This window comes from Coenobita brevimanus, chromosome 16 (assembly GCF_032717465.1).
Source record: "Coenobita brevimanus isolate Jiangsu-jjx chromosome 16, ASM3271746v2, whole genome shotgun sequence".
NCBI lineage: Eukaryota > Metazoa > Arthropoda > Malacostraca > Decapoda > Coenobitidae > Coenobita > Coenobita brevimanus.
The window spans coordinates 6,387,107-6,531,285 of record NC_136969.1 but is presented as its reverse complement, the minus strand read 5'-3'; the positions used below and the strand labels follow the sequence as shown (position 1 = coordinate 6,531,285).

Sequence of the window (144,179 nt, the reverse complement as noted above, 5' to 3'; positions counted from 1 at the left end):
AGGCTGTTACCGTACTAATGAGTTCCTATATATTTTGTCATATTTATCCACACTTCAAAAGGAAAATATTATGGGCAGTTTAAAAGTTTCTTTTTTTTTTTTTATCATAGAGATCCCTAAGGGGAGAGTTGGCAACACTGGAGAGGGGAGAGAACTTAGACAAGAAGATGCCAGGTCTCTCTCTGTCTTAACTTCTCAGGAGGAGGATCACGGCCTCGTACCTTGAACTTTCCTTCTCCTAACCCCATTATGAGTTAGTGCACCAACTGCTATTCCTCGAAAATGTATTTAGATTGTATTGTGCCAATGATAGTAACATTTTGAAAGTGAAATCTGCCATGGAAATTGTTATGTATGAGAGGAGTACAGAGCAGCTGTGTGTGAGGAGAGGCAGAAACAGCTGTTGTCAGCAGTTTGACGCCCTGTGATACCACCATCCACTCATGTACGTACACCACTGTGATACTAAAAACTCTTTTGTATTTATGATATAAGGTGACGGTTTCTTATCCTACTTTTTGTGGTATCACCCTAACACCTAGGGGTTAGGGTGGTCAAAGGGCAGCTGCATTATCTAATTCCTTGAAATATTCCTATGAAAAGTTTTATTTTTTCACATTAAAGTATATTTCTTATGTCTTATTACTTTTCTTGAAACTACCTGAAAGTTCTAACACTTACGGGGGTGGAAGTCCTGATGCAAGTCTTGATGCAAGTCGTGGAACAAGCCTTGATGCAAATCTTAGAACAAGTCTTGATGCATATCTTGGAACAAGTCTTGGTGCAAGTCTTGGAGTAAATCATGGTACAAGTCTGAATATAAGTCTGGGAGTGGACTGTAACCAAGGTCTGGCAAAGTATTTTACTTCTGAGACTGGGTGCAGCATGGCCCTTGTCTGGTTTTTAAGCAGTTTTCAAGTCTTGCCCAGACCTGGAACAAGTCCAATATTCCTGTTGTCATCTAGCGTGTACGGAGAACCAGTAACTAAATAAAAAAACAACATTTATGGTGAGGTGTTACGCCGACTTTCTGCAGGACCCTACTCTTCTTCCTACAAAATACCATAGAAAATTCTCAGAGGCCAGGAATTGGGATGTCTCATAAACTAAAGGGTCAGTGCTGCCATGTATATCTTATACCCTTCTTCAAGTCATTAGTGTAGACACCCCTTCATGTTAAGCCCATTTATTCTATCTATTTATTGCCAGACGCCTCAATCCTGTTTGGGGTGGCCACAAACAAATCGCCTTCACGTCTCCCTGTCCCCCGCCATTTAACTGCCTTGCTCCCAGTTCACACACCCCTCTCTCATATACCTCTCCACCCCATCCCTCCATCTCATCCTCGGCCTCCCTCTCCCTCGTCCCCCCTCCACCTCACTCACATACACTCTCTTCGTTAGTCTCTCACCCTCCATCCTCTCCACATGGCCAAAACACCTCAGTGTGTTCCTCCTAACGCTTCCTATCACATCCACATCCACACCACAACGCTCCTTTATATCCTCATTCGTCAGCCTGTCTCTCCATGTGACTCCACAGGCTCCTCTTAAATAACTCATTTCCACTGCTCTCACTCTTGACTTGTGTCCTTCCAACAACGTCCAAGCTTCACTTCCGTACGTTAGAGTTGGTATCACAATACTGTCATGTAGTAACTGTTTCACTTCCATGCTCACTTCCCTGTTTCTTATCACTGCTTTCAAAGAACCAGCAACCTTTCTTCCCTGCTGTACCCTTTCAAGCACTTCACCCTCCAAACCTCCATCCTTACTCATCACACTACCCTAGTACTTAAACGTACTCACATTTTCCAATTCCTCACCATCCAACCTCGCTGTACATTCACTGACTTCTCCTCTCTCAAAGACCATCACTTTACTCTTCCCTACATTCACCTTTAGATTCCGTTTCTTACACACTCTCCCAAACTCATCCACCAAGCCTTGCAGCTCCCCTTCGTCTTCACTCAACAACACAGTATCATCTGCAAACAACAGTACAGGGAGTTTCCAAACACTATCCTCTCTCACCAGGGCCACTCCAACATCCACTACTCTACCTTGTACCTCTTTTATTACCCCATCCATGTACAGATTGAACAGCCAAGGAGACATGACACATCCCTGTTTCAAACCAACCTTCAAAGAGAAAAATTCACTCAGTTCACCATCCACACGCACTGCAGCCTTAGCACCATCATACATACTCTTCACAGCATTCAACAGCTTCCCATCTACTCCATATATTCTTAATACTTTCCACAATCCTTGTCTATCCACCCTGTCATATGCTTTCTCCAAATCCATGAAAGCCGCATACAACTTCTTTCCCTTCTCTAGAAACTTTTCCACTAAAGATCTATGAATGAATATCTGATCTACACAACCTCTTCCCTTCCTAAAGCCTCCCTGTTCTTCTCCAACTAATTCCTCTGTTCTTTCTCTAACTCTGTCAATAAGTATCGTACCATACACTTTTCCTATTATACTAAGAAGACAAATGCCCCTATGATTACCCATTTATTATTTTGTTTTAAAATGCATTACTAATAACAGTTCCTCAAATATTTCATATATACTTAAACATCTTTAATTTAAATGCACTTGTCACTTATTATTATTTATAAGTGTGTGTGTGTGTGTGTGTGTGTGTGTGTGTGTGTGTGTGTGTGTGTGTGTTTCTCAGAACATAATAGTGATTAGTACAATACTCGTGGAGAATAAAAGTTAGCAGCTATAAAGTGGCGATATCAACGGGCAAAACCACATTCTCAAGTCATATGGTTGCATGAAAGCATTAACTGACTAGGAGAGAGAGAGAGAGAGAGAGAGAGAGAGAGAGAGAGAGAGAGAGTTTACCATGAGATTAATTTTCTTTAAGCCACTACTACTCAAAGAAAACTGTTTTCATGGGAAACATTAGTTTTTTTCTGTAAACCAGTAAATCATATAATACGTCATGGTAGCCTTATAACAACTAACACGGGTTCCCGACGTGTCAACAAGTGGGATGGTGGAGGGTTAGTGCCCATCCCCGGAAAACAACTAACTAAAAACGCAAACAAGAAACCTCAGACCAGAATGGACAAACAGGTGACGACCAGGGACCGGACAAGACATATTTCGAACTGCAACATGGAATGCATGAGGTGCGAATTATGAGGTGAAAGAGAGAGGAATTGTCCAAGTGCTCGAGGGTGCAAAGTAGACATATGTGGATTAAATGAGATAAAGTGATGAGGTGAAAGTGTGAGAGAGTGGGAGTATGGATGGGGTATACTCGCTGGAGTAGGTGAGAAAGAGAGGACAAAAGAGGTTGACCGTATTGTTGTGTGAATGAGATGGACAAAGAATATACTGTAAGAGTATGGATGAGTTGGTTCAAGGACTGTGTGGGTAAGACTGAAAGTAGCATTACAATCGTGGGCGATTCTGAGTGTGTATCACTTAGCTCTACAGTAAGGCGAGGCCAGGGGCGTCCGCAGGATTTTTTGTAAGGGGGGGCAAAATAAATTATACATGTATTTGCGGCTATAATATATCAAAATACACACACTCCAAATAGGCATATACTTACATGAGTTACATGACTTACATCAAAGTGATAGAATGCATGAATCGACTCAAATCACTCAATCATCCTTGAACAAGAACTGAAACACAGTTTGGAATTCCAAGGGGGGACAACTGCCCCTCCTCCGGACGCCATGGACGAGGCTATCTCCGCCGCGGACGTGTGATTTTGGCCACCATATTGAAACATCAGCTCTCAAATTCAAATTCAAATACTTTATTTCCACTAAGCAGTGGTTTTAATAAAGATACACTCGTCACTTATAATACAAAAACATATATGGATTATGATTTTTTCTTAGTATAATAGGAAAAGTGTATGATAGGATACTTGCTAACAGAGTTAGAGAAAGAACAGAGAAATTAGTTGGAGAAGAACAGGGAGGCTTTACGAAGGAAAGAGGTTGTGTAGATCAGATATTCATTCTTGGATCTTTAGTGGAAAAGTTTCTACAGAAGGGAAAGAAGTTGTATGCGGCTTTCATGGATTTGGAAAAAGCATATGACAGGGTGGATAGACAAGGATTGTGGTAAGTGTTAAGAATAAATGGAGTAGATGGGAAGTTGTTGAATGCTATGAAGAGTATGTACGATGGTGCGAAGGCTGCAGTGCGTGTGGATGGTGAACTAAGTGAGTTTTTCTCTTTGAAAGTTGGGTTGAAACAGGGATGTGTCATGTCTCCATGGTTGTTCAATCTTTACATGGATGGGGTAACAAAAGAGGTACAAGGTAGGGTAGTGGATGTTGGAGTGGCCCTGGTGAGAGAGGGTAGTGTTTGGAAACTCCCTGTACTGTTGTTTGCAGATGATACTGTGTTCTTGAGTGAAGACGAAGGGAAGCTGCAAGGCTTGGTGGATGAGTTTGGGAGAGTGTGTAAGAAACGGAATCTAAAGGTGAATGTAGGGAAGAGTAAAGTGATGGTCTTTGAGAGGGGTGAAGTCAGTGAATGTACAGCGAGGTTGGATGGTGAGGAATTGGAAAATGTGAGTACGTTTAAGTACTTGGGTAGTGTGATGAGTAAGGATGGACGTTTGGAGGGTGAAGTGCGTGAAAGGGTACAGCACGGAAGAAAGGTTGCTGGTTCTTTGAAAGCAGTGGTAAAAAACAGGGAAGTGAGCATGGAAGTGAAAAAGTTACTACATGACAGTATTGTGATACCAACTCTAACGTACGGAAGTGAAGCTTGGACGTTGTTGGAAGGACACAAGTCAAGAGCGAGAGCAGTGGAAATGAGTTATTTAAGAGGAGCCTGTGGAGTCACATGGAGAGACAGGCTGACGAATGAGGATATAAAGGAGCGTTGTGGTGTGGATGTGGATGTGATAGGAAGCGTTATGAGGAACACACTGAGGTGGTTTGGCCATGTGGAGAGGATGGAGGGTGAAAGACTGATGAAGAGAGTGTATGTGAGTGAGGTGGTGGGGGGAAGAGGGAGGGGGAGGCCGAGGATGAGATGGAGGGATGGGGTGGAGAGGTATATGAGAGAGGAGGGTGTGAGTTGGGAGCAGGGCAGTGAGATGGCGGGGGACAGGGCGACTTGGAGGCCATTTGTTTGTGGCCACCCCAAACGGGATTGAGGCGTCTGGCAATAGATAGATAGATAGATTTTTTCTTCTGCCTAGTTCAACAAATTATACTGGGTACATTTAGCCAATGATTATAAAACAATGCCAAAGCTTGCTGCAGTGCACTTACCCTTTACGGCACTATCCATGTCATGAAACTGAATGTCCAGATTGATAAAGGCCAGAAGAAACATGGAAATATCTACAGGAGAGTGTGAATGGAAGAGAAGAGGACATGGAGAGAAAGACTGGAGATAAATGGGCCCATATAAGTGGCCTCATTTATGCAGGGATACTGGGGAAGAATCTTCCCGCCCCACCCCAGGGGGCAATAATGTTATAGAATTAACATCAAGATATATTGCTTACTTGTGAAATGTAACACCATCTTTCTTTGATGAATTCCTGTGCCCCTTTTTGTATCCATAAGGTGCACAGTGGACCATGGCACTATATTTTTCGGAATTATTCCTATTTCTCCCATCTTTCCTGTCACTTTTTATTGCTTTTCTTTCCTTTACAGTTGGCTTTACATTGAGGACAAGCCAAATGGTTTCCTGTAAGCCAAGAAACCATTTACAACGCTGGGTGGTAACCGTATAACCAAACCATACGTGCTCCCTACGTGTCAACAAGTGGGTTGGTGGAGGGTTAGTGCCTCTCCCTGTAAAACAAATAACTCAAAGTCAAATGGCCACCCCTTGCGGGATTATGCCGTCTGGGTATAGATAGATAAATAGATAGATCAGCTGCTTTCAAAAACCGACAGAGCAGCTCAGTACAAAAACACGAGCATCAGGCGTGGTGTAACATGGCTGCTGGTACACCAGCCACATAAATTACCCATGAGAAAGCCTTTCCATACTACAGAGCTCAGTGGTGTGTATGCGATAACGCTGTACAGGTTGAAAATAAATGTCAGTAACATTTTGCATCTTGCATTGTAATGCATGTTTTTATACATTTTTACCATGATGTTGTGTATTCTTTACGTTGATTCAGTTTTTTTTTTTTTTTTTTTTTTTTTTTTCAGTTGAACGATGACACATAAGGCTATGTTACCAGTGAGTTCCTACGCCTAGGGGTAGGGTTTTTTTTTTCAAGAATACTCCCCCAGTATCCCTGCTTCTCGTAAAAGGTGACTAAAAGGGTTGGCGGAGGGTTAGTGCCCGTCCCCGGAAAACAACTAACTAAAAAGACAAACAATAAGCCTCGGACAAGGACTGACCAAAAGATGACGACCAAGGACCGGACAAAGGACATGGTAATTGGAACTTGGAATGTAAGGGGAGCGAATGATGAGGTGAAAGAGAGAGAGATTGTCCAGGTGCTTGAGGGTGCGAAAGTGGATGTATGTGGAATAACTGAAACGAAATGGAGAGGTAAGAGTGTGAAAGAATGGGAGTATGGATGGGGTATATGTGTAGGAGTAGGTGAGAATGAGAGGGCAAAAGAAGGAGTATGTATAATTGTGAGTAAAAGATGGAAGAAGAGCATAAGAGAGTATGGATCAGTTGGGTCAAGGATTGTGTGGGTAAGATTGAAAGTTGGAACACAAATGTGGGCGATTGTGTGTGTCTATGCGCCAATGCAAGATCGTGCAAGCAGAGTGAGAGAAGAGTTCTGGACAAATGTGGAAGTGTGCATGGGAAAGTTTGGAAGGAATGAGAGAGTGTTTTTGATCGGTGATATGAATGGTAAAGTAGGGAATGTGAAGGTGGATGGAATAGTGAGTGGGGTGTGCCTGCTGAGATAGATGAGAATGGCAGTCCGTTAGTGGACATTTGTGCTGGGAGGGGGTTGGTGATATCCAATACCCTCTTCAGGCACAAAATGATCCACAGGTATAAATGGCGAGTGATGAGAATGGTGGGTGGTGAACTGAATGAAAGGAAGGCAATGATTGATTATGTGTGTGTGTGTGTGGATGAAAGGATGCAAAAATGTGTTATTATTATTTTTTTTTATGCGAGGAAGAAGGAACCAAAGGCCATGAGCCCCCAGTAACAGTTCCCTCCAAGAGAAAAACAAAATACAATAGAGAGCTAAATTCAAGAGCTTATAGAGGTTGGGGGAGTGGACTTTCTGACCACTACTTGATGGTGGCCAGAATCAAGGTCCAATTAGGTGGAGAAATAGAAGAAGGGAAGGACGGGAAGAAGGAGTATTTGTAAGAAGGGTGGAAAGGTTACAAGAGGATGAGAAAAAGGCAGAGTATGAGAGAGAAGTGTAGGAACGATTGGGCAAATATGAATTGGAGCAGATGGGGGACGTGGGAGGTGTGTGCAGGATATTTACAGAAGAAATCTGTGCAGCATGTGATGTGGTGTGTGGGATGAAGAGAAGACGGAGAGGGGTGCAAAGAACAGCGTGAGGTGAGACAGGCTGTGGCACAGAAAAAGAAAGCATACAATGAACGGATGAGAAATAGGGGTGTGGAAGGAGTTGAGAGGCGGAAGAGAGAGTTATATGTAGAAAGAAAGAGATGAAAAGATTAGTAAGAGAGAGTAAGAAGAGAGTGGATGAGGAATTTGGAAGGAATCTGAGTGTAAAGTGGAGGGACTGTAAGAAAATGTTCTGGAAAGAGGTGAAGAGAGTAAGACAGGGTGGAAGTGAAGTTAGCAGGGGAGTGAAAGATAACAATGGTAGAATACTACGAGTAGTGGAGAAGGGAGAAAAAGTGAGCAGATGGAGAGAACATGTTAAGGAATTGTTGAACATAGAGGATGGAAGTAATGCAAGTATAAGTGGCTGGAGAATGGTTGGGAGAAGAAGGGAGGTGAGAAGACAGGAAGAAATCAGTAGGATAGAGGTTGTGGAAGCAATGAAGAAAGTTAAACAGGGGAAAGCCCCAGGAATTGATGGAGTGTGTGGTGAAATGCTGAAGCATGGGAGAGAGATAGTAGTAGAATGGATGGGGAAGATGTGCAGATTGGCCTGGGATGAAGGTAGAGTCCCGGAGGATTCGAAGTCAGGTATAATTCTTAACGCTTTTCCCACAAAGCTGGTATCCTATTCTTCAAGAAAATAAAGTAATTTAGTGAGTCAGTGAATGAGTGAGTGAGAGAGTGACTATTTGATCACCTTTCTGGATGTAACAAATATTACTTTATTTTCATTTTTTTAGTATCTGCATGAGCTCCATCTGCCACACGACTCATCAGAACTAATATGTCATTAATTAGGTGGGATTGGAGAAGATGGAGGGCAAGGAGCAGCTAAGATCCACCCACTCAGTTTAAAACTGCACTTAGAGAGAGAGAGAGAGAGAGAGAGAGAGAGAGAGAGAGAGAGAGAGAGAGAGAGAGAGAGAGAGAGAGAGAGAGAGAGAGAGAGAGAGGGGGGGGGTGCCCTGCTGTGGGATGCCAAAGGTCAACATGCTAACATGCTAAAAAATTATTCGCATTTGATAGTGTTCATTTACTAGTCTGCTTAGCCGTATTTTTTGTGGCATGTATCCAATATATATATATATAGATAGATAGATAGATAGATAGATAGATAGATTGCTTTTGTTTTAACATAATTTATGTATCTGGAGGGTTAGATGTTCACATGAGAGATTTAGTGTTACAGTGCAATAGAGTGGGACGCATTGATGTTGCAGCACGGGGCTGGCTGAGGTAGGCTTAAAATGAACGATGCTTCTGGTTTATTTAATTGACTCAGAGACAAAGCCATTCACAGGCCAGTCCCAAGGATGGACTGGTAACAGTTTCAGTCCAGATATGGCTCAAACCCTGCTGATTGTTGCTTCCATGATGGTAGTGAATCGTTCGTTTCAGGTGACTTACAATCTCCATTGTTCATGTACTATATGTGGATACAGATATAAATTGTAAATAATCTCCCACCTGTATTCTAAATAATTTCATGATCAGTGAACTGTGTGAGTATGGCAAAATGATCTATTTAAAACTCTAACTCATTGCTATATCACGCTTAAATGAGTGCAGTGGAAGTCATACCTGTGGATACCTACGAGAACCAATGGATTCGCTTTACAAATTATAATCTTCCTTCTGTGTGATAACTTTAGTCAATATTTCATTTCAGCATCATGAAAATTATGTTATCAGGAAAATTGGGAAACCCACTTTGTGTATTGAACTGTTAAAAATATCATAAAGCTCAAATGTTACTTGAAATTAAACTGTAGGCAAAGAGTGAAGGAATTGGACAGGGAAACCACCACTAACCGGTGGCATGGATCTTATTTATTATGAGTCACCTTAGGGGGCATGTGACCTACACTATCTGAGACAGATTTTTTAACAATGCACAACGAAATTTCATATAGGAGCAGGGTCACACAATTGGGAGGGATATTAGGGTATGTATCATCTTTCATCCCCTCCCCTTGGGCTAAGTGCAGAATCAAAGTAACAGTATCTTTATTAAATATAATTCGTTCATTTCCTGATCCAATAACACAGCATTTGCACCCGTCCAAGGCTCAAACCTGCCTCGAAAAACAGCTTTTATTGATAAAGTCGAATGCATGGTCGACAGTGGCTAAGGAAAAAATAAGAAAGATGAAATGAATTATCGAAATTAGTACATCACACACACGTTATTACTTATCTGACTAACTAGCAACCACTGAGGCTTCAACAGAAGCGAGTCCCACTCATGGTTGTCAGTTTCCGCCAGCTGCAAAATTTCCGACCACAGTAGTTCCTTAACTGTGGTGACGAGCAAAAATACAGTATTTCATGGGCAGTTTTATAATAGTGTTAAGAAGCGGAATGTGCCAGTTAGGTGCTCGAGAAGCTTTTCGGCATTTCCTGTACAATAGTTCCAGTACTGGTACGAGTCAGAGTTGCCAGTTTGCAGGTTGTTTGTAAGCATAGTTGTTTCATAAGTTATGCATTAATATTTGTTCTCGTTTTCTCAATAATGTTTTATTTTTGTGGTTGCTCGTTAAATTATGTAATTCAGTTTAAGTCTGTGTGCTAAATAATTTATAATGTTATATACTGTAAGAAAACTGGCATATTTTGGATGTCTTCGAGTTGGTAACTGTGGTCTTTCTGTGGAATACACCAGAACTGTGGAGAAATATAGATGATTCTAGAACAATGCAAACTTATATAAGGATGAGGGGAAGACTAGAGCAAGTTCAATCGGTTTTCAGTTCAGTTTGAGTGTAGTGCAGTATCAGGGAAGTTTGTATGTTTTCATTAATTGTGAAAACAGTGAAGTGTTGTTGGCAAACAGTGAAGCTTTTATTCAAGTTTGTACATCATCGGTACTTGTAAAAATAGTGAAGTGTTGTCAAGCATTAATTGAAATTGCAGTTAGTAAAGTTTGTATAGCTCCAGTGCTTGTGAGAAAAATGAAGAAGCACTAGGTGTAATTATTTTGAAAATAAAGACAGTGAACTTAAGAAGTCAATGTTTATTTACAACACCTCAGTTGATCTTGTGTACAGTACACCTAAAGGCTGACCATAGGAAGAACAACTCACTGGGCTACGTCCTTCCAATACTGTACTGCAGCTGTTGAAGCTTGTGGCAGTGTGGGACGGGAATGTAACACTGGTGTCTGGAGTGTGGATAATTTAAGGGCTGCAGTGAGTTTAACCTTCGACATGGAGCAAGGGGGTGTGCAGACAAGATCCCAAACTGGACAGGAGGATGAAGTGTCATTGGCTGCCATTATGAAGCTATTACAAGCACAAATACAGGCACAGAAGGAAGGATGGAAAGAACTCAACGAACTATTACAGGCACAGAAGGAAGGACGGAAAGAACTCAAAGGACTATTACAAGCACAAAATAAAGAACTCAAAGAACAATTACAGGCACAGAATGAAGGACAAAGAACTCAAAGAACTATTATGGGCAAAAAGTGTACGACTGAAGGCACAGAAGGAACAACTACAGGCACAATGTGAAGAACAAAAAGAACAAGGTGAACAACTTCAATAGGCATCAGCGGAGCAACAGAGGGAATTACAACTGAGGATGCAAGGACAGCTAGATGCTTTCATGGGGGAAATGAAGGAAGAACAACAACAGCTTAAAGATGAAATAGATGCCAAGCTAGAGTAGCAGGAGTATGAGAGGGCAGTGCAGCTTGCTACTAGCCTCAAGGGTGCTGCAATGGAAATTCCAGGCCAGATGTCAGTAAAGTAGAGGATGCAGATGGAGGATGCAGATTTACAACCAGTGATAGACTGGCTGCAGTGGAACACAGTGCAACCATCTTGGGAAGAAGTTTCCAGGATAAGCCCTGCGACCAAGAGTTACTGAAGTTTGTGGGACCTTCTTCATTTGAACAACAGGCTACTGGAGTGTCAGTGGGAGACACCCGATGGCCTCAGCAAGTATTGGCAACTGGTGGTTCTGAAGATGCCGAGAGCTTGGATGAGTCCCATAATCAGATCACTAGTGGGCACCTGGGAGTGAAGAAAACTCTAAGCCACTGCAACAGAGGTTCTACTGGATTGACATGCATCAGGATGTTGAAGAGTAGCGCTGGGCCAGTGATTTGTGTTGTGCCAAGAAGGTACCCAAGAAACGTGGTTGCGCCCCTCTTCAGCTGTACTAAGTGGGTGCACTGATGGAAAGAGTCGTGGTGGACATCACTGGACCTCTGCCACTTCGATGGAAAGAGTCGCGGTGGACATCACTGGACCTCTGCCACTCACTGAAAGAGGAAACCAGTATATATGTGTCACCATGGACTACTTCACAAAGTGGCCAGAAGCCTATGCCATCTCCGATCAAGAGGCTGCGACTGTTGCTCGGATGCTGGTTGACCAGTTTTTCTGTCGTTTTGGGATGCAACAAGAGCTACATTCAGACCAGGGTAGAAACTTCGAGTCTGCAGTCTTCCGTGAATGCTGCAAGTTATTAGGGATCAAGAGACCAGGACGATCCCATTAAGGCCACAGTTAGATGGGATGGTGGAGAAATTCAACTGAACCCTGGGACAAGAACTGGCAAAGTATTGCATAGAGGGACAAACAGAATGTGACCAGAAATTACCTGCATTGCTGATGGCATATTGGTCTGCATCCCTTGAGTCTATTGGCTATACCCCTGCAAAACTGATGTTGGGCCACGAGTTACGCTTACATGTTGACTTGTTAATGGGAAGACCACTTGGTGAAGAGCTGCCTATAAACACCACCGGCTATGCAATGCATCTTAAAGAAAGGCTGGCTGAGGTACATCATCAGGTGCGAGGAGCCCTCAAGTTTTCAGGAGAGATGAAGAAGCGCAAGTATGATGCCAAGGCAAGTGAGATGAGCATCAAGGATGGTGACCAAGTTTGGTTATACAATCCTCAGCAAAAGAAGGGACAGTCACCGAAGCTGCAGGGCCCATGGGACGGGCCTTGCACTGTGTTGGACCGCCTGTCAGATGTAACGTACCAGTTTCGGGGAGTCAGGAAGTCTAGCCCAAAAGTAGTACACGTGAACCGTCTGTGGCAGTACCATGAGCCAGGACAGCAGTGACGTATCCAGGATTTTTGCCGGGGGGGGACAAACACTTTGGACATTTCCCCATAATATCCTTCACTGCACTGACGTGAGTGTCCCGAACACACACACTTTCCCACATTCGTGATACTATTGCTTTTTTCTATTTTCCTTTGCGGTTTTATATTTCCTCTCTCTCTCTCTCTCTCTCTCTCTCTCTCTCTCTCTCTCTCTCTCTCTCTCTCTCTCTCTCTCTCTCTCTCTCTCTCTCTCTCTCTCTCTCTCTCTCCACTTAGCACATATGTATAAATTAAAATTCGCTGCCGCACCCACCCTCAGTCTGGAATTCAGTTTTGTACTACTGCTGTGGTGGTAGCCAATAGAAATGTTGTTTTCCACTACTTATTCTTTTATTTTGATTCTTATTGGCTCAGGCATCAGGTGGTGCATACGTCAAGACTGATCTAAGTAAATACATCTGGTGGGATTAACCTCTCTTATTCCTTGACTCAGGTGACCACTCGACTTGCCCTGCTCAGCAGGGAATCTTTCATATCACCTGAACTGTACTGTTCTTTATAGATAGGTGGATTTTTCCACCAAGAAAAAAAAAGAAGAACGACGTAAAGCTATTCATCCTGAAAATTATCACCTAGAAAAGTGGGGAGGACAAAAGATACTCTGTCCCCCAGGCTCCAAAAAGTAGGGGGGGACACGTCTCCCTGTCCCCCACCCAAACGAGGCCCCTGGCACACCTATTTATGTCTGCTTACTTTCTAAAATGTATTGTGAGGTGATCAATATGCTTCATGCAGTATTCAAAAATTCTGCTTCTTTCAGTTGTTTGTAACAATAATTGTAGTGTTAACTGGCTACAGGGTGAGAGGATATGGCTGCAGGGTGAGAGGACGTGGCTGAGGGGACAGGAAGGACATTTTTACACCTCATCAGGATTCAAGTGCATAACACCATTAGAGCTCTATCATTAACCACATAATCAAAGATGATAGAGTAGGCTTGTCATACGTCCGGATTTTCCCGGAAATGTCCTGTATTTAGGTGTCAAAATCTTCGTCCGGGGGGAATTTTTAAAATTCTCTAAAAGTCTGGGATATTGAGCTTCCATCACTTTTTCTCGAAAAATTTAATACACCATTACACTCTAATGAAGAGAGATAAAGAGAGAGAGAGAGAGAGAGGCCTTCGTTGTTTTCGTCAGCTGTTAAGTGTTGGGAACCTGGCTGGTTAAGTGCTAGCAGCTAACTAAAATGTCCTGCCTTTTACTGTTGTTCAGCCACGAGCTTTTTTTTTTTTTTATTCCTTCCCTAGTGCTGTTATACCCATGAAATACATGGAAATTGCACACAGTTATTGGCTTAGTTTTCATTTTTACTCTGTAGCATTTGTTAAATCCTGCATCTAAGGCACTTTAGCATTTTTCAGTCATAATCCAGCCAATTCTGCACTTTGCCTGTTTCTCATTATATTATAAAAAGATTAGAGGCTGTGATACAATACAGCAGTACTGGTGTGTGTGTGTGTGTGTGTGTGTGTGTGTGTGTGTGTGCACTCTCTCTCTCTCTCTCTCTCTCTGTATATATATATATATATATATATATATATATATATATATATATATATATATCCATCATCCAATCCTCCATTGCCCCATGAGAAGCGTAGGAGCCCTGGGCTAGGCATTTGGTCCTGACATTTAAGATGAGAGTGACCAACCTCACTCATCCCTGAGTATCATTACGTGAGCAATGAACCCCAACCACCCCTTATATATATATATATATATATATATATATATATATATATATATATATATATATATATATATGTTTAACGTCAAAGGCCCAAAGTGTGTGTTGGGGGCGGGAAGAGCATGGGTTTCAGCGGAAGAGTCCTGTATTTTGACAGTTCAGATGTGGCAACCCTATAATAGGGGAAGTTGTTAAGTTTTAACTGGTCATTTTTTCTCAAGGGTTTTATAATATTTAGTCAAGCTCTCAATTTCAAAGGAAATTACTGTTCCCAAATAGATATTTTTGGAAGCAGATAATATTGTTTATTATACAAGTGGTAAAATTTAGGAAAACCGTATTGTCATGCAAGAACTATCCCAAAAGTCCCTCTCAGCACTTCCCCCAAATTTTCCCAGGGGGGCAAGCTCCCCCCCCCGCCCCCCCAGTGGCTACGTGTATGCAGGACAGTAAAGTTGAGACATCTCCGAGGAATCGTGCTCTCCCGCAGCCGAGTATGTCCAGGAGGACCACGGAGCTGAAGTGCAAGAGGATGGTGACAGTTTCCCAAGAGAAGATGTGAATCATGAAGAGGACCAAGACCATCCTGGAGGGGTGGACTGTGTGGAGGAGCAAGGACCCCATTGGAAGCGGCATAGAAGACCTGATAAGCTGAAGGGTTATTTGGTGTATAGTTAGATGATTCATTACGATTAATTATGCTTGTATATAATGCATAGTTTTGTCAGGACGACAAAGAACTGGGGAGGGGATAGTGTTAAGAAGCGGGATTTGCCAGTTAGGTGCTCAAGAAGCATCCCGGCGTTTCCTGTACGGTGGTTACGGTACCAGTACGAGTCAGAGTTGCCAGTTTGCCTGATGTGTGTGAGTGTAGTTGTTTTCTACGTTATGCATTAATTTTTGTGCTCATTTTCTCAATAATGTTTTATTTTTGTGATTGATTGTTAACTGGTTAATGAATATGTGAGACTGTCTCGCTGGAAGTGGCTGGGGCACATATACAGAAAAGAAGGTAGTTTAATACAGGATGTGCCAGAGTGGACTGCTAGAGGAAGAAGAGGTAGAGGTAGGCCGAGGGAAACCTGGTTGAGGACAATGAAAAAAGAAGCAGGAGAGGAGTGTTGGTGTGACCTGAAGGAGATGGCAAGAGACAAATATTGGTGGAGAGAGTTCATTGAGGCCCTATGCATCCCGTGGGGTGCCACAGGAAATGATTAATTGATTGATTGATTGATTGATTGTTAAATTATGTAATTCAGTATAAGTTTGTTCGCCAAATAATTTATAGCGTTACGTACTATCAGAAAACTGGCATATTTTGGTTGTCTTCGAGTTGGAAATTGTGCTCTCTCTCTCTCTCTCTCTCTCTCTCTCTCTCTCTCTCTCTCTCTCTCTCTCTCTCTCTCTCTCTCTCTCTCTGTCGGTTTTCAGTTCAGTTCAGTTCAGTATGAGTGTAATGCAGTGTATGTTTTCGGTAAATATGGAAACAGTGAAGATTTTTTTTTTATGTGAGGAAGAAGGAACCAAAACCTAGGAACCTGCATAACAGTTCCTTCCACGAAAAAAACAAAAACAATACAAAAGAGAACCAAATTCACGATCGGTCCATTTCAAGATGCCTGGATACACTGCGTTTGAAAGACTGGAGGTCATAAGAAGTAGGATATACAGGCAGAGAGAGAGAGACAGCTCCAGAGTTGACGTGTTGCATAAATGAAGGTCTGGGAGTAATGGTTACTCGTAACTCATGCATTAGAGAGTGCGACTGAATATGGAAGAGAGTTTGTCGCTAGATGGGTGCTATGCACCCATCGTAGGCACCCATCGTAGAGGTAGAGGGATCCAAGCAGACAGTTCAGAGGAGCAGTGACCATTGACGTAAAGATAAAAAAGAGATAAAGCTGAAACAGTGAGGCAAAGAGACTGGTTGAAGGGAGCCAGTAAGAGGAGGAGAGTTAATGAGACGAAAAATCTTTGACTCCACCCTACTGAGAGGGGCTGTATGTGGGGAGCCTCCCCACACGAGAGTTGTATTCTACACAGGGGCGAATGAAACCCGTGTATAAAGTCAACAATTTTGCATGGGTAAAGAAAGTACGGAGTGGTCTCAGCTCACCTAATGTCTTGGAAGCAGACTTTACAAGAGATGTAATATGATCTTTCCAAGACAAATCCCGAGCGAATGAAACCCCATTCATGTTTAAGGATGAAGCAGGATTGAGTTGGACATTATTAAACACTAGAGGGCACTCCTGTGGAAGATTTTGTTGGGTTGATAGGTGTAAGAACTGAGTCTTTGATGCATAAAAAAAAAAAAAAAAAAGATTATTTTTGCCTCAGTCAGAGATATGAGCCAAGTCAGACATTAAGTGTGCCACAGACTCATCCCTTGTTTGCTGAAGTAACTGATGAAATGGACGTTGCAGGAACCTAATGGAAAGGTGAAGAATAGAATCATCAGCACAGGAGTGGATAGGGTTGGATGTACAGCTTAGATCATTGATGAATAAAAGGAAGAGAACTGGTGATAGGACAGAGCCCTGAGGAATACCACTCTTGATAGATCTAGGAGAAGAACGATGGCGGTCTACAACAGCGGCTATAGAACAACCAGAAAGGAAACTGTAGATGAAGGCAGAGAGAGAAGGATAGAAACCGTAAGAGGGCAGTTTGGAAATTAATGAATTATGCCAGACTCGATCGAAAGCCTTAGAGATGTCAAGTGCAATGGCAAAACTTTCGCCAAAGTCTCGAAAGGAGGATGACCAGGCGTCTGAAAGGTAAGTGAGAAGATCGCCAGTGGAGCGTCCCCAAGGAAACCCATACTGACGATCATAAAGAAGGGTGTGATGGGAAACATGCTTTAAATATTTTATGTTAAGAATAGACTCGAAAACTTCTAGGACACAGGATGTTAAAGCAATTGGACGATAAAGTTTGGGAATGGTCACCCTTCTTTAGGACTGGCTGAATGAGAGCAAACATCCAACAAGAGGGAAAAGGATAAGTTAAAAGACAAAGGCGAAAGAGTTTACCTAGGCAGGGTGTAAGCCCAAAAACACAGTTCTTGCGGACAACAGGAGGGTCTCCATCAGGTCGATATGCCTTGTTAGTATTGGGGCCAGTGATGGCAGAAAATACATCAGCTGAAGAAATTTTTATTTCACCCATAAGGAAGTCAGAGGGGCAAGTGATGAAGGAACAGCACCAGAATTGTCTAAGGTAGAATTGGAGGAGAAAGTCTGAGCGAAGAGATCTGCTTTATCAGTAGAAGAAATGGCTACAGAGCCATCAGAGTAGAAAAGAGGAGGGAAGGATGATGAGGTAAAGTTCTTAGAAAGTTTTGGCAAGGTCCCAGAAGGAGTGGGAAGAATTCAAGTTGGAGAGTTGAGAGCATTTAGTACAGTTGAAATTATTTTTAGCAGCGCAAAGAACAGACTTAGCACGATTCCGGGCAGAAACTAAAAAAAGTTGTGATTCAGGGGTGGGTTGGCTCCAGTACCTTTTATAGGCTCCTCTCCTTGTTGCATACAGCATTAGAAGAAGCATGATTAAACCAAGACTTTCTTGCATTTATCAAAGGATATGAGATAGGAATGTATGCTTCCATGCCCGAGAGAATAACCTCTGTAATGTGCAAGGCACACTCAGATGGCTCCCGGCCATGGAAGCAATAATCATTTCAGGGAAAATAAAAAAAGTACTGCCTGAGGGCCTCCCAATCCGCAGCTCCAAAATGCCACAGTCGACGTTTCTTTGGAGAGTCCACAGGCCGTACTGGAGTGATAGGACAGGTTAAGGTAATAAGGTTATGATCGGAGGAGCCCAGTGGAGAGAAAAGATTAACAGTGTAAGCAGAAGGATTAGTTGTAAAGTAGAAATCAAGTATGTTGGAGCTCTCTCCAAGGCGGTCAGGGATACAAGTAGGGTGCTGAAGAAGCTGCTCTAGGTCAAAGGATAGAAAAGATGTAGGCTTGTTCACTAGGTGGATCAGTGATAGGAGAGGAGAGCCAAAGGTGGTGGTGAACATGGAAATCTCCTAGAGTGGATATTTCAGAGAAAGGAGAAATGGGTAGAATGAGTTCCATTGCAGAAGTAAGATTGTCGAAGAATTGTTGAAAGTAGAATCAGGGGACAAATAAACAGCACGGATATATTTAGTCAGAGAATGACAGGAAAGCTGAAGCCAGAAAGTAGAGAATTCAGAAGAATCAAGTTCAGGAACACGAGAGCAAGATAAGTCGTTGCGTACATATACACAACAGCCACCTTTGGCTTTGAAATGAGTATAGGGAAAGTAGGAGGATACAGAAAAGGGTTTGCTATCAGTTGCCTCAAACAGCTGAATCTCGGTTAAAAAGGGAAGGTGAGGTTTAGAGGAGGAGAATTGGTGTTCAGCAGAGAGAAAGTTAGAGGAAAGGCCGCGAATGTTGCAGAAATGAAGTGAGTCAGACAGTGGTTCCAGGCAAGTCGATGCGTCGTCACCGGGAGAGGGACGGATGGTGGGGGCATTTATGGTCCCCCCCCCCCCGGGACTCCGAGGCATGGTTTATGTCCGCCATTTTCCATTTCTGAATTTTGAAAAAGAAGTGGTCTGTACTGTGCATGTAGATTAGTGTTAAAAGTTAGAGAAACTTGTACTGGAGAGCATGCTGGCCTACTCTGTGTGTTACTGAGACACAAAAAGTTCAGCAAAGGGGGATGGTCAGGAACTAGTCCCTAGAGGTGATGAAACGGGAGCTTCAGCTCTCCCTGTCATGAGCAAACAGTGAAGTTTTTATTGAAGTTTGTACATCATCGGTACTTGTGATAATAGTGAAGTGTTGTCAAGCATTAAGTGTAATTGCAGTTAGTAAAGTGTGTATAGCTCCAGTGCTTGTGAGAATAGTGAAGTGAAGTTGGAAAACATTAAGTGTAATGATCTGGAAAATAAATACAATGAACTTATAAAGCCAGTGTTTATTTACAACACCTCAGCTGATCTCGTGTACTGTACACCTAAAGGCTGACCATAGGAAGAACGACTCGCTGGGCAACGTCCTTCCAATACTGTACTACTGCTGTTGGATCCTGTGGCAGTGTGGGACAGGGATGTAACAACACTATTTCCAAGACGAACTTGTAAATTTGAGGCATATATTGCAATGGTCGCTAAATTAGTAACAGTGCCTCACCACAGAGCAAGTTTTTTTTAACCCGCCCGGCGCAGTCAACAAATAATATTTTCTAACATCCTCACACAGGAATGCTTCTCGTGTGTCTCCTCCCCTCCTTCTCCCACCCCTCCCCCCTGCCAGCACACAAACAGCATTAATTGTCTCAGTCCTGATATTTGCGGTGATTGTCAACATAATTAGCTACATCACCATAACTTCAAGTCTCCACCCATCTTAAATTAATTTAGCCTCAGTTGTAAAAGAAATACCCAAACGTTAACCTATGGAACATAAATATGTTCAGGCCGCTGTCTCTTATCCAGATGATCTTGCCGGATAGAGCTACCCTGGTATGCTGCCTGTCCATGATTCATCCAAGAGAAGAATTGGATCTCTTGGCAGAAAGATTGGACAAAGGCTTCTAGCCTTTGGTTCCTTCTTCCTTTAAAAAAAAAAAAAAAAACTCCATAAGGTACATTATCACAGAACCTGGTGCTAATGTTTTATACTCTGGTAACGATAAAAAGTTGCTAAAACCATTTTCCTATTACTACTATATGATAGTGTGTGTGTGTGTGTGTGTGTGTGTGTGTGTGTGTGTGTGTGTGTGTGTTTATTCTGTGCAGTTTTAACTAATCGTGCAGTTTAGAAAAATATACTCTGACATAGTCTATCTATAGCCAGATACCATAATTCCGTGAGGGGTAGTAGATTGTCTTTGAGTTTGTGGTTTTACGGGGAGAGGCACTAACCTTTCACCAACACACTTGTTGACACGTAGGGAACACGTGGGGTTGGTTATATGGTTACCACCCAGCATTGTAAATTATTTTCAAAATGAAACCATTAGGCATCAGCGTAAAGCCACCTGAAAAGGAAAGAAGAGTAATAGAAGCTGACAGAAATATGAGACAAATAGGAAGCGAGGAGAGCAGGCACAGAAAAAGTGATAAAGGTAAAGGAAGAAATAGGCAACACTACATCAAGTGAATGGATGATGGTAGCCACCACCTACCACTAAAATGCATACCCAATAACTGTACTTTACATGATCATAGGTGTTTTTAATTTCACGTATTTTTTTCTTATCCACCTATTTTATTTCTTTTCTCAAGCTTCATACCGTGTTACTCCCCCCACGCGTCCCTCTTCCCTCACCCCCACCCTGCTCCATCGTAGACATTTGCGACTACCCCCTCCTCCTTAACACTGGCAGCTTTAAGCATGAACTGATGAATTTGGGTCCGCACTGACGGAGCAAATGGATAACAACGCTGACTGTAATAGATGGAAGTGCTCGCGGGGGTACATCGTCTTGGAAATGGTATCACACACCTACCCATGAAATATTATGCTCAGCTCACCGTTGTTAGGGCTGTGGAGTTGTTGTGGTAGGAAAAAAAAAGAAAAAAAAAAAGCAGTTGGCGGGAAACCGGCAACCATTAAACGGGACTCACTTCTGGCAAAGTCGCCGTAAGTTACCAATTAGTTCAGTAAATCATAGCAAGCGTCATGTGCCAAATTTGATCATTTATTTATTTTACTCGTTTTCTTTAGCAACTATCGGCCTTGCGTTCAGTTTTATCGCAAAGAGTTTTTTATTTATTTATTTGAGAGAGATCTGAGCCCTCCTTGGGTCCTAATGCCATGGTAAATGAATCGAAGTGCGTGAATTTCGTTTGCAGTAGCTAGAGTGGGGATGAAATATTACAACAAACCTAAAAACTCACGAAGACTGCACGACGCTGCTCCTACGAGAAACTCTGGTGTAAAACATCCCGCTCATGCGGGGTAGGTCGCATGCTTTCGGCTGTGACACATATGGGGTAAGCTACATGCCACGCTTTTTACTTCGCTATTAGAGGTCATTGCTGACTCCAGTATAATCGTTTGTTGATAGACAGAGATAAAAATCAGGAAATATAAGAGTACTTGATGCGGGAGCTTCGGGGCACCTCAGTTAATACTCACGGTGTGGTGTAGTGTGAATGGAAAAATTTGTGTGGTGTGGTGTGAAAGAGCAACTGTATTTGTGTGGTGTGGTGTGATGTTAATTCGTTAAAAGCGCACATCTGCATGAATGAAGGAACTTATTACCGAAATTCGTTAGTGAGAGGTAGACGAACAGAGTCCCTTGCGGGGATGCTCTCGCATCAAATAAGTACGCCGTCAGAGTAAATAAGCTACTGGATTCGTAAGAGGGGGAGGTGGATCTGGGCTGGCTTTTTGTGTGAGGTGGAAAGATGGATTTAGATGTTCCTTTATGCCTGTAGGTTGTTGTAAGAGAAATGGTGGTTTATTTGTAGGTAATGTTGATCCACTATATTTATCTTATTCTGGAGATTGGTGTGATGTGGTAAGATGGGCTGTCGCTGGTTTGTTTTCATCTGACAGAACTGGACCACTCTCACAACTTGAATAAGTCGCGGTTGCATGAAATTCGATGAGTCTTAATGTGATGAAGGAATGAGTTACTTTGTTTACTAATTAAATCAGCTCCCCAGTCTGGCTGCATATGACTCACCTGAGTTGTTCAGTGAAATTCGGTCTGATGAAAGAAAACTAACCACTGGGGCTTCTCCTTCAGTGTATGAAGTAGCTGTGAGGGTCATAATTTTCCCTGAGTGATTTTTTTGCATATTAAAGCCAGAACAATTTCTTGTATATTTATATTGTTTAAAATACAAATATCGTTCCAAGAGAAACATAAAATTGATAATGAAGTATGTGAAGAATAAATCACTGGGAAAGAGGTGTTACAAATTCCAACATCACTTACAAATACTACCCCCAGGCTTAAAGATGAACTATAGTCGGTTTGTTTCCGTCTGACGACACTGGACTCTCACAGCGTGAATACTAAATCGTGGTTGTGTGAAACCCGATGGGCTTTAGTTAAATGGAAGAAATGGGTTCTTGATTACTAATCCAATTTACCCTACACTCATAACATATTCAGCCATCGACTGAGCAGGAAGGGTTAGAGATATGTAAACTGATTATTCTGTGCTTTAGGTCCTTCTCTGAGGTCGGGATGTATGGATTCATGAAAGGGAAGTGTGGATCGTGGCTCTTTTTCTCTGGTCCATCGGTTAGGGTCGAACACCACATCGTCGCCACTGTCTCAACAGTACGTCCATGACTTGTTGCCAGGGGGTCGGCACTCCATAGGACACTTAGTGTTGAACACTATCCTTCGTTCGTTGAACTTGTACGGACCCCATCTGAAAGGTTTAACGAGGAGGATTTAGCAGGACTGGATTGTTGAGCCCTCTCATGGTCTAAACAATTTCAGCATCCATTTTAGCTGCCATAGGGCTATATTCTGTTGGAAGCAGATCACTGAATCCTAAGTATTCATCCATCCATCCATCATCAAATCCTACGTTGCCTCATGAGGAGCGTAGGAGCCCGGGGCTAGGCAAGTTGGTCCTGACATTTAACATGAGAGTGACCAGCCTCACTCATCTCTGAGTGGCATTACATAAGCAATAAACCCCAACTATCCCTTGGATATAAACCTTCACCTGCTCAATCCGATTGGAGCACCTTAATTATTCACTAAACCACCAGGTGCCAAAATTTGGTTATATGGTTATCACCCAGGATAGTAAATGGTTTCCTGGTCTGCAGGAAACCATTTGGCTTGTAACTCATTGTTGAGTCACCCACAGGCAGAAGGAAGAGGAAAGAGTGAAGGAAAGAATGACTGAAGAGGGAGTGTAAAGTTACCCGTAGGCAGAAGGACGTGGAAAGAATGAAGGAGAGAAAGACAGAAGAGGATGGAAGGAAAGAAGGTTGGAGGAGAGGAAAGGGCAGACACCTGAGAGCAGCACTACATCGAGTGAGTGGATGGTGAGTGTCCCCACCTTCCAATTTTTAACACTGATTATCCTAAATTCTTCAGCGATCTCACTCCCAACGTGGAACATAGTTCTTTTAATCTCATCCATCTCTAAATCTCCATTTTAGGAGATTTCTGTGCTCACCACCACCTTTGTTTCTCTTTTCCATTCACCGACTCACCTTGTTAACAAGCCAACGTCTTATGTATCTAATGATGTACAAAAACTTGTACAGTACCCTGCCAGTAAAGCTGACTACCTTGAGGAGAGGTCCAACATATTTCTCCTTTTTTATTTCTTTGTTTACAAATCCATCTATTTCCTCTATCAATTTTATTTTTTTCAAAGTGGCTTTCTCCAGTCCCAATCGTATTCAAATAAACTGTCCTATCCCTCCAGCAATGCATGTTGACCCTCCAAAAATATGGGGTCAGTGGCATCTTGGCGCTGCAGATTGCGAGGGCCTCAGGCAATAATTTCTTGGAGTGTTATTGTTTTCATGGCAGAGAGCCACCTGAGTATAATATACGCATTTTTGAGGTTGTCCTCTGAGACGTGGACACATACATTTCTTTCTCTGTCCTGATGCCAAATTACATTACTATAATTACGCTTCCTCCAGAACTGTTCACAACAGGTAGGTAGATCTAAAAAAAAGTAAGCAGGCCAATGTAACCCTGAATGACATACACCTCACGTTTCTGTCCGGATATTACACTAAGTTCCTTCATCGACTTCATTAAAACATCTTCACAAAATGTTCTTAACTTTCCAATCCAGATTCTTGCCACTATTTCTGACAGCTTGACCAAAAACTCTCCAGTAATTTAACTTCTTCCTCTTTTGCTCCTCTCATTCACTTAGATGTCTCTGTTGCTATTTCTTCCCGTGATAAACTAAAGTTTTTTCTCTATACATTCTCCTCTAATGATAATAATATATTCGATTACCCCCGTGCTGTCCGCCATCTTCTCGCTATCTGAAATTCTAATGCGTCTCACTAAAATATTTTCAGGAGATATGCCTTCTACAGTAAAATAGCTGGTCTCAATAAGGAACAGGGCCCTTATGGGGTCCCTCCTGTTAATGTCAATAGCTTGCTTCCTTGCTAACACTCAGCCAGTGTAAACTATCTCTCGTTTTTCCTGTAGACTTACACGTTTTTGTTCTTATTATCTGCATCAAAAGACGCCAGGAGATCAGACAAGTTTCATTTACTGTTGTAGGGGAAAACTTTGAAGTCAACCTTCACTGCAGTCAGTTTCACAGGGTACCTCTTATGTTCCCACCTCACCCTCACCGTCAGCTCCGCCTCAACCCAGCTTTCTTTTTTTTCTCTCTCTCATCCACGTCTCAAATCTTTGCCCACTGATACTTTCGTTCTCGGGGGATATTCTGACAGGCTTTTACTGCAGTGAAACCAATAACCCTAAAACACCCATTTTCACAGTGCATACCTTCCTGCCCCAGCTCCACAGCCCACCACATTTCCGACCACCTCCACTGGTGCTTATGGTCACTACGCCTATTGCTTTTCCTCCTCTAAGCAGTTTTATGGAATGAGGCAGGCCATATAGTCGACGAAAGCTTTTGTTTTAGTTTATTCCTTCTACAGCCAGACGGTTTTATTAACTTTGGGAAAGATCTCTAGTGTTCGAGGGGGTAAATAAGGCTGTATACCAATACACTCACTGTGGTAGAAACAACAACGTACGGAGTAGTTCATACATTGCACATCTCAATTCTCGTGTGTTGCAGAGCCGGGATTCTCTTCTTCCAGTACTCAATACCCTGTCAAATACTTTAACTATCTGTTTTTATATGTATACACTGACTACATAGGTGTTGTTAGAGGAAGGGCAAGAGAAGTTGGCCTTGTTAGTGAGTCCGGAAGTACAGCAGTGTGTGATTGAATGGAAGGAGGTGTCATCGAGACTGATGTGGGTGAAAGCAAAATTTGAACGTGAGTTGTGGGTGTTTGTGAGTGCATATGGGCCTGGTAGTGAAAGGGATGAGGAAGAGAGGGAGTCTTTCTGGAATGATGTTGATGAGTGTCTGCAGAGTATTGGAGCGAATGTGAATGTGGTAATGATGGGAGATCTGAATGCTAGAGTGGGAAATGTAGCAGTTGAAAATGTAGTTGCTATGCATGGTGTGCCTGGAAGAAATGAAAATAGGGAACGAATGATAGGGATGTGCGTTGAGCGAGAGATGGTGACTGGAAATACGCTGTTTGAGAAGAAAGATATAAGTATACGTGGGTGAAACAGGAGGGTGGAAGGGTTGTTGATAGAGCTTTGATGTAATAGGAAGATTGTTGGATGTAAGAGTTCTGAGAGGGGAGGATGGAGGTATGTCTGACCACTACCTGATGGAGGGAAAGTTAAGAGTAGGTAAGAGATGGGTGAGAGCTAGGAGGGTTAGTGTGGCAGAGAGGTTTTGAAAGTGAGTTGAATAAAAGAGAGAAGAAGATAGAGTATCATGAGAAATTGAATGATGAGTGGAACGCAGTGAAAGATCAGGAAAATGGCAGTGTGGAGGAGGAATGGCAGTTATTTAAGAGTGCTGTGGTGGGGCATGCAGAAGAGGTGTGTGGTGTGAGACGTGTGGGTGGTGGTGTAAGAAAAGTAAGTGAATGGTGGTGCGAGGAAGTAAGTATGGCTGTGACTGAGAAGAGACGTGCATATGAAGTGTGGCTGCAGAGGAAGGATGAGGTGTCATATGAGAGGTATAAGGAAAAGAGAAATAGGGCGAGAAGGGCTGTGCGTGATGCTAAAGTGGCAGCAGATGAGAGGTGGGGTAGGCGGCTGATCGAGAATTTTCAACAGAATAAGAAAATGTTCTGGAACGAGGTGAAAAGGGTGCGAAAGGGAGAGTCTGAGAAGAAAGAGCGAGTAAAAGCAGAGGATGGAAGGATGTTAATTGAGATGGATGCAGTAGGGAAGAGATGGGCAGAGTATTTTGAAAGATTGTTAAATGTAGAGTAGGCAAGGGTGGCTGAGATTGTGGCGGATGGAAGGGTGCAAGGAATAAATGTGTTGGGATAGTTAAATGATTCTTTGATCACGAAGGAGGAAGTGGAGAAGGCAATAAAGAAGATGAAACCAGGGAAAGCTGCAGGTATGGATGGGTGTGCTGTGGAATGCCTGAAGGGTGGTGGAGTGACTATTGTTGACTGGGTAGTAAGATTGTTGAATGTGTGCTTTGTGAAGGGTATGATGCCAGTTGACTGGGCAAGTGCTTGTGTGGTCCCGTTGTATAAAAGCAAGGCTGATAAATATGACTGTACTAGCTTTAGGGGTATAAGTCTGTTGAGTGCTGTAGGTAAGGTGTATGGTAGAGTGTTAATTACGAGAGTTACAGAGGGTACAGAGGGAGTGATTGGTGATGAGCAGTGTGGCTTTAGGAGAGGGAGAGGATGCGTGGATCAGGTGTTTGCTGTGAGACAAGTGTGTGAAAAGTATTTAGCGAAAGGCAAAGATGTGTTTTGGGTATTCATGGATTTAGAGAAAGCGTATGATAGAATTGATAGGGAGGCTTTGTGGACTGTTTTAAGATTGTATGGACTTGATGGTAGGTTACTAAAAGGGGAGAAGAGTTTTTATGTAAATAGTAAAGCGTGTGTAAGAGTGGGAAATGCTGTGAGTGATTGGTTTCCTGTGAGAGTGGGGCTGCGACAGGGATGTGTGATGTCTCCTTGGTTATTCAATATTTATATGGATGGTGCTATAAGGGAGGTGAATGCAAGAGTTTTAGGTGAAGGTCTGAGTCTGGTGAATGTTGATGGTGGAGAGTGGAATCTGAGGCAGCTGCTGTTTGCAGATGATACTGCACTGGTGGCTGATTTAGAGGAGAGATTGAGACAGTTGGTAGAGGAGTTTGGAAGGGAGTGTGAAAGGAAGAAATTGAAAGTAAATGGTACGAGGTTGGTAGATGGTAGGGGGATGAATATAGTTTCGAATGGTGAGTTGCTTGAGGAGGTAGAGTGTTTTAAATATTTAGGGTCACATGTTGCTGTGGATGGAAGAATAGATACAAAAGTGAAGTCTAGAATGAATGAAGTTGGAAAGGTGCTGGGAGGAATGAAGAAGGTATTTAGATGTCATTCGCTTAGATGTAAAGAGAAGGCTGTATGAGGGTGTTGTGGTACTAACTGCGTTATATGGGGCTGAAACATGGAATATAGGTGTTGCAGAGAGGAAAAGTTTGAATGTAATGGAGATGAGGTGTCTGAGGAGTATGTGTGGAGTGATGTGTATGGATCGAGTGCAAAATGATGAAGTGCGAAGGAGAACTGGAGTTGTTCGGGAGATGGTTGATCGAGTTGAGCAGAGGGTATTGCGAAGGTTTGGGCATATGGAGAGAATGGATAATGCGTGACTGGTGAAAAAGATAACTAGATCTGATGTGAGAGGCGTAAGGCTGAGAGGGAGACGACGAATAGGATGGATGGACAGTGTGAAGAGAGCGCTGGATGTGAGAGGGATGTCTGTTGAGCAAGGAAGAGTGGCTGTGCATGACAGAAATAAATGGAGAGAAATTGTGAATGAATAAATGATGACGCAGCCCTGAGGGGATATTCTCCCGCATTTGGTCTGATCAGCTAGTCAGGTCAGGTGTGGGAAAGGGGATGGGTCTATTATGATGTGGCAGGAATAAACCAGCTCTGCTGTCGGGCCCTGCTGCAGATGTCACTGATTGCACTGCGCAGTTGACTCTTGTGCGGTGTGGTGCGGTGAGGATCTGTCCCTTCTCCCCTTTGGGGCTTAGATGCAAGTGAATGTGTTTGAATGGATAAGTAAATGGGGAGTGTGTCGTCCTGTCTCGGCTACCTCCCTTAGGGGAAGCAGCCTAGGTATATAGATAGATAGACAGCTGACTAGATATTTCACAAAGCCGACAATACATTTGCGCTTTCCCACACCAGGAGACTAAGTTATCTCCGCAAAGCACGAGAACTGGAATGTATAATATATAGACCACCCTCTATAAAAGTCGTCATTTTGTTTTCTGAGTGGATGGCGGATTACTGAAGTTAGATTTGTTTGTCTCCTTGCCCGAGTATCTGATTATCGGCTTGTATTATCTTCCCCATCTGCCTGTCTGTGTGCATGCAGACGCCTCCGGTATCCCCGAAAAAAAAAAAAAAAATCTTCAGAAAGCTTTGATTTGTAGTAACCTCCTCAGTAGCGGGAGGTTTTATTTAGTTTATATTTGCTGCTGTCGAACGATTATAATTACGTAACATACAGGATCTCTAAGAGTGGGAAGATTAATGATGGCTTTACAATGTCTAACGCCTGTTATAAGAACAGTCTCTTCATGGATAAAGGTAGTAAAAAAGAAAAAAAAAAAAAACGGAAATTGAAAATGACAGCTGAAGAAGTTGACAGGGTTGGATACTTGAAACCTTACGAACTTCTTTTCTGACCTTTTCTTACACAAGTTGGTTAGATCTTTAGCAGAATTGTTTCTTCAACAGATAACTTTGGTCTGGGTCAATAAGTCTCCTGTTCTTTGTACACTGTGTCTGCTACCATGAAGCCTACTCCTACATACTTCTTACGAGGATGTTTCATTTTCATTTTGCCCTACCTGTCACCAGACGATTTTATTCGGCTAAAAACAGAACATTCAAACACACACACACACACATACACACACACACACACACACACACACACACACACACACACTTATATATATATATATATATATATATATATTGCCAGACGCCTCAATCCCGTTTGGGGTGGCCACAAACAAATCGCCTCCAAGTCGCCCTGTCCCCCGCCATTTCACTGCCCTGCTCCCAACTCACCCCCCCCTCTCTCATATACCTCTCCACCCCAAATATATATATATATATATATATATATATATATATATATATGTATTGTTCTACATTACAGAACAGAGGACGGAAAAACAAATGAATTAAAAAAAAAAAACATGCACCACATTACCGATGTCCTCCATTCATAAAAAATCTGTAACAGGTGGACCAGAACAGCCGTATGTTGAAGTTTGGGGGAAAACCACTCTGGAAAACCGAGTTCCAGAGAATTCTGGGATTAAAAGGATTCTGATATGCAGAAGTTCTGCAATATGGCAGTGTGTCAGTCCGGTCATGAGCGCTACCAGATGCCCATGTACGAGTAGTGCAGGGGAAGGCATGGAGAGGTGGAATAATGGCTGCAACTTCGTCTAAGAATTTTGCCCTAAAAGATCCGCATAATAATGCAAGGGAGGCAACATTCCTTCTTCCTTGAAGGGGAAGTAGTTCATTTGTACTAGTGGGGTTATTAATAATTCTAACAGCTTTATTCTGAATTTTGTCTAGTTGTTTTTATGCAACTTCTCCACATCCATTCCACAAGGGAGAGCATTATTCCAGGTGAGAGCACACATGACCCTTTTAAATCATAACTAGCTGCTCATCAGTTAAGAACTTATGGACTCTGTACACTATTCCAAGTTTCTTTGAAGCGGTTTTAGCAAGTGATCTAACATGAGAGGTCCAGCTGAGGGCGTTGTTAGGTGAAACACCTATAATTTCAGTACTTTTAGAGATAGGAATATTAGTGGCATTGAAAGTAACATAGGAATCGGGTAATATCTGTCTATTAGTAAATTGTATATATTTGGTTTTACTAGCATTAAATGAGACAATGTTATTTTGTCCCCATTCAGTGATCTTACTTAAGTCTTGATTTATGGAGATGACTGTACTGAGTTCTGAGTTAGAGATATTAAACTTTGTGAATGGGTGTTTAAGTGTCAGTGAACTGTGATGTGTTGAGTCAGCTGCATATGAATGGATAGGATTATGGGTGACAGATAAGAGATCATTAAAATGAATTAGGAACGGGGTTGGAGCCGGAACTGACCTTTGTGGCACTCTGGCATTAATGGAGTGGAAACTGAAATATATATCATTTACTTTAAAAGAGGTACAAGGTAGGGTAGTGGATGTTGGAGTGGCCCTGGTGAGAGAGGATAGTGTCTGGAAACTCCCTGTACTGTTGTTTGCAGATGATACTGTGTTGTTGAGTGAAGACGAAGGGGAGCTGCAAGGCTTGGTGGATGAGTTTGAGAGAGTGTGTAAGAAACGGAATCTAAAGGTGAATGTAGGAAAGAGTAAAGTGATGGTCTTTGAGAGAGGTGAAGTTAGTGAATGTACAGCGAGGTTGGGTGGTGAGGAATTGGAAAATGTGAGTACGTTTAAGTACGTGGGTAGTGTGATGAGTAAGGATGGAGGATGGGAGGGTGAAGTGCTTGAAAGGGTACAGCAGGGCAGAAAGGTTGCTGGTTCTTTGAAAGCAGTGATAAGAAACAGGGAAGTGAGCATGGAAGTGAAAAAGTTACTACATGACAGTATTGTGATACCAACTCTAACGTAGGGAAGTGAAGCTTGGACATTGTTGGAAGGACACAAGTCAAGAGTGAGAGCAGTGGAAATGAGTTATTTAAGAGGAGCCTGTGGAGTCACGTGGAGAGACAGGCTGACGAATGAGGATATAAAGGAGCGTTGTGGTGTGGATGTGGATGTGATAGGAAGCGTTATGAGGAACACACTGAGGTGGTTTGGCCATGTGGAGAGGATGGAGGGTGAAAGACTGACGAAGAGAGTGTATGTGAGTGAGGTGGAGGGGGGAAGAGGGAGGGGGAGGCCGAGGATGAGATGGAGGGATGGGGTGGAGAGGAATATGAGAGAGCGGGGTGTGAGTTGGGAGCAGGGCAGTGAAATGGCGGGGGACAGGGCGACTTGGAGGCGATTTGTTTGTGGCCACCCCAAACGGGATTGAGGCGTCTGGCAATAGATAGATAGATAGACTTTAACTCTTATCTTTCTGTCGCTGAGATCTGAGGAAGTCAGAGGAACAAACGCGTTAGGCCATAGCAAGGGAATTTGGACAGCAGGGAACGGTGCCACATTCTCCCAAAAGCTTTTGAAGTATTAAGAGGTACTGCATGGGTTTCTCCAAGTTGGTCAATTGACTGATGGATGGTGTGAGTCAGGAGATTGAGTATACCAATGGTGGATCTTTCTTGGCGAACACCGTACTGTCTGTCACTAATTAAGTTGTTGGATTCAGGATGTTTATCTGTGTGCTTATTAAATACAATATCAAATACTTTACCCAGATATGTGATAGCTATTCGTCTGTAATCAGAGGGGTCAGAGGAACTTCCTTCCTTCGGAATTGGATGGATGTTTGCTTCTTTTCAAGAATCAGGGAATGAAGAAGTGCGTATGCATAGTCTGAATATTTTAGCTAAAACAAGAGCAAGTTGTGGGGAACACTTTTTCAAAGCAGTTGGAGGAATTCCATCTAGATCTGGAGATTTATTGGCTGGTAAATTATCTAGGATAGATTTTATGTATGTAGTCAGTATCTTAAGTGCAGCAATTTCGGGAGAGTCAGTTTCTAGTACTGGGACATTCTGACATACTTCCTTTAAAGTAGAGTTACTGATAAATGTATTGGCAAGGATGTTTGCTTTACCACACTGGTCATTTGTAATGTTACCATCTGAAGATTTAAGCGGGGGGTTGGCTGATGACTTAAAGTAATTATTGAAAGGACTGGGAGCTGACCAGAATATTCTATTGTCAGTAAGATTGTTTAATAATCTGGATGCTTGGTTGTAAGGAAAATTTGATTTGGCGACATTTACTACTGCTTTTGCATGGTTTCTAGCAATTTTAAATTGACTACGCGACTCAAAAGTTTACTTTAAGTAAGAGTTATATGCTAATGATTTCTGAGCCGTTGCTATGGCACAAGTGCTATCAAACCATTTTGGGGAGTATGATCTTTTAGTGAACTGCTGACTTGATATGAACAATTTCCCTACCAGCTTGTATTGTCATTAATGTGGGATTGAGAAAAACTGATGTCACTGAGGAAGAAAGATTGCCATAGAATATCAGCAAGATAATTTCTAAATCGATCCCAGTCTGCCCTGTCAAAGTGCCATCTGGTCACCCTGACAGGTTCAGAAAGGGGAGGTTTGGAGGAATTGACTAATGAGGCTTTGATGATATTGTCACAGGATCCACGTGGTGATAGTACTTCTATCCTGTATTGATCTGGATTATTTGTCAGGAATAAATCCAAGAGATAGGCGTTATGGTCAGCATTATCAGGTATTCTGGTTGTTGTTTTTTACCAGATGCGTGAGATTAAAAGATTCTGCAAACAGCTTGCACTCTACAGCAGTACCATCAGTCCTGGCAGAATGCACAAACCATTCTCGATTATGAACCTTAAAATCACCCAAAACGGTAATTTCAGTGGTAAGGGTGAAGTTAAGGTTAGTCAACTGTGTGGATATGGAGCCAAATACGATGGGTTCTGATGAAGCATTGGGGAAGCGATAAAATATACAGATATATTTTGTAATATTTAGATAATTTAGTTTATATGGTGAATCAACTGTAAATTCAGATTTGATATAATAACTGGTGCTACCCTTGTTACGGAAATCTGTGAGGAGATGGTAACCAGGAAAAGAAAATGGGGATATTTCAGCAGAGGGAGAAATTTGCGGTTCAGTGGGGAACAGCGCTATATGGGATACTGACTGGAGGGAAAAGTAAACAGAATCCAAATCGGTAATAAGACCACGGATATCAGTGAACTCTAAGGCCGAACCTGCACTTCTCCGCTGGCGAGCATGTACGCAGTTTGCAACATATACACATAGGGGGAGGCGGTGGCTCATTTGGTAGAGAGGTGGCCTGCAGTTCTACCGAACCCAGGTTCAAATCCCTGCTGGGGCAGGGAACGGTTTAAGTATCTGAATTTCATAAAAGCAGACTTTACCGATCTACCAGAAGACCCACCGTCATGTCATAAAAATACCCCCGCTAATACCAAAACACCAGTCCTGTATGAGACAGCCCTAGCATGTATTCAATATGGATGGTGGGTGTTAGCGTCCAAGTGGTGACATGTGGATGTCTACTGTATGGGCATAGAAGGACTACTGGACCTTGGGGGCAGACTGCGAAGCCTATGCCTAGAGTCTGACACATAAAAAAAAACAATATATATATTAGACATGATAAAGTGACTCGCCTACGAAATCGAAAAGAGATCAAAACTAGCTTTTCACACACACACACTCAATCACTCAGTTAAAAATACAATCACATTTGCCCGCCCACCATTCCCTTCTACACACACGCATTCATTTATTCATTCACTCGCTCAATTTAGTCAGCCAACCTGTCAATCATTAAAGCATTTCCACATTCATCCACCTAATTACTCTCTCTCTCTCTCTCTCTCTCTCTCTCTCTCTCTCTCTCTCTCTCTCTCTCATTCAGTCACTCACCCACAATAAATGCCGTCGATCCGTCTGACTGGGAAAGGCTTTGAACCCTGATGATTCTTCAGCAGGCAAGTGTAGCTGTCGTGTTGCAGGGTTGTGTTCTGGAGAGAGAGAGAGAGAGAGAGAGAGAGAGAGACAGACAGACAGACAGACAGACAGAGACAGAGAGAGAGGTCAATTGTTAAATAAGTAACTCACAAACTCAATACACTAACTCATGTCACAGCCTTCTCTACTTTGCCTTATATACCTTGTCCTATTCTTGTATAAAAAAAAAAAAAAAAGTGCCCAGTGTAGGACAGCCGGTCTGTGACAATTATCCCATTTTATTTTTAAAGGTGATTTAGATAGTTCGGTCAGCCATGAGTAGAATAAACTAATAAGATTATCGAAAAGGCATGAAGAATGGATTCCATTCGTACAACATTCACTTAGGAAATTTAAAACTGGTGTGGAAGCATGTGGGTGAACCAATCTGTACAGTAGTGTAATCGCTTCTGTACCTCATCTGGCCTTAGTTGACGTTACCTGCCTTCACCTCAGCTTGACATGTCTTTCCCTAACCTGCCTTTACTCCATCCTCGCTAGACTATGAATGAGCTGATCACAGGCTGATTTAGTAGACCTGCCCTTTATTGTCCTTTCCTGTCCTACCTTGCCCTGCCCCCTCCTTGCCCTACCTTGCTGTGCCTCTCCTTGTCTTGTCTTGCTTTGCGCCTCCATGTTGTCTTGCCCGCCCTGCCCTACAGTACCTTATCCTTTCCTTCCTTACCCGATCCTACCCAGCCCTGCCCTGTCTGGGTCTAACCTTAATGATGGGCCAAAGCCTGGTGGCCAGAAGGTACTGGTCGAACTTGACGGTGAGGTTGGTGGGCTGAGCAAACATGGCGTCCCTCACCCTAGCCAGAACACCAGGTCTCCTGTTGTGTCCTCCCCACAGGCCTACGGGGAGAAGAGAGGGGCATCAGGGAGGAAGGGACGGAAGAAGAAGAAATGGGGGCAAGAAGGAAGGAGCAGGAAGTAGAAAAATGAAGGCACCTGGAAGGGAATTGATTCATCATCCGCTACTCGTGAAGAAACACCACTTCTCTTGTGTTAACCCCACAGCCCTAGCGGAAGGAGAGTAGAAAGGTTAAAAGGGACAGAAGAGTGATAGGGAAGATAGGGTGAAGAGAGGTAAAAAGTGGGATGAAAAGGAAAATGTATGAGGGAGAAATATGAAAAAAAAAAAAAAAAAAAAAGCGGGTTGAGCAATTATAGTGTCTTTCTTCCTGGTCAGAGGGTGGACAGAGGGAAGTGGGTGATGTGGAGGGAGAATAAGAGGGAGGGACATGACGGAACAGAGAATGACACAAACATAGTATTCCTTTCTGTGTCCAAAGCATAACCTTTTAAGGAAAGAAGGAAGGGTGAAGAAAAAATGGAAGACTAGAGAGGAAAGGAATAAGGTACGAAAGAGAGGAGTCGGGAAGAAAGAATAAGGGGTAGGGCCACGAAGGAACATAGTTGTGGAAAAAGAAAAAAAAAATCCATCTCCCTGGCCAGACTTGACTTAGGGAAAGGGATGAAGGGAGAGAGATCAGAGAGGAGAAAAGAGAAAATAGAGACGAAAGACAGGAAGGTGGAAAGAGGAGGATGGGGAAGAATGAATAAGTTGGAGGGAATGAGTGAAAGTATAACGACATACGAAAGACGTTAAGAATCTCTCCTCACTGAAATGATGCCATCCTTCTCACTTAATTCTCAGGGTGAGAGAGTCTTTTTGATTGGAGATTTGAATGGAAGAGTAGGGAATGTGAAGTAGTTGGCTAGAGGGGTGTGCCTCCAGAGGTGGATGAAAACGATAGTGCTGTAGTGGACATTTCTGCGGGAAGGGGGATGGTGATAGCCAATACTCTCATTAAGCACAAAGTGATCCACTGGTATACGTGGCGAGTGTTGAGAAGGGCGGGTGGTGAAATGAACGAACGGAAGTCAATGATTGATTATGTGTGTATGGATGAGAGAATGAGAAGGTGTGACTACGTGAGAGAGTATACAGAATTTGGGAAATGGACTTTCCGATCACCACTTGGTGGAGGTAAAAGTAGAGGTAAATGTGGGATGGATCAATAGAAGGATAGAAAGACAGGAGGACGTAGTCCATAAAAAGAGGGTAGAAGGGTTGTAAGAGGATGAAAAGAAAGGCAGAATATATGAGAGAAGTGGAGGAGCATATTGGGTAAATATGGTTTTGAGTAGATGAGGGAGATGGAAGGTGTGTGTAAGATATTCGCAGAAGAAATCTGTGCAGCATGTGAGGTTGTGTGTGGGATGAAAAGAAGACGAAAGGGAGTGTAGGGAACAGCATAATGGAATGAAGAGGTGAGACAAGATGTGGCATAAACAAAAAAGAAAGCATAGCCAGTGGATAGAAAGCAGAGGCATGGAGGAAGTTGAGAGACGGAATAGAGAGTTATATGTAGAGAAGAGAGAGGTGAAATGATTGGTATGAGAGATTAAGAAGCAACCGGAGGAGAAATTTGGGAGGACTTTGAGGGTAAAGTGATGGGAATGTAAGAAAATGTTCTGGAAGGAGGTAATGAGAGTTAGACAGGGTGATAAAGAAGGTAGTATGGGATTAAAGGATAAAAATCGTTAATTGCTAGTGGAGAGGGGAGAACAAATGAGCAGATGAAGAAAACACTTTAAGGAACAGCTAAACATAGAGAATGAAAGTAATGCGAGAATAAGTGGCTGCGGAATGCCTGGGAGAAGGAGGAAGATGAGAAGGGAGTAAGAGATCAGTAGGGTGGAAGTAGTAGAAGCAATGAAGAAAGTCAAAACTGTGAAAGCCCCAGGATTTAACGGAGAGTAGTGAAATGCTGAAGCACGGGGGAAACATAGTAGTAGACTGAATATGGAAGATGTGTAGAATGGCCTGGGAAGAAGGTAGAGCCCCGGAAGATTGGAAGTCAGGTATAATTATTCCTTTATACAAAGGAATAGGGGGAAAAGAAGTGTGTGGTTATCATAGGGACATATGTCTTCTTAGTGTAAAAGGAAGAGTATATGGTAGGTCACTTACTGGTACAGTAAGAGAAATAACAAAGGAAGTAGTTGGAGAAGAACAGGGAGGTTTAAGGATGGGAAGAGGTTGTGTACTGTACATTAGATATTCATCCTAAGGTCTTAAGTAGAAAAGTTTCTAGGGAAGGGAAAGAAATTGTATGTGGCATTCATGGATTTGGAGAAAACATATGACAGAATCGACTGACAAGGAATGTGGAAAATATTAAGAATATATGGAGTAAATGGAAAGCTGTTGAACGCCATGAAGAATAAGTATGAGAGCACTAAGGCTGTAGTGCATGTGAATGTTGAACTGAGTAAATTTTTCTGTCTGAATGTTGGATTGAAACAGGAGTGTATCATGTCTCCACGGTTGTTCAGTCTGTGCATGGATTGAGTTATAAAAGAAATACAAGGTAGGGCAATGGCCCATTTCTCTAATGAGAAATGGCAGCATTTGGAAACTTCCTGTTCTCTTGTTTGCAGATGATGTGTATTGTTACGTCAAGACGAAGGGGAACTAAAAGACAACTAAATTTGGGAAAGTGTGTAAGGAACGGAATCTAAATGTGAATAATATTCTCAAAAAAAAAAGAAAAGTCACTGAATCACAGTGAGGTTGGATGATTAAGGAATGGATATTGTGAGTGCATTTAAGCACTTGGGACATGTGATGAGTAAGGATGGAAGTTTAGAATATGACGTGCTTGAAAGGGTAGAACACGGAAGAAGGCTTGCTGGTTCTTTGAAAGGAGTGATAAGAAACAGAGAAGTGAGCTTGGGAGTGAAAAAGTCACTGCATGATAGTAATGTGACACCAACTCTAATGTACGGAAGCTTAGCTTGGGCCGTGCTAGAAGGACATAAGTCAAAGGTGAGAGTAGTTGAAATGAATTATTTGAAAGGAGCATGTGGAGTTCTGTGGAGCAACAGACTGACAAATACGGGAGTGAAGGAACGTTAGGATAGAAAGCGTAAGGAGAAATGCAGTGAGTTGTTTTGGCCATATGGAGAAGATGGATAGCGAGAGACTAACAAGGAGAGTGTATGTGACCTTTTTTTTTTTTTGTGAGGAAGAAGGAACCAAAGGCAATGAGCCCGCAAAACTGTTCCTTCCAAGAGAAAAACAAAATACAAGAGAGAGCCAAATTCAAGATCCATTCATTTCGAGATGCCTGGACACACTGCGTTTGACAGACTGGAGATCATAGGAAGCAGGAAATACAGACAGAGGGAGACAGTTGCAGAGCTGACCTGTTGCATAAATGAAGGACAGGGAGTAACGGTTAACTCTTGCATTAGAGAGTTCGACAGAAAAGGGGTGAGAGTTTGCTGCTAGACGGGTTCTACGCGCCCGTCGTAGAGGTGGAGGAATGCATGCAGACAGTTCAGAGGAGCAGTGACCATTGAAGTAGCGATAGAAAAGAGATAAAGATGCAACACTGCGGCGAAGAGACAGAGGTTGACGGGAGTCAGTAAGAGGGGGAGAGTTAATGAGACGAAAAGCCTTTGACTCCACCCTATTGAGAAGAGCTGCATCTGGGGAGCTTCCCCACACATGAGAGTTGTACTCCACACAGGGGCGGATAAAACCCCTGTATACAGTAGAGTCAACAATTGTGCAGAGGCAAAGAAGGAATGGAGTCGGCTTAGCACATCCAATTGCTTGGAAGCAGATTTTACAAGAGAATGAGGTGGAGGGAGGGTGCACGAAAGGGAGAAACCGAGGATGAGATGGAGGGATGGAGCAGAGAGGTATATGAGAGAGGGAGGTATGAGCTGAGGGGATGGCAGCAAAATGGCGGGGAATGAGCGTACATTCTGGCCATTTGTTTCTTTGTTTTTTTTGTCACCCCTTACGGGATTGAGGCATCTGACCATAGATAGATAGATAGACAGATATAATGTCCTGATTCCATCCCCCCCCCCACACACACACACCGTTGGTGATAAAGTGGATACAACAATGATTTGTTTACTATGGTGGTGGTTGGCAAGATCTCGGCCGTTGCAATGAACAGCGTATGCACATGTATCAGTCTTGTAATAGATTATATAGAAGTCGTAGTTGAGCTGTAGGTAATAGTGAGTAGATATATGAGGAAACAACTTCAGTTTACTTGTAGTCGATGACAGGAGAAGTTAAAGATGGATACTGGGGTTTGACTGTAGTTTTATTGTCTTCAACGGGAAAGCTCAAGTTAAACACGGCGTGTATTACACAAGAGCGTTTATATGTTAGCTAACTTCTTTCTAGACCCCTCTTCTCGCTCTCTCTCTCGACGCCTCCGTGGCTTTCTCCCTTCTCCCTTTGTAATTCCTTGTATAGGAAAGCTTGTGTCACGTGTACTGTACATGTGAGATTGTTCTAGAAGCCTCTGTGTGTGTGTGTGTGTGTGTGTGTGTGTGTGTGTGTGTGTGAGGCGCTGTTTCTGGGCTATTGTGCTGTGAGACATTACGGAGAGGAGCTAACGTCATTTACTTTTGGCCCCTGGGTTTGACATTAACCTAACCTCTAGACCATATATTATGTATGTTGCTAGCTATTAAGTATTAAGATATTTTAGAGTCCTGACACATGAATCTAAAACAGGTATGGTCACTGGTCTTCGATAAGACTTCACCTACACACCATAAAAACATCTCACTCCCTCCCATTACCACAACACCAGATATGAATGTGATATACCTAGTATATCACAAGCCAGATGGTAGGTAATAATGCCCAGGAGTCATTAAACATCAGAGCGCTGCAGAGAGTCAGCTCTCTACTAGTGTGTCGTGGGTAAACAAGTGGACCATGAGAACAGGCCATAATTTAGTGCAAAATATTACTAACACACACACACACACACACACACACACACACACACACACACACACACACACACACACACACACACACACACATCATTTTGACTCCAGGCTGGTGCAGGGAACAGCTTCATTATTTCCATTCTTTAACTCAGACTTTACTGATCATTCAACAGACTTACCGACACGCCAAAGAACACATCACTCCCTCATGAAACAGCCCGAACACGTGTTCGATATGAACTGTGGTTATTATCGCCTAAATCGTGACACGTGAAGCTGTGTGGCACGTAGATGGACTGCTGGGTCACAGGAACTGACTGTTATGCCAATGGAAAGGAGGCGCCATGATGTCGTCTCTCGTGCAAAACATGTGAAGTTAATGGGGAAGAGCTAGCGGCCACAGACTCAAACCGTCTCGAGTGGTATCATTTATGCCCCTAACATCTTCGTATTATTTCACAACTTATGAATTATTCTTGTGGATACATCGAAGTCCAAAATAGACGGAAAACTGCATATGGAATGACAAAAAAAAAAAAAAAGTAATTCCTTCACTGAGTACTGCACCAACAGCGCCACATTAACATCTCGAGTATTTCGCTGCACTTGCACCACCCACAGCCCCTTCCATTATCCACACTAGCAGCACTAGTAACTACTCTTTGGAATCACACTGGCACTAGCACCATTACTGATTTCTTCACTGTACTAGCATCACTTCCTTTCTAAAAGTAAAAATAATTTTGTTGGGCATCTGATGACTTTTTATCTACTTCTTAATTAAGCTGTTCGTATTGGTTTTAATCAAACGAGTCCCAGTGATTATTTAAATTTCACCCTTTCTTATGGGTAACAAGGAAAGATAAAATAGATTTCTGCAAACATGAGTACCAAAACAGTTGCATGAGCTCGTAGAGAACTGCTTTGGACAAGATGTAGAGTAAATCAGATTTTCCAGCAGATATTTTCATTTTAATAAATTCTGCACGGGTGAAAGATTATAGAATCTCTCCTATCCCTCTGGGTACATCCACAAGCTCAGCAAGCTGGCTTGCAAAATGGGCTGGATAAGGGAATATTAACAATGTATGCAAAAAGCAGCTGTACCTCTTTGTGTGTGTGTATATATATGTGTGTGTGTGTGTGTGTGTGTGTGTGTGTGTGTGTGTGTTGTGTAAAGTTGAAAGTAATCATCTGGTCGTCCTAGCTTGGTGCCCGTGTGGGTGGGTTGGTGGGCGGATGAGTGGTGTGGGTTGGTGGATGGACTGAGGGGTTGGGTAACGCTGGGTGGGTGCAATGGGTGGGGTGAATGGATGTGGTTGGCGAAGTGTGTGGGGTGAGAGTATGGGGTGGGCGAGCAAGGTTTGGTGGGAGAGGTAAGTGGTTCAGCATGTTGGCTGGTTGGAGTGTGTGGGTTGGTGGGGAAGGTGTTGTTGTTAGGTGGATTGGGCATGCGGGTCGGTTTTGTGGTTGGGTGGGTGGGTGGGTGGATATGTCGCATCCTGGAGGGCAAGGCAGGGAAACGGGCTTACTACACTGGGTGGGTGGATAGGTATGTGGGTGGGCGGGTGGGTGGATAGGTATGTGGGTGGGGGGGTGGGTGGAAGGATGAAGGAAAACAGATCCACAGGGGAACAGTTCTGTTGGGCAAAGGTCCTTGAGGGATATATCTTTGGGGAAATGGTCCCAGGTGGAAACATAGATCGAATGGGTATAGAGATCCTTGGAGGAAGTAGGTCCATGTGAGAAACTACGTCCATGTCGGGATACAGTGTCCAGGGGGAAAAAGGTCCGTGGATAAAAACGGATCCATGGAGGAAACATTGATCCACAGGTAAAACAGTGCCTTGGGAAAAGTGTCTTATTTATGGGTAATCTACATGGGCTCACGATGGAAAATTAGGCCCATGGTTGAAAACAGGGTCAGGAGGGAAAATACGTCCATGGAAGAAATATCGAAATATTGGTGATATAGGTCCATAGCAGAAAACAGGCCCAAAGACAAAATGGGTTCATGAGGGAACATAGGTCAGGCCCAAAGAGGAAATGGGTTCATGAGGAAACATGGGCTAGGCTCAAAGAGGAAATGGGTTCATGAGAGAACATACAGGAGGCCAGGCCCAAAGAGGAATTGAGTTCATGAGGGAACATGAGCCCAAAGGAGAATAGCGGGCCGTGGACGAAAATGGGTCAAGGAGTGAAAATAGGTCCATGAGGGACAACAGGTAGGTTCGGAGATGACCCGAGGAGGTGTAGACGGAGAACTTATTTGGTAGCTTACCCTTATCTATTCATATAGATAGGTGGATTATACATGCATACAGTATATATATATATATATATATATATATATATATATATATATATATATACACACAGGAGATACAAGGTAGGGCAGTGGATATTGGAGCATCCCTAATGAGAGAGGGCAGTGTTTGGAAACTCCCTGTACTGTTGTTTGCAGATGATACTGTGTTGTTAAGTGAAGACGAAGGGGAGCTGCAAGGCTTGGTGGATGAGTTTGGGAGAGTATGAAAGAAACGGAATCTAAAGGTGAATGTAAGGAAGAGTGAAGTTATGGTCGTCGAGAAAAGTGAAGTACGTGAATGTACAGTGAGGTTGAATGAGGAGGAAATGGAAAATATGAGTGCATTTAAGTACTTGGGTAGTGTGATGAGTCAGGATGAAGTGCTTGAAAGGGCACAACAGGGAAGAAAAGTTGCTGGTTTCTTGAAAGCAGTGATAAGAAACGGGTAACTGAGCATGACAGTGAAAAAGCTACTACATTTTTTGTTTTTTTTATGTGAGGAAGAAGGAACCAAACACCACAGTATTGTGATACCAACTTTAACGTATGGAAGTGAAGCTTCGACCTTGTTGGAGGGACAAAGGTCAAGAGTGAGAGCAGTGAAAATGAGTTATATAAGAGGAGCATGTGGAGTCACATGGAAAGACAGACTGATACGAGGAAGTGAAGGAGCGTTGTGGTGTGGATGTGGATGTAATAGGAAGCGTTAGGAGAAACACACTGAAGTGGTTTAGCCATATGGAGGGGATGGAGAGTGAAAGACTGACGAGGAGAGTGTATGTGACAGAGCTGGAGGGAGGGAGAGGAAGGGGAAGGCCAAGGATGAGATGGAGGGATGGAGTGGAGAGGTATATGAGAGAGGGGAGTGTGAACTGGGAGCAGAACAATGAAATGGCAGGGGACAGGGCGACATAGAGGCGATTTGTTTGTGGCCATCTCTTACGGGATTAAGGCGTTTGGCTACATAGATAGATAGATAGATAGACAGACAGGTAGATAGATATACATATATTTATACACTATATATATATATATATATATATATATATATATATATATATATATATATATATTAGAGATAGATAGATATGTGTGTGTGTGTGTGTGTGTGTGTGTGTGTGTGTGTGTTTTACACTCCACCCAGGAATCGAAACCGAGACCTGTAGACAGAATCGGGTACTGTTACCACTACACCATGCCGTGATAAAAGCTAAGCCACCTGAATTCTATGATGAACGAGGTATATCAGTTATGGGGAGATCTATTTCATCTCATCACATCAGGATTATTGCTTAGTCCCACGCATATATATATATATATATATATATATATATATATATATATATATATATATATATATATATATATATATACAGAGAGAGAGAGAGAGAGAGAGAGAGCATCTCAGCCGTTTGCAGGACCGGCCTATCCCAGCCGAAGCGGGGACGATACAGCCAATGTATCTCGACCAAGTGGCTTAGGCTGTCTGGTAGAGATTGTATGTAGGGTGAGAAGTGCTTGTAAGTGTATTGCAGTGTTGGAGTGGCTTTGGATGTGTGTGTAGTCTGAGTGTGAACCAAGTGTTATCGGCTCGCGCAAGCCGACTGGGTGCAAGCATACTTTATAGTATGCGACTCTGGTTCAACCACAGCACCCCTGATGTCCGCCAATGCAGTACGTGGACAGAAGAACGCTCCCAAAGTTTATTACCCTAGCGGGGCGCGAACCCTCGTTCTTCAGTGTACGAAAATGCACACTTTACTACTGTACCACAGGGATATATATATATATATATATATATATATATATATATATATATATATATATATATACAGAGAGAGAGAGAGAGAGAGAGAGAGAGAGAGAGAGAGAGAGAGAGACTCTTTTATTTATATTTATATTAAATTTTAAAACCAACCAGTGGAAGGATACAGGACCTATATTATTACTCTCGGTATAGTCATAAGCCGATCAGACTGGCACAGTGAATCAGATATGGGAACATTAACAAAAGAGGCACAGCTGCGTTCTTAAGTAGTGGTCCTCTACACAACAACTTGTGTTGTCTGCTATCCTGTCAACTGCATGTGATACGTGGTACATTTCCACTTATTGTCAAGTGAAATGATCATTAGTAAGATATACAGAAGTGGATTACTTCCACATCCCTTCAGCACTGGACGCTACAGTAGACGACAAGGGTAGATATATTTTCCTGCTTATGAATACAGCTGTACAATACTGTGATATGAGTTATTCTGTATGGCGGCACTAGCCTGGCATTCGTTTCAAAGGTGTGACATCATGCAGCCTCCCTTTTAATATATTTCTTTGGTTAAACCTACGTCCAGAGACGGATGCATAAGGAAAAATATATTACACACACACACACACACACACACACACACACACACACACACACAAACCTGCCAACATGACTGCTCTGTGGTGTGGATGGTCCCTCATCACGTGAAACTCTTGTCCTGATTGGAGCCACTCCTTCACCGCCACCACCTCTCGTCCCAGCACCCAGCTGCACACAACACAGAACCACAGTTAGGTCAGTGGTGACAGTATTAACACCCTAAGCCTCCTTTTGACTGTCAGCTGGTTAAAATTATTGGGCATTAGCTGGAATCGTATTGCTAAAGTTGCTCCGACCATAACAGGTCAACGAAGGAAGTATTAACACTCCCGGGCTCCTCAAGGCTCACTCTCAGCTGAATGAAATTATCTGACTGTAACTGGAATGCAGTACTGTAGTTGTTCTGACAAGAGAGGGATGCTGATGATATTATTAATTCTTTTAGGTTCCTACCATTAATTTTCACCTGTATAAAATCATCTGGCGTTAGCTGAAATAGAAAGCTGGAGTTTGCTGAGGTCATCCATAGATTAAACTAATTACGTAAACCATCTCGGACCACTGACGTAATAAATGCATATTCTAGCTACATCTGGAGTATCATTTAGTTTGTGAGAGCGTCCCCGTAGTGATAGAGATGAAGCAAGTCATACCTCACCCCTCCATTTCGAGTATCCTCTCTAGAGCTGAGTAAAAACGTAAACAGCAAGAGGAAAGTGGAAGAATACATTAGGGGGTTGAAGAGGTTAAACTCACATTTTCCTGCTAATTTTTCCGAAGCCAAACCTACTGTGACCTAACACAACACAACCTAGCCACACCATACCTAACCACACCTAACCTAACCTAGCCAAGCAAACATCAAACCTACCTATGACAACGAGCTTAACCTAACCAGACGAAGCATAATAGACCTGCCTACACCTATTTTAACAACAAGCTAACCTAACCTAGCCTAACCAAACACATGAAGTCAAACCTGCCTACACCTAATCTAATACCAGCCTATGCTAACCTAGCCTAACAAGACACACAAAGTCAAATCTGCTTACACAAAATCTAATATCAAACTCTGCCAACCTAACCTAACCAAACACATTCAATTAACCTTGTCACTTCCTAAACTAAAATAGCCTATCCAAACTTAACCTAAAAAGCACACGAAATAAGAACTGACTACATCTAATCAAAATCAGACAATCCCAACTTAACTTAATCAAACACACCTAGCCATATCTACCTGTTTCTAATATAACATAACCGCTACAACCTTGCAGTCAAACACCCAGCTGAACGCACAACAGGACAGCTAGGTTAGGTCAGGTTTGAGTAGCTTAGGGTAGTGGGGCTGTGGTAGCTTTGGTTTAGCTTGGCAAGATTATATGAGCTTAGGACAGATTTCGTTAGATGATGCTGGGTTAGGTTACATTTAAATTAGTATAGGTTGATTTTTTTTTTTTTTTACATTTGAGACTCATGTTGTTTAGGCATGATAGCTTCACTTCATTTAGTTCTGGTTAGGTTTGGATTTGTTAGGTATTGGTAGGGTAGATTTTATTTGATTTCCCTTTAGTTAGTGGTATTTGCTGGCAATATACCCCAGCCGCCTCTCGGATCCAATTGCAATGTCTTAATCCACTACACCACAAAGCGTCATTTGGTTTTATAGTTCCCTCCGAACGTAGTAACTATTTAATTACAGGAAAAGATTGGTCTTTTCACTTGGTGGAGAGTCACTTAAAGGTTTAATGAAAGGTAGGTGCCCCCATCTATGTTCAAATATTAAGAATTCCATATTCTGTGGTGTTTTTATTGATATTGTAGATTTTTTTTTTTTTTTTTTTACCCCTGGGGGTAGGGTTTTTTTTTCAAGAATACTCCCTCAGTATCCCTGCTTGTCGTAAAAGGCGACTAAAAGGGTTGGCGGAAGGTTAGTGCCCCTCCCCGGAAAATAACTAACTAAAAAAACAAGCCTCGGGCAAGGACTGACCAAACGATGACGACCCAGGACCGGACAAAGGACTTGGTAATGGCTACGTGGAATGTAAGAGGAGCGAATAATGAGGTGAAAGAGAGAGATTGTCCAGGTGCTTGAGGGTGAGAAAGTGGATGTATGTGGAATAACTGAAACAAAATGGAGAGGAGAAAGTGTGTGAGAATGGGAGTATGGACGGGGTATATGTGCAGGAGTAGGTGAGAATGAGAGGGCAAAGGAAGGAATATGTATAGTTGTGAGTAAAAGATGGAAGAGGAGCATAAGACAGTATGGATCAGTTAGGTCAAGGATTGTGTGGGTAAAGCTGAAAGTTGGAATACAAATGTGGGCGATTGTGTGTGTGTATGCACCAACGCAAGATCGTGCTAGAAGAGTGAGAGAAGAGTTCTGGACAAATGTGGAAGTGTGCATGGAAAAGTTTGGAAGGAATGAGAGTGTTTTTGATTGGTGATATGAATGGTAAAGTAGGGAATGTGAAGGTGGATGGAATAGTTGGTGAGTGGGGTGTGCCTGCTGAGATAGATGAGAATGGGAGTGCGTTAGTGGACATTTGTGCTGGGAGGGGGCTGATGATAGCCAATACCCTCTTCAGGCATAAAATGATCCACAGGTATACATGGCAAGTGATGAGAAGGGTGGGTGGTGAACTGAATGAAAGGAAGGCAATGATTGATTATGTGTGTGTGGATGAAAGGATGTGAAGATGTGTAATGGATGCAAGAGTTTATAGAGGCTGGGGGAGTGGACTTTTTGACCACTACTTGGTGGTGGCCAGAATTAAAATTCAAGTAAGATGGAGGAATAGAAGAAGGGAAAGACGAGAGGAAGGAGTAGTTGCAAGGAGAGTGGAAAGGTTACAAGAGGATGAGAAAAATGCAGAGTATAAGAGAGAAGTGGAGGAACGATTGGGCAATTATGAACTGGAGCAGTTGGGAGACGTGCAAGGTGTGTGTAGGATATTTACAGAAGAAATATGTGCACCATGTGATGTGGTGTGTGGAAGGAAGAGAAGACGGAGGGGGGTGCAAGGAACAGCATGGTGGAATGAAGAGGTGAAACAGGCTGTGGCACAAAAGAAGAAAGCATACAATGAATGGATGAGAAATAGGGGCGTGGAAGAAGTTGAGAGGCGGAAGAGAGAGTTATATGTAGAAAGAGAGATGTGAAAAGATTAGTAAGAGAGAGTAAGAAGAGAGTGGATGAGGAATTTGGAAGGAATTTGAGTGTAAAGTGGAGGGACTGTAAGAAAATGTTTTGGAAAGAGGTGAAAAAAGTAAGGCAGGGTAGAAGTGGAGTTAGCAGGGGAGTGAAAGATAAAAATGGTAGATTACTAGTGGAGAAGGGAGAAAAAGTGAGCAGATGGAGAGAACACTTTAAGGAATTGTTGAACGTAGAGGATGGAAGTAATGCGAGTATAAGTGGCTGGGGAATGGCTGGGAGAAGGAGGGAGGTGAGAAGACAGGAAGAAATCAGTAGGATAGAAGTCGTGGAAGCAATGAAGAAAGTTAAATCGGGGAAAGCCTCAGGAATTGATATAGTGTGTGGTGAAATGCTGAAGCATGGGGGAGAGATAGTAGTAGAATGGATGTGGAAGATGTGCAGATTGGCCTGGGAAGAAGGTAAAGTCTCGGAGGATTGGAAGTAAGGTATAATTATTCCCTTGTACAAAGGAAAAGGGGAAAAAGAAGTGTGTGGTAATCATAGGAGCATTTGTCTTCTTAGTATAATAGGAAAAGTGTATGGTAGGATACTTATAAACAGAGTTAGAGAAAGAACAGAGAAATTAGTTGGAAAGAACAGAGAGGCTTTAGGAAGGGAAGAGGTTGTGTAGATCAGATATTCATTCTTAGATCTTTAGTGGAAAAGTTTCTAGAGAAGGGAAAGAAGTTGAATGCGGCTTTCATGGATTTGGAGAAAGCATATGACAGGGTGGATAGACAAGGATTGTGGAAAGTGTTAAGAATATATGGAGTAGATGGGAAGTTGTTGAATGCTGTGAAGAGTATGTACGATGGTGCGAAGGCTGCAGTGCGTGTGGATGGTGAACTAAGTGAATTTTTCTCTTTGAAAGTTGGTTTGAAACAGGGATGTGTCATGTCTCCATGGTTGTTCAATCTGTACATGGATGGGGTAATAAAAGAGGTACGAGGTAGGGTAGTGGATGTTGGAGTGGCCCTGGTGAGAGAGGATAGTGTTTGGAAACTCCCTGTACTGTTGTTTGCAGATGATACTGTGTTGATGAGTGAAGACGAAGGGGAGCTGCAAGGCTTGGTGGATGAGTTTGAGAGAGTGTGTAAGAAACGGAATCTAAAGGTGAATGTTGGGAAGAGTAAAGTGATGGTCTTTGAGAGAGGTGAAGTCAGTGAATGTATAGTGAGGTTGGATGGTGAGGAATTGGAAAATGTGAGTACGTTTAAGTACTTAGGTAGTGTGTTGAGTAAGGATGGAGGTTTGGAGGGTGAAGTGCTTGAAAGGGTACAGCAGGGAAGAAAGGTTGCTGGTTCTTTGAAAGCAGTGATAAGAAACAGGGAAGTGAGCATGGAAGTGAAGAAGTTACTACATGACAGTATTGTGATACCAACTCTAACGTACGGAAGTGAAGCTTGGACGTTGTTGGAAGGACACAAGTCAAGAGTGAGAGCAGTGGAAATGAGTTATATAAGAGGAGCCTGTGGAGTCACATGGAGAGACAGGCTGACAAATGCGGATATAAAGGAGCGTTGTGGTGTTGATGTGGATGTGATAGGAAGCGTTATGAGGAACACACTGAGGTGGTTTGGCCATGTGGAGAGGATGGAGGGTGAAAGACTGACGAAGAGAGTGTATGTGAGTGAGGTGGAGGGGGAAAGAGGGAGGGGGAGGCCGAGGATGAGATGGAGGGATGGCGTGGAGAGGTATATGAGAGAGGGGGGGGGTGAGTTGGGAGCAGAGCAGTGAAATGGCGGGGGACAGGGCGACTTGGAGGCGATTTGTTTGTGGCCACCCCAAAAGGATTAAGGCGTCTGGCAATAGATAGATAGATAGATAGATTTTTTTTTTTCTTTTGCATGGGGGGGAGGGGAAATCTAGAAGGCTGGCATTCCAAGAATATTCGAGATAAAGACTTGAAATTTTCAGGAGTGATGTATCTTTGTTGCAGGCTTCTTTTGGCACAAAAATTTTCTTCCTAGCATTAACGCCACATTAAAGCCCTCTGTTATTTTTTTTATTTTTTTTTTCTCCTGCCTTTCAAAAACTAATGAATCGATTGCTCTGTAAATGTCCCGGTATGTGGTCGTCAACATATACTAGTGCACTTGGGTATTGATATTGACATCCAACATATACTTTTTGAGATATTGAGGAAAAACAAAATGGCCACCTCAAGCCTGAAAGTGCAAAATCGGAAAGTATTCGGCAGATTTTGACCAAACTCGGTGGAAATGTAGTAGGTCTTGAGTGAACATGATCTGCATAGTATGAATGACTTAGACCTTGATCTCAAGATCGCAGGTAAAAATCCATAAAAAATTTTGAGTCACACCAAGACTCCCTTAATATTAGGTCTACAATGATAACAAAAACATTTTCTACTTCAACAATTTCAGAATTCTGCTTATTATTATTATTATTATTATTATTATTATTATTATTATTTCTATTTTAAAAAAATATGGAGGAGGGAAAGACAAATGATTAAAAAAGAAAAATCCATACACCAGATTACTGGTGTCCTCCATTCATAAAAAATCTGTAACAGTTAGACCCGAACAACTGTCGGTTGAAGTTTGGGGGGAAACAACTCTGGGGAAGAGAGTTCCAAAGAGTTGCAGTACTGGGAATGATAGATTTCTGATAGGTGGATGTTTTGCAATATGGGAGTGTTATATTCCAGTCATGAGCACTACCAGATGCCTGTGTAATGCAGGGCAAGGCATGGAGAGGCCAGTGGAAGCAACTCGTCTCTAGCATTTGCCATAAAAGTATCTGTAAAATTATGCAAGGGAGGCAACATTCCTTCTTACCTGTAGGGAAGATAATTTAATTGTAATAGCAGGGTTATTAATAATTCTAACAGTTTTTTTCTGCATTTTGTCTAGTTGTTTAAGTGCAACCTCTCCACATCCATTCCACATGGGTGAGCACTGAGCAATATTCCCGCTGAGAGTACACATGACTCTTATAAGCTATAGCTAACTGCTCTTCAGTGAAGAAGCTATGAATTCTGTACACTGAGGCAGTTCAAGCAAGTGGTCTGACATGAGAGATCCTCCTGAGGGCACTATTAAGTGAAACACTGATAATTTCAATACTTCTGGAGATAGGAATATTAGCAGAACTGAATGTAATAATATTAAAAAGACAGGTATTGCCATATCACTATTTTACAGGAATCTGGCAATACCTGTCTTTTAATAAATAGTATATATTTGGTTTTACTAGCATTAAATAAGAGAAGGTTATTTTGTCCTTATTCAGTGACCCTGGATAAATCTTCATTTATGCAGATGGCTGTACTGAGTTGTGAGTTAAGAGATATTAACCTTTGTGAATGGATGTTTAACCCCTTCATACACGATGATGCATTTGTTGTCATATGGGTGAGTCTGCAACTATACTCATTGACGCTTTTGGCGTTATTAAAGCATAAAAACTTTCGTCAGAGGAAAAGTTTTCGGCCAATCGGCGTCATTTTTGGAGGCGTCATAGCTTCCCTGCTCCTTGTCAAAAGTACTGAGTTGGCAACTGTGGGTCCCGATTCCAGCAAGAAAGCAGACTGGTTATTCAGTACCAAATGAGCTGTGAGTGGGGAAGGTATTGCGCAGCTCTGTCCCTATAAATTTCCACTCTTACTCCCATCTCGGCCGTGCAACACATTTCACTATACCAGTAGTGCTTTTGTGTAGTGTTTGGGCACTGTTGTGATTAGATTTGGTGTTTGCAATAGGATACTTGGTGTTTGTGAAGTAATCCTGGTCGTTATCAACTGTTGGCCCAATGAAGATTATGCTACTGTTTTTAACTACACTCCCTCTACCCTGCACCAAATGTGAGTATTCAGCTATAATAATAGTGACAGTGAATCATGTGAATATAGTGTGTATATCTAGTGTACAAAGAATTGGTGAAATACGTTCAGTAGCTTAGAGGAAGGCAGGAAACTGCCCTACAGTCACAACATGGCGTGGGTGCACCTAGTTTTTTGCATTTTTCTCGAAAACTATGAGGCCTAGGATCACCATTTGGGCTCAAATGAAAGCCAATTAAATTCTGCATAGGATGATAAAATAAAAACATAAGAGTTGCAAGAAAAGTTTTTCGCTAGAGCTCCCCGAATAAAAAAATATGCTGTGCGTCGGAAATAGGTTTTACTTTTTCGCATATTACTCGAACACCATACCTCGTTTCAAACTGGGACCTCCGGCATTCGAAAGCTAATAAAATTCTCTTTCCAATGATCATATAACATGTAGAGATTGAGTAGTAAACATTCGACTTATGATGTTGGGAAGTGAAATGTATGCTCTTGAAAGTTTATTCACATTGCCCTAACGTATGTATTGCGTGTTTTTTTGTGTGTTTTGTTTTTGCTTATCATGTAGAACAAACATCGACGAATAGGAATATGTGGGTTTTGTGGCAAAATAAATATATTTGGGTGGTGAAAATAAGCTGAGAATACACATACTTGGAGCACATGGTGGGCGGGGGGGAAGGGGAGAAAAGCAGGCGTGTCATGTCCCACAAAACTTATTAACTTATCCGCACGCGAAAGGGTTAAGTGTGAATGACCTGTGAAATGTTGAGTCATCTGCATATGAATGGATGGGATTATGGGTGACAGATAAGAGACCATTAATATGAATCATGAATAGAGTTGGAGCCAGAACTGATCCCTGTGGCACGCCAGCATTAACTGAGTGGAAATTAGAATATACATCATCTACTTTTACTCCTATCTTTCTATCACTGAGATATGAGGAAATCAGAGGAAAAAATACGTTAGTTCATAGCAAGGGAGTTTGGATAGTAGGGAACAGTACCACATGCTGCCAAAAGCTTTAGAAATATTAAGGGCTATTGCATGAATTTCTTCATGTTGGTCAATTGATTGATGAATGGGAAGCACTCTTATCCGTGTGGGGCTCAAACTCATCTCCACACTGCAGGTGTAAGTGATATACGGCCATCACATAGTTATGACTATTTACCTTTTAGACACATTAATCCCAACCTGTTGCAATGCGGGTGGTAGTGAATTTAAGTTCTTCCGTTCATGGTGGTTGACAGGCTGACACAGTCATAGAACTTGTCATAATAACGTGACGGCCACACATCTTTAGACCCGTAGTGGTAAGGAGGATTAGAGATTTAGAACCCACACAGACAAGGGTGTTTCACAGTTGATCGTTATTACAAATCATCATTAATTAAGCTATAGTAGTAGTAGCAGTAGTAGAAAAGATAGTAGTAGTATTGTTGTTTTTACTGAGATGATTTAATTGGTTGATGTTTGAATGCAGAGTTGTTGTGCTGAAGTGAGTGTGAATAAAGTTCAGTCGTTGTGCTGCCAGCCTACTATTTATTTATGCCCATGTCTCACCATATGCAGTATATATTTCAATCGTCCTGGTTCTGCTGTAATATACCACAAAAGTGGCGACAAGGGAATTCGTGAATAATTATGCACCAGGTGATGAGGATGATGTTGATAATTTGACCACTGATGATTGTACAATGGTGATGATAATTATGATGATGTTGATAATATAATTATGATGATATGATATAATATGATATGATACATATCTTTTATGCTAGGAAGAAGGAACCAAAGGTCATGGGCCCACAAACTGTTCCTCCGAGAAAAAACAAAAACAATATAAATTCAAAATCAGTTCATTTCGAGATACCTGTACACACTGCGTTTGAAGACTGGGGACCCTAGGAAGTAGGAAATACAGACAAAGGGAGATAGTTCCAGAGTTGACCTGTTGCATTAGTGAAAGACTGGGAGTAGCAGTTAACTCTAGCAGTAGAGAGTTGGACATAAAAAGGGTAAGAGTTTGTTGCTAGACAGGTACTATGCGCCCATCGTAGAAGTGGAGTGGTGCAAGCTGATAGTTCAGAGGAGCAGTGACCATTGAAGTGGCGATAGAAAAGAGATAAAGATGCAACAGTGTGGCATAGAGACAGAGATTGAGGGAAACCAGTAAGAGGAGGAGAGTGAATGAGATGAAAAGCCTTGACTCCACCTTCTTGAGAAGAGCCGTATGTGGGAAATCTCCCCATACATGAGAGCTGTACTTTACACAGGGGCGAATAAAACTCGTGCATAATGTCAACAACTGTACAGGGTTAAAGAAGGTACAGGCCTTAGCAACCATAATCTCTTAGAAGAAGGTTTTACAAGAGATGTAATATGATCATTCCAAGATAAATCCAGAGAGAATGAAACCCCATGTTTGTTTAAAGATGATGTGGGATTGAACTGGATATGATTAAACATTATTGGGTACTCCTGTGGAAGATTTTGACAGGTTGATAGGTGTAAGAATTTAGTTTTGATGCATTAAAAACAAGATTACTTTTTTCCAAGTCAGAGATACAAACTGAGTCAGACATTAGGTGTGCCATAGCCTCATCCCTTTTTTTTTTCAAAGAAAATGTTGAGATGGATGCTGTGGGAAGCGACTGGCAAGGTGAAGGGTGGAATCATCAGCCTATGAGTGGATAGGGTTAGATGTACAGCTTAGAAGGTCATTGATGAATAAAAGGAAGAGAGCTGATGATAGCACAGAGCCCTGAGGAACACCACTATTGATCATCCGTGGACAGCTCGTGCAGTTCTGTGGCAGAGCACCAACTAAAAGAAAGTAATATTGCATTCCAGGTGCCGGACTTGATGTAACTGAGGCTTTGGACACTGTTATGGAAGGTACAACTAATGACAGTCTGGTTATCATACACACAGGAACCAACGATGTAATGCAAACCTGATCTGAAGAGCTCCTGAACAAGTTCATGTTCATGCTCCAGCATTACAAGAAAAATAAAATAATAATCTCATTTCAGGTGTTCTCCCCAGGATTGTAACAAGCAGTGTCTTTTACAGCAAGGCTTTTAGCTTAAATAATCGTATTAAGTCGCTTTGCTTACGGGAGAATATTGAGTTTGTAGACACCTGGAATCACTTCTATAAGCAGCGGGCTCTGTTTTTTTTTTTTTTTATGTGAGGAAGAAGGAACCAAAGGCCGCGAGCCCGCAAAATTGTTCCTTCCAAGAGAAAAACAAAACACAAGAGAGAGCCAAATTCAAGATCTGATCATTTCGAGATGCCTGGACACACTGCGTTTGAAAGATGAGAGATCATATGAAGCAGGAAATACAGACAGAGGGTTACAGTTCTAGAGATGACCTGTTGCATGAATAAAGGACTGGGAGTAACGGTTAACTCTTGCATGAGAGAGTTGGACAGAAAAGGGATGAGAGTTTGCTGCTGGACGGGTGCTACACGCCCGTCGTAGAGATGGAGGAATGCATGCTGACAGTTCAGAGGAGCAGTGACCATTGAACTAGCAATAGAAAAGAGATAAAGATGTATCAGTGTGGTGAAGAGACAGAGGTTGAAGGGAGTCAGTAAGAGGAGGAGAGTTAATGAGACGAAAAGCCTTTGACTCCACCCTACTGAGAAGAGCTGTATGTGGGGAGCCTCTCCACACATGAGAGTTGTGCTACACACAGGGGTGGATAAAACTACTGTATAAAGTCAACAATTGTGCAGGGGTAAAGAAGGAATGGAGTCGGCTTAGCACACCTAATCTCTTGGAAGCTGATTTTACAAGAGATGTAATAAATTATGATCTTTCCAAGATAAGTCCTGAGTACAGCTTAGAAGGTCATTAATGAATAAAAGGAAGAGAATTGGTGATAGGACAGACCCCTGAGGAACACAACTGTTAGTAGATCTAGGAGAAGAACGATGGCCGTCTATAACAGTGGCTATAGAACGACCAGAAAGGAATCTTGAGATGAAAGCACAGATAGAAGGATAGAAACCGTAAGAGGGCAGTTTGGAAATTAAAGATTTATGCCAGACTTGATCGAAAGCCTTTGAGATGTCAAGTGCAGCGGCAAAGTTTTCGCCATAGTCCCGAAAGGAGGATGACCAGGAGTCTGAAAGGTAGGTGAGAAGATCGCCAGTAGAGCGTCCCTGACGGAACCCATACTGACGACCAGAAAGAAGGTTGTGGTAGGAAAGATACTTTAAAATTTATCTATTAAGAACTGACTTGTAAACTTTTGAGATACAGGATGTTAAAGCAATTGGACGATAGTTAGAGGGTTGGTAATGGTCACTCTTCTTTGGGACTGGCTGAATGAGAGCAAACTTCCAGCAAGAATGAAAGGTACAGGTTGATAGACAAAGGCGAAAGAGTTTGCCTAGGCAGGGTGTAAGCACAGAAATACAGTTCTTGAGAACAACAGGAGGGACTCCATCAGGCCCGTGTGCCTTATTAGTACTGAGGCCAGTGATGGCAGAAAATACATCAGCTCAAGCAATTTTAATATCAGCCATGAGGAAGTCAGAGGGGGGAAGTGATGGAGGAACAGCACCGGAATCGTCTAAGGTGGAACTGGAGGAGAAAGTCTGAGTGAAGAGATCTGCTATATCAGTAGAAGAAATAGCTACAGAGCAATCAAAGTAGAAAAGATGAGGGAAGGATGATGCGGTAAAGTTGTTAGAAAGGTTTTTGGCAAGGTGCCAGAAGGAGTGGGAAGAATTAGAGTTGGGGAGTTGAGAACATTTAGTATGGATGAAATTATTTTTAGCAAAGTGAAGACCAGACTTAGCACGATTCCGGGCAGAAACGTATATAAGATGTGATTCAGGGGTGGGTTGGCTCCAGTACCTTTTATAGGCCCTCTCCTTGTTGTGGTCAGCATTAGAACAAGTGTGATTAAACCAAGGCTTTCTTGCATTAATCAAGGGATATCAGAAAGGAATGTATGCTTCTATGCCCGAGAAAATAACCTCTGTAATGTGCAAGGCACACTCAGATGGCTCCCGGCCATGGAAGCAATAATCATTCAAGAGAAAATCAAAGTAGTACTGCCTGAGGTCCCCCCAATCCGCAGCTCCAAAGTGCCACAGACGACGTTTCTTTGGAGGGTCCACAGGCCGTACCAAAGCGATAGGACAGGTTAAGGTGATAAGGTTGTGATCGGAGGACCCCAACGGAGAGACAAGGTTAACAGTGTAAGCAGAAGGATTAGTTGTAAGCAAGAGGTTAAGTATGTTGGAGCTCTCTCCAAGGCGGTCAGGGATACAGGTAGGGTGCTGTACAAGCTGCTCTAGTCATTAAGAATAGAAAAAGTGTAGGCTTGTTCACCAGGTGGATCAGTGAAAGGAGAGGAGAGCCAAAGGTGGTGGTGAACATTGAGATCTCCTAGAATGGAAATTTCAGAGAAAGGAGAAATGGATAGAATGCATTCCATCGTAGAAGTAAGATAGTGAAAGAATTTTTGATAGTCAGTACAATTAGGAGATAAGTAAACAGCACAGATTATTTGGTCAGAGAATGACAGGAAAGCCGAAGCCAGACTCTAGAGACTTCACAAGAATCGAGTTCAGGAACACGAGAGCAAGATAGGTCGTTGCATATATACACACAACAGCCACCTTTGGCTTTGAAATGAGTATTTAGAAACTAGGAGGATATAGAGAAGGGTCTGCTATCAGTTGCCTGAGACAGCTGAGTCTCACTTAGGTAAAGAAGGTGAGGTTTAGAGAAGGAGAGGCGGTGCTCAACAGAGCGAAAGTTAGAGGAAAGGCCGCGAATGTTGCAGAAATGAAGAAGAGAGTCAGACAGTGTTTCCAGGCAGCTCGAGTCATCACCAGGAGAGGGGCAGAAGGTGGGGTCATTTAAGGTCCCCCCCCCCGGGGACTCCTAGGCCACATGTTGTGCTGCCATGATTTTTTTTAATTTTGGAAAAGGAAGTGTGGTGTGTACTGTGCATGTAGTTTGGTGTTGATAGTTAGAGAAACTTGTATTGGAGAGCAGGCAGGCCTACTCTCAGTGTTACTGAGACACTGAAAAAGTTTAGCAAAGGGGGATGGTCTGGACCTAGTCCCGAGGGCTGACGAAACGGGAGCTCCAGCTATCCCCGTCATCAACTTTCCATCCACCTTGGAAGTACTGCCCTGCTCGACTGGTGCTACATGATGATCTACACTTAAATGCATTTGGCTCTGCTCGTCTTGGTCGTTTATTGGATGATGCAGTGCGTTTTTTCTGGCAAAAAAGCACTCATCATACGAAGCCTATAGGCAAGTCGATGTATACATCATGAATCGTAAAAAGACAAATGAAGGCAAGGATATCAAAGCTGTTCTTGTGAAAGCCCATAGTAATTGAAATAATTAAGTTTTCTGGTTTAGAGGGTTATGTTCCTGCTGAAAATTATGATGTAATAGGCGTAGCAGAATCATGGCTCAGCATGAAACAATGAGATTTTTTAGCAGAGTACAACATACCACCTTCAGCCCCTCTCCCGGTGATGACTCAAGGTGCCTGGAACCACTCTCTGACTCTCTTCTTCTTCATTTCTGCAACATTCGCGGCCTTTCCTCTAACTTTCGTTCTGTTGAGCACCACCTCTCCTTCTCTAAACCTCACCTTCTTTTCCAAACTGAGACTCAGCTGTCTGAGGCAACTGATAGCAGACCCATTTCTGTATCCTCCTACTATCTCTATACTCATTTCAAAGCCAAAGGTGGCTGTTGTGTATATATACGCAACTTATCTTGCTCTCCTGTTCCTGAACTCGATTCTTCTGAATTCTCTAGTCTGGCTTCGGCTTTCCTGTCATTCTCTGACAAAATATATCTGTGTTGTCTACTTATCTCCTTAATCTACTATCAAAAATTCTTTGACTATCTTACTTCTATGATGGAACACATTCTATCCATTTCTCTTTTCTCTGAAATCTCCATTCTTGGAGATTTCAATGTTCACCACCAACTTTGGCTCTCCTCTCCTTTCATTGATCCACCTGTTGAACAAGCCTACACTTTTTCTATCATTAATGACCTAGAGCAGCTTGTACAGCACCCTACTCGTATCCCTGACCGCCTTGGAGAGAGCTCGAACATACTTGACCTCTTCCTTACAACTAATCCTTCTGCTTACACTGTTAATCTTTTCTCTCCGTTGGACTCCTCCGATCACAACTTTATCACCTTAACTTGTCCTATCGCTCTGGTATGGCCTGCGGACCCTCCAAAAAAACGTTGTCTCTGGCACTTTGGAGCTGCGGATTGGGAGGCCCTCAGGCAGTACTTTTTTTATTTTCCCTGGAATGATTATTGCTTCCACGGCCGGGAGCCATCTGCGTGTGCCTTGCGCATTATGGAGGTTATTCTCTCGGGCATGGAAGCATACATTCCTTTCTGATATCCTTTGACTAATGCACGAAAGCCTTGGTTTAATCACGCTTGTTCTAATGCTGTCCGCAACAAGGAGAGGGCCTATAAAAGGTACCAGAGCCAACCCACCCCTGAATCACATCTTTTATACATTTATGCCTGGAATCGTGCTAAGTCTGTTCTTCGCTCTGCTAAAAATAATTTCATCCATACAAAATGCTCTCAGCTCTCTAACTCGAACTCTTCCCGCTCCTTCTGGCACCTTGCCAAAAACCTTTCTAACAACTTTACCTCATCATCCTTCCCTCCTCTTTTCTACTCTGATGGCTCTGTAGCTATTTCTTCTACTGATAAAGCAGATCTCTTCGCTCAGACTTTCTCCTCGAATTCCTCCTTAGACGATTCCAGTGCTGTTCCTCCATTGCTTCCCCCCTCTGACTGCCTCATAGATAATATTAAAATTTCTTCAGTTGATGTATTTTCTGCCATTGCTGGCCTCAGTACTAATAAGGCATATGGGCCTGATGGAGTCCCTCCTGTTGTTCCCAAGAACTGTGCTTCTGTGCTTACACCCTGCCAAGGCAAACTCTTTCGCATTTGTCAACTTGTACCTTTCCTTCTTGCTGGAAGTTTGCTCTCATTCAGCCAGTCCCAAAGAAGGGTGACCATTCCCAACCCTCCAACTATCGTCCAATTGCTTTAACATCCTGTATCTCAAAAGTTTTTGAGTCTGTTCTTAATAGAAAAATTTTAAAGCATCTTTCCTATCACAACTTTCTTTATGATCGTCAGTATGGGTTCCGTCAGGGATGCTCCACAGGCGATCTTCTCACCTACCTTTCAGACTCCTGGAGATCCTCCTTTCGGGACTTTGGCGAAAGCTTTGCCATTGCACTTGACATCTCAAGGGCTTTCGATCGAGTCTGGCATAAATCTTTAATTTCCAAACTGCCCTCTTATGGTTTCTATCCTTCTATCTGTGCCTTCATCTCTAGCTTCCTTTCTGGTCGTTCTATAGCTGCTGTTGTAGACGGCTATCGTTCTTCTCCTAGATCTATTAACAGTGGTGTTCCTCAGGGCTCTGTCCTATCACCAACTCTCTTCCTTTTATTCATCAATGACCGTCTAAGCTGTTCATCTAACCCTATCCACTCATACGCTGATGACTCTACCCTTCACCTTTCCAGTCGATTCCCACAACGTCCATCTCAGCAGTTACTTCAACAGGCAAGGGATGAGGCTATGGCACACCTAATGTCTGACTTGGTTCGTATCTCTGACTGGGGTAAAAATAATCTGGTTGTTTTTAATGTATCAAAGACTCAGTTTTTGCACCTATCAACCCGACAAAATCTTCCACAGGTATACCCACTTATGTTTAATAATACTCAACTTAATCCTGCATCATCGTTGAACATGCTTGGGGTTTCATTTGCTCGGGACTTGTCTTGGAAAGATCATATTACATCTCTTGTAAAATCTGCTTCCAAGCGATTGGGTGTGCTAAGCCGACTCTGTTCCTTCTTTGCCCCTGCACAATTGTTGACTCTATACAGGGGTTTTATCCATCCCTGTGTGGAGTACTGTTAGGACTCCATATTATAAATACAATTAATTATAGAAAACATGATAGATAGATAGATAGATAGACAGATAGAAGCAGCAAGTCAGAGGTATTGTGTCTGTGAGAATCAAGCAATGCTAAACATCCTTACACACTCTAACTCAAGGAAAGTTTTATGGGCACACGACAGCACCTAGTGACCATATACACACATACAGGTTTCTAGAACATTCCAGCAACAGTGTAACACACGTGACACGACCCCTGCTACACCAGAATTTAGGAAGCAGAGCTCAGAAGGCTAGCTATAGAACCGACAGGTAGTAGGGAGATTGAGCCTAGCAACATGGGCGAGAGGGTGGAAGAGAGAGAGAGAGGGAGACAGGGAGGTTAGCTCGTGGGACTCTATACTTCACTCGTGTGTGAGAGACTTTGTTAATATTTCCAAGACAAATAAAAATAGTCCCATACTCATCTTTACCTCTCCTGTCATTGCATGATAATGGAAATGAAGATTATCTACTTACAAAACTACTCACGTATAACAACCGCTCGTCCATGAGTATAGTATATGTATAACTGATCTACAAAACATCACTACAAGAAGTTACAAATTATATTGTAAGATATGGTTGCAGCGAATGTACGAACCTCGTCTACGAATCTACGTGAATTTCTACAAAAGCAGGCGAGAGTCTAGCCAATATTAGCTTCAGTTCTGCAGTGAATTCCTACAAAATACAAGCTACAAGCCTACGGGTCTACAAGCCTACAAGCCTATAAGTCTACAAGCCTACGAGTCTATGAGTGTACAGTGATGTTTTGTAGATCAGTTATACATATACTATACTCCTGGACAAGCGGTTTTTATACGTGAGTAGTTCTGTAAGTAGATAATCTTCGTTCCCATTGTCATGCAATGACAGGAGAGGTAAAGGTGAGTATGGGACTATTTTTATTTGTCTTGGAAATATTAACAAAGTCTCTCACACACGAGTGAAGTATAGAGTCCCGCGAGCTAGCCTCCCTGTCTCGCTCTCTCTCTCTCTTCCACCCTCTCGCCCATGTTGCTAGGCTCCTTCTCCCTACTACCTGTCGGTTCTATAGCTAGCCTCCTTCTGAGCTCTGCTTCCTCAATTCTGGTGTAGCAGGGGTCGTGTCATGTGTGTTACACTGTTGTTGGAATGTTCTGGAAACCTGTGTGTGAGTATGTGTGTATGTGTGTGTATGGTCACTAGGTGCTGTCGTGTGCCTATAAAGCATTCCTTGAATTTGAGTGTGTAAGCATGTTTAGCATTGCTCGATTCTCACAGACACAATACCTCTAACTTGCTGTTTCTGTCTGTCTGTCTATCTATCTATCTATCTATCTATAATGTTTTCTATAATTAATTGTATTTATAATATGGAGTCCTAACATTGCTCAGTCACACCGCTGAAGGTCCTCCGACAGCAATCATCATGGACATATGCTAATCTATTAGTACACAATACTGATTATAATATTGTATACATATAATATTCATAGTAAATTGCAATGATCTAGTAATATTACATTTTAAACAAGTTGTATACATATTTGAATAAAGCAATGGTTGTTGTATGACATTTTGTAAGATGTGTATGTATAACAGACATACGCATATAATTGTGCAATGGTAATACTGCTAGGTTATTACATTACATATTGAGTTATCCCTTTAGTAATGTCTAATATTTCACCTAACTTGTATGATGATTCTGGTAATACAGAATTGTGATAAAATTGTATGATTTTACATAATATTGTAGTAACATTGTGGTAATACATAATTGTAACAGTACAACTCTCATGTGTGGGGAAGCTCCCCACATACAGCTCTTCTCAATAGGGTGGAGTCAAAGGCTTTTCATCTCATTAACTCTCCCCCTCTACTGACTCCCTTCAAACTCTGTCTCTTCGCTGCAGTGTTGCATCTTTATCACTTTTCTATCGCTACTTCAACAGTCACTGTTCCTCTGAAATGTCTGCATGCATTCCTCCACTTCTACGACGGGCGCGTAGCACCCGCCCAGCAGCAAACTCTCACCCCTTTTCTGTCCAACTCTCTAATGCAAGAATTAACCATTACTCCCAGTCCTTCGTTTATGCAACAGGTCAACTCTGGAACTGTCTCCCTCTGCCTGTATTTCCTGCTTCCTATGATCTCCAGTCTTTCAAATGCAGTGTGTCCAGGCATCTCGAAATGAATGGATCTTGAATTTGGCTCTCTCTTGTGTTTTGTTTTTCTCTTGGAAGGAACAGTTTTGCGGACTCATTGCCTTTAGCTCCTTCTTCCTCACATAAAAATAAATAAAATACCAGGTTACGGTATTTTTAGTAGTGAGAGAAATAATAGAATGCAGGGCAGCATACTATTATATATTGAAGTAAGACTTCATCCAGTCATAATTCATAATCCCTGTATTAACCCTCTCATGCACCATAAGTTTTATTAGTCGAACACGATTTTACTCCACCCCGCTCAACGCCAGCCTACCCATGCGCCACTGAAAACACGTATTCTCGCCTTGTTTTTGCCACCCAAGCCTCTATATATTGCCATGAAACTATATCATCTTATTCGCCGATGTTTGTTCTAGCCGATAAGCAAAAAAAAAAAATACAAATAAAAGTACGTTAGGCCACCGTGAATAAATATTTCCGAGTGTCAGTCTCACTTCCCATCATCCTAGTTTGAATGTTTTCCATCATACAGAAAAATGTTATTAGAAGTTTTGATAGAGAATGTCATCAGCTTTCTAATGAGAAAGTCCGGTTGTATGATGATTTGTAGTTTTCGAGAAAATAGCCAAAAACTGAAAGCCATATTTTGAAAAAAAAAAAAAAAAATTTGTACAGGAAGCTCTACCGCAAAAGTTTTCTCACAAACGTTATGTTTTTATTTCATAAACTTGTGTAGGATTTCATGAGCTTTCTCATGGTACCCACCGATTTTTGACAGGCCTCATAGCTTCCAAGTAAATCGCAAAAGACTACTGGGTACTCATGGCCGTGCTGCACTTTCGTCATGTGCTCACAATAACCTTTATATTCCCGCCTACATAACACCGACATTTCATCAGAGATATTACATTGTTATGTCCTGTACATATGTAGAATTCACTGATTATTGTGGTTCTTACAGGAAATCGATACGTACAATAGTTTTCAAGTAAATGGACAACAAACGAAGAATACTCCTCGCTTGCAAACAAGATAAAAACACTCACTTTCCCTGTCTCACCCACACCTACATGTTTTCGCTTGTTAGGTTTTTATTATTTTCTTTTTTTGCTCAAAGTATACACGAAATATATCATAAGCTTTTTGATAGTGCTATCAGAAACTTGACATGACCACTAGTCTTCTTGCTTGGTAGTGGTACTGAAGCTGAACTTTCTTCCATCTCGAATGTATATGTAAAAAACAATACTTATTTGTGCAAAAAATTTAGAAATATAGAAATAGGTCAATATACATATCAGCAAAACACAGATAACTCACTTCCTCCAGAGGTGTTGAGATGTTGGCAGGACCTTGAAGGGTTTGAAGATGAGGAGTTACATAGTGTGTGAGTGTGTGTGTGTGTGTGTGTGTGTGTGTGTGTGTGTGTGTGTGTGTGTGTGTGTGTGTGTGTGTGTGTGTGTGTGTGTGTGGTGTATTTTGTTCTCTCCTCCTTCCACTACGTTTACCTAACACATGCAATGCACACAATAAATTTCTCCACAAACATTCGCTGCACGGCATACGTATATATGTCTGGCATATTTGTTGTCTCTGATCCTTGGGCTAGGTTTGAGCTAAGTCAGTCAATGAACACTCACTGCACTATTTTATAAGTATATTTCACACTAAACCATATGCAATATAGAACAATATCACATGATTCCATCCCAACCTCCTCTATTCCTTGCTGACTCTATGGCATACGTGACCACTTGTTTCCTTAGCAACTGTGGCATATTTCTATGGCATACATAACGCCTCCTATGGTAAGTCAGTCATTTCACTAATCCAGGCACTATATGTTTCACAAAATATAAATATTGGCTTCACTATAAAGGTAAAATACTCACATCATTTACGGGCAGGGTGAAGCACAGTGGTAACCCTGTTATAACAAACCAGACTCCTGCCTCTAGGCCTAATGGCTGATAATGGGCCTGAAGGCTTTAACAACAATATAGCTATGTTCCATAGACACAATCACCTCACATTATAGTAAAAAAAAACACTGTACAGTCACAATATTTCAATAATAGCTTCTGCTTCAGGTGGGAGGGGGAAAATGGCGGATTTAAATGGACGACTGACAGCAGCACTATTCTTCAGCCTAGGTGGATGTGAGATACTGAAGTTTTTCTGCTGCGCATTGTCTCATCAGAGCAGTCACGATGTTCCCAAGTGTTTACCTCGGAAGAGAGGCGTACCCACTAGAACACACCAAAAATGCAAATCAGTGGAAAACTTTCCTTTTGACGGCGTTTTTTTCTGCTTAACAATGTGATTCTCATTTATGTGCGTTTATATGCCAAACCACAAAGAACTCGACTCGCATCAACATGCCTCAGAGGGCTAATAATATTGATAGTATTTATCTTCACTTTAGAAATACATTCCGTGGCAAAACAGTACTTGGACTGATTTATCGTCCACCCGCAATTTCCAGTAACACACAGTGAAATTTACAACCAAATTGCTGAAATATGTAGCACCCACAATATTGTAATCTTTGCTGATTTTAATTCATCTGTTGCAAAATGGTGAAACTGTTGTCAACAGAGGGTTGGACCTGTACACTAACTTGCAAGAAAGTTCGTTGCATCAGTTCGTAGACTGCCTAACACGAGAAGTTAACATATTAGACTTGATTTTGGCCCAATTGGAAAAATTGGTAAAAAATGCTAACAAAGGGTGTTTGGTGCTAGTGACCACCGCATGGTAACATTCAATGTCAATTTCAGTAGTGACAATGTCAAGGCTAGTTATGAGAAGATGCCTGACTACAAGAGAGCAGACTTTCAAATTTTAAAGGAAATAATTGGTTCTAGTGAGTGGAACCCCATTGTTCAAACAGCGACTATTAATGAAGTGTGGAAATTATTCACAGATATCCTCAGTAAAGCAGTAACATATGTATTCCAATGCGAAACCGACGGCCTGCTAAAAATAACAAACCCAAATGGAGGAATGCAAGAATTAGTTTTACCTATCAGCTAAAAAACTTGCACACAAAACTTATGCTATAACAAAGAAACTAAGTGATAAAAATGAATATGATGCTCTTCGTCAAAAAGCAAAAACATGTATAAAGCAAAGCAAGGAAAACTATGAAACTCACACTGCGTGTATCTGTAAATCCAGTCCAAAAGAATTTTTCAGCTATATCAGAAGCAAGAAGGTAATATCACCAACAATTGGTACACTAATCACAGATAATGGAGAGTATACTAAAGATGAAACAGAGATGGCTAAAATTCTCAGCACTTTCTTTGCATCTGTATTTACAGTTAAAAACACAGATTCCATTTCCACAGCTTTTCCTGTTACCTTAAAAGAGGGCAACATAATTTGCATATTAGCAAGAATGATGTATGACTTGCCATCGGTTAAGGCCCACATGCCTTGTTAGTACTGAGGCCAGTAATAGCAAAGAATAGATCAGCTGAAGAAATTTTAATGTCATCCATGAGGAAGTTAAAGTGGGGAGTTGATGGAGGAACAGCACTGGAATCGTCTAAGGTAGAATTGGAGGAGAAAGTCTGAGTGAAGAGATCTGCTTTGTCAGTAGAAGAAATAGCTATTGAGCCATCACAGTCAAAAAGAGGAGGGAAGGATGATGAGGTAAAGTTGTCAGAAAAGTTTTTGGCAAGGTGCCAGAAGGAGCAGGAAGAATTCGAGCTGGAGAGTTGAGAACTCTTAGTATGGATGAAATTATTTTTAGTAGCCCGAAGAACAGACTTAGCATGATTCCTGGCAGAAACATAAAAAGATGAGACTCAGGGGTGAGTTGGCTCTGGTGCCTTTTGTAGGCCTTCTCCTTGTTCTGGAAAGCATTAGAACAAGCATGATTAAACCAAAGTTTCTTTTCATTAGTCAAAGGATATGAAAATGGAATGTATGCTTCCATGCCCGAGTGAGTAACCTCCACAATGCTCATCGCACATTCAGATGACTCTCGGCCTTGGAAGCAATAACCACTCATGGGAAAATAAAGAAAGTACTGCCTGAGGGCCTCCCAATTAGCAGCTCAAAAGTGCCACAACCGACGTTTCTTTGGAGGGTCCACAGGCCCTACTGGAGCAATAGGCCAGGTTAAGATGATAAGGTTGTGGTCGGAGGACCCCAACAGAGAGTAAAAATTAACAGTGTTAGCGGAAGGATTAATAGTATGGGAGAGGTCAAGTATGTTGGAACTCTGTCCAAGGTGGTCAGGGATACGGGCAGAGTGCTGTATAAGCTGCTCTAAGTCATTAAGGACAGAAAAGATGAGGGCTTGTTCACCAGGTGGATCAGTGAAAGGAAAGGAGAGCCAAAGGTGGTGAAGTCTCACTGAATGGAGATTTCAAAGAAAAGGAAAATAGGATGTGTTCCATCGTAGAAGTTAGATACTCAAACAAAAATATCGTTGTCACTAGAATTTGGGGATAAGTAAACAGCACAAATATATTTAGCCAGAGAATGGCAGGAAAGCCAAAGACAGAGAGACGACAATGCAGAAGAATCAAGTTCAGGAAGACGAGAGCAATATAAGTCATTGCATATATATTCACAAGAGCCACCTTTGGCTTTGAAATGAGTGTAGAGAAAGTAGGAGGATACAAAGAAAGGTTTGTTATCAGATACCTCAGGCAACTGACTCCCAGTCAGGATGAGAAGGTGAGGTTCACAGGTGGAGAGGTGGTGCTCAACAGTGAGGGGCGGATATTTATGGTCCCCCTCCCCCCACTCTGGGGACTCTGAGGTTTGATTATGAGATGCTATTTTCGTTGAATTTTGAATAGGAAGCATAGTTTGTAATGTGCATGTAGTTTGGTGTTGACGGTTAGAACTTGTATTGGAGAGCATGCTGGCCTACTGTCAGTGTTACTGAAACACTAAAAAAGTTCAGCAAAGGGGGATGGTCGGGAACTAGTCTAGAGGGCTGATGGAATGGGAGCTCCAGCTCTCTCTGTCATCAACTTTCCACCTTGGTAGTACCGTTCTGCCTGACTGGTGCTTCAGTCTACTCCCTGATGTCATGATAAATATAATATGATGATATATGATATGATAATGATGATGATGATGATGACTATGGTATATGATACGACATAGTAATATATGATATACTGTATATATATATATATATATATATATATATATATATATATATATATATATACATATATATATATATATATATATATATATATATATATATATATATATATATATATATATATATATATATATATATATATATATATATATATATATATATATATATATATATATATATATATATATTGTGACGTGAATTGCCAATACGAATTCACCTGAAGCATCAGCTACCTCAACTTCTGCTTCATTCATAACCTACGCTCACCTGAGGCTTCCGTTAATCGGAGTGGGACGTCAGTTCAGAGCCTGTGGCACTCTGAGATTCCTTCCTTACTTTCATCCAACCGTCAACGCTGGAACGTGATGATTGGTTGAAGGATCTCACGTGTGATTGGACGAGGCACCATTTACCAGGGTGACGTAAAGTCCTACCGGTGGTGGCTTCACACAAGCCGGCAGATTGATCGGAAGAGTGATTTTGGACGGGGCAGAGTGAGGAGCTGGGTTTTTAATCATCCACCAGAGTGTACCAGTTGTTGTTAACCCTTGTATTGGAAACTAAGTTAGGGTTTTAACTTTGTGGATAATTTGCATTTGTGATCTTTGTTATATTTTGGAGTGTTGTTGGTGATAAATTATGTAGTTATATTCGGGACGATCTTGAGTTAATTTGTGTGTTGTTCTTGCATTGTTTATTTTATTTTATTTAGTCATAATTACACGCACTGAATCTTTTTGTTAGTTTACTTTTTGTTAACCTTGAACCTGGGTATTAAGTGTTACTGTGTAGGGTTGTTAAAGGACATCTCTCGCACGTAACAATATATATACACAATGAGCTTCAGACTTCTGGCCCTCTCTCTTTATCGACATACATTTGTGCTGGACCGTGACAACAGCCAATCTCATTACATCTATGCCGGGTTGACCCAAGACTATGCAACTCTAATCAGACGAGTGGAGGGTAGGAGACCAGTCTAGTTCCTTGTCACCAAGGTACATGATAAGTAAACTTACAAGTAACTCATGAGAAATGGAAGCATTCCGTGTAAAGCATGACTTTCACCTCCAACTCCAGTGCTCTGCCACTAAGCTAATCTTAAGCGACATTGAAATAAGTAAAGGCCGTATTCTTGTGAGTTAAGGAGTCTCCCTAAAACTTTTTCCATATCTATTTCTTCATACAACACATCAGTATTAGTCTTCCGTTATGTGATTTAGTGGGTTTAGGCACTTCAGTTAGTTTTAACCTGTAAGGGTTTTCATTCGAGGGATGACTGGAGTTTATTGCGCACATAATGCCACTCATGGGCGAGCGAGGCTGGTCACCCTCACCTTAACTCTCACACCGCAGGGTTGTTTTTACTCTCCTTGCGCATCCCACGAGGATATTTGCGCTCTGACTGACTTTTTAAAAATATTTGCCAAAAATCAGTTAGTCCTAGAATATTAAAATTATATATGCATATGACACATGCCTTCAGCTTTCCCCTGGGATATTTTTTGAGCCTTCGTCGTCTACCGTAGGACTTGTGGAGACTTCTGAAGTTGGGTAACGAAGTCTCCACTGTTCACTTCCCAGTACCCCGTAATATGGTTACCACTGCCTGATATTATTAGTACAGACACTATTCTATGAATTTCAAGTAGTTTGGAATCCATATTCCAAAAAAAAAAACACTGTGAAACCAATATAAATTACGAGCGCATACAAGCTTTCCTCCCATGCTGGTTCCCCGATGGTACTCTGAGGCGAAGCTGTCATTTATTATATATAAACACACTCACACTTTATATTCCTAGTACTTTATTACACTTATTTATATACACAATATTTATCTATGTTTCTTTCAGTACTAGTAGTTTATTTTCACTCAAGGCATTCACTTTCTCGTCCTGTATGCTAGCGTAGAAAGTGAATCTGTCACTTTCACTTTCATTGCTCCCAGTATTCATTCATGCTAGAGTGAGACTTTCATTTTCATTACTCCTAGTATATATACTCGTATTCTTGTATTACTACTTATTTACATTTCTATTTACATTCTCTATATTATTTACATTATTTACATTTCTATTTTATTTACACTATGTTATGCACTGTCACTTGCAGTAACTTATAAAACTATTTTCCACTGTTCAGTTATATTTACATTCATTACTTTCACTTGATGTTTACACATTATTTACACATTATTAACAATTCCACTTGCACTGTTTTAGAGTTACCAGAAAGATCGTAGTTACTGTCCATCATTATCATTGATAAATTAGCCAGTTCACATTCCACAGCAGTCACTTAGCCCTTTACCCCTCTCCACACGAGGTTAGTAGGGGTAGAGGTCACAGGGCCTTTTGCTTGAAGCTAAAAAGCGGAGGAATTGGACAGGCGCGAATTCGACGTGGTTTCACTTTGAAAGACGACAGTAAACTGAATGCTGTTCCCTAGGGGCAGTGAAGGGCTGCCAATGTCATCATGGTGACAGCTGCTAATATATATGCCATGAAATGATTAGCAGGATATCTAGACAATACATAACAAATTAGGTAGTTCCAGGTGAATGTAAGTATCACTTAGGCTTCTCCCTTCTTTTCCTATATATATTTTTATTATGAGAACAGGTCATATGGCTTATTTCAAGGGGAAATAAACAGGGAAAATTAGCGAACGAGTGCACGTGAGGTGTTGCCAGGTGATAATTAGCCCATTCCAGATGCATGGCAGTATCAATTACCTTTTCTCTTTCTTTTATATATTATTTTGTATAAGAATAGGGCAAAGGGCACATTTCAATGGATAAAATGAGTGGAAAAATCCGTCCAGCATTTGTGTTGCGCAGCGCAGCTGGTCAGGTGGGAGGAGAGGGTAATGGATGGGAGGTAAGGAGGGGGGGAGTCAAGGACAGGAGAAAAATGGCTAAATTGTCAACAGTGGATGGGAGTACAGGTGACATTAGTAGAACTGAGTATAGCTGGACACTGGTAGTACTGATAGATGATGCAAGCCACCACTTGAAAGCCTGGGCAAATTCAAAGTAACACAGAATCACAAAAGTAACACCCAGTGGTATGATCCCTTGCTCCTGAGCGTCACAAAAGTGATGGCCAATGGTTAAGGGGTTAAATGTAGGAAATGAGTAATATTATGTCTGGTTTCTAATGTCCTGATGGGGCAAAACAAGTCTTGGATGATGGATGACTGAATGGTTATGTTATGAAATATGGATCATTAATGACAAGACAAATAACGTACATGACAATATTTAGGTGTAATGTGACAAATAAATCCTTAAGAGACGCTAAAAAGCCTGCTGAACTTACGATAATAAGACAGTAAGCCTTGTATCGTGGCTGTAGTTCACCACCCACCTGTCTGAGTCCCTAACCATGAATGTCTGGACAGTCGGGTCTCCCATGATGGCGAACCTCCACAGGCGTCCCACCACTCCGCGCCCCACCAGATTGCCTTGGGAAAACGAGACATGCTTACAATCAAATTCCTCACGTAACTGATTTTTTTACTTCCAGGAAGAACAAACATCATGGAAAGCTTCTCCCTTCCCTTTCCTTCTGCAAGAACAGAAAGCAGTTCATGACATTTCCCTCCAGTTACTTTGATTTTTGTCATTTCTTTTGCTTAAAAAGAAAATGAACGAAACTTAGGAATAATTCAAACTCACATTTCCATTCCTCCAAAAGCATACCATAGTTAGGACAGGGAATTTGCTGTAAAACTGTTTGCAAATCCTTCCTAAGACTGGCGAGGGGAAAGGATGCAGGGACAGGAGGTACAGAAGAGGAAGGATCAGAAACACGGATAAAAGGGAAGGGGGATGAACGGCTAACAGGAAAGGGGAAAGAAAGGAAATGTGAAAAAAAGAGAATGGAGGAAATTAAGAAAAAGATGATATTGGGGCAGGGAAAGTAAAAAACAATTAAAAAAAAAAAATAATAATAGACAAGAGGAGGGAGGGACGGGTTTAAAGGAAGAAGATATCAGTAGAAAGGAAAATCAGAGGCAAATAAAAAGGGGATCAGAGGAATTGAGAATATAAAAAAGAAGAGGAAGGACAGAAGACGATAGATGTACGCATTAAAAAAAGAAAAAAAAAAAAAAAGGGAAAATAGAAGTCGAAGAAGAAACAGATAAAACAAGGTACGAAGGTAAGGGAGGAACTATAAATAAAAAATGGAAGCAGGAAAAGGAATAAAGAAAGTAACAACGAGACTGATACAGAAATAGGAGTGAGAGACGAGAAAAAAGGGATAAGGAAAATGAAGGGAAAAAGAAGGGAAGGAAGGGGCAAGTACTGTTAATGGGATGCATCACTGAAACAGCTAAACCAAAGCCCTGTAAATCTCCAGAAAAAGATGAGATAAATACTAACATTGAATACTGAAGGATGCCAACAGTGAAGCATGTCAGCCATTTAACACGTTATATAATACTTCAGTAATTTCGGTGATGTTTTCGGATGCATGGGCGATGACGTAGATATTAACCAGTAGCAGCGTCATCAGTCCAATGAAGAAAGTTAATTCCAGATTCAGTTTAGGAGAGTTTTCATACTAATGTCTCAGATGAATTTTTTACTTTCATTGCAGAAGGTTTCTCCTAAAGTGAATAAAATCATCTGGAGGTAAGGAGAAGAGAAACAAAATACGTGACCTACAGTAGGTAGGGAGGAAAAAAACAAAACAAAAAAAACGTGACCTGATTCAAGGGATTAATAACTGAGATGTGTATGTTTCATATCATATCCAAACAGGAAAACTGTTCGATTAAGGTACAGCAAACGAAAACAGAGAACACTTGGAGGGATTCAATACTTTCACTGTGGTTGGTGTTGGAGCGGGACGCCGCCACAGGATTGCATGGGATGTGGTTTGTATCTATCTATCTATCTATTGCCAGACGCCATAATCCCGTAAGGGGTGGCCTTTTGACTCTGAGTTATTTGTTTTACGGGGAGGGGCACTAACCCTCCACCAACCCACTTGTTGACATGTAGGGAGCACGTATGGTTTGGTTATATTGTTACCACCCAGCGTTGTAAATGATTTCTTGGCTTACAGGAAACCATTTGGCTTGTCACTCAATGTAAAGCCACCTGTAAAGGAAAGAAAAGCAATAAGAAATGACAGGAAAGATGGGAGAAATAGGAAGAAAGGAGGGCAGGCACAGAAAAAGAATGATAAAGGCTAAGGAAGAAGTAGGCAGCACTACATCAATGAGTGGATGATGGTCGCCACCACCTGCCACAATGTGGTTTCACTGCCTGTTTATATAAATGTCCCACAGCTTCCTCTCTTTCTCCCTAAAGGATGATGGTGAAGCGCAGCAGAAGGGCAACCTTGGCCTGCAGTCCACTGAGCTCATGTTTCAGATGGACTTATTACAACTACTACTTCTACTACTACTACTGCTGCTGCTGCTGCTGCTGCTGCTACTACTACTACTACTAATAATAATAATAATAATAATAATGATAATAATACTCATACTACAACTGCTGCTGCTACTACTACTACAACAACTACTACTACTACTGCTGCTGCTGCTGCTCCTGCTGCTGCTTCTGTTAGTGGACCTGAGAACTTTGCACAAACTAACACTATAAGAGTTTGTTTACCTGAGAGAAATCCCGGCGGTGAAAGTCTTCAGAAAGTATCTCGGTCAGTCCTTTCTCTGTTATCGATAGTCAGTGACAAAAATACGCCAAATGTTTCATCTATACTCGTCGCCTTCCTCCGATGGCTAATATCCCTAAGCTGACAGAGGCTTGGCATGTTTCTCTGTCCATTGATGATTCTCTTTGATACGATGCGTCACGGAGGACAGTGATGGGGGAGACAGTGGCTCAATCGGTAGAGAGGTGGCCTGCAGCCCTACGGGACCCAGGTTCAAATCCCCGCTGGGGGAGGGAACAGCTTAAGGATTTGAATTTCATATAAGCAGACTTTACTGATCTACAAGAAGACCCGCTGACATGTCATAAAAATACCCCGCTAATACCAATACACCAGTCCTATATGAGACAGCCCTAGCATGTATTCAGTATGGACGGTGGGTGTTAGCACCAAAGTGGTGACATATAGAGAGGTGTATGGTATATAGGAGGACTACTGGGCCTTGAGAGCAGACTGTGAGGCCTATGCCCGGATGTCGGACACATTAAAAAACAAAAATAACCTAAGTCTAAAGTAAATACAGTGGAATGGTAGACGAACTTTGAACCCTCACTATTCGGAAAGCATTATTACTCATGCTAACCCCAGATTATTAAGTTCGGTCAAAAGAAACCCCAGCAATCAAAGGGTAGTAGTTTGTCACGAGTTTGCTCGATCATATATCTACACAAACTCGTGAAATTGAACTTTGGTGGAAAACTGCGAATTCTAGTGGAATCCCAGTAAGTATCACTCAGTCAACCGCCACGTATTCACCTGATCGGGAGTGTTTTCAGAACAATTTTTCACTGTTTCATAAGTGATCGTCCTTATGCATGACATTAGCGCTTTCGCTGAGTTATTTATTATTGGCATGTTTCGCTCACTCTCTTTCCATTAGCCATTACCAGTTAGTGGCTGGCCTCAGTCCTCGCCTCACAATTTGAATTTAGTTAGGACTGAAGCGCCGTGAGAGAAGGTTTGTGTACAGCGAGTTCCTGAATCTCTACCTAGTGTGAGCCGGCAAGAGGTTTAGCATGTGCAGCGTCCGTCCTACACACCAACGCCCCAGTTTACGCTTAGCCCACTTTTCTGACCAGTATTTCTTTTCGTTTTTCCTAGGCTTAAGAGTTTAGCTTTTGAGTGAGCAAGTGAGTGTGTCCTCCTTATTTTGAATTCATTTGAGACTCATGTAACGTAAAATTTGTTTCGCTGTAATTAATAAATTCACAGTTCTTTTCTTTGAGCTTGATGTAGTGTAAACTTGTGTTTTATTTCTCCACATTAAGCTTATTCTAGTTGCAGCTCCTAGTTTGCATAAACGCTTTGTATTATTCATAACTGGTACTTAGGCCAGTCCTTTTTATTAACTTAAATCCATTGTGCAACTTGGAGTTAATGCACCAGCAAGAACCTTTCTTATCGTTCATAGCATTAGATATTGATTGTCAGGGGTGGAGTCACTTTCTCCAGAGGCTAACAGTACCAATAAACAGCACGTGTGAGTAATTAGTCTCTGCTGTGTACTGTTGAGAAAGTTTATAAATTCTCGTCCTTAGAGAATCGACGAAGTAAGCCGGCATAAAGTAATCATTGCTTGATTTTCACAAGTCAATTCATTGTCCTGTTCTCAAGTAACATTTTAAAGTATCAAATATTATTGATTATTATTCTTTAATATTGTATATTTCCAAAATCCCCGTGACATCGTTGTAGTGGTAGTAGTAGCAGCAGTTGTAATCCCAGGCTCATCTGAACTTGAAGTGAGCAACAGGCTGAAGGTGTCCTCCTCGTACAGCTCAACATCCACTTTTAGGGGACAAGGAGGAAACTGAGAGACTTTTCTATAGCCAGGCAGTGGAGCAGCCTGGTTATATCGGTGCCCCAACATGAAAGAGTCCCTCTCACTCACCTGTCAAAAGGTTTCTAAACGAAATTCACTGCGGCTTCATAATAGATCGTTCCTGCCTGATAGATTCATAAAACTTTTTCTCTGATATGTCTGCAGCGGCAGGTAAGAATAAAGTATTTATTTCGTATTAAAACATGTTCGTGGTGGCATCTATCCACATGTTTCATTCCACCTACCATTTGACAACGTCACTCAGTCAACAGCGAGTATGGGAGTCCGGAAGTATCAATGAATGTTTTGACAGACTTCAACATAAGTTCTAATTTCAGTCAAATGAGAACACGTGGTGTAGACGAGAACATTCGAAAAGAGAATCTTGCATATAAAGAAGGCGACAAGTAGATAGTTTAAGAATAAACATGAAGATGCAGGCTTAGAGTTAATGCCACTGACGACACACTGGACATTAAGGCATACAGTCTATTATCATGAATAAGTAAGCTTCCCCCAAACCCTCAAATACGACCAATGGTGGTTGATGTTACTTCCAAGTAAGGCAAACTTTGTCCAACATTCCAATGTGGTTGGGAATCAAATTTGAATAGGCATTAAATAAAAAAAAAAATATTTAAGGAGAGCTCTCTCTCTCTCTCTCTCTATCTATCTATCTATCTATCTCTATCTCTCTCTCTCTCTCTCCATTCATAGGTGGGCAGTACTGAGGTACATTACTGAGTTACAATTCGAGTACCGGTACCAGTAGTGTCACTACTTTTTTCGTCATGTACCGAAATTGGTACCGATGGTACATTTTTAAGCATATTTTGTCGATACTCGGTACCGGTACATTTTATTTACCTGTATTCACGCATCGTGTCTATCTATCTTTTCTATATACCTAGGCTGCTTCCCCCCAAGGAAAGGGAGGTAGCCGAGACAAGATGACACACTCCCCATTTACTCATCCATTCAAACACATCCATTCGCATCTTAGCCCCAAAGGGGAGAACGGACAGATCCTCACCGCACCACACCGCACAAGGGTCAACTGCGCAAGGCAATCTGTGACATCCGCAGCAGGGCCCGACAGCAGAGCTGGTTTACCCCTGCCACATCATAACAGACCCATCCCCTTACCTCCACCTGACCTGACTAGCTGATCAGACCAAATGCGGGAGAATATCCTCTCAGGGCTGCGTCATCATTTATTCATTCACAATTTCTCTCCATTTATTTCTGTTACTCACAGCCACTCTTCCTTGCTCAACAAACATCCCTCTCGCATCCAGCGCTCTCTTCACACTGTCCATCCATCCTATTCGTGGTCTTCCTCTCAGCCTTACACCCCTCACATCAGATCTAGTTATCTTTTTCACAAATTACTCATTATCCATTCTCTCCATATGCCCAAACCATCGCAACACCCTCTGCTCAACTCTACCAGCCATCTCCCGAACAACTCCAGTTCTCTTTCGCATTTCATCATTTCGCACTTGATCCATACGCGTCACTCCACACATACTCCTCAGACACCTCATCTCCATTACATTCAAACTTTTCCTCTCTGCTACACCCATATTCCATGTGTCAGCCCCATATAATGCAGTCGGTACCACAACTCATACAGCCTTCTCTTTACATCCATTCTAAGCGAACGACATCTAAACAATTTTTTCATTCCTCCCAGCACCTTTCCTACTTCATTTATTCTAAACTTCACTTCTGCATCTATTCTTCCATCCACAGCAACATGTGACCCTAGATTTTTAAAACACTCTCCCTCCTCAAGCAACTCGCCATTCAAACATATATTCATCCCCCTACCATCTACCAACCTCGTACACTTCATCACTTTACTCTTATTCTCATTTGCTTTCAATTTCCTCCTTTCACACACCCTTTCAAACTCCTCTACGAACTGTCTCAATTTCTCCTCTGAATCAGCCACCAGTGCAGTATCATCTGCAAACAGCAGCTGCTTCAGATTCCACTCTCCACAATCAACATTCACCAGACTCAGACCTCCACCTAAAACTCTTGCATTCACCTCCCTTACAACACCATCCATGTAAATATCAAACAACCAAGGCGACATCACAGATCCCTGTCGCAGCCCCACTCACACGGAAAACCAATCACTCACAGCATTTCCCACTCTTACACACGCTCTACTGTTTACACCCCTTTTAGTAACCTACCATCAAGTCCATACAGTCTTAAAACAGTCCACAAAGCCTCCCTATCAATTCTATCATACGCTTTCTCTAAATCCATAAATGCCCAAAACACATCCTTGCCTTTTGCTAAATACTTTTCACACACTTGTCTCACAGCAAACACCTGATCCACGCATCCCCTCCCTCTCCTAAAGCCACACTGCTCATCACCAATTGTCATAAAAGACTTTGTAGTTCCTTTGTGGTTACTTGTAGTTGAGTTATATATATATTAGACTTGTGGACGAGCGGTTATTATATTTGAGTAGCTTTGTAAGTAGCTAATCTTCTTTCCCATTTGTCATGTAGTGACAGGAGAGGTAAAGAATAGTATGGGACTATTTTTATTTGTCTTGGAAATATTAATAAGTCTCTCACACAGAGCAAAGTATAGAGTCCCGCTAGCTATCTCTCTGTCTCGCTCTCTCTGTCCCTCTCTCAAGTTGCTAAGCCCTTCTCCCTGCGACCTGTCTCTTCTATCGCCTGTCTCCTTCTGACCTGCCTTTCCTAAATTCTGGTGTAGCCGGGGTTGTGTCACATGTGTTCCTTGTGAGTGGAAAGTTCTAGAAGCCTGTGTGTGAGTATGTGTGTATGTGTGTGTATGGTCACTAGGCGCTGTCATGTGCCTATAAAGCATTCCTTGAGTTAAGAGTGTGTAAGCATGTTTAGCATTGCTCGATTCTCGCAGACACAATACCTTCTCATCATCTGACTCCCTGCTTCTATCTGTCTCTCTATCTATCTATTTATTTATCTATCTATTATGATTTGTAATTATAATATGGAGTCCTAACATATTGCTCGGCCGCGCGAAAATGGCGTACCATCGACAGTTAATAGTCCTAACATATTAATACATATTATATACACATTATAATGACCTTATAAGCTAATTAACTGAAATACATAATATTGTAAATAACATAATTGTATGAATATTGTATACATATAATATTTATAGTAAATAGTGATTATTTAGTAATATTACATTTTAAACAAGTTGTATACATATTTGAATAAATGCATTAAAGTAAATTATTTAACTGTAATACAGTATGTACTTAGGTTATTGTAGTGAAATGCATAATTGTGTTGGCCTTATAATTGTAGTTACATTTTGTTAATGCAACTATTACATAAGTGTCTTGGCCTTATAACTGTAGTTAAAGTTACATAAAAGTTACATCTTGTTAATGCAACTGTTACATAAATGGTACATATTGTTTGTAGTTACATAATTGTAGTTAAAGTTACATAAAAGTTACAGCTTGTTAATGCAACTGTTACATAAATGGTACATATTGTTTGTAGTTACATAATTGTAGCAAGTGTAACATAATGCAATCGTTTGTCGTTACATAATTGTTACATATTGTTTGTAGTTACATAATTGTAGCAAGTGTAACATAATGCAATCGTTTGTCGTTACATAATTGTTACATATCGTTTGTAGTTACATAATTGTAATAAGTGTAACATAATGCAATCGTTTGTCGTTACATAATTATAATATGGACTTACATAATTATTACATATCGTTTGTAGTTACATAATTGTAGCAAGTGTAACATAATGCAATCGTTTGTCGTTACATAATTGTTACATATCGTTTGTAGTTACATAATTGTAATAATTGCAGTCCTAACATATGCTGCGGTCGATGATATGATGTGCCATGCCACTAGCTTGTGGAGACAACCGTTTGCTTTTTTGTTTGTAGTTTATGTGGTATTTTGGCATTTGTAGTAACACTTACACTTATTTTCATTTGTTTGTTATGTGATCTTACTCTATTTCTCTTTTTTCTTTCTTACTTTTTCTTTCTTTCTTTTTTTTTTTTTTTTTTGTATGTATTGATTTTCAATAGTTTGTTTTCCTTCGCTTGTGTACGCTTTTTCTATGTTGTTCATGGTTGCATAATTACTGGCTAATTTCCTTGGGATACTTTTTTAAAGTTTAGTTTATATTGCACAGATATTACTGAAAATGATACTATATAGTCCCAGATTTTGTTATTTTATATAAAAAATATATATACATATATACAGTATTAACTATATACACTGACTTGTTGTTCACTTGTACCTATTGTGGGTAATATGTGTGTCAGCACTGTGTGGAAATCATTGTCTTCACGATTGTGTTGAAGATGTTCACTCTTGCTAACGTCATTTGTGTTGGCCATTTTTTTTTTTTTTTTAGTTTACCTTGTAACTTAATTTATATATTTCCACTAGGTAGCTTTAATTAATAAATGTTAAATACAGTTCTTTTAATCGCTCACTGAGTAACTGTGATGGTATATTTTTTTATCACTTTGTAGATGGACAGTGTGAAGAGAGCGCTGGATGCGAGAGGGATGTCTGTTGAGCAAGGAAGAGTGGCTGTGCGTGACAGAAATAAATGGAGAGAAATTGTGAATAAATAAGTGATGACGCAGCCCTGAGGGGATATTCTCCCGCATTTGGTCTGATCAGCTAGTCAGGTCAGGTGCGGGTAAGGGGATGGGTCTGTTATGATGTGGCAGGGGTAAACCAGTTCTGCTGTCGGGCCCTGCTGCGGATGTCACTGATTGCATTGCCCAGTTGACCCTTGTGCGGTGTGGTGCGGTGAGGATCTGTCCGTTCTCCCCTTTGGGGCTAAGATGCAAATGAATGTGTTTGAATGGATGAGTAAATGGAGAGTGAGTCGTCCTGTCTCAGCTACCTCCCTTTCCTTGGGGGAAGCAGCCTAGGTATATAGATAGATAGATAGATAGATATAAAAATGTATGGCTCTGTGTATGAAACACGTATTTTATGTAGGTATAAATGGTAACACTCGTTGGTAGTAAATAAATGTTATAATAAATGAATGAATATATACAGTGTAGAATATTTATTGTTGGTGCAAGTATTTAATGATTGAATTATGAAGATAATTGAAGTAGGTATATGAATTTAAGTTGTAACTATACAACACGTTTTATATGTTTGTGCAGAAGCTTATTGTCTATCACTGTGTATTGTATAAATGAAGTAACTATGTAACTCACTACTTTTTACCGTGGTGGGAATGGTGTGACTGGTGGTGCAGGTGGTGTGTTGACCGACGTGGCGTCTTTTCAGCAAGCACGCATGATGACGTCGACTTCCCACACTGGTAGCTGTGGTGAGTGAATGAGTAGCGATGAGTAACTTGAGTGAAGACGAGTGAGTAGGATGAGTTACGAGTCGTGTCTCACTCTTCGTTTGTTTGTTCCGTTTTTCTTCCTCGAGGTAGTCGTGGTCCTTTTTTTCTTGTGATTTACTCGTTGTAGGATGAAGGCTGCCGCTACTTGTAGGTGCGTGTAGAAGATTATACAGACGACTCATAGAGTTGTTACTTGTAGTTGATTGTAGATGGTTGTAGTTCGTTGGTTCGTCGTAGGAATTGCAAGATCGTATCAATATTTTGTTAAACTACTTGCAAGGCGTCGTGTGATCTCTTCACCTCTGCATCAACATGATGAACGGGGAGACGGAGGGGGCTGGTTGGAGAGAACTGTCAGGAGCTGGTTGTAAGTTGTTGGTTGTATTCTTGTTTTCAATCTTGATATTTTGTAGGAATTCAATGTTGATTCGTAGACGAGGTTCGTATACGTTCGCTGCTACCAAATGTCATAAAAGACTTTGTAGTTCCTTTGTGGTTACTTGTAGTTGAGTTATATATATATATATATATATATATATATATATATATATATATATATATATATATATATATATATATATATATTAGACTTGTGGACGAGCGGTTATTATATTTGAGTAGCTTTGTAAGTAGCTAATCTTCTTTCCCATTTGTCATGTAGTGACAGGAGAGGTAAAGAGTAGTATGGGACTATTTTTATTTGTCTTGGAAATATTAACAAGTCTCTCACACAGAGCAAAGTATAGAGACTCGCTAGCTATCTCTCTGTCTCGCTCTCTCTGTCCCTCTCTCAAGTTGTTAAGCCCTTCTCCCTGTGACCTGTCTCTTCTATCACCTGTCTCCTTCTGACCTGCCTTTCCTAAATTCTAGTGTAGCCGGGGTTGTGTCACGTGTGTTCCTTGTGAGTGGAAAGTTCTAGAAGCCTGTGTGTGAGTATGTGTGTATGTGTGTGTATGGTCACTAGGCGCTGCCGTGTGCCTATAAAGCATTCCTTGAGTTAAGAGTGTGTAAGCATGTTTAGCATTGCTCGATTCTTGCAGACAATACCTTCTCATCATCTGACTCCCTGCTTCTATCTGTCTCTCTATCTATCTATTTATCTATCTATCTGTTATGATTTGTAATTATAATATGGAGTCCTAACACAATCACTCTCTCTGTACCCACTCTAACTCTCATATTTAACACTCTGTCATACACCTTACCTACAACACTCAACAGACTTATACCCCTAAAGCTAGTACATTCATGCTTATCACCCTTTCCTGTATACAGTGGGACCACACTAGCACTAGCCCAGTCAACTGGCACCATACCTTTCACAAAGCACACATTCAACTGTCTTACTAACCAGTCAACAATAGTCACTCCACCACCCTTCAGGCATTCCACAGCACACCCATCCATACCTGCAGCTTTCCCTGTTTTCATCTCCTTTACTGCCTTCTCCACTTCCTCCTCCGTGATCAAAGAATCATTCAACTCTCCCAACATATTTATTCCTTGCACCCTTCCATCCGCCACAATCTCAGCCACCCTTTCCTCCTCTACATTTGACAATCTTTCAAAATACTCTGCCCATCTCTTCCTTACTGCATCCATCTCAGTTAACATCCTTCCATCCTCTGCTTTTACTCGTTCTTCCTTCCCAGACTCTTCCTTTCGCACCTTTTTCACCTTCCAGAACATTTTCTTATTCTGCTGAAAATTCTATGTCAGCCGCCTACCCCACCTCTCATCTGCTGCCACTTTAGCATCACACACAGCCCTTCTCGCCCTATTTCTGTTTTCCTTATACCTTTCATATGACATCTCATCCTTCCTCTGCAGCCACACTTCATACGTACGTCTCTTATCAGCCACAGCCATACTTACTTCCTCGCACCACCATTCACTTCCTTTTCTTACACCACCACCCACACGTCTCACACCACACACCTCTTCTGCATGCCCCACCACAGCACTCTTAAACAACTGCCATTCCTCCTCTACACACGCATCGTGTGATTAAAAAAAAAAAAAAATGTGAGGAGAAGACCTACATGGGAGTGTTGCTGCCGACCCTGGCCATGTGCCTCAAGAAATTATAAGAGGTGAAGGAAAGCGCCGATCTGACGATGTGCTAGCCTCCAGTGAACTCAATGATTGGGGGTTTGGAAGGCTGGTTCGGCCATCGTTTCGAGGACACTGACTGCCTGCTTGGTGCTGCCTTTCATTCCCAGTTCAAGCTATCGTGGTTGGCGTGGTTACCTGAGTCTGCCTTCTACGACATAGAGAATATGAAAATGAGGGTGTAGAAGAAGATGGTGCCACTACTGGAGAGCAAGCTAGAGGACGTGGAGAGCAGCACCACTGATGATTATGACGAGCAGGATGTCAAGGAAAAGTTTTTCTACCCCTCTATGTAAAAGGGAGGAAGAAAAGGGAGACTGGAATAAAGCTAGTAAAGGAATTTTTGGAGAAACCCCAGAAATATAAACTCAACAAGGACTGCTTTCCTTGCTAGGTTTTCAGAGACTAATCTGTAACTTATAACACACCAATACCATCCAGTGCTGCTGTGGAACGTCTGTTTTCATTGGGGAAGGACATGCTCAAACCAAAACGGGCGGGACTCAGTGATTATCATTATGAATTGCTCATTTTCCTCTAGGGAAGTGCACTGTGTAATTATTGATTGGATTATTGTGCATGTAATGACACGATGTAGTCATAAAATTGTGTCTATTTTGATAAACACTAAACTAGGTGTATAAGATTGTGAATTACAGTGGCCGGTTAAAGTTTAACGATCAATGTATTGAAAGTAAAGGACTGAACGGTCGCAAAACCTTATGCTTTAGTCACCCCATAGTTAATGTGACTGTGACAATTGTCTGATAACATCTTTCATCTCTCCTTGGGTCCGGCTCTGCTGACAAGACTGGTCTCTGGGTCCTCAGTGTAATACAAAAAAAAAAAAAAAAAAAAATCAATACTGAGCAAGTTTACCTAATTCATATTTATGTACCGAGTTCCGAGTACCGAGTCGGTACTCGGTACTTCTTTTTTTCTTGTTTGTACCGGTACCGGTAGTGACACTACAATTTTAGGCAAGTATCGGTACAGGTACCGTCGGTACTTTTTGTGTAGCGGGTGCCCACCTCTGTGTAATTCACCGGGTCGGTCAGGATCACTTGATGGTCGTGATCGTCAGCTTTTTACCTTCCCGGAAGGGAGCTGAGAGCTCATATAGTCCGATCTAAGGGTAAGGCTGTGACCTTCACACACGCACACACCCGTCCCCTTGCTCAAGGGGGACAGTAACCACCCACTTCGTCAGTGAAACTTTTCGCACCCTGAGCGAGGCGCGAACTCCTGTCTACCAGATGGCAAGCGAGAACGTTACCACTGCGCCAGCGAGCGGTGTGTGTGTGTGTGTGTGTGTGTGTGTGTATATATATATATATATATATATATATATATATATATATATATATATATATATATATATATACATATATATATATATATATATATATATATATATATATATATATATATATATATATATATATATATATATATATATATATATATATATATATATATAGACATTTCCAGCACTAAAAGTAAATATGCTGATGGCTGAAGGTAGAACGCATTATATACTTAACAGGACACTGGATCCTTCGACTAAACCTTTGCAGATATTATACTGTGTTAAAAATCATGAAGTACGCGGTGTTGGCAAACGTACCGACAATAATATAATACACATTGAAGGACAACAAATCAACATATCATTGTATGAGAAAGAATATTGAGGTATGGTTAGCAAAGACCCCACTCTACCTTACAGTATCAATACACGGAATAAGGCAAATGCGACCCTTGGATATATTTCTAGAAGTACAAAGTAGAAAGACCTAGTTTCTCTTTTCTTACTTTAGTAAGACCAGTATGCGGTGCTGTTTCGGTATCCATACTAGACAATGGATATGACTTCCTTATAAACTTTGCAAAGAAGAGTAACAAAAATCATGCATAATTTAAGGAACGTTATAAATAAAGAGGATACATATTGATAGATAGACAGATACATAGATAGATAAATAGATAGATACCGGTAGATGGATAAATAGATAGGTAGATAGATCACATTACAAGTGAGTAGATTAGAGGGTAATTTAATCAAAGACTTAAGTACGGTATCAACAAGCAGAACAAAATCCAAGCCAATTTCGAAAACATACATAGAAGAAAATGATATAGTTAAATTGCATAAGGACTCGGACAAAATTAAGACTTAGAAGGGCGTGCGTCAGGGAGATACAATTTCACCAAAATAAAAGCATGGCTAGAAGGTATTTCCAGAAAGCTAGACTGGGAGAACAAAGGAGTAAACATAGAGGGTGAAAACCTAAACCATTTAAGATTTGCAGATGCCATTTGTCCTAATCTTTGAAACAGCAGAGACATTGCAAGAAATGTTAAATGACCTAAACAAAAAGTCTCAAAGTAAGGCTAAAGATGAATTCGAGTAAAATTAATGTTTAATCCAAATACACCAAACAGCATCATCAGAATAAGCAAAGAAATACTGGAGGAAGTTGAGGAGTATAAATACGTGAGGCAAATACTAAAACTAACGAAATACCATGATAGCGAAATAAAAAGACGCATTACTATTTGACGGAAAGCTATCGGTAAACACAGACAGCATGAAGAGTAACTTGCCAGTATGCATGAAACGAAAATTATATAACGAATGTACAATTCCAGCTTGGATGTACGGCTTTGAGACCTGGAAACTTACATAATGAATGAAAAATCAACTTATCCGTTCTCAAAGAGCAATGGAAAGGTCGGTGTGAGGGGATCTTTACTGTAAGTGAGAGGAAAAGATCAGCTTGGGTGAGAGAGCAGACTAAAGTAAAAAAAAAAAATTATAGAAGTTATAAAAGAACAGAAATGGAGGGGGGCAGGGAATGTGGCAAGAATGATGGAAAACCAATGAGACAAGAAGATAGCTAACTGGACTCCAAGAGATTGTAATCACAGCAGAAAAAGGCCAGACACGACGTGGAAAAATGAAATAGAGATGTTTGCAGGCAAAGTGTGGTAGAGATTGGCCCAGTCAAGAATTTCGTGAAGAAGATTGAAGGAAGCCTTTGTTCAGCAGTGTACTGGCAATGGCTGATGATCGTGATGATAAGTATATATTGTAGTCGGGAAGCATGTGTGCTTTCGTAGGAATTTTGTGGTGAAAGCAAGCCATCGGTCTGGGTATGTGAAGGGGTCCCTAATGTTCCCAGAAATGGGTTGTTAGCATTCTGGCAAATGCGCGAGACAGCTGCATTGGCTCTGCTAAGGTCTTCATATTAGCCACTACGTCCAGTACTAGAGTTTGCACAGAAAATGCAGTCCAAGGTCAGGCAGACTGCCCCAATAAGCAACCTAAATGATAAAACTTGGTCGATATATACTCTTTCCCCGATAATTAGAATGACTTGGAATCCCTTACATTATCAGCAACATTAATTTTATACTTGTCGTCGGGCCCAAACACTAATTTGTTCGGTCCATTGTTGTCATTTTTCTTCTATATACAAGCTTATTGCAATAAATAAATATAAAAATAATAAAAAGAGAAATAAAATAAAACTAAAAATGAAAGTACAGTTCCAAATATGAGCCATTTTACGGAGAGCTCAAAAAAAGGTATGAGCACCACATAATGGCAATGAGATCCAGACAAAGCATGTCTACTGGTGAGGTATCAACAGGAACTTTAACTCGTTCTAGGTCATTGCCGTACAAGAATGTGTGTTTCTTTTGTGAGGAGGCAGCAACAGACAGAAAGAAGCTGCAAGAAGTTGCAACACTCAATGTTGTTCAGGTTCTTCAGCAGGCCATAGAAAGAAGTGACAGTGACAAACTCAAGGCCAAGCTCTGCACTGCCATTACACCTGGGGATGCCCATGCTACCGACATCAAGTACCACACATTGTGCTAGGCTACAAATGTTACCTATGTGCTTCACAAGGCCACAGACGCTTCGAATCCACAAGCCATAGTAAAGTATCAGAGGTTGCTGGTGAAACGGGATTAATCAGCATGATTCATGGGCTGCTCTTAGATGGCAATGTTTCTTCAATGGCATTACTGCAGGAAGCATCTGTCAGCACTCTATTGGCCAACAACATACAACATCCATCATGTGAAGCAGATTAGAGAAATTTATTATAGAAATTAAGATAGCAGATGTAGAGTTTTACAGAGCAAAGGTAGTCAGTGAGTCTGACAGAGTGGGCATGAAGTCCGCAAGAGGTGCCGCAATCCATATGGCGGAAGATGTACAAACTGACCTCACTGAAGACATGGAGACACTGTATAATGCAGCGTGTGTGCTACGCAGAGCAATGAAGAACACTACCAACTGGAAATTTCTGGTTCACTCATAGATATGAGAGAAAAAGAAATTCCAAGAGAACTTTATAACATCTTTCGTTGGGTTTTGCAAGGTTCTAATACAGCCCTCTCACTGAAAATAAGTCCAAGCACGTCAACAGACATGCTCTTACTTTGGCACAAAGCACAATGGCTGTGTTTCTTTTTTTATTGGAAAGTGAGCAACAAGAAGTCCCAGACACTCAGCCTCACACGGAAGATGCCACAGCAACTTGCAATGGGGCTGGCTGTCAGACAAGCTTACAGAAGTAAGAAGATAATCAACTTGCTCCATAGCTTTGGAGAGTCAGTCAAGTATGAAAGGCTGCTTCGATCAGAGGCACATGAGCTGGCGAAGGTAGTCACAGAAAGAATGTTTCTGGATGGAAATGTATATTGTTAAAGGAAGGCATGTCTACTATGCCGCTGACAACATGGACTTTGCTGAAGAAACAAGTGATGGGAAGCACACCTTGCATGTTATAGCAATTTTCCAGCAATGTGATCCTACACATTTGACCAGTTTTGCTGAAATCAGTAGCCAGGCAACAAGCAGATCACTGTCAGATCCATCAGTTACATCTCCCACACATCCGTCTTGCCCAAAGCCAACTGAAAAGCCACCCAACAGGTGACTCTTCGGAATGGAAGTGGATCTGCACGTCTGGCTGATTCAGTATGCTTCTAGGACGAACCTTGGTCAGAGAAAAAAATAAAAAATCAAAGTGAACTCCATGCCCTCACGATGAAATATATCTTTCTGACGCAGTTAATGATAGAAGTCATCTTGCTGCAGACAATGAATATGAACCATCAGTCGGTACACCAACATGGGTTGCATACTATTCATTAGTCTGCAGCCAGATAAAGAGTACACGAGTTGGTTCTCCACTGCTAATTGCGGCTCCTGCCCATGAGTGACAGGCATTGTTAACTGTCCTGATGCAAACTCAGAACATCATTGCCAAGGTGATAGGACCAGACAGGAAAAAACATCATCTCTCTTGACATGGGTCTGTACAAATCAGCCAAGCAGCTGCAGGTGTCACGTACTGACATGGATAACCTGATCCATCGCCCAAGTGAACTTCATAATGTTATGACTCAGCTTCGTTGCATTGGTGCATATGTGGAAGGCTGTGGCACGGACATCAGCTGGATTGGGTCAGGTATATATGGCCCAGTCACTGTAAAGAAGAGTCTTGAAGGTAAACATGTGAAACGTGAGGTCGAAGCACACCACTCTACTAGGAAGCATTCCTCCAGACTCACCAGGATATGCATTCCATTCTTTCAAGCAAAGTTGAAGCTGTTGATCGACCTTGCACCAGTGGCAGCGCTGAAAAAGTACAACAGACACATGATTCAATGCAAGAAGCAAGGGCATCATTGAGTCTTGAGCAGAAAATGGGCAGCCTTTTGAGAATGGAAAGAAGACCCAACCACTGTTTACAGTTATGTCCAACTATATGAAGATGTTCATGACCATGAATCTATTCATCAGAGTAGTGCACACAGACAGTTGGAAACTGCATCTGCTGGTCCTTGGGATATTTACCAAACACTTCTTCGCATTTGACATGATCAGTTATGCGTGCATGGTACCCCTCTACCTTGCTGAGGTGGAGTCCCTCAAGACAACAGACCCCACTCTCTATACAGAGTTCCTCAGTGGAAACTGGGTTGTCAGCAAAAACCCACATGTCCCATTCTGTGCTGTTGGTGCTGATCATGTCTTGGAACACATTAACCGTTCCATGAAAGTATCGGGTGGAATAACAGGAATCACTCAGAATCCCAGTGAACTATGTAAGCACTTCGTGACTGCACCAGAACTAGCACGACTTAGTGAATAAGCAAAAGTCTTGGCTGGCTTGTCCTTGTCCTCACAGATGAGCCATCATGGCATCTCCTGTGCAGTTCATGGACGACATGAGAATAACACTGAAGAGTTAACTTCAGCTATTCAAGGATTCACAAATCCCTTCACTGAGGATACTCATAAACAATACAATATTGCTACCAAGACAGTCATGCCAGGTGATGTCAAAAAAGACCAGATCAATGAGCCTGACTTCAGTAACAGTCTTGCTGAATAATTCGTCAATGAACACATAAAGCCTGGGAAGGTTAACCTGTTGTCTCCATTGAAGAAGCGAAAGCTATAAACATGGAGAACGGTTGGAAATCTGCAAAAGTGACAACGGAGACAAGATTGTGATGCTGCAGGAGGACAGATCCTTCTTTGCCCGAATGCTGGTCGTATCTAAATCAAGACAAGACATCGACCTGAGAGAAACAATTAGCACATACGAATTTTCTGTGGTTCCAAGATCCAAGTCTGCTGCAGATGGGAGTAATGTTGCACTACTTAGCCAAAAATTACCTGACGGATGTGCTGGAGTAGCTACCTGCCAAGGATAATGTGGATAACGCAAATTGTTCTCATGATGGAAGAGAGACAATTTTGCAACAGGCGCGGCCAGAAAAGTGGCAATCATTGATGGCAGGACTGAAATTCAATGCCTTGTAAAGCAAGACTGGATACAGACTTGTCAGTTAGTGAACCACTGCACAGACAGCTGCTAGAGAAGTACAGACGAAATGAGGAAATACATGTGGTCTTTGATCAGTATGATATCACAAGTTTTCGTAAGACATTCACACGACAGAAAAGACAAGGAGAATAGGCTCCAGTTGCATACCGCACAACAGACACAACAAATATCATGAAGGTTTAAATGATGCAGATACTGTCATACATAAAGACGAAAATGGAGCTGACCAAATATTTTGCAGAGAAGCTACTGGAAAGAGCTCATCAGGAGGGAAAGTTCCATGTAATGTCATGGGGCACACAGCGCATGGCTACGTCCAGGAATGTGACCCACCTGCATAGTAATCATGAAGAAGCAGATACAAACTGGTGCTTCATGCTCTTGAGACAGCAGCTTCTGGAGCTACTACAGTTCATGTACACACACGAGAATAATTACCGGCACCCCATGCTTTGATACCCTTTGCAACGCTCACTGGCATATACGAGGTAACAGTTAGTATACCTGATTCCTCTCTCTCTCTCTCTCCTTCTCCAGATACCGGTATATGATAACTCCCGTAAGTTCATGTCGTGTATATTCAATAATTCATAGCAGTGGACATAATGCTCAAAGGAAAGTCTGAAAGCATTATCCACTAGGCAAAATAGAAATCAGAGTGTTATTATTATGCTTGGCACCCATCTTATCCGAGGTTACCACCTTAGGATTTTCTGACACGTTGTGATACAGTGACAGCCATCATTAGCATTTAAAGACTGGATTGATGGCAAGCTCGACTAAACACATCCGCTTCCAAAGAACTATACTACAGTATTATATCTCTGAGCTGCCTCATGTTCTATCTTACATCATCCTTCCCCTTTAGAAGTTTTATTATTCCCTCCTGAGTACCAGTCTTTAATATCTCCTCTCTTAAATCAGCCGTTTTCATTTAATGTTGTGTGCTTTTATACTATACGTATTTATATTGGAATCTGTAACTGGAGCCAAGCTTATTATAGGGTCTGTCTTTTACCCTCATTAACACCGATGAGCCTGCATCGCAGCCTATTGTAGCAATGTTTTTTTTCTAATTTAACTGCACTATACCATTACTTTAACCAGGGACAGATCGGCAATCACTCAACCATTAACGTAAAACTATGACAAGAAATCAACAGTACAATATAATACTAACCACGAAGAAATGTATTGGAAAATATGGTGAGCCGTAGTATTGCCTGTTAATAATGCCATTAAGATAAAGGAAATAACCGACAAAATTATTAAAATGCCACTACTAAGGATTTCAGGGGCAGTGTCCAACTGTTTTTTTTTTTAAATAACGTCTCAACAAAGCGTCGGACAATGATTTAACTTTGGCAGTGCATGTTTGAGACCCCGACCTAATTTGTAAAATTATGCTTTTGTACCAAATGTGTATGATTAAGGCATTTATAAGAGTAAATGTAGGGTAAACTTAGCTAAAATCGTCAGAGGCATGTAGCGAGGCTAGCTTCGGTCACGATACAAGCCCCGCCCACAATTCGGAACGTGACGTCGGTGTGACGTAGTAGTAATCACCGACGCAAGTGGCAGTTCTGTCTTTATGTAAGCTGCTTCAGATTCAATGCCTCAGGGTTACTCATATTTCTGAGCTGCGGCTGATTTTTAGAGTGACTGTACATCCCTCTATGTTACATGCACCGAGCATGTAGCAATGGCCATATTGTCCACGTAAATGATAAGTAATTTCCTCCAAGTAAACCTTTTTTTCGCAAACATTCTTCTCATATAAGGACCATACTGAATCTGTAGTAGGGGTGAAATATTACTTCGGTGTGTGTGTGTGTGTGTGTGTGTGTGTGTGTGTGTGTGTGAGAGAGAGAGAGAGAGAGAGAGAGAGAGAGAGAGAAAGTACAGTATGTGGGGGGGGGGTTAGAAAGATAGAACTGCCACTTGCGTCGGTGATTACTACTACGTCACACCGACGTCACGTTCCGAATTGTGGGCGGGGCTTGTATCGTGACCGAAGCTAGCCTCGCTACATGCCTCCGACGATTTTAGCTAAGTTTACCCTACATTTACTCTTATAAATGCCTTAATCATACACATTTGGTACAAAAGCATAATTTTACAAATTAGGTCGGGGTCTCAAAAATGCACTGCCAAAGTTAAATCATTGTCCGACGCTTTGTTGAGAAGTTATTTAAAAAAAACAGTTGGACACTGCCCCTGAATTCCTTAGTAGATGAAATAACTGAACTTCACCCATAGATACGAACTCATTGCAGTTTTTCATTAATTCAGTAGCAAGATAAAGGCATGCAGTATGGCAGTCTTGTTTCATTAAACATTCAGCGCACTAAAAGTAACGCACGTATTAGTTTCAATAATAGCGCAAGAGAACGCGCTAGCCGCAGTTTCATATATGTGTAAAGTACGCTAAACGATTTTTCGGTATCCTAGGAATTGCCGTTGCCCCGCCCAAATGGCAACACTGCCAGTTACACATTTCGGAGTACCCTCACCTAGGGCACCTATTAAAAATGGTTTCGGGTTCTTTCGTAACACTTCTTAGATACCGATTTATTCTGCACATTACACATCAACTTCATTGTTTATAACATTTATTAAAACTGTATTAATAGTTAATGCTTTTAAGTACTGTAAAAATTGTGATAATAAGTAAAACAAATTTCTCAGTAGGCGGTGATACAAATCCTCCGATGCCACGATGAATACTGGCGTAAGGCTCAGCAGATCAGGGATACTAACCTGGCACGTTAACTTTGGAGTTTGTTTTCAGAACTCGTCCATTGTGTCTCATTTTATCGCGCTAAAAGAGTGCCGGTAAGATTTTTTAATGGGTGTACATTCTCCAGACACTGATGTTCTGTTTCTGCTCCTTCAGCGATATTCTGCACTGTGCCAAGACACAGCATTTGTCAAAGGAGTTGGTCAAACTCACTGTGTCATCAAACTTGGCCAATCTATTAAGCTTAGGCCCTCAAAAGGCAGCTAGCTTATCAGCTTTTCATGCTTTAAGTGGTGCTGACACAATAGGCAGTTTCTTTAGTGAGAGCAAAAGAACATGTAGGAGGGGGTCCAGCAATACATCAGACGAGTTTATGGCTGATTTACCTAGCTTAGGTACATCTAATCAACAATTTGCATTTGTACAAAATGCAGCTGAAAGCCTTGTGTGCCAACTGTTTCTCCCAAGTATACAGATATGTGCTGTCCGTGTTCTGCAATGGTGGTTTTCAAGAAGAAGTAGGCCGAGTCTGAGAACCTTACACCAGAAAGATGTGCTCTGCATCAAGCTATACTGGGTTATTAGACAGTGATATGAGAGAATGGACAAGCTGCTGTACCTGTGATCCTCTCCACAGATAAGTAGGGCAGAAAGAACAAGGAGGACTTGCCAGAATGGAAGCCAGTGCTGAGCACCCTACCACCAGCTCCTAATTTAGTTCTTCACATGGTAAACTGTGGCTGTTGTAAGACTAGATGTGCCACTAAACATTGTCAGTGCTCCAAAGCTGGACTCCCATGCACTGATCTGTGCAGCTGCACTGACAATGATGAGTCTGCAAATGCGGCAACTTCAACATACCACGAGGACAACTTAATTTATGATGACAGTGATGATGATAGTAGTGACACTGGAGAAGACACTTGTTTTGATTAAATGTATCAAATAATGAGTTATGGTTAACTTTTGTAACACATCTTGCCATTTTTTTTTTCTGTCAAACATTTGTCGCCGTGTGTTTCACACATCCTTTTATTTGAAGTTGACACCTGGTACAATAAATTTAATATTACTGTTACAGCTGCCTCGCACGTTCCCCAGAATGCTAACAACCATTTTTGAATACTTAAAATATCCCTTAAGATATCTACAGTAATGGCTTGTTTTCATCACAAAACTCATACGGGACCTTCTTTCATATGTGCCCCCCCCTACTACAGGGGGATAGGGAAACGTCTCTTAAATATACGAGGTACCATCTTAGACGGCACAGACCATGGGACCCCCATAGATATATATGGTTCCACCAAATTTACTGAATAAGGTGACACATAAATTACATCTAACCAGAAACTGTGCCAAGGGGGTGGGATTCTATGCCACAATCACCTCAAACAAACATGAATTCTACTGACAATGATTTCCCGGGCAATCCTGTTGGATCATCAACTAAAGGTCCAATCACACTGCCTCCTGTGGTCATGGGCAGTGTGCAACCGAGGGTAAGTAGGCATTTTCTCGGCAACTCGGTGACCAGAACATTATCCATCCATCCATCCATCATCCAATCCTATGTTGTCCCATGAGTAGCGTAGTAGCCCGAGGCTACGCAAGTTGGTCCTGACGTTTAAAATAAGAGTGACCAGCCTCACTCATCGCTGAGTAGCACTACGTGAGCAATAAACCCCAACTACCCTTTATTATAAACCACCATAGACTCAATCCGATTGGAGCACCTTAACTGCCCACTAAACCATCAGGCGCCATAATTTGGTTATATGTTTACCACCCAGCGAAGTAAAGAGTTTCCTGGTATACAGGAAACAACATGGCTTGTCACTCAGTGTCGAGTCACCCATAGGGAGAAGGAAGAGGAAAGAATTAAGGAAAGAAAAACAGAAGAAGAAGTGTAAAGTCACCTGTATGCAGACGGAAGAGGCAAGAATGAAGGAAAGATAGACAGAAGAGGAATGAAGGAAGAGAGGAATAGGCAGACACCCAAAGCACCAAATCGAGTGAGTGGATGGTGAGCGCCCCCATCTATTACCAACCAGGACGCTATGCAAACTTAAATCCATGAAAATCTACAGATATAATGTAAGAAGGCTTGCTGAAGTTTGCAAACTTGATACAGTAATGACTGAATTAGATAACATTAGGTGTGATATTATTGGTCTGTTTGAGATCCAGAGAAAAGAAAATTTAATTCAACTTCAGGACAGCAACCACGTATTTTACTACAGAGGAAGGCAGAATGAAAGAGTTAGTGGAGTAGGATTTCTTATTAACAGGAATCTTACAGAGAACATTGGTAAATTCAGTAATGAATCTGACAGAGTAGCATGGATTTTAATTAGATTATGCAAAGACAGTGAAAGTAATACAAGTATGTGCCTCCACTCCTCAAAGTTCAGATGAAGAAACAGAAACGTTCAATGACGTTATCTCCTATCTTATGGATGTAGAATGACGAGGTATATTATACTCATGGGTAAATTTCATGGAAAAGTTGACAAATCGAAAAATGAAGAAATGTGTATAGGAAAACTCGGAATAGGAGAGAGGAAAGACAGAGATGAAATGATGGTAAATTTTGTTGAAATGAACATGAAAAAAAAATAACATTCTTCCTCAAAAGAAGAGGGAGAACGTGGACCTGGAGAAGCCCAAATGGAGAAGCAACGAAGGAAATCGACATCATTTAAAGCATATAAGAATAACACGATCACTAATGTCTCAGTTTCAACAAAGTAAATATGGGAAATGACCACAGAATTGGGGGTTGTACAGCTAGATTCAATTTCAGAAGCAAAAGGAAGAAGCTGATTAATAATAGAGATATGCCCCAAAAAGTATGCAAAAACAAACCTTCAGTTAGAAATAAAGAACAGATTTCAGGTTTTAAGTTATGCTGAGTGTGACACTGAGAAGTTGAATGACAGACTGACAAAAGTGTTAAGGGAATCAGCGAAGGTAGTAGGGAAAGCAAATATATTAAAGGCCAACAGGTATTAAAAATTATCCACAGGCTCATGAAAAGAAGAAAAGAGATGAAAATGAAATCAAAGAAAGATAGAATAGAAAGAGCAGAATTAAACAAGTTTACGGAAAAGAGACAGAGAAGAAAAAAGAAAAACATGGACTAGATCATTGAAACCATCATAAAGGGAAAAAGTCTGAAACATATCCAAGAAAAAATGGCGCCTAAAAAGCAATGCATTATGTCATCTGATTAATTACCATTACCAATATGCGAGAATCGAACCCGGTACTCTCAGGTGAGAGCCAGGCAACCTACCACTACACCACGACCAAGTAAAAGTTCGTACATGTTGTCACAATCTTTTAACCAACGTCCCTCCGCCCCCACTGTGGATATCAAGAGGATGAGTTAACCCTCTGGCACTCGGGCTAGTAGATGTTTTTAATCTATCCCAAGCACTTACGGCAAGTCACAATGAAGAGTCCTGGGTTCGATTCCCGGCATATTGGTAATTTATCAGATGATTTTTCCTGTGTACAGTACAAGTTTCTCTCTTCATTCTGACTTGCCGTAAGTGCTTGGGATAGATTAAAAGCATCTACTTGCCCGAGTGCCAGGGGGTTAACTCATCCTCTTCATGCCCACAGTGGGGGCGGAGGGACGTTGGTTACAAGATTGTGACAACGTTGAGTAAAATTTATCCGGTCGTGGTGTAGTGGTAAGCTGCCCGGCTCTCACCTAAAAGCCCCGGTGTCGATCCCCAGAATATTGGTAATTTTTCAGATGATTTTTCCTGTGTACCGTACAGGTTTCTCTCTTCAATACATTATATCACTGAAAGACAAAAATGGTGAAGTCATTACGTGCAGAGAAAAGATGGTGGAGACAGCTGAAGGACTTTCCAATGCACTGTATACGTCAAAGACAATTGTACCGATATGTAATTTTTCGTTTGACACAAGTGAAACACCAGAAGTAACATCAGATGATGTAAATTTCTCTTTTAAAATCATGAAAATAGAAAAGGCCCCAGGAAGATGGAATAGAAAATTTACTGATAGGTGCAGGAGTAGAATTTAAAAACCGGCTAGACTACTTATTTACTCAATGTATAAACTATAAGAAAGTTTCCTTAACAGGAAAGGCGACTTAAAAGATTTTAGTAACTATCAACCCTTTAGCTTATTATCAGTTATATACAGACTCTTCATTAAAGTCCATACGAACAGAATAACAACATATTTGGAAGAAAATTAATCTCGTGAACAGGCAAAATTCCGAAGCGGTTATTCGACTACTGATCATCTACACACAATGAATCAGGTAAGTGGGAAAACTACAGAATATAATAAACCACTTTGCTTAGGCTTTGTCGATTACGAAAAGGATTTCGACTCAGTGGAGCACATGGCAACTGTAAATTCATTGTGGGAACAAGGAGTAATTGAAAACAATGTAAAACAACTCAGAAGCATACACAAAGAGGGAACTGCTACAATTCAGTTCCATAAAGACTCAGAAAAACTTAAGATTAAGAAACGCGTGCATCAGGGAGATACAGTTTCACCAAAGTTATTTACAGCTTGCTAGAATGGGAGAACAAAGGAGTAAACATAGATGGGGAAAACTTAAACCCTTTAACCCGCCCAGTCCCGGCCACTTTTTGACCACTGGTACCCCCCAATCCCGGGCAATTTTTGACCTTTTTTTTTTTTGCTAAAACTTTCGCTTTTGGTGAGAAACATCGAAAATTCATAGAGAAATCGCTCACCTGAGGTTTAAAATACTCATTACAGGTAGGAGAGCCTCCTTACTTTACTGGGTTTTCTATCAGGCTGGTGCCAAAGAAAACGAGTTCTATGGGAGGATAACTATTTCACACCACTCATAAACAGTATTTATTTATTTACTGTTACGAATTTATATGTAGTACAAAAGTATATTGGTTTTCAAGCAGTAATATAGGCATTATAATCATTGTTTCACTCGCTAATACCTGACCTTTTTTTGCCACATTACCTGATCATCATTTCTAACTGTTTCTTCCTCTAATGCTATGTAAAGTTTGTCCTCCACATTGTCATTGATTGGGGAATCACTCTGGCCCTGAATTTCGTACCGTGGCATGACATGGCTATACTGGCCAGGTCACTGATAACAGGTGAATTGCTGAGAAAAGGGCATGCAGGGGGGGGGAGGAGGTCATGCTGGGTAAGGCATTGTCTCTGCCTGGCATCTTGTTGAGGCAGGTGTCCCGTGTATACGTACCAAAAATGACTCGCGAAAATTGAAAATTGTGGAAATTATGAACCTTGCAATTGCAGGACGTTGAAGTACGTCCTCGGGATTAGCTGTGACAAAACGTGAGGACGTGGAAGTACGTCCTCGGGACGGCACGGGTTAAGAATCGCATATGACACTGTCCTGACCTTAAAAACGGCAAACATTGCAAGAAATGTTAAATCACCTGGAGAGAGAGAGAGAGAGAGAGAGAGAGAGAGAGAGAGAGAGAGAGAGAGAGGGAGAGAGTCTCAAAGTATGGCTAAGGATGAACCGGAGTAAAACTAATGTTTAATCCAAATACACCAAAGGGCGTCATCAGAATAAGCGAAGAAACTCATGAATTTGAGTACAGTTATTGGGGCAAATACTAAAACTAATGAAAGAAAAGCATTCAGGAGCCGAATGCTAATCGCCCGCCAGAATATGCTGTTGGTCACGTCCAAGCTTTTGGTCATATCTTGACACCATGAAGTTTCATGTTGATAGCTCAAACCATTCTTGAGATATAATGGAGTGTGGAGTACCACTCTCATTTGTGGGGAGGCTCTCCCCATACAGCTCTTCTCAATAGGGTGGTGTCAGAGGTTTTTCGTCTCATTAACTCTCCTCCCCTCACTGACTCCCTTCAACCTGTCTCTTCGCGGCACTGTTGCATCTTTGTCTCTTTTCTTTCGCTACTTCAATGGTTACTTCTCCGAAGTGTCTGCTTGCATCCCTCCACTCTACGACGGGCGCATAACACCCGTCAAACAACAAACTCTCATCCCTTTTCTGTCCTTACTCCCAGTCCTTCATTTATGCAACAGAACAACTCTGGAACTGGCTCCTTCTGTCTGTATTTACTGCTTCCTGTGATCTTCCGTCTTTCAAGCGCAGTGTGTCCAGGCATCTCGAAATGAACGGATCTTGAATTTGGCTCTCTTTTGTATTGTTTTTGTTTTCTTCTTGAAAGGAATGGTTTGCGGGCTCCTGGCCTTTGGTTCCTTCTTTCTTGCAAAAAAAAAAAAAAAAAGGCTAAAACCGGAAATCAGTGCCAGGGATGGAGAATCTAGCTCTCTCTAAACTCCTGCCCAGTGCCCAACCCTCCCCTCCTTCCAGTCCTTTCCCTTCCCCTGCCACCCCTGCACATCATCTATTTATCTATCTACCTATTGTCAGACGCCTTAATCCCTTATACGGGATGGCCACAAACAAATTGCCTCCACGTCACCCTGTCGCCCGCCATTTCACTGCCCTGCTCCCAAGTCACACACCCTCCAAACTTCCATCCTTACTCATCACACCACCCAAGTACTTAAACGTACTCACATTTTCCAATTCCTCACCCTCCAACCTCACTGTACATTCACTGACTTTACCTCTCTCAAAAACCATCACTTTACTCTTCCCTACATTCACCTTTAGATTTCGTTTCTTACACACTCTCCCAAACTCATCCAACAAGCCTTGGAGCTCCCCTTCGTCTTCACTCAACAACACAGTGTCATCTGCAAACAGCAGTACAGGGAGTTTTCAAACACTGCCCTCTCTCACTAGGGCCACTCCAGCATCCACTGACCTACCTTGTATCTCTTTTATAACCCCATCCATATGCAGACTGAACAACCCTGGAGACATGACATATCCCTGTTTCAACCCAACCTTCAAATAGAAAAACTCCACATGCGCTGCAGCCTTAACACCCTCATACATACTCTTCAGAGCATTCAACAACTTCCCATCTACTCCATATATTCTTAATACTTTCCACAATCCTTGTCTATCCACCCTGTCATATGCATTTTCCAAATCCATGAAGGCCGCATACAACTTCTTTCCCTTCTCTAGAAACTTTTCCACTAAAGATCTAAGAATGAATACCTGATCTACACAACATCTTCCCTTCCCAAAGGCTGCCTGTTCTTCTCCAACTAATTCCTCTGTTATTTCCCTAACTCTGTCAATAAGTATCCTACCGTATACTTTTCCTATTACACTAAGAAGACAAATGCCCCTATGATTACCACACACTTCTTTTTCCCCTTTCCCTTTGTACAAAGGAATAATTATACCTTACTTCCAATCCTCTGGGACTTTACCTTCTTCCCAGGCCAATCTGCATATCTTCTACATCCATTCTACTACTATCTCTCCCCCATGCTTCAGCATTTCACCACACACTCCATCAATTCCTGGGGCTATCCCCATTTTGACTTTCTTCATTGCTTCCACAACTTCCATCCTACTGATTTCTTCCTGTCTTCTCACCTCCCTCCTTCTCCCAGCCATTCCCCAGCCACTTATACTCGCATTACCTTCATTCTCTATGTTCAACAATTCATTAAAGTGTTCTCTCCATGTGTTCACTTTTTCTCCCTTCTCCACTAGTAATCTACCATTTTTATCTCTCACTACCCTACTAACTTCATTGCCACCCTGTCTGACTCTCTTTACCTCTTTCCAGAACATTTTCTTACATTCCCTCCACTTTACACTCAAATTCCTTCCAAATTCCTCATCCACTCTCTTCTTACTCTCTCTTACTAATCTTTTCACCTCTCTCTTCCTTTCTACATATAACTCTCGCTTCAGTCTCTCAACTTCTTCCACGCCCCTATTTCTCATCCATTCATTATATGCTTTTTTATTTTGTGTCACAGCCTGTCTCACCTCTTCATTCCACCATGCTGTTCCTTGCACCCCCTTTCGTCTTCTCTTCACCCCACACACAACCTCACATGCTGCACAGATTTCTTCTGTGAATATCTTGCACACACCTTCCACGTCCCTCATGTGTTCCAGTTCATATTTACCCAATCGTTCCTCCATTTCTCTCTTATATTTTGCCTTTTTCTCATCCTCTTGTAACCTTTCCACTCTCCTTGCATATACTCCTTCCTCCCGTCCTTCCCTTCTTCTATTTCTCCATTTTACTTGGACCTTGATTCTGACCACCACTTGGTGGTGGTCAGAAAGTCCACTCCCCCAACCTCTATATGCTCTTGCATCCATTACACATCTTCACATCCTTTCATCCACACACACACATCATCAATCATTACCTTCCTTTCATTCAGTTCACCATCTACCCTTCTCATCACTCGCCATGTATACCTGTGGATCATTTTGTGCCTGAAGAGGGTATTGGCTATCACCAACCCCTTTCCGGCACAAATGTCCGCTAAAGCACTGCCATTCTCATCTATCTCAGCAGGCACACCCCGTTCACCAACTACTCCATCCACCTTCACATTCCCTACTTTACCATTCATATCACCAACCAAAAACACTCTGTCATTCCTTTCAAACTTTTCCATGCACACTTCCACATTTATCTAGGACTCTTCTCTCACTCTGCTTGCACAATCTTGCGTTGGTGCATACATGCACACAGTCGCCCACATTTGTAGTCCAACTTTCAGTCGTACCCACACAATCCTTGAGCCAACTGATTCATAGTCTCTTATATTCTCCTTCCATCTGTTACTCACAACAATACACACTCTTTCTTTTGCCCTTTCGTTTCACTTACTCCTGCCCATATACCCCATCCATACTCCCATTCTCTCACACTCTCACCTTCTATTTAGTTTCAGTCAATCCACATACATGTACTTTCGCACCCTCAAGTACCTGGACAATCTCTCTCTCTTTCACCTCATCATTTTCACCCCTTACATTCCACGTCGCCATCTGTATCATGTCCTTTGTTCGGTCCTTAGTCGTCATCTTTTGGTTAGTCCTGGTCCGAGGCTTCTTGTTTGTATTTTTAGTTAGTTGTTTTCTGGGGAGGGACACTAACCCTCTGCCAACCCACTTGCTGTCACGTTGGGAAAACGTGTCGGTTGGTTATAAGGTTACCACCCAGCGTAGTAAATGATTTCCTGGTTTACAGGAAATCATTTGGCTTGCCACTCGATGTAGAGCTGCCCTAAAACAGGGTACCACCGCACTAAGTGGGTGGACGATGGGCGCCCCCACCTACCACGTCATCAGCCTATATTTAATTGGTTAAGGGCATTTCCTACCACCTCCCTCCTGCCACTTTATTTATACATATTGACACCTAAGCTTTATACAGGTGTCATATGTAAAATAAATCATGAGAGAAGAGATGCTAGTGAATCTCTAAACCAATAAGAATACAAGACACACACACACACACACACACACACACACACACACACACACACACACACACACACACAGGAGGGAAAGAGAGAAGACACAGGGAAGGTCGGTGATTCCTGGGCCGCCACATCTGGGATGCTGCATCATCCCACATCCGTAGAGAGGGAGGAGAGATGGAGGGAAGGAGGAAGACGTGAAGAAAGAATGGTCAACATGAGACTAAAGACAAACGAAGTCAGCCCTATATGTCCTTGACCTTTTGATCCTTTAACCTCGCTGACTTAATCTGTTCATCGTTCCGTCATACTGTATCAGGGAATAAGGCTTTGTCGAAATCCGTCGATGGTTTCAAGAGATATCGCACTCATATCCATATGAACTAGACCTTTGACCTCCCTGACCTGGTTGACCTAAACAGTTCATCATCCCTTCATACTGCATCACTGACAAAATAATGTTTGGTCGAATTCCGTCAAGGTGTTCAGGATAAACTGTGCCCACACCAATATGACCTTGACCTTTGTCCTCTTGACCCTGCTGACCTTATCAGTTCATCTTTCCTTCATACTTTATTACTGACAAATGTTTGGTCGAAATCCATCGAGAAATTCAGGAGATATCGTCCCCACACCCATATAACCTCGACCTTTGACCCCTTGACCTTGCTAACCTAAACAGTTCAACGTCCCTTCATACGCTATCATTGACAAAAGTTTGATAGATATCCGTCGAGTTCAGGAAATATCGAGCCCACAAGGATAAACTGTCGATCCCATACGACATTGACCTAGCTGACGTAAGCAGTTCACCATCTCCTCATACTGCATGTCTGACAAAAGTTTGGTGGTAATCTGTTGATGGGTTCAGGAGATATTGCTCCCACCAAAATGTTACAGACACACGGACACACGAATGCACGCACACGTAATGTAATGCCTCCTGCACCTTAGGTGGGCGGAGGCATAAAACTCAGTAAAGCGCGCACACACACACACACACACACACACACACACACACACACACACACACAGATAAAAACAGAAAACTCACCCAATCTTGGCAACTTTGTCACATCACAGAGGTCGACGTGTTGGTGGGTACAGACAATGGTGCACAGAAGCTTTGTAGCGACGACATCCGAAGGTGTGACATTGTGATACACCCTCATAATCCAGTCCGGGTACACCTTGCCTATCACCCTCGCTCGCCCATGCAGTTGGCCCAGGTATTTCTTGTAGTGGACACTCTCTGAGTACGTGATGAGAAGTGCTTGAAAATGAAGAAGTTGGATGAGCAAGAAGTGGTGGAAAGGAGGAGAAGAAGGAGGAGGAGGAGGAGGAGGAGGAGGGATTGATTTATGCCTAACGAGCACATTGGATGATTGAAGTATCCAACAATAAAAGTCAAGCTGCTTATTGCAGGACCCTGGGAGGCTTTTGCCAAACACGACCTTTCAGTGGCCATTTTATGAATTTGCTTATTCATAATGACTCTCAAGGTATTCATAAAATTTTTCAACGTAAGGATTTCTGCACATATGTCTCAGTCACTGGGAAACATCGCCTAAAATCCAGTTAGACACAGGAAGGGTTGCTGAAGCCGCCCTTGGGTTTCTAGTCTGGACTTGTTCTCTCCTGGATAAATGAATGACTAAGAAACGAATGTATGTAGAGGCCGGAAACTGCCGCAAGCAGTGTCCGGCAGTCATTTTGTACTGTCCTAGTCGTTAATGGTTTCAGCATGGAGAGTTGATATTCTATTAGTTAGCTGACTACAATCCACTTGCACCTCTCTCTCTCTCTCTCTCTCTCTCTCTCTCTCTCTCTCTCTCTCTCTCTCTTATTATGGATTTAGGACTGAGTGGAGCGACATTAACAGTCCCTCACCCTCCCTCTCTCCTTCCCCTCTCTAATCCCACCGAATTAATGTCGTTCAACTGTCTGAACTATATGTTCTACGTAGTTTGGTCACACTTTTTGCAGGGTCAGGCGAATACAATGAACAGGGTTCTAGTTCTAGAGAAAGGTTAGGATTCAGCAAAAATATATTGTCTGCCTTAATATTCTTACTTCTCGCATCTGATGGGGATAAAGCTAATCCTTGACTCCTTGGCAGATACACTATACAACAGCATCATACCCTACAGGAGTTGTTGATGGTACTATTATATGATGGACTGGAGACAGAGTTAGAACGTCAACATTCCCATGTTGTTGCTGTGACTACTGTAAGCTAATTTATGGGATACAAATTTAAGACATCAACATTCCAACTACGTCTCGTCCTTGGGATTGACGTAAGACAAATACGGTAGGTGGGTCAGACACTTTCCCACAGCAGTGTCGTTCTTGGGACTGTTATAAGACAAATAGGAGTAACAGAGATATTACACATCGTCATTCCCATATCAGTAACTTTACTGGAACATAACTTGGATAGAATACTTACCAAAATACCATCTTACTCACATCGTATCGTTAATCTCTGCACCACAAAGATTTTTTTTTTTATCCTTGCTGTCTCAAGACATTTTCCAGACCAGAAGAAAGTTTCGATCCGGAGATTTGACGTATTGCCTTCACAAACCCTTCTGCTACCAGACGGACCTATATACCTAAATGAAATCATGGGGCAACAGCAAGAATAAAATTAAACGTCCTCAGACTGAAGAAGTTATGGTTTTGCAATGAAGTGGCCTACAAGAGATTGCTTAGTTTAATGCCCGTTGCCTACACGAGGATCGTCAAGGAAAATCAGCTATATATACCATGTCATAATCTGCCCTTGCAGTACGACCTGCAACCGTCTTTATCAGAGGTTCCCAGACTTTTTCTGGTCATTACCCACATTTACCAGAAAATCTATGTTGCTACCATCCCCCGTCAGTTCCCAAATGGAGGAATTTAGTCCCTAGGAATGTACTTTAACTCTAGATTCTACAGTTATAGCGTTATTTGCCTGCATTTGGCAGTGTTTTTTAATGTGCACCAGCATAAAATGTATCGGTCTTTTGGGAGACTTCTATAAAGTTCTGCGAATATTTCAGAGTTTTTGTACTCATATGCAGTTCGATAATTATTTAATAATCCAAATTCTGATCGTATTAAAAAGCACAACGTAAAAGCCAAAAACCATTTGGCCATAATGTATATCAATTCTATAACTAACTGCACAAGGAAAAGGCTACTTTGGCCATTCTGTCATTTCTGTTTCCCTGAAATGTTCAAATACCCCCTCTCTCACCTCCCCATTTGGGAATCCTAGGTCTATGTTGTATCCTTTGCCAGGCTCTCAGCCTTGCCCCTGGTGGAACTTGGACAAGAGAAAATCAAACTTTCTCTTAGAATCTGACCGATTCGATAATCAAATCCTTCTTCCTGTTTCACGTAAGATGTACTAACTGTGCACCAGCGGCTCCCAAATGTACAGGATTTATCACTATCCTACCCTTACTACAGTTCATTCATTTCAACCACACCAAGATTTTCGTAATTTTACAGCATATTTCTCATAGCTCAGTGGCAGAATAAGATCACGCTGAATCTGTACATCCTTTCCATTATGCTTTTGGGTATTAACAGCACATTCTGATTTTACTCTCTTGTTACAGACAGGCAATCACGATGGAGATGTGCCAAATCTACGTCAGGTTATAGTGAACAGAGTATAGTGAAGGTACTAATATGAAAGTATTATTCTAATACTCTTCATTTCTCTATCGTCCACCTTTTCCCTCTTTGATATGGGGTCGCTGTGTTTGACCAATCTTCGTCTTGCGGCTCGGTCTTGCAGTTTTGGCTGGTTCTTCCTCTAATACTACTTTCTTGCAGCAGCTAAGCATTCACGAAGCAGAGATGCCAATTCTAGGCCTAGTTAAGGTGAACAAAGTATAATGAAGTTGCTGATACAACAGTAAGGCAAAGAGATGTTGTCGGCCTCTGACTTAAACCCTTGAATCTGGGCCTCTGAATTAAGCCACTGAATCTGGCGACAGATTTTAAAACTTATTGCAGTTATATTCAAATTACGAGTTGCGGGACTGGAAGGATTAGATATGGCCTTCATTAACCCCTTCACTATGAGCACGTCTTTCTACATTTCATGTTCGTTATTCTCAGACGGCTTTTTGAGCTTACGATAGACTTTTCAAACCAGAGGAGTTAGAGATATCTTTCAATAACCCCTTCACTACTATGCTCACTTCAAACTGGCCAAAAATCTTTGTCCCTTTACAGCTTATTTCGTGTAGATTAGTGCCAGGAAAATAAAGTTACGTCTCTGCATCTTTTCCATGATAGTTCCTCGTGACTAGCTTAATTTTCCAGCGTTAGTCTCCTGTTACAACTAACATTAAGGATCGTGAGATGGGAGTTTTAGAACATGCTAGGGTAGAAACAACCCAGCAGTCTCCCCAAAGTTGATTAAGATAGGGCTTTTGGAGCTAGCAGTAAAAAATCAGTAAATGAGATCACTGAATTCGACGGTTCACTTTGACATCACTTGGGGGCATTCGCAAAATTAAAAGGAAAAAAAATATGATGGCAGCAAAAGTAAACTAAAAATACGTCACCGGATGGAATTTACTAACCCATTTCTGTTCGGTGTGTGTGTGTGTGTGTGTGTGTGTGTGTGTGTGTGTGTGTGTGTGTGTGTGTGTGTGTGTGCGTTTCTACAACCAAAAGCATATTCAGCTTACGAGAGAAATATGTACTATATTGAAGGCAATTTTGTACCAAACCTACCACTTCGAAAAGTCTCTCATGATCTAAACAAAATCATCACCAAGCAGTTGTAGTAGTTGTTGTTGTAACCCAGGTTCATTTGCAACGTGAACCCGGTGGACTGCAGGCTGAAGTTGTCCTCCTCCGGCAGCCCACCATCCTCCTCTCGAGGGATATGGAGGGAATTAAGGGATGTCTATATAACCAGGCAGCTCCACCACGGTTATACTGGTACCATCGCATGAAGACATCCCTCTCCAACACCCGTCATCAGGCTGCAAGAAGGAAATATAGCCTATAGCTCGTCATGAGCCTGAAGGAGTTAAAACAGCATCCTACCTATATCAGTGACATTGCTGGGATTATAGTAGGAGTATGCCACAACCTTCTGGCCACCGCCCCTTTGTGTGGAGTAGTCAGAGCAAGTGGAGTCGCCCTGGAATCCAAACCGCTCTCTGAACCACTCGGGGAAGTCCTTAGGTCGGTATAATGCAGACAGTCTCGCAGCAGCAAGGCCTTGTACGTCCAAACCAAACCTGAGACATGGTATTGGTCTGAACCATTAGTGCTGCTATCATTGCCATTACGGCTATTACCACTAATAATACTACCATTACTACTACTGCTACTAATACTACTGTCACTCACCAGTAGTAGTTGTTGTAGTGGTAGTGACATTTAAATTGATCCCACCTGACTGACTGTTGGATATATAATTATGTTGCTACTGTGAACAGGGCAATAGGCAGGATGCAGGTGGAGAAGATGGCAGGTGTCTCTGGGTTAACTGCTGAAATACTGAAGGCGTAAGGAGATATAGGAGTGGGGTTAGTTACTGATCTGATACTGTAAATATAACTACAAACGAGTGTGTTGTTCCAGATGATTGGCTGAAGAGTGAGACCGTACATGTGTACAAGGGGAAGGGTGATGCCCTGGAATTAGGAAATTACAGAGGCATAAAACTTTTGGACAAGATGAAGAAGGTAATGGAGAGAGTTCTAGAAGGTATGATTAGAGAACGAGTGAATATTGATAAGATGCAGTTTGGTTTTATACCAGACAAAGGGACCACTAATGCCATATTCATTGTTCAGGTTCAGAAAAAATATACAGTAAAGAAAAGGGATTGGTACTTTGTTTTTGTTGATCTGGAGAAGGCCTTTGACAGAATCCCTAAGGAGGTGGTGAAGTGAGCAAACAGAAAGCTTGAGATCGAGGAGTGGCTGGTTAAGATGGTTATGGCTATGTATGTGGGTGCTCGCATCGAGGTAAGGGTGAATGGAGATTTGAGTGATGAGTCTTCAGAGATTGTTGCCGTGCATCAGGGGGTCATTCTTGATCCCTTTGTTGTTTATCATTGTACTTGAAGCCCTCTCACGTGACTTCAGAAATGAACTCCTGTGGGAGATGCTAATGATTTGGTGATGATTGTAGCGAATGAGAGGGAGGAGGAGGAGGAAAGATTTAGGAAATGGAGAAATGGTATGGGGCACAAGGGCTTCGGTGTAAATGCAAATAAAGCAAAAGTGATGGTATCTAGGGTTGGTGGCGGTACTGTCAAAAAAGAGGGAGAGTGGCCATGTGCAGTTTGCAACAAGGGCATAGGAAGTAATTCCATCTTGTGCAATGTTTGTGATAAGTGGGTGCATAAGAGGTGTAATGGTATTAGACGTAGACTGCGAGATAATGCTGATTTCACGTGTGTGGTGTGTCGGAAGACCATATGGAGACTGTCAGGCATGAAAGGATTGATCCTGCTGGAGTCTCTCGAGTATATGGAAGAGTTTTGTTATTTGTAAGACGTATTATGTGCTGGAGGTGGGACTGGAACTAGCTCTGGGGCTAGAGTGAGGTGTGGCTGGAAGAAGTTCAGGGAGCTGTTGCCTCTCCCGACACTGAGACGGCTTTCCCTCTGGACTAAGAGATCTTTGTACGCGGCATATGTCAGGAGCGTAATGCTGTGTGGTAGTGAGACTTGGGCAGTAAAGGAAGAGGATATTTGCAGGCTCAGATTTACAGAAATGACAATGATTAAGTGGACGCGCAGTGCGTCCTTGAATCCAAGGCCTGGGGGGGCTAGGTTTATGATGGAAGGGTCAAGAGGTAGGATGGGACTGGAGTGTATTGGTTTTGTGATGAGGAAAGGTAGATTGAGATTGTTTGGGCATGTGGAGTGGATGGGGGATGACAATTGGATGCTGAAAGCGGGAAATGTTAAAGTTGGGGGGTAGGGTTGCCAGAGGCAGACCGAAAAAGGCCTGGGACGAGGTCATTGAGTGTGACCTTAGGGATAAGGACTGAATAGGGAGGCTGCCAGAGATCGAGCAGCAGGGACAGCCGCCATTAGGTGACCGATGCCGACGCATGCAGGCATGTTGGAGCCTTTATAAACGAAACGAAACGAAACGAAACGAAACGAAACGAAGCTACGAGTGGACAAGTGTACATTCACGCGTACTAATTTCTGCTCAGGGGTTACAACTTCCTTCCCCCCTCTACCCTGGACAGAGGGAGGGGGGAATCGCGAACAAATCTACCCCGCCTTTAGCCCCAAACTCCCCCACCCACCAACTCCAACTGCCAGTTACTGATTAGACGTATATACAGTGTATATGAATGACGTAAATCATATTCTGTAATAAAAAAAAAATGGAAACTAGAACGCTGAACTTACAACACGGAACTGTAAGTCCCAACATTCCTACCCATCAAGTGATCTAAATGTTGGTGGTGCAGGCCTTTGATATACTGCTCCCAGCACGGCTTCGGCCAAAGGTTGCATGAACACCGAAATCTCGGAATTGACCATCATTTGTTAGAATGACCATATTTGTAGTCGCCACGCTGGCAATGCAAAATTTGTCTAGATCGTGTGTGTGTGTGTGTGTGTGTGTGTGTGTGTGTGTACAATTTTTAAGTCCAGCTACCAAGCTGTGTGAAGTGGAACGGTCATTCTGATAACAATTATAAATATTGGTCTGGTGTTCTCCATTTGAACTTGGTACATGGTGAGAGAAACAGTTATAAAAAATTAGCTTTCCTTACATCTGACCTAAGTGTGCGTGATAAATGTTGCCTGTATACGATACGCAAAGGAGCGGTGACGGTATAAGTGACTGCTGATCAGGGGGTGGGTAGGGGTGAAAGGCGGGGAAGACTTAAGACAAAAAGCGAGAGAGAGGGGGGAGAGAGGGAGAGAAGCAGACAAGAGAAAGAAAGTTATATAAAATTATACAGAAACAGTGAATGGGAAAAGTAAATTCAGAGAGAGAGAGAGAGAGAGAGCCGGGGTAAGTGAAAACGCGAGCACTGGAACCCAGACTTGTGTAGCGGACGACACTGGATTACAATGATGATGAATATTTTCAATTCGAGAATGCAATTCAATACGGTAATAATTTATTTTTAATTACAGTCCAAATCTTGGCCGTTGAAAGCGTGTGCGACGACAGTTTAATCATGTTTACGGGACTTGAGAAAATTCGCGTTTAATCAGTAACTGGCAGTTGGAGGTGGCGGGTGGGGGAGTTGGGGATTGAAGGCGGGGTAGACTTGTTAGCGATTTCCCCCTTCCCTCTCTCCAGGGTAGAGGGGGGAAGGAAGGGGTAACCCCTGAGCAGAAATTAGTGCACGTGAGTGTACCTGTTTAGTGAAGTCAGATTCTGGGGGCTTCAGTGATGGATGAATGCTGGTTTTGCTCACCGAGTGGAATGATGATGATGGTGATGATGATGCTTACTACTACTACTACTACTACTAGCATTCACTAATATCAGCATCAGCATCAACAGTAAATGACAAACCCGAGAGAGGGTAAGACTATACAGAATATCATTGCCATTAAACCTAAAAGATTGTAAGGATATATGGCAGGGCTATTCAACTGGCGACCCGCGGGCCATATCCGGTCCTTGAGTCGTTTCTGTTTGGCCCTTTAACCGACCCAGGAGAATGAAAATAAACAAATAAACAAGCATAAAATTGAAAGTTTTGCGTTCTTTTTCTTTATGTGTTTAGGGGAAAATGTAAACGCCAGTAATATACGAATTTCTCGCTTCTTTCTGTGTACAGTATAAGGGTTTTGATAAAGGGAAAAAAAAAGAGGTAAAACAATGTATGGCCCTTTTCTTAATCCGAGTTTAATAATACGGCCCTACTTCTGGAGTACAGTATTTGAATAGCCCTGATGTATGGTATACTATCATCATCAGTCAGTGGTAAACCAGAGATGTGATAATTTCATATAACATCATCACTACCATCAGCATCACTGGTAGCGGCAACATCATTATCACCATCATCCCCATCACCACTGGTCCAGGATAACTTAATCTAACCTAAGTGAATCAAAATTTAGCTTAACCCCCAAAGCCCGGGCATTAACTTATTCAGCACTTCTCATACCCGGGCATTTTTCCAAAAATGGCTTTTTTCAATCATAGCTCATTAACTACATCACCTAGGTCGTTCAATGAAAGATCGGAATACTCATCAATCCTTCGTTTCTCCATTGCAAGTGGTCCCAGGTCTCTAGTTGGAAACATTGTGGAGCAAGGTAATGAAGAGAGGTTACTTTGGGGGCCGAGGCGAGGTTGCATCCAGATGAGTGATCGAGTCAGTTGCTGGGGCTGGCTGGCTGTGCGGGCCTGTGGGCCAGACGGGGTTAATTGATGGTGCTCGCTTCTGCCCCATTAGATCTCCCCACTCTTCACGTGTCCCTACCACAGCAGCATGAATGAATAATCACACTCTGCACATGTGGCTCACTCATTTTATTCACCCACTTCTTCCAATTGTTCCACAGTGACGGTGCCCTGTGTGGGATGGGAAAATGTCGAGAACTTCCAGTACTCAAGGGATGAGGCCATGGCACACCTAATGTCTGTCTTGGCTTGCATCTCTGACTGGGGTAAAAACAATCTGGTTGTTTTTAATGCATCAAAGACTCAGTTTTTACAACTATCAACCCGACAAAATCTTCCACAGGTATACCCACTAATGTTTAATAATATTCAGCTTAATCCTGCATCATCCATGAACATGCTTGGGGTTTCATTTACTCAGGACTTATCTTGGAAAGATCATATTACATCTCTTGTAAAATCTGCTTCCAAGAGATTAGGTGTGCTAAGCCGACTCCGTTCCTTCTTTACCCCTGCACAATTGTTGACTCTATACAGAGGTTTTATCCGCCCCTGTGTGGAGTACAACTCTCATGAGTGGGGAGGCTCCCCACATACAGCTTTTCTCAATAGAGTGGAGTCAAAGGCTTTTCGTCTCATTAACTCTCCTCGTCTTACTGACTCACTTCAACCTCTGTCTCATCGTCGCATTGTTGCATCTTTATCTCTTTTCTATCGCTACTTCAATGGTCACTGCTCCTCTGAACTGTCTGCATGCATTCCTCCACCTCTACGACGGGCGTGTAGCACCCGTCTAGCAGCAAACTCTCATCCCTTTTCTGTCCAACTCTCTAACGCAAGAGGTAACCGTTACTCCCAGTCCTTTATTTGTGCAACAGGTCAACTCTGGAACTGTCTCCCTCTGTCTGTATTTCCTGCTTCCTGTGATCTCCAGTCTTTCAAACGCAGTGTGTCCAGGCATCTCGAAATGATTGGATCTTAAATTTGGCTCTCTCTTGTATTTTGTTTTTCTCTCGGAAGGAACAATTTTGCGGGCTTGCGACCTTTGGTTCCTTCTTCCTCTCATTAAAAAAAAAAAAAAAAAAAAACTAAAGGTCACTTACGTTTTCCCTGAGATCGTTTTCTTTTCTTGCACTCATAGTTTTCCTAATCTTCTAGCATCTTACATATAAGAGGCACAGATTTGGCTAAGTTCTTACTTCACTGTAGGGATATCATTAAATTCTAAATTGTTTATTGAAACACTTATTGTTATACAGTATACTACAAGATAATTTTCCTTTTCACCAGAGCTCACTTTCTTATACTCGCAGTTTTTCTTTCCTGCTAACACCTTACGTATAAAAGACACTTGACTAGGTTCATACTTCATTACAGAAACAGCACAAAACTCCAAACAACTGTTTTTACAGTAATATATATTTGTGTGTTTGCTCCACTTTATTTTCTCATATCTTACTTCACAAAATTGTAATTCATTACTATGGTTTTAAAAAATCTATATATATTTACACTATATACACTTTCCCACACACCAGTGCCTAGTAGCTAAACTCAGTGTGGTACCGAAAAAAGCGCCCAGTGTACAGTGCCACCTTCCACTCGATGCACTGGAAGTTTGTCTCTTTGTGTACAAGTTGCCATTGCTGACTGTGCATGCAGACAATTATTTCCTTGTGGGCGTGTGCCCCAGATTCACCAGACGGTGGTGCAAGAGGTAGTCTGCCTGGAACACCTTAGGCACCACGGCAGCAGTACCCTACATCTTGCATCCAAATTCGGCAAGCAGCTCATGTGCGAGTTCCCTCTCGAACTTGCATAGGGAAATTCCTGTGCCACCAACCTGCTTGAAAATAAATGTGCTTAGCACAATGATATCAAGAAAGTGTAGATGTCCCTCTTGTAACACCTACAGCACGTCCAGACAAAGTCAGTGGCACTAATTTGCATGTCAGACTTATCCATGAGCCACATACGTATGTTGCAGTCATTGACTGTATCTGGCTTGAACGCGGACTCCTTGGTTCTGCAGTGCTGCTTCCCAGTTGCCTGTCTCTAACCCTTGTGAAGGGTGGTAAGCATGCTGACCTTCTGTGTGTAGTGCCAATGCATGCAGTTACCACATTTCTTTGTGAGAAAAGTTTCCTTTACAGTCTTGGCAGAGGAGGCAAAGTATTGTTTCCTGGTGCACATGACAATTCTGTACATTTCTGTTCCACGCTCAAGTAGACACTTTAGTGATGCCGGAGATATGCAGAAATTATTAGTGAACAGGTGGTTATCCCAAAAATACTTATCCATCAGCACTTTCACTACAGCACTTGTGAACCTGTGAGGGTCATTACTGGGAATGTCCACATCTGAGGCCAAGTACATGACAAAGTCCTGTACATGTCGCATTTAGCAGTCACAAACGACAAAGAACTTTACGTCAAAATGATTACACTTGGACGACATGTACAGTTGCGAACAGATGACTCGAGGCCACCTAATCCACCATGTTGGTGTTTTATCTGGTAACAGTGGTAGCTATGAACTTGACCGAGATTCATTGGCTGTTCGGACAAAACAAACCCATTGATAATTTGGCAATGTGCAGTTCTAACTGGTTTCCAATCAATATCATGCAAGTAAACGTATTATTTGTCATACACATGGTAGTTATAGTTATAACCATAGTATTACAACACAGGCATCAAATAGTGGTGCATTCATTCATGTGTGACACACGGGTATCGGTAGTGCTTTATTTGGTTCGACTGATTTCGTGAACCAAACAACCTTTACCAGTTTTCAAGAGATATGCCGTAGAGTTCTCAGCTTCCCCGCAACCTAGCATTATTATCACAAAAATGCCTTCATGCCAGTCATCCCTCACTGTGAACCTCACTTTCGTCGAAGTCTAAATCCGAAGCAGGTGGGAGAGTTAAAGGTTCACACCACAGTAGGCGGAACAGGGGAAGGGGTGTGTGGGAGTTATAAGGAGGGTGGTGGTTGAGGAAGGGAGGGACGAGGTGGGACGTCAGATGGGAGGAGGAGGGGGGGAGGGGGCAGGCGGTTGGCTGCGTTATTAAACGTATATGAGATTAAAAGATTATAATAAGTTTGTTTTGACATACGCAACCAATGTTTGTTTAATATTCAAGTGGTAAAGTCGAACGATTACTCTCTATAAATATTTATCATCATGAACGAACCAATTGGTTCCACCTTCATGCCCCTCCCCATACGTGGCGTCACGTGGTGCCTACGTCACAAACCAAGGTGTTGATGGAGCTGCACACTCGGGATACCCGTGTGTCTCACATGAATGAGCGCACCACTATTTGGATGCCAGTGTTGTAATACTATGGTTATAAATATATCTACCATGTGTACGACACGTTAATAATTATCAGTATAAAACGTTTACTTGCATGATATTGATTGGAGACCAGTTAGAACTGCACATTGACACTTTATCACTGGGTATGTTTCGCCCGAACAGCCGACTGAATCTCGGTCAAGTTCATAGCTACCACTGTTACCAGATAAAACATCAACATGTTGGTGGACTAGGTGGCCTCGAGTCATCTGCTCGCAACTGTACAGTAGTTCCCAACAAAAAACAAGGAGCTCATATTATGACAACCTTCTGGAATGGTCAGAAAAAGCTTGCAAAAGAGTAACTGATCATTGTTAGAATTAGATTTTCCACAGCCGTCGTTGGGGGCATGCTCCAAGTTAAGGAGGAAGTGCAAGAACAGCAGAATGTCAGTGTACCTGTTTTGCAACATGAACTTCCTGAACACAGGCGTAGCTGTGAGGTCATCCAGGATGCAATATTCCTAGAAGGCAAGCATTTTTATGTGTGGCATAGCATGGTAGGAGAAAGTCACTCATACAGTTCACCAACATGTACAGAGACCACTCCCTCATCTTGGAGTTCTCACGAGAACGGAGTTCAAGACAGCATTGGCAGATTACTTGGTGGTGGTTTATCTCCTGTACCAGCTATTCCATAACAGACACTGAAACAAAATGCTGTAAAAAAAAATCATGATTCGTGACTTTCCTCTCGCTAGAAAATCTGCCTGAACGTCTGCCTGTGACTCATCAAAGGCAGCCGCCGCAAGCTCAAATCCTTTCCCCTCCTCCCACCCAAAGATCTCCATTATCCCGACATGCGACCTGAGGGGGCTAGAGTGACAGCCACTTGCATGTAAACCATGTTCCCCTCGGCCTCTTCAATAGTCAGGACGCCCACATACATGGCCCCTTGAATGGAGGGATGGGGAGGAAGAATATGGTGAGCCAGTGGGAGATGATTCATCATCTTTGGTTCCTACTTCCTCGCATAATATATATATATATATATATATATATATATATATATATATATATATATATATATATATATATATATATATATGGCGATGCCTGGGGAGTACGTGGAAGAGATGCTGCGTTATGCAGTTTCCCACGTGGTGACCCATGCCATACTAAGGCACATATGAAAGGCCAGGCTGGGGTGAATTCCCCCGTGATGTACCAGAATGGGGTGATATGGGTGATGGTCACGGTGGAGATACAAGATCATTGTGTAGGAGGCTGAATGGCAGAAATAATGGCATTTATGTTATACATGACCTCAGCCTGCTGGATCCTCAATGTCAGATACTGACGCCTCAAAGGGCTTCCCCAAAGCATCTGAAGGGAAGTCTACAGGCCCTGAAGGGTCATCAGAGTCACTTTTGAGCAATGGCATGGAGCTATGGCAGGAGGCAAAGGAGAGAGGTAGGGGCATGTTGTTCTCCATATGGTAAGTCCTCCCCACTCTATAATGATACTATCATCTCTAGTGCTCTCCCTGTCGCACTATCACCCAATTCCTTCCCTGCACAAGTGGGAGGATTGGCAGGGTTGGAGGTGGCAGGGGCCATGCGGCCTGCCAATTGCCGGTGACTTACCTCCTGTATGCCTATGCCATGCACTGGCCACCATAGAAAATGGGTATGACTTCAAACATGGGTGAGAAACACAAAACGAATATGCCAGTCTCTTGGGTGGCCGTAAACACCTGTTTTTGGACGGACATGTCAGTCATCTGGGCTTCAGGAGTTAACCCAACTAACTTATCCTATCATAACATAACAACCTAGTCCAGCTCAGCTAACCTAACCCAGCCCAAGTGGCATCCCCCAACCAACGTAACCAAAATTAAATAAATCTAATTTTATCAAACCTGACCTGAACTAACCTGATGCAAGGACAGTTTGGTGTGTCATAACCTCTCGTAGGCAAGCTTAGGCTCTTGTTCTTGGAAGTGACTTGTTCCCCAGTGTTACTGTGAATGTGGTTATCATTGCTGTTCTCCTGGGCATCGTTCTGCAAGTATGTAGTAAATGTAATGAATAGGAGGGATGGTACAGCCAAAAGTTCGCCGAAAATCCTCTGTCATTATTTATTTATTTATTTATTTATTTTGTTACCAGAGATGAACAAAGAAAGGAAAAACAAATTTTAAACATGACTACCCGTCATCTGCGAGACTGGTAGACTGTAATAATACTGTTAGATGACAACTTGACTATTATGTATCCATCCTGGATGACTGCCAATTCTGGTTGAGTAAAATGTGAACTCACGTTGTGACTCTAAACAACTTATATTAATAACTTTTCCTTCTTCAATCAATTCTTTCTGAGATTTGAATTTTCAACACAGACAGACACACACAGATACATTTCTTAAAAAATAGTGACCTTCAACTTCATGTACCTGGCTCAAAATCTATACACCAGATTACAAATGCCACCCATTCATAAAAAATCTGTTACACTTGGACCTGAGCTTCTGTACTGAAGTTTGAGGGGAACTGTTCTGGGTAAGAGAGTCCCAGAGAGAAGCAGTTCAGGGAATAAAGACATTCTCAAGAATAAAAATACCCCCGCTAATACCAATACACCAGTCCTGTATGAGACAGCCCTAGCATGTATTCAATATGGACGGTGGGTGTTAGCGCCGAAGTGGTGACATGTAGAGGTGTCTGGTATGTAGGAGGACTGCTGGGCCTTGATAGCAGGCTGTGAAGCCTATGCCCAGAGTCGGACACATTAAAAAAAAAAAAAAAAAAAAAAAAGTTCTGCAGTGACAGTGTGACAGTCAATTCAACTGCACTGCCAGAGTCCCTTGTAGCATGGGAGAAGACATGGAGAGGTGACACAATGGCTGAGCATTTGCCAGAAAAGTATCCGTAAAATAATGCAAAGGAGGCGACATTCCATCTTACTTGTAATGGAGACAGTTCATTTGTAATTGAAGGATTATTAATTATTCTGACAACTTTGTTTTGACCTTTTTACAGTAGTTTTAGCACAACTCTCCACATCCACTCCACAGGGGTGTGCACTATTCGAGATTAGAGCCCACATGACTCTTGTAAATTATACCAATCAGTCCGTCAGTAAAGCAGTTATGAATTCTATACAATAATCCAAGTTTCCTTGGGGTGGCTTTAGCAAGTGATGTAACGTAAGAGGTCCAACTGAAGGTATTGTTAGGTGAAACACAGAAAATTTCAATACTTTGAGAGGTGGAAATAATGGTTGCATTGAAGGTAACACTGGAACCAGGCAATATCAGTCTACTAGCAAATTATATTTAGTTTATCCATAATAATGAAAGTATTATTTCGTCCCCATTCCGTCTTGTTTTATGAAAATTATGGTTCTGAGTTGGGGGTTAGAGATACCAAACTTTGTGAATGGGTGGTCAGGTGTGAAGGACCTATGAAGTGTTGATACATCTCCTTATGAGTGAATGGGATTACGGGTAACAGACAACAGATCAGTAATATGAATAAGGACAAGGGTAGAAGCCAGGACTAACCATTGTGGCCACACCGGCATTAATTGAGTAGAAAATGAAATACTTGTATACATTATCTACCTTTACTCTTATCTTTCTGTTCATGAGATATGAGATCAGTGGGCCAAAAGAATGTAAGTAATTCCAAGTGAGTTTAGATAACAGGGAATGGTGCCACACACTGTCAATAGTTTTGGAAATATCAAAGGCTACTGCCTGGGTTTTTCCATGCAGTCCATGAGTCAACTGACCGATGGACTGTATAAGTAATGACACTAATTGTGTGAACAGTGGATCTTTCTTGGCGAAAACCATACTGTGTCACTAATTAAATTGTTAGATTCAAGATGTCTAACAACATACTTATGAATGACAATCTCAAAAACTTTACCAAGAGAAGGTGTGATAGCTATGAGTCTGTAGCCAGAAGGTTCAGAGAAACTTTCTTTCCTTGGAAATGGGTAGATGTTAGCTTCTTTCCAAGAATTTGGAAATTACAAAGTATGTATGCATTGTCTGACATATTTAGCAAGAACAGGAACAATTTGTGGAGAATACTTTTTCAAAGTTGTCAAAGGAATTGCTTCTAGACCTGAAGTTTTGTTGACTGGGACATTGTCTTGGATAGATTTTACATATCTAGTCTATATCTTTAGTGAGGCAACTTGAGAAGAGTCAAGTTCCAGTACAGGAACGTTCTGACTGACATCCTCTTAGGTAGGATTTCTAGCAAATGCACTAGCAAGAATGTTAGCTTTTCCACATGATCATTTACACTGTTTCTGTCTGAAGATTTTAGTGGGAGAGTGGGTAATGACTTGTTGAAATTACAATTTAAAAAAACTGAGAGTTGACCAGAATTTTCTGTTGTCATTTGGACCATTTCAATATTTGGATGTTTGATTGTGAATAAAGTTTGACTTGGCGAGACTTATTACTGTTTTCGCGTGGTTTCTAGCCATTTTAAAGTGACTGAGGGATTCTATAGCTTTCTACTTGAATAAGAGTTTTATGCAAAAGACTTTTGGGTCGTTGCTTGGGCACAACTGCAGTCGAACCATTTTGGGGAGTTTGATCTTTTAGTAAATTGTTTAAACGGTATGAACAATTCTATACCAACCTGTATTAAGTCTTTAATGTGGGACTGGGCAAAACTGATGATCAGTAGAGAAGAAAGACTGCCATGGAATATCAGCTAGATAATTTCTGAATCTGTCCCAGTCTGCCCTATCAAAGTGCCATCTGATCTCCCTGGCTGGTTCAAAGCGGAGAGGTTTGGAACGGCTGACGATGAGAGTGTGACAGAAGGATTCAAGTAGTGACAGTACCTCTGCCCAGTATTTATGTGGATCATTTGTCAGGAATAGGTAAAAGAGGTAAGTAATATGGTCAGGATTATCAGTTATTCTGTTTTGTTGTTTTACCTGTTGTGTGTGATTAAACGATGCTGCAAACAATTTGCATTTTTGAACACCATTGTTAATCCTGGCAGAACGCAGAAATCATGCTAAATCACGGACGTTCGAAATCACCTAACACGGTAATCTTAGTAATATGGGTGACGTTAAGGCTGACCAACAGTGTGGATGTGGAATCAAATACGCTGGGTTCTGATTAGACATCGGGGGAGCACTAAACTACACAGATATATTCGATTATATTAAGGATATTTAGTCTGTACACTGAGTAATCAGAATTAGCGGAAATGAAGTTCATAACAGTAGCAATTGCATATTCAGATTTAGTACAACAACAAGTGCCATCCTTGTTGCAGAAGTTAATGAGGAGATGGTAACCAGGAAAACTGTGTAGGAAAAAGATATCCCTTTCATATTTCTCGTTTCTCCCCAAATAACAAAGTATATCCTTTATTTTCACTCTCCATTACTGTGAGCTTCATACTGCTGTCACGTAAAAATAATTTTTGTAACATCTTCCATTGCCTTAGCTGGCAGAGAGATGTCGGCATCCTTTAGCTCATGACTGCACATCTGTTTTTGTAAGTACAGTACATAATTGCTCTTCCAGTCCAGCTATTGATTTTGTTGGTCGCTTTCTACAGTAAAAATGGGGGCTGGCGAAAAATGCATGTATGCCTTAATGACAGCCAATCGGCACCAAAATTTGCTTCCTCCTCCTCCTACTGGCAAATGTATTAAGTTGTGTTTCAGCCAATTTAATTTCTTTCAGGTCCTTTTAGCTCTGCCCGACTGATTCAGCATATTACAGAGTAGATCTGATCAAAGACATGAGGACATACGCAAAGAAAAAAAAAAAAAAACTGCGATGCAATATTTTCAAAATATGAGATTATTTCTCCTACAGTGAGAAGAGTAGAGGAGTATGACATGGGAAGTATACACTTTATAGATGGGTGTTGTGGGTCAGCCGGTAAGAAGTCATGGATTTCTCCTAGAATTTCTGTGGAGGCAGGGGACAACAGTGGTTATGACAGACGGAAAGAAATGGGTAGAATGAGTTGAGATATACTGTAGTGGGTGGTAGAACAGGGTGGGATGAGTAGGCCCTCTGAAACCAGGCATGGTACGTTGGACAGTACTTGTGGTGTTCAGTATATAAGCCCGGCCCTTCAAAAGTCATGGCTAAACTACATATTCTGTTTTCTTAGGGGAAGGAGAGAAGGAGGGCGTTGTTAGTTAATGCCTCCCCATTCACTTCTAAAAGTGTGGTGAATAATAAAAAGATGCGTGGCCTGCTGTGGGTTGCCAGAGGTCTGCAAGCTGACAAATTACTCGCATTTGTTTGTGTTCACTTCTCTCCAGCCAAATTTTTGTGATAAGTATACAATACATTCTCTGTATATATTATATATCAGGAGGCTATGCACAATGTTCTTACGACATTGTAGACTACATTGGTGCTGGGGCACGGAGGAAGGGGGGGGGGCGCACCAGTTAATACCAGTGACGCTCCTCGTCAGTCTAAGTGACAGAGATAAACTTACTTATAGACCGGTCCCTGGGACGGTCCAGCACATTGGGTGGACTGGGAGAAGAGAAATGGGCAGGACGAACTGACCTGATCGTTGTCCAGTGCATGGACAATAATTGGAAGAGTTGCAAAGATACATGAGGAAGAGTCTTTTAAAATGCTATAACTAGTGCAGTCAAAAATAATATTAATAATGTTGATATGCAGTTATTTATGTGCATTCAGAGAAAACATGGAAACTGCATACCCAATCCTACGATATGTGTGCCGATTTCTTTGAAATCTATCTGCCCATTTTACCCTGTTGGGTGTGGAGAGTATCACGCTCCCCAAATACCACATTACTCGTATGAATGACAGTACATTGTACAGCATGTACAAATATTTAAAAGCTGTATCTGCCCTCCTTTCACTATTGCTGAGAATCATTGATTTGGTGAGGAGGGGGGGTTGACCTAAAAATCATGGTCGGGAAATAGTATGTAGTGGAAGATCTTCCCAGTAACCTGACAAACTTGCCTGGTGGATTTCATTCAAATCCATCAAATAATCCACAAAGATTTAAAAACACACACACATACTTAAAGATGTCCTTCTACAACAGAAGACGACAGCCAATATACTAAGATGATGTGTTTCTCAGTCTGTGGTGCCAACGTGTGTTACTGTGTAGACCAGTTAATGACCTGCAAACTTTCCCACACAGTTGGCATGTCAACTCTGGGTTTGCTGGGAGAACTCTGTTTTGGTTGGCCTCCATTGGCCATGCTCTTCTCAGGGCAGGTTCCGAGCTTCTTTGGAATGAATGGTTCTTTCGCTGCAGAGGGCTCACCATCGTTTTCTGTCTGAGGCATTAGTTTGAAGACCTTTAGTATGATGTATTTCTTCAGGGTTGTCCCTATATGATGTTTATATCTCTTCTGTTCCCCATGGTTATGACGTGCTGCAGGGAGTTGGCCATACAAAACCTGGAGAGGAAGGCAGTGCTCAGGCGTGCAGAATACGTGTCTGATCCATCTAAGTTGATTTTTAGCCAACATGGTTCCAGTGCTGGTTGACTTTGCCCGGTCGAGAATTGTGTTAGACTTTATCCTACCACGTTAGTCCTAGGATGCTCTGTAAGCATCGAATGTGAAAAGACTTCAGCTGTTTGATGTGATGCTGGTAAGTAAGCCATGATTCAGCACCATATGAGACGGAGAGGCATACAACTGTATTTACTGATACATTCGTCTCGATTCTCAGGTTGGTGTTTTCAAAGACTTTGGATCTGAGTTGCCAAAAACAAGCTGGGGCATGGATGATTCGTACAAAGACTTCTGAATTAATGTTATGTTTATCTGCGTGCACACTTCCAAGGTAGGTGAAATTCTTCACCTGTTTTACATTTTCGTCATTTATCTGAAATGCAAGAGGCTCTGCTGCCTTTTTTTTTGTCTGAGATATTTTTTCTGTTTTGCTGACATTTATTCGGAGCCTCACTGCATGGTATATGCTGTAAATGATGGTGAGAGACCGTTGTAGGGCTTTGGGGGTATGTGCAAGGACAGCACAGTCAACATATTGCTGCTGAAGGAAATGAGCTATTTCAGTCTTTGATTCTGCTTAAGTTACCTTCTAGGTGGAACTGGATTTTGATTTCATCATCAGGTTTCACATCTTGGTGACTTAAAAGGGTGGCTGGAGTGAGACAGATGTTGAAAATGACAAAAATCAGGACACATCCTCGTTTTACGCTCACAGCCACACTGAAGGGTTCGGATTTGCTCCCACCTATGGACACACAAGCATTCATGTCGTCATGCATTCTCTTTAGGATGGTAAGAAATTTGTCTGAAACTCTAAATTTCGAAACAGCATTCCATAACAGTTCTCTGTTGACAGTTTCACATGTTTTTGCAAGACTCGATGAATGCAATATACAAGTCACAGCTCTGCCAGAGGAGTAGACTGTAGCACCAGTCGAGCAGGGCAGTACTCCCGAGGTGGATGGAAAGCTGATGACAGGGAGTGCTGGAGCTCCCGTTTCATCAGCCCTCAGGACTAGTTTCTGACCATCCCCCTTTGCTGAACTTTTCAGTGTCTCAGTTACACAGAGAGTAGGCCACCATGCTCTCCAGTACAAATTTCTCTAACTATCTTCACCAAACTACATGCACAGTACACACTACACTTCCTATTCAAAATTCACCAAAAATGGCGTCGATTCATCAAGCCTCGGAGTCCCCAGGGAAGGGGGAACCATAAGTGCCCCCGCCATCTGCCCCTCTCCCGGTGACGACTCGAGGTGCCTGGAACCACTGTCTGACTCTCTTCTTCTTCATTTCTGCAACATTCGCGGCCTTTCATCTAACTTTCGCTCTGTTGAGCACCACCTCTCCTCCTCTAAACCTCACCTTCTTTTTCTAACGGAGACTCAGCTGTCTGAGGCAACTGACAGCAAACCCTTTTCTGTATCCTCCTACTTTCTCTATAATCATTTCAAAGCCAAAGGTGGCTGTTGTGTATACATACGCAATGACTTATCTTGCTCTCGTGTTCCTAAACTTGATTCTTCTGAATTCTCCACACTCTGGCTTCGGCTTTCCTGTCATTCTCTGACTAAATATATCTGTGCTGTTTACTTATCCCCTAATTCTACTGACTATCAAAAATTCTTTGACTATCTTCCTTCTACGATGGAACACATTCTGTCCATTTCTCCTTTCTCTGAAATCTCCATTCTTGGAGATTTCAATGTTCACCACCACCTTTGGCTCTCCTCTCCTTTCACAGATCCACCTGGTGAACAAGCCTACATCTTTTCTATCCTTAATGACCTAGAGCAGATTGTACAGCACCCTACCCGTATCCCTGACCGCCTTGGAGAGAGCTCCAACATACTTGACCTCTTCCTCACAACTAATCCTTCTGCTTACTCTGTTAATCTTTTCTCTCCGCTGGGCTCCTCCGATCACAACCTTATTACCTTAACCTGTCCTATCACTCCGGTACGGCCTGTGGACCCTCCAGGGAAACGTCGTCTGTGGCATTTTGGAGCCGCGGACTGGGAGGCCCTCAGGCAGTATTTCTTTGGTTTTCCCTGGAATGATTATTGCTTCCATGGCCGTGAGCCATCTGAGTGTGCCTTGCGCATTACGGAGGTTATTCTCTCGGGCATGGAAGCATACATTCCTTTCTCATATCCTTTGACTAACGCAAGGAAGCCTTGGTTTAATCACGCTTGTTCTAATGCTGTCCGCAACAAGGAGAAGGCCTACAAAAGGTACCGAAGCCAACCCACCCCTGAATCACATCATCTTTACATTTCTGCCCGGAATCGTGCTAAGTCTGTTCTTCGCTCTACTAAAAATGATTTCATCCATACTAAATGCTCTCAACTCTCCAACTCGAATTCTTCCCGCTCCTTCTGGCACCTTGCCAAAAATCTTTCTAACAACTTTATCTCATCATCCTTCCCTCCCCTTTTCTATTCTGATGGTTCTGTAGCTATTTCTTCTACTGATAAAGCAGATCTCTTCACACAGACTTTCTCCTCCAATTCCACCTTAGACGATTCCGGTGCTGTTCCTCCATCACTTCCCCCCTCTGACTTCCTCATGGCTGACATTAAAATTTCTTCAGTTGATGTATTTTCTGCCATCACTGGCCTCAGCACTAACAAGGCATATGGGCCTGATGGGGTCCCTCCTGTTGTTCTCAAGAACTGTGCTTCTGTGCTTACACCCTCCCTAGGCAAACTCTTTCGCCTTTGTCTGTCAACTTGTACCTTTCCTTCTTGCTGGAAGTTTGCTCTCATTCAGCCAGTCCCAAAGAAGGGTGACCACTCCCAACCCTCCAACTATCGTCCAATTGCTTTAACGTCCTGTATTTCAAAAGTTTTCGAGTCAATTCTTAATAGAAAAATTTTAAGGCATCTTTCCTATCACAATCTTCTTTCCGATCGTCAGTATGGGTTCCGTCAGGGACGCTCCACTGGCGATCTTCTCACCTACCTTTCAGACTCCTAGTCATCCTCATTTCGGGACTTTGGCGAAAGCTTTGCCATTGCACTTGACATCTCAAAGGCTTTCGATCGAGTCTGGCATAAATCTTTAATTTTCAAACTGCCCTCCTACGATTTCTATCCTTCTATCTGTGCCTTCATCGCTAGCTTCCTTTCTGGTTGTTCTATAGCCGCTGTTGTAGACGGCTATCGTTCTTCTCCTAGATCTATCAACAGTGGTGTTCCTCAGGGCTCTGTCCTATCACCAACTCTCTTCCTTTTATTCATCAATGATCTTCTAAGCCGTACATCTAACCCTATCCACTCATACGCTGATGACTCCACCCTTCACCTCTCCATTCGGCTCCCGCAACGCCCATCTCAACAGTTACTTCAACAAACAAGGGATGAGGCTATGGCACACCTAATGTCTGACTTGGCTCGTATCTCTGACTGGGGTAAAAATAATATGGTTGTCTTTAATGCATCTAAGACTCAGTTCTTACACCTATCAACCTGACAAAATCTTCCACAGGTATACCCACTAATGTTTAATAATATTCAGCTTAATCCTGCATCATCCTTGAACATGCTTGGGGTTTCATTTACTCGGGATTTATCTTGGAAAGATCATATTACATCTCTTGTAAAATCTGCTTCCAAGAGATTGGGTGTGCTAAGCCGACTCCGCTCTTTCTTTACCCCTGCACAATTGTTGACTCAATAGCCGGGTTTTATCCGCCCCTGTGTGGAGTACAACTCTCGTGTGTGGGGAGGCTCCCCTCATACAGCTCTTCTCAATAGGGTGGAGTCAAAGGCTTTTTGTCTCATTAACTCTCCTCCTCTTACTGACTCCCTTCAACCTCTGTCTCTTTGCCGCACTATTGCATCTTTATCTCTTTTCTATCGCTACTTTAATGGTCACTGCTCCTCTGAACTGTCTGCTTGCATTCCTCCATCTCTACGACGGGCGCGTAGCACCCGTCTGGCAGCAAACTCTCATCCCTTTTCTGTCCAACTCTCTAATGCAAGAGTTAACCGTTACTCCCAGTCTTTCATTTATGCAACAGGTCAGCTCTGGAACTGTCTCCCTCTCTCTGTATTTCCTGCTGCCTATGATCTCCAGTCTATCAAACGCAGTGTGTCCAGGCATCTCAAAATGATCGGATCTTGAATTTGGCTCTCTATTGTGTTTTGTTTTTCTCTTGGAGGGAGCTGTTGCTGCGGGCTCATGGCCTTTGGTTCCTTCTTCCTCGCATAAAAAAAAAAATCTGTCAGTCGGCAAAGATCATATCACAGGCAATTCCTTCCTTCCGAAATTCACGTTGTGTTTCAGGAAGTGTTGAATTAGGCAAATGTTTTGCCAGTCTGGATAACATTATCTTGGCTAGTACTTTACTAGCATTCACAAGAAGGGAGATGTCTTTGCTGTAGCCACAGTTTGAGTGGTTCTCTTTCTTCTTGTAGATGGTTAGAATATAAAAAGTAAGCCTTCAGATGGAGTTTGTACTTGGTTTTACAAATGGTTAGTATGAGATTATGAAAGCACTGGTGAAGTAACTGTCAACTCTCTTTGATCAGTTCAGATGGTATGCCATAATGGCCAGGGCTTTTTTTTTATTTTTTAGAGATCAGATGGCCTGTACAGTTTTTGGAAGTAGGTGGGACATCGAGATCTGCCACTTGAGGGGTATATAGGGTGTTATCAAGGATTTGTGCTTCACTGGGTGTTTAAGTGTTGTGCCCATCTTTCTACGACTGCATGCTTGTCTTTCAGGAGCTCTCCTTCAGCTGATCGAACAGGGTTTACGTTGTGTTTGATTGGCACATAGATGGTTTTAATGGACTTGTAGAACCCATGGTGGTCGTTAATATCAGCCAGTCCTTGCAGCTCTTTTGCTTACTCAGTCCACCATTTGTTCTCCATGCCACTCGATTTCCTCTGGGTTTCACTTCTGAGATTCTGGAATTCAGTTTTTAGAATTAAGGAGTTAGGATGAGCCAACTTGTTATGTGCCCTAATCATTGAAGAAAGATCATGTATGCCCTCAGCATTATCATCAAATAAGTATTTATGGAGGAGTGTGGAGAAGCTTAGTGTTTCTTCTGCAGTGCTTTGGAGCAGTGTCTTAATGTTCAGCTACTCAGTGTCTAGGTTTGTTTTATTCTTGTATGGATCAAGTGGAGGGCATTGAGATAGCTGGTCCGTAGCTGTGCTGCAGAAGTTGTTACACGTTCCCCCATCCTTTAAATTACATTATGGTAGTTTAATTCCTTGGTGGAGGGTCTGTGGCACATTTGTGGGCGTATGACTAATTGCAGTTTGGTAACTATAAGGTTATGGTCTTTTCAGCACTCAGTCCGCTTGTAGCTCGGGATAGAAGAACTTCTCTTTGATCTTCCACCTTACAATGGCAGAGTCATTTAGGTGCCAGTGTTTAGGTTGTGGGTGCATCCATGTATTCTTGCGTTTATTAAGGTGAAAAATTGTGTTGGTGGTGACCAGACTGTGTTCTGAGCATATGGAAAGCAGTCTAAGGCCATTGTTGTTGATGTTACCAACACCATGGTAGCCTGTGATGCCTTGCCATAAATGATTATCTTTTCTTACTTTGGCATTAAAATCTCCAAGCAGGATCAGTTTGTCATTAGGTTGTATTAAGCTAATGGTAGCATCCAAAGAGTCATAAAAAGAATCTTTGAAGGTGTCATTAGAATTTTTTTTTTTTTTTTAATGAATGGAGGAAGGAAAAACAAAGGAAAAAATAAGTCCATGTTCCCAAAGGCATCCTCCATTCATAAAATACTTATAACAATTGGATTTAAAATCAAGAGGATTAAATATATGTGGGAAGCAACTCCCAGGAAGTGAATTCCAGGGAGTGGTAGTTCTGGGGATAAATAAATAACTGGGGCATAAGCGCTGATGAATGTTGCATAATGGCCTTTACAGAGTGGTATGCACCAAAACATCAGCCTCTCTGATATACTCACAGGTGTTTCTTGGATATTCTGTGGAACGCTGCTTCGGACTGCAAAGCCAATACCATGCTTCTTACACTGTCTGGGTACCCCCCTCCAGAAACAGGTATACCCTTTCCTGCATCTATAAGGTTGCCCTATCCTGAGAAGCAAATCTCAGACAAGGCAGCAATGTCAAATTTATGTCTTTTCAGTTCATGTGCAATAAGGGCATTTCTATGGCATGGTCATGTGTCGTGGACAGTATCAGGCAAGGTTCCCATATTCCAGGTATCAATAGTCAGTGGGATTCTTTTGTTTTTCTCGACCACAATGTGGGATACCTTGACAGACGCAGTATCAGCCCAGGTGGTGCAAAGCAGCAAATGTTTAGGTTATCTTTTCTATACCTCTCCCCATCAGGGGTAAGCAGTTGACATCTGTTTCCTGCTGCTTAGTCACACTGGATGCTACTCCTGTGCCAGTGACATCATGCCAGCAACCACTTGGCCAGTGCCGCGTATGTTCAGTACTTTAGCTAGCAAATTCCAGCCATATCCATGACCTGTCACTGTCACCCTATCCTGTCACCATAGGTTTTTTGTTTTCAAAAAAGATGAAATGGGAGGTGAGTGTAGCAGTGGACTTGTGCAAAGAATAGATTTGGTGTGATGCTGAGGGTGCGCAGTCTTTACCACCATGTGGCTGGGCCCTTCTCAGCCTGAGATGGTGGCATGAAGATTCATGGTGACCATTTACTGAGCAGGGTTGCAGGAATCTGCTGGGAGCTCTGTATGTTGAGCTCTGCCTTCCGTGGGACTCCACACACGGATTTTTCGTTTAAAGTTTTCTCCCATAGCCTTGACTCATCCAAGGGCAATCCATAAGGTCTGGGAACACTTAATCTGACCCCTGACTGATGACCCCTCCAGCATGGACTCCTGCTGAGTCCAGGGGCGATCTTCTCCCGGCTGGTAAGACCCACGAGATATACAGGGCATGCAGGCACGCCTGCAATGACAGGCTGAGTCCCAAGGGGGAACACACACACACACACACACACACACACACACACAGGGAATCATCGGAGGTAGACGTCCGTCACCGGCGCTCCATACCAGACCAACACGGCCAGTGGCATTACCTAAATTAGTATCTTTGAATGAGTCAAGCTCTGTACCAGGTTAGACTAAATGATTTTTCATTATTAAAAGGAAAAGAAATAATAAGTTTAAATAAGACTGGTTCAAACAGAACAAAGAACCACGATGCGTTGACTCAGCTGGGTTTGTTTATACTACAGCAACACGAGGAAAGTGTACATACTCTGTAAGTACATACTCTGTTCATTTAGTATTACAAAATGGATACATACTTCAGTAAAACAAATTTGGAAAAGAAAAGGGATAAAAGTAAAAAGCAAAATGATGATTTCTACCAAGAACTGCTTGAAGTGGAGACTCACAATAGACTGGTTGAACGTGTACACAAACTAGAAATGGCTTTCAAAAATGAAATTGATGAAATAAAGAAGCAAATGCACTTGCAAAAGGAAGAGATAGAAAAACTAGGAAGGGAGGCCAGTAAGAAAGACACAACCATCAGTGAACCAACAGTGGAATTGAGTACGCTTAGGAAGAAAGTGAGTGAAATGGCAAGTACAGTAGTCAATCAAGAGAGTGTTATGGAAGAGTTAAAAAATGACACAGAGACAATTAGACAAGCAAGCAGTCTTATGGACCAGAGCAGTGATATTGAGGAGAAGATAACACAGGTGAATGAAGCTGTGCAAAGCTACAAAAATTATGTAGAAACCACGTATGCTGAAATGGTGAAAGTAAAGAAAGACTTAGAAACAAGGGTGGAAGAAAAAAGCATTAAAAAGGAAGTGAAAAGAATAATCCAAAACAATCCAAAGTTAGTCAGAGATTCAGTAGAAATAAATCAATCAATAGTAATCACTGGTATAGAGGAGGAAGAAGTTAAAAACAAGATCACTAGAGACAAAAAGGAGATGGCAAATGTAATGAGCTTACTGAAAGAAGTATCAGAGGAAATCTGTAGTAAAGACATAGAGGAACACAAAAGGTTAGGGAAATACGAGAAAAGCAAGACAAGACCTCTAAAGGTGACTTTCCAGAGTGTAAACACTGTGGAAGAGATACCAAAAAATGCAAAGAATCTTATGGAAAAAGAGGAGTTCAAAAATGTATGGATAAAAAGATGCCTAACACAAGAGGAACTGGAATTACTGAAAGAGAAAAGGGAGGAAGCAAAAACAAAAAATGAGGGAAGATCAGAAGAGGAGAAGAAGAAATTTTTTTACAAAGTAATAGGATTCCAGGTACGAAAGTGGTACACAAACAGGATGGAAGAAAAAGGAGGAAGGTAGTAGAACCATGCATGACAAGTATATAAACAAGATGATAAAGTTGATGTACTCAATTGTGGATGGAATGGTATCTAAATTACTAGAGATGAATGATTATGTCAGAGAAAATGAACCACAAATAATATGCCCAACTGAGACAAAATTAACACCAAGGATATCCAATGACATACTAAACTTATAGGAATACAATATATGGAGAAGAGACAGAAATGTAAAAAAAGGAGGAGAAATTATAATATTAACTAAGAAAAATCTAAAAGTCAAGGAAATAAATCTAGATATACGTATCACAAGTAGAACTGATTGCAGTCGAGATCGACACATCTGAAGGTAAAGTAATTGTAGCCAATTTGTACATGCCACCCAGATCAAACACATGGGAAAGAGACGAATATGAGGACCTGGCAGAGAGTACAATTCAGAGTATAAGATCATTGCTACATAAAATGGAAGAGAAATCGGAAAGAATTATACTAACTGGGGACTTCAATACAAATATAAATTGGAATACTCTAGATATAAATAGCCAAGAAAGCTGTTGGGACCAAAAGCTTCTGGATCTCGTACAAGAGTTTTTCTTAACGCAACATGAGGGAAACCACCAGAAAAAGAGGACTTGATGTACCTTCAGTGCTAGATCTAATATTTACTAGGCAAGAAAATGACATTGACAGTTTAATATATCACCCTCCACTCGGCAAAAGCGATCATGCAGTACTAAATTATAACTTCAGGATAGCATATGACATAGTAAGCAGCAATGACAGTTACAAAACGAGCATAAACTATAAAAAGGGAAATTATCAAGATCTAAAGAAGTATTTTTTAGAAGTTGATTGGGAAAATGAGCTTAGAGGACAAGATTTAAATGCTGTATATAGAAAATTTTGTGAATTTTATGAAATAGGAGTCCAGAAGTACATCCCACAGCACAAAGAAGCAGATAAGAAAATACAGAAATGGTTCAATACAGAATGTAAAAAATCAAAAGAAAGAAGAGATTTGTTGTGGAATAGATACAGAGGACACAATAGTGAAAGGGCGTATAATAATTACAAACAGGCAAGAAACGACTGTACAAGAATAAGGAGGGAAGCCCAAAAACAGTTTGAGGAGGATGTAATAAATAAAAGTAGTGATCAACCAAAGCTGTTTTACAGCTATATCAGAAGCAAAACCAAAGTAAAAGATATAATACAATCCATTACGGACGAGGGAATCACTTATACACAAGAGAAAGATATTTGTAAAGCACTAAATAAGAATTTCCAATTACTTTTTACAGAAGAAAAAAATTTTGAGAGGGACTATGTGGAACACGCATGTCCACACATACTACCAGATATACAAATAGCAGAAAAAGTAATACAGGAGGAGTTAAGTAGATTAGACAGAGGAAAAGCAAGTGGTCCTGATGAAATTTCATGTTGGGTATTACGAGAATGTGCAAAGGAGTTAAGTAAACCATTATTTTTAATTTTCAAGAAATCCTTGAGTCAAGGGAAACTACATGATATTTGGAAAAAAGCAAATATAGTCCCCTTATTCAAGAAAGGAAATAGACAAAATCCTCTCAACTACCGACCAGTCTCACTGACCAGTGTTGTAAGCTAGGTATTAGAAAAACTTATAAGAAAAGCTTGGGTAAATCATCTAGAAGAACACAGTATGATAACAGAAAGACAGTTTGGTTTCAGAAAAGGAAAATCATGTGTTACTAATCTGTTGAGCTACTATGACAGAGTAACAAACACAATACTGGAAAGGGAAGGATGGGTGGACAGTATCTATTTAGATTTCAAGAAAGCTTTTGACACAGTACCACACCAAAGACTTTTATGGAAACTGTACCATCAAGGAGGAATTCGAGGCAAACTGTTTTGTTGGATGCAAGACTTTCTCATAAAAAGAGAAATGAGGACAGTACTAAGAGGAAACTACTCATCATGGAAAGAAGTGACTAGTGGAGTACCACAGGGTTCGGTGCTGGCACCAATCATGTTTTTAGTGTACATAAATGATATAAACACTGGAAATGAGAGCTATCTGAATATGTTTGCAGATGATGCAAAAATACAAAGGAGAATTACTAGCACAGACTCTTGTAGGGAGCTACAAGAAGAATTAAATAAACTTCATGAATGGAGTAGTACATGGCAAATGGAATTCAATGTGGACAAGTGTCATGTAATCAAGTTTGGTAAAAGTGGAAAAAGACCTGATTGGGATTATAAGTTAGGAAATAAAACCCTATACACATCAGAAAGAGAGAAAGACCTAGGTGTGATTATCAATAACAGACTATCTCCGGCTGACCACATCAGCGAGAAGGTACGGAACATGTATACACTGCTTGCAAATATGAGAATAGCAATCTCATACATAAATGAAGACATGCTAAGAAGGATAATAACATCATTCATTAGACCAACCCTGGAATATGCATCAGTATTCTGGAGTCCTCATCTCAAAAAGCATATAGACAAGATTGAAAAAGTTCAAAGGGCCGCTACAAGATGGATACCAAGCTTAAGGGACCTAAGCTACGAAGAAAGACTAAAAAAACTGAATCTACCAACACTACAGGAGAGAAGGAAAAGAGGTGACATGATAATGCTATATAAGTGCATATCAGGAAAGGGGAAAATAGACATAAATGATTACTTAACATATGGAGAAGCATCAGCAAGAGGACACTGCAAAAAACTGCATAAGAAGAGAGATGATAAAGACGTAAGGAAATTCAGTTTCCCAAACAGAGCAATTGATCAATGGAACGCACTACCGAATGAAATAGTGTGTGCCAAAACAATTCACAAATTTAAGGATATGTACGATAAATATGGTTTAAGACACGGGACAGTACGAGCTTGACTTATTCCTGTAAAGATACAATTAGTTAAGAACACACACACACATACTGATTCTCGTACAATGGTATAGGGTGAGGTGCCGGTGCCAAAACTGAGACCATGCTGCTTTGCAGGATTGATAATAATAATAATAATAATAATAATAATAATAATAATACCTACAAGACTGTAACTGTCAGAGACAGTTACTGATCTCCATCTATAAGAATATTTTGTAAAACTCAAAAACTGTTGGTCAAACTGCCAGCAAAAAGTAAACAGACCTGGTCCAGAGCCAGACAAAACTCCTCGGGCCAAGATTTGCCTCATTTATGTTTTGTTTTTTCCTGTAAGGAAGAGCAATTGAAAATTGGAGTTTCCAAAATACTGTAATGTCATGCAAGAATGACCTTCGATTTTTTTCCACAAAGATGTTTGGGAAATAATTTTTTGCCGGGATTTCCTTCCATGTTCATGTGTTTACAATAATTTGGGAGTAAACTGAGGTTGAAATTTCATTATTTTTGGACATTTTTGGACCTGTGACCTTGAAAAGTACTCAAGGTCACTGAAACTAGGTCAGTGTAATAGGGTCATAGGGCTGTACTTCCCCAATAAGTATAATGAGAATCAGAGACGGAAAGCGCTGAAATAATAATAATAATAATAACAATAATTAGTTACCGATTTACTGAATGTGTAGCCACAATAAGGAATCGTCACCATAAATATTTATGGATTATAAGGTAAGAAATTTTGGCATTATGAACAAGTCTGTGGCTCTTAAAAGTAGTTCAGGGTCATTGATGTTTGGAACTTAGATCAACTTAAGGTAGCTTCTTGTGTACTCATATCAACAATATTTGAAGACAAAGGTGTGGAAGAACACACAGGCACATTTTATATTTGTCACAATAGCTGCCTAACTGTATGCTTAACTGTAACTATATTCCTTTCAGATTGTAAGAGGGACCACAGCTACATATCTGGAAAGTTACAGCTTTAAAGCTTTTGTGCTTTTCTCTTAAACGTGTGACACAGAAAACACTGAAAATAATTGAAGTCGGTACTTTCCACCAGGCTAAATGGCAAAATATTTAACCAAAATTCTCAACAAATTTTTTTATCATACGATTTTCAGCCAAATAGCTGTATCTCAATTAGTTTCTGATATATTTCAATTTCAAATATACAATTTTTTCACCAAAAATGAGTATTTAACCACCAAAAATAGGTCAAGGTCATTTTTTTGGGGCACAAGTACTTAGGTTACCCTAGTGTACTTTCCTGTATAATATCATCAATAAGAAAAAATGCAAAGATAAATAATAATTAGTTACCTATTGTTATTGCATAGCCACAATGAGAAAGCTTCCCCATAACTACCAGTGATACATATTTTTTTTTTTTTTTTTTTTTTTTTTGCCTATCGACCATTGGGGCCGAAGCCCCTGGTCATTAAGGATACATAAGGAATGTGTAGGCCTAATATAAACAACATCTGAAGACCCTATGGTAACTTCTTGTGTAACATCAACAAGGGATCTGAAGACAAAGGTGTTGAAGAATGCATGTGTAAATTTTACATTTGTCTCAATAACTCGCTAACTGTGTGTTTAACTGTAGCCCTGTTCCTTCCAGATCATAAGAGGGACCACAACTATATATCTGGAAAGTTAAAGCATTAAAGCTTTTGTGGTTTTCTCTAAAACTTGTTGCAAAGAAAAAACATACCGGATTATTATTCGGTACTATCCACTACGGTAAATGGCAAAATAATAAGCTATAACTAATCAGCAAACATTTTTGCCTTACGATTATCAACTAAATAACTGTACCTAAATTAGTTTCTGAGATATTTAGATTTCCAATATGCAATGTTTTGAATAAAAATTAGTATATCACCTTCAAAAACAGGTCAAGGTCATTTTTACTTTGCACAGGAACTTGGGTTACCCTAGGATACCTTCATGTTTAACCCGCCACGTGCCAGTGCATTTTTAAAAAGGTCTGACAAAAATCTGCAGTCAGTGCCAGTGCCATTTTAAAATTGCTTAAAATTAAAACATTCACTGTGACTGCATTTTTGAAGATTTGCGAGTAAAAATTGGCAGGCATGTATGTTAACTGTTCCTCTATTATGCCTCACACGGTCAAGGCCATTCACCCACTCGTTCCCCTCCTCATGCTCGCTCTGCCTCACTCTGCCTGTGTGCCTCACCCAGTGCTGTACATAGTGAAGGCATGTTGTAAATATTTTCACGTAAGTGTAGGGACTATGTAATACCATACATTTTGGGATCCCAACGTGACTGCCACTAGGGTACCGAGCCCTGCCTTGAGTGTGAAATCCAAGTCTCTTCTATTCTTGGGACTTACAGCTTCTCCTTGAACTATATGATGAGTATTGTGGAAATTTGACTTCTTCAAATGAATGTATTATTAAGCTTAACTGGAGTGATATAATTCCCTATTTCTGATATGTCCAAGGTAGTTAGTCCAACAGTGACCAAAAAGATAGGCTCGAACTCCACTTAAAGAGGGTAGAGTGAGTTTTGGTTGGCTCGGGTATACAGGTTCGTTTACTCCCTAGTACACCTTGCGGGCCGCCCACATCTTGCTGGTTAGACAAGGTAGTTTGAAAACCCAAGATAGGATGTTTGTATTTCTTTTAATGATACTTCCAGTGTTAACAAACCCAATTTCTCGATGCACTGAATACTGACTTCACTCACAATGATCTACCTTAAATGATCAATTAAACAATAACAAGGTGCCCTCCTTCCTGCCTGCAGGTGGACTCAGGGATGATTGATATTTATTACCGCAATTCTCCACTATCGTATTAAAAAATGAGACCTTTACATGTGTCAGTCAGTCCAGATCACAAAGGGACTCAGAAGTTACAACAGGTTCAGCGAATACAAATTTCAACCTAGGGAGCAATATTATGACGTATGAATTAATCTGATTTCATTACTACACATTTGAATTAAAAAAAAAAAATACTCAATCCTATATTAACCTGGGGTGTCCCATCGACATATGACTACGTTGCAACATTATGTAATTGCCAGTCCCGTCGACGTACTGGTACGTTGCGCAATTGCAAGGTGCATAATTTGCACAATTTTCAAACCTCGTGCTTGATTTTTGGTGCGTAAGGTCGCTCGACCTTCCCCTACCTGCCACCAGGCAGGGACACTTGGCGACCCCACATGACCCAGGCTCACCCTCAGCTCAGTCACTCACCTGTTAGCAGTGGCCCTGGTCAGACATGGCATATAGAGGTCTCTTGGAGAAGGAAATTCAAGCCACCCTGGATGCATTCACAGGTGACAGTGATTCGCCACTCGATGACGAGGTGGTGGACAAAGATTATGTCCAACCAGAGGAGCAGGAAACCAACAGCAGTGATGAGGAGGTCCCGTCCCCCAGGAAGTGGCACTACGTGACTTATCGTGCTGCTAGAGAGGGTCAGCCTGCACAAAAACATCGTGCAACCATCTCTCAGCAGCCACTACATGATATTGAGCCCAAATTCGAGGACGAGGACGAGGACAGAGCCGTGGGACGTGCTGGCACGTGGTATGGCCGCGAGATAATCACCCATCGCGGCCCCAAGCGCACAGTAAGTCGTACAAGCAGGTATGGGCCTAGTGTTTTGTTTGGGGATGGCGGAAGTGGCGTGGAGGGAGTGGGGAGTGAAATGGAAAGTGCAGGGGTGAGTATACAAAGTGAGAGTGGCGGGAGTGAGTCATCGCTCTCCCGTGGTGGTGTGAGGCGGCGGGGTGTATCATGTGGGGCAGTGAGGGTGCATGATGAATCATGTGGTGTGGTGATGGAGGGGGAAGGTGGGGAGGAGCCACCCCCCAGCACGTCTTATGTTCCCCAATATTCCTAGACACGTGGGCCAGTGAGGGTGCATGATAAATCACGTGGTGTTGTGATGGAGGGGGGAGGTTAGGAGAAGCCACTCCCCAGCACGTCTTATGCTCCCTAATATTCCCAGACTTCATCCCAACAGCCCCCTAATGTTCCACAAGGCCATAAGGGTAAGGGAAAGGGGAAGGGTAAAGGCCGAGGGAAGAGGAGTGCAAGTCGGGAAGCCCTCTGCACTCCTCCCCAACCTCCCCCACCAGCATCTCCTCCCCACCCAGACGAAGGCGACAATGGGGACGATGGGGGCGAGGTTTTTATGACTTGGAATTGGGAGGATGGGAGTGATTTTCCTCCCATCATTCACCCCTTCACTGAGCAGGGGTGCACTGGCTGCACTGCTCCAGAAATTCACCCTAGTTCCACCAGGCTGAATTTTTTCCACCTGTTTTTCAGTGAGGGTTTTGTGGAGCAAATAGTGGAACAAACAAACCGTTTCACTAGCAGCTAGCACCGTGAGAGTGAAAGACTGGGCACAAGGAGCAAGCATTCCATCATTTATGATTACCGTGTCTCCCTTGCAGAAATGTTTTTATTTTTTGCCCTGGTACATTTGATGGGTATTGTACGAAAAAACAGAATTCCGGCATACTGGACAGGGGACCCTATCATGCAGACACCAATATTTGACCAAATCATGAGCCGTATTCGCTTTCAGCAAATTCTAAGTCGCCTCCACTTTTACGATGCTGATGATCCTGCAAATGCAAATGACACAGATAAGATGAGGCGAATTAGGTTGGTTTTTGATCACCTAAGGCAAACATTCCATTCCTCATTTTATCCCTATAGAGACCTTGTCATAGACGAGAGTCTCGTGTTATGGAGAGGCAATATTTCCTTTCGGCAGTACATACCCAGCAAAAGGCACCGTTTTGGGTTCAAGATCTTTGTTATGTGTGACTGTAGGACTGGTTATGTGCAAGACATAGTCTTGTACACCGGTGCACAGACAGACATAATAGAAGATCGGAGTATTGGACTGTCTGGAGCAGTGGTAAAGACAATGATTAAAGACTACCTTCATCGTGGTCACGTCCTTTACCTGGACAATTGGTACACTAGCCGTCTTTTCGCTCGTTATCTACACAGGCATGACACAGGAATCTGTGCTACCGTCAAGGTGAACTGGCGTCACATGGACAGGGTGGGGTGGAAACTTGAAAGAAAGGAAGTGGTCTTCTTCCAGGCTAACAATATACTAGCAACAGTGTGGAACCACAACAGAGAAGTCAGCCTCTTGTCCACGGTTCACCGCTCCTTGATGCACCGTACAGAGTCCGTGGATTACCGCAGCAAACCTGAGTGTGTCCTTGATTATAACATCAACATGTGCATGGTGGACCAGTCAGACTCCATGATATCCACTGTCGAGTGTGCCAGGACCACGATGAAGTGGTACAAGAAGCTCTTCTTTCACCTGCTAGATATAACTGCCCTGAATTGCCACCACCTGCACGCCATGACAACAGGAGTGCAGGAAACCTTTGAAGGGTTTGTAAGGGAGCTTACACGTGAGATTTTTGCCAGGTATGCGGTTGAGAGACCCCAACACCGCACACGCACTGCCCCTACCGCCCAAACTCCCCTGAGAATATCCGCCTGCCATTTCCCCACTCCTATACCTCCCCAGCCAAATAGACCTAGGCCCCAACACAGGTGTCATGTGTGTAACAATTCCTGTGTGAGACCCACCACTCAGAGAAAAGACACCCGCTACCAGTGCGTTGAGTGTGACGTGGGTCTCTGCATTCACCCTTGTTTTAGTGTTTCACACCTTGATGCATTTTTGATATGGTGTGAATGCGATATGACACTCATACTCAGAAAGAAATGCAACAGACAGGCTCTCAGTGTAATTATAAGACCCGTAGATCTGTAAATAGTAGTATGGAAGTGGAAACGGGTGTATTATAAGTGGAAAAATCTGTAAGAGCATAAATATATTCTAAGTGGAAACCTTCCCCGCCAGTGTATGTTGATGCGCTATTCTGACGCTCGGTGGAATAAATAGGGCCCGTAAATATGTAAATATTAGTATGAAAAGTGGAAATGGGTGTAATATAAGTGGAAAGTTATGTAAGTGCATAAATTTATTCTAAGTCAAAATATTCCTAGCAAGTGAATATAGATGCGATATTCTGACGCTCAGTGGAATAAATAAGGCCCGTAAATATGTAAATAGTTGTATAAAGTGGAAACGGGTGTAAAGTAAGTGGAAAATTATTATGTAAGTGTATAAATATTATCGAAGTAGAAACATTCATTGGGAGGGTATTTTGGTGCGATATTCTGACGCTCAATGGAATAAATAAGGCCTGTAAATATGTAAATAGTAGTATAAGGTGGAAACGGGTGTAATGTAAGTGAGGAAGTATATTGGGAGTGATGAAATAAAGTAGAAGTTGAAACACGAGTGGTAGGGAGTTAGCTTGCTACATGAATATGCGCTAGCATTTCGCTAAATGCCCTCGTAATGAATGTAAATAATTGAAAACATTTACATTGGTTGAGGAAAGGTTCAATGTAAAAAAAACAATACCATGAAAGTGATAAAATAATATGATATGTTGAGATAAGAGCCATAGCGAGTGCGCTGAGTCAGCAGATGTGCTCTATAGTTATGCTACATGTCATCATAATGAATGAAAACAGCTGAAAACATTTACATACAGTAAAAAATGGTAAAATGGCACTGAAACAGTATTATACAAGTAGAAAAAATGATATGTTTACTGAAACAAGAAACTTAGCACATAGCGTGTGACCACTATGACCAAACTCGCTATGCTTGCGCGATGGAACAATGCTTATTTTTCATATATATATATCATTGAAAACCATTATATTGTTATTGTTATTGTTTATTAGTTCAAATTCAATAAATGTAGAGGTGTTCTTTGTTGTTTCTCCCAAAATTACCTACCATAGAAAAAGTGAGAGCCTCACAAGTCAGTGACAGAATACAATACCTGGCGGGGGGGACCTCACCTGTTCCGACCACTTATGGACCCCGGTAAGCCCTTTCTTGGTGATTTTCCTTTGTTCTCAACAAAAGTGGAGGTTTTAGCCAAAAAAAAAAAATTTCCAAAATAGCTTGGGATTGGGGGGTATCGGAGGTCCGAAATCAGTCGGGACGTGATGGGTTAATAACAATAATGCTCCAATAGCTCAATGAAATAAGAAAAGAAAATCGGTATTGTGCCCACTTACATTTCAGACGAAATCTAGAATTGGACTAAACAAATGGGGGAAAAATGTAAGTTTATGTAAGTGTTGACAACGTGGCTGGTGAGATTGTGATTTGGTTGGTGCTGAATGGCCTGTGTGAGACGAGAAATGGTCACAGAATAACAAATCAAGAATTATGCTAACGATTACAACTATTATTCATTCTATTCCTCACAACTCATAACATGAAGGGAGTGATCAATGTAAATAACAAACTTATTGTGGAATAAATGGGGGGGGGATATAAGGACTCTAAGTACTGACATGTGAATGAGACGAGAGATGGTCATGGAATAACACACACGCACGATGCATGCTCTTGTTTGTATTGGGGGACCAGTTCGATTACGCCTGAGGGTGTCAGCTCCCCGATTACTGTTATTCCTTAGCACCCATGTCACAAGTCTTGTACTCTGTAGTTGACCTGTCGGGGTTTATAGTATTCACAAAAATTGAACAACAATGGTTAAAATTTGAGAACTATTGGTAATGATCCATCACTTAATATTAAATTTTCGTTATGGGGTTCGGACGCCTGGCCACGGATATACACACAGCAGCCAAAAATTCAAGGTTAGCATTAGGATGTCATGTGGACTGCCTCTCCCTTCTGATACTTGTCATTTAATGTTCTATCACTGAAATGGATTAGGAATGAAGGATATCCCTGAATTTACTCACTCGGAAGACTATGAAGTCTCGGCTAACTTAAATGCTCGCTAAATCTTTGTTACCAGCATGTCTCATGGAGGGGGGGAGAGTGTAATTGGCTGATGCAATACTTAATGCGAACTGCTTAATACATAGATGTGTACCTCCTACATTAACTCTGCAATATAAAACTCACACTTGTATTATACGTATACTAAATTACAATCATCAACAACACTTATACTGAATTGTTCTTAACCCGTTAACCACGGGGCAACACTTTCGTGATGCTCGGGTGCAATGTATCATACCGCGGGGTGTCACTTTTCCGATTCTGTGTTATTTTGAATTTGCCAGGGCTTTGAAGTGGTTGCTTGTATCATCTGTCAGTACTGCCAGTGTCTAACAATAGTCAGTGCTGCTGTTGTCATCTGTAATCCCATCCACTGTTGACAATTTAGCCATTTCTCTCCGTTCTTGACTCCCCTCCCTACCTTCCCTGCATTACCCTCTCCTCCTGCCTGCCCCAGCTGCGCCGCGCTAGGCAAATCTTGCCCGGATTTTTCCACTCATTTCATCCATTGGAACGAGCCCTATGCCTTATTCTCATACAAAATAATATATATAAAAAAGAAAAAAGTAATTGATAGTGCCATACACCTTGAAGTGGCTAATTATCACCTGGCAACCCCCCCCCATCTGCACTTGTTCGCTAATTTTCCCTGTTTATTTTCCCTTGAAATATGCTGTAGACCTGTTCTCATAATAAAAATATATATAAGAAAGGAAGGGAGAAGCCTAAGTGATATTTACAATCACCTGGAACTACCTAATTTCCTGCCAATCATTTCACAGCATATAAATTAGCAGCTGTCACCTCGCTGACGTTGTCAACCCTTGGCGGCCCCATATCCACCTCGTCATTCAGTTCAGTGTTGTCTCTTGAGCTGAAAGCACGTAGCACTCGCGCACCTCCATTTCCTCCGCTTCTAGAGGGCCCTGTGACCTCTACCCCTACTAAACCTCATGTGGGAAGGGGTAAAGGACTAAGTGACTCTGCTGTAGTGCGTGAATTGGCTAATTTATCCATGAAAATGATGGACAGTGACTACAGTCTTTCTGGTGAATCGTGTGATGAGCTAGTGGAGGAAATGGTGATAAACTACGAGTGCTTCAGTGTCATAAGTTCAACCTGGCTCCAAGGGAAAGGAGCCCTTAGTTACTGGAAGTGACAGTATATAACATAGTGTAAATAAAATAGAAATGTAAGGAATTACTAATATAAGGATATGAGTACAAATATTTGGAGTAATAACAATGAAATCTTTGCTCTCTACGCTAGTTTACTGAATGAGAAAGTTAATGCCTGGAGTGAAAATAAACTACTATTACTGAAGGAAACTTATGGATAAATATTGTATATATATATATATATATATATATATATATATATATATATATATATATATATATATATATATATATATATATATATATATATATATATATATATATATATATATAAGTGTAATAAAGTAATAGGAATATAAAGTGTGCGTGTGTTTATGAATAATAAATGACAGAATACCAGCGGGGAACGAGCACAAGTGGGAAGCTTGTACGCGCTCGTAATTTCAGTGCTTTCACTGTTTTTTTCTTTTTTTGGTGTATGGATTCAAACTACTTGAAAATCATAGAATAGTGTTTCTATTGATAATATCAGGCTGTGGTAATCATATTACGGGGTGTCGGGAAGTGTAAAGTGGAGACTTCGTTACTCAACTTCAGAAGTCTCCACAAGGCCTACAGTAGTCGATGAAGGCTCAACAAACATACCAGGAGAAAGCTGAAGGTATGTGCCATATGCATACTTAATTGTAATATTCTAGGACTAATAACTGATTTTTGGCAAATATTTTTAAAAAGTCAGTTGGAGAGCGAATATCCCCGCACGAGGTGCAAGGACTGCCTCCGACATGCCCGTGCTTAAGAGGTTAATTACCAAATTACACTCATATTACACATATACTTCACATATACTAAATCATAACCTAACCTGCTGGCACTACAACTATACATAGTGATAGCGACTGTATGTGTGTGTGTGCTCCGACAGAGGACCGAGTGGCAAGAGGGGAAGATGAGCTTTGGGCATGAGTAGAAGCATGTATGAACAAATTTGAGAGGAATGAGAAATTGCTTTTGATTGGAGACATGAATGGCAAAGTTGGGAATGTACGAGTGGATGGAATGGTTGGTCAGTGGGGTGTGCCAGCTGAAGTAGATGGGAATGGTAGTGCTTTGGTGGACATCTGTGCTGGTAAGGGGTTGGCAATAGCCAACACCTACTTTTGGCATAAGATGATCCACCGGTATACATGGAGAGTAATAAGGAGGATGGATGGTGAACTTGTTGAACGAAAGGCAATGATAGACTACGTGTGTGTGGATGAGCGAATGAGAAGACAAGTATTGGTTGCACGAGTGTGGAGAGGGTGGGGGAATGGAGTCTCGGACCATCACTTAGTGATGGCCAAGGTAAAGCTGCAAAGAAAATGGTTGAGGAGACGAAGGGGAAGACAAGAGGAAACAGCTCCTGTGAGAAGAGTGGAGAATTTGCAAGACAGTGAGAAAATGGCAGAGTATAAGAGCAGTGTGGAAGAAAGATTGGGAAGGTATGAGCTAGAGCAGATGGAAGGGGTGGAAGACGTATGTAAGTTATTTATGGATGAGATAGGCGCAGCGTGTGAGGTGGTTTGTGGGGTGAGGAGGAGCTGCAAAGGTGTGCAATGGACACCATGGTTGAAAGATGAGGTGAAACGAGCTGTGGAACAAAAGAAGAAGGCATATAGTGAATGGTTAGCGAGTAGAGGTAGGGGAGAAGATGAGAGAGAGAAGAGAGAGGTGTATGTGAGCAGGAGAAGAGAGGTGAGGAGACTGGTGAAGGAGAATAAGAAGGAAGTGGATGAAGAGTTTGGGAGGAATCTGAGTGTGAAATGGAGGGAGAGTAAGAAATTGTTTTGGAAGGACGTAAAGAAAGTAAGGCAGTGTGAAAGGGGAAATAGTAAGGGAAGTGAAAGATAGGGATAATAGATTGTTGGTGGAGAAGAGAGAGAAATTGAGGAGATGGAAGGAGCACTTTGAGGATTTATTGAATGTAGAGAATGAAAGCAGTGCGAGTATAAGTGGTTGGGGAATGGCTGGGAGAAGAAGAGATTAGAGGAGGGAGGAAGAGATCAGTAGGGCGGAAGTAGTGGAAGCAATGAAAAAGATCAAGTTGGGAAAGGCCCCAGGAATTGATGGAGTGTGTGGTGAAATGCTGAGCTACGGGGGTGAGATTGTTGTGGAGTGGATATGGAAGTTGTGTAGATTGGCTTGGGAAGAGGGAAGGGTTCCAGAGGACTGGGAATCAGGTATAATTATTCCTTTATACAAAGCAAAAA

At 41.8% G+C, this 144,179-nt stretch overlaps 1 protein-coding gene across 1 annotated transcript; it reads right to left on the bottom strand.

Moving 5' to 3' along the window:
* Positions 1-22,622: 22,622 nt before the first annotated feature.
* On the bottom strand, positions 22,623-127,760 carry LOC145390895 (uncharacterized). The gene is made up of 10 exons (XM_080265634.1): positions 127,705-127,760; positions 117,795-117,870; positions 116,164-116,291; positions 106,618-106,814; positions 102,608-102,805; positions 70,912-71,008; positions 44,290-44,396; positions 34,496-34,629; positions 33,691-33,788; positions 22,623-22,722 (listed from the first exon to the last, which is right to left on the bottom strand). The coding sequence occupies exons 1-10, from the start codon at positions 127,758-127,760 to the stop codon at positions 22,623-22,625; spliced, it is 1,191 nt and encodes a 396-aa protein (XP_080121760.1).
* Positions 127,761-144,179: the final 16,419 nt, after the last annotated feature.

What these genes read in the sequence shown, in the direction of transcription:
- LOC145390895 (XM_080265634.1), bottom strand. Translation starts at nt 127,760, where the DNA reads ATGGTATTGGCTTTGCAGTCCGAAGCAGCGTTCCACAGAATATCCAAG. An exon ending in GACAAAGTTGCCAAGATTGG is followed by an intron (nt 71,009 to 102,607) that starts GTGAGTTTTCTG and finishes CGTTTTCCCAAG; the next exon opens with GCAATCTGGTGGGGCGCGGA. An exon ending in CAGAGCAGTCATGTTGGCAG is followed by an intron (nt 34,630 to 44,289) that starts GTTTGTGTGTGT and finishes TTCTCCCCGTAG; the next exon opens with GCCTGTGGGGAGGACACAAC.